A 118,673-nucleotide genomic window follows, 5' to 3' on the forward strand; every position below is an offset into this window, starting at 1 on the left:
TCCTTTTTTTGCCTTAAACTGACTTGCTGAGGCATTTTAGTTTTAGCTTTTTTTCCCCCAGGGAGAAATAGGTTATTTTATATTTCCATACACATCTAAGGTCACGGATATTAAACGCTCTAATTTTGCAAATAGGATCATGTGATTTGATTGACCGGTGCAGTTTTACAGCTAATATGTGTAATGTAAATTTTTACTGGATATTGTTTTCAAAGTTTTCAAACCTGCTTCAACATCTGTATAACCTGTCATAGCAGACTGCCTTAAGGGGTACATCTACCCTCTGACAAGTGCAATTTCTGAAAGTATGACCGCATGACAACTTCCAATTGTGAGTTAAAGTATCTCCAGTTGTCCAGCACATCAGTGTTTACATCCATTAAGGCATGAAACTACTTGGTAGTATACTAACATGCCGTACACCCATAATGCCTCTGGACAATCATGATTTGGTTGGGGTTTAACCTTGAGGATTTTGCCACTGCTACAGTTTAATCCCAAGTGTATTTGATTTAAAAGGTTGTCTTAATTAAGCTTTAGTAAGATGCTTAGTAGTTGGTAAAGTCAGTTGTCAAAAAACTGGTTCACAGATCAAATTGAGTCTGAATTCCACACCCAGAACCATACAATATTTGAACTATAGTACAATGATCTAAAATGGTTACACATTAAACACAACACATATGAATCGTCTTTCCTTAATATTATTAAACAAATACATCTAAATGATTTTTTCAATTTTTGCAATTCAAACTATTAATAAGTAACCACAGACAATAGCTATTCACCATTCAAGAACTGACAAAAGGGACACCATTTTGGAAGTAGGTGGGGGGGCTTTTTCTCAATAATTAAGGTTGATTAGGATTTACTTCTGACAGGAATGAAAATTAGAAGTGACCCTGCACAGTTTGAAAGTATGAAAGGAAGTGAAAGGAGAGGAGATTCATTCATTAGGCCAAGAACCTAATGTGTACAAAACTGTTGGACAGTTGCTTTTGCTTATACCTGCTGCTTCCTGTGCCGCTACTGACTGTTAATTACAGTCTTGTTAAAGATTCTCCACACCAGAAAAGTGAGCCCTACCAGACACAGAATAACCACTCTTCCTGAAGTGCACGAAAGAGCCTCTCAGCCTTGTATATTCACACAGGGATCAGATGGCGACACTGCATGGCCATGATCACAATCATTTGTCTTAACAGTGTTCCTGTTTGTCAGTCAGTAATTGTAGTCATGGTGCTAAATAGCCAGAGTCATTCTGACCTTGGTAATGGTAAAAATAAACATTCTATACCTCCTAATTCAGAAGCAACATTTGCAACCACAAGTAGTATCAGCCACCCATTAAAGTACTATGGAAGTAGTTAAAATACAACCTTGTAATCACCCATGATGTTGTATATATGTGTTTCTAATTTTCTAGAGGTACAATACAACAGCAGAGGTTACATGTTCAGTAGTGAGATCAGCATTTGCTCTAAACCTAAACTATGCCTTTTAGTTCTTCTCATTCCAATCCCTGTGACATAGGTGATTATCAGCTCGTCACAACACTCACAACACAAGATTATCTGAATCTTCACACTTATTTGCTCCACTTGTCTTTCTGCTAGTCAGGGATTTGATGTACTGTTTGGGGGATGATGTTTGATGATGTTGAGCCCAGAATGTCTCAGGAAGGCTTCTGATCCTTTGGTTGGTCCTTCTGAATAATATCTGATGCAAAAGTCTTGATCACATTTACATTCCAGGCATACCTAAACCGGTCAAGTTGTGATCATCTCACCTCCGCACAACTTTCAGAAACTTACCTTGTTTACACATACTTCCAACAGCTCCACATGTATGTGAAGCTGTCTCAGACTCCTGCTTGGGCCAACACATTAACAAATGTCAGTGGTGTTGAATTTCTAACTTAATGCAGTGCTGAAATGGTGCAGTGACCCTGGGCCGGTGACACCACCCATCAGTTTGTGTTAAGACAGAACGATCAGGGTGTTGAGAGTTGCCACTTGATTCTGACAGACAAGCAGGTGTTATCTCCCTAGGTCATCAATAATGTTTTGCATTTGCCAAGATAACTCTCAGGTCATGGAGATGACAGGATTTCATGGGTAAAATTATAATAGTTTGATATGAAAAACACACTAAATATATGCATGCCAAATTACATTCACTTAATTTAAACAAAGTATTGTATAGCATTCCTGTTCTAAATGTTCTTAACATTGCGTGGTCAAACTGTTGGATATCCAATAGCAGGACTATATTTGTTTTGGAATAAAGAACAGTTATTCTATTCTTGTAAAGCTAATTAAATACCACAGACAATGTGTCGTAGAGGGAAATCAGAAAGTGAGGTGTTCAGACAAACACAGTATTGAGCCTCAGTCACAACAACTGTGATGTTAATGGAACTTAATCTTGATTTTAATTTGAATAACCCCATTACTAAAATGATATGTGGAGAATGTTGAATTAATCAAGATATCCTCAGATCTGGCAGGTCTCAATACTAATTATTCCCAAGCAATGTGCACCCACACCAAAATCACAAAACCTAAAATGTCAGGACAGTTAAAGAATAGTTTCAATAAGCATATACCGCAAGATTCCCCTTACAGAATCTTTCTACATTCTATTGATACCTTATTCACTTACATGGGACATGGTCTTTTTGGGTGGACAATACTGTCAAACAGACGTATTATTGCAAAATGTGCATTTTCCATGCTTGGACTGAGATTTTAGAATAAAAGTAAAGCCTTCCCCCAGGCTCTCCTACAGTGTGTGCAGCTTTAACTTCTGTACAGATCAGTATTATCACATCTCTTTACAACACAGGGCGGCTCATATCCTTGTCTTATTTTACTTTCCAAGGTCCATTTCCTCCACAGCTCCATGACGTACCAGATATTAATATGCTCAAAAACTAGGCTAAAGCTCACATCACCTTTCCATTCTTTTGTGATCTCATCTGCATTGAGGCTACATCCATGTCAGCGCAAAGAGGGTGTTGAAATTACTTCTTACTATAGATTACAATCCTTTAAAGCAAGAACAATCTGACAAATGTAATGACTGAATCATTTTTGGGGGTCACATGGCTACTGCCACCCGAACAACTATGGTAATGGTTCATGGCATGAGTTGGTATTCGGATCGATGTAAAGAAAAAAGAAGTCTGGTGAATTGTAATACCATTTTGGATTATTTTTCAATGTATTTTTTATAATTCACATACTTTATAGTCTGTGCTTCACCTCACTAAGATCTTACTATGCTCCTGCTGGGACATTCTTCAGATAAAGGGACAGTATTTACGTTTCTGCTTCTTCTTGATTAGCATAAAGGCTGAGCAACAGCTAGTGGCACTGGAAAAAATATTAATCAAGTTAGTGGAATCTCCATGTCTGTAGTGCTTTTGAAATTAAGTTGAGTGCAAAAGAGGCTACATAGTTATGAAACCCTATCATCTCTTGAAATCAATTTCCATCCATCTCCATGTATATATTAATGTCCAGAATGGACAGGAAGAAATGTGCTATGGAACTTAGATTTGACTATTGATCTCTTACAATGGATAATTTATTAATGATAACGTTTGACAAGCTTGTTGCTCGAGACAAAAATCACAGGAACGACAGACAGAAACAGCATGAGTACGGTTCAGCAGATTCCAATTGAATGTAATGTGGATATCCTCCCCTGTTGTTGGAATTGTCCTATTTCATCTGTACTATGCAATATACAAATACTGTACAGGGCAGCATATGGTGGGAAATTTTACCTTTTGACTCCAACTTGTTATTTAAATTTATATTTGTTACTATAACTATTTGTAACAAAACTGGCATACGAAGCCTAGTGAGAAAAATAATGCCATTGCACTGTAGTATTTGGATTGATCCGAGCTAATGTATGTTTTTGTGACAGTATGAAATCTAAAGTGACTTGCATGTCTAAACTACCTGCAGACAAGAACCAGAGGATGTCCAGCCACAAAGGAAACTTTTCATTTCGAGACATCCTCATCCTCCTGTTATCTGTCAATGGAGGATCTCATAAGCCCACAATGACACGATCACAATGCCAACCTAGTCTTGCTTGGTTTTGCATTTGAAAGAATATTGAACTTTTCACTCATCTATTCCCAAGCAGTGAGCAGTAAGACCCCAAGCCTGGCCAAGATTAAATTTCAGGGATAAGGCACTGAATTAAATCTCACACATACCTCTTTCTGGCCCCTTTCTAGTTTTTAGGGGGACCCAACGTACTTCCAGGGCAAATAACTTTTGACCATTCCTTTATAACCCAACAGAGAACCTAGGAATTGAAGAAAAGTATGGCAGCAAAGGATTTAAGACACAACTCAAGTGACATGGTCAAACACAAGTGGTGTCAGGTGGAACAACACAGAGGTGCTGTCCTCTGCTAACCTATTTAATCTGGATGTCAGAGGTTTAAACTGACTGCTGATGAAATTTGATCATTTCCTTGAGGAGACAGTTACAGATTCAACGGTAGAATCTTCTTAGCTTGTTCATAAAATATGAGATTTGTCTGAAATGTTGATTTAGGCCAGCAAAATATAGAATTACATTTTGAAGTTAACAGTCAAAGAAAATACGAAGACGCGTAGACCACCGAAGGGGGCGACCACGCACCCCTTTCTCCCATAATGGTACAACCTAGCCTAAATCGTGAGTGCATTGCTTATCATTCCAGGGGATAGTGGATGGAGCGACACTCATATCTGTGTGGCAAATCGTGTGCAGTCGTGTGTTCATGGATTTCAGCGAATTCCATAGTGTGTAGTGTGGTCTCATGTCAACTGGTCAGTCGTTTTTTGGGGGAATGTTGGACATAAACTGCCTCACATCCTAACTGCAGCCTTAGGAATGCTGTAACGTTAGAAATCTGTTTTCAGAACATCGCCAGTAATGAAATACTTGTCTTAGACCTTTCTCAACGGAACACACATACATTTGGGATCAATTCCAGATATTGGTCGCGGACCTCAACAATCGACAGACCACGTTGGATGTTTCTTAAGAATGGTAAGATTCAAAACATTTTTTTTTCTTCATATTAACGCTACTCAACAGCTGCACGAGACCATCATGCAGCAGAATAGGAATAGCCTGTATAGTGCGTGTGAGAATCACGGACTGAGCTGTGCAGTTTCAATCATGCGGAATCTCAAACACTAGTGCATGGAATTAGCGGCACGTTTCATATTTTGAGAATATCATAGACAAATAGGCTACAACGGTCTACCACGGTGCTGTTTTAGGAAACATTGTTTGTAAGTAGGCTGTGTAGCCTACTTCTTGATCATCGGCTTGTGTAGAGGCGTACGCGCGTCGATTTGTTGGCTACAATACATGGTTTGTTGATACATTTGATGTGATTTTTGAACAGCGTTTCACGAAGTAAGTAATTCAAAATGCTTTGTAGGCTGTTCATTCTTGACTACGGGACTATATTTCAATGAAGTACGAAGTATGCAATCGTAATAGTGTCACCCCCGAACCATTAAAGAAAAATGAGACATACACAAAAATAGATACATGGCCTACACCAGACTTTAAAATGTTAAATAATTTCTTAAAAGACTAGGCTTACATTACTTTGATTACACATGCCCAATAGGCCTACATGAATATATATTAATGCGTAAGAAAAATTTAACAGTTGAGCTATATTAAGCCCAGTTAATCAAGTTATCAAATTACAATCAGTAATGATAAAATCAGCATTTCTGTCTCTCCTACTCTCTCTCTCTCTCTCTCTCTCTCTCTCTCTCTCTCTCTCTCTCTCTCTCTCTCTCCTCAATCTCACTCTCTCACACACACACATCATTTGAACGTGTTTTTTATTTTTCTGAGGGCAAATGTATTTTTATAATTCTCTCATACTCATGTAATGGCAGTCAGTGTTATTCCAGTGCATTACATATCATGCAAATATATCACATTTGTGTTAGACCTCAGTCAGTCATGTCTACCCTGCAGACCAATAAAGTTCTAAGAGTACTGTGCTAAGCTCACAAGTGCTCTCATTGGTTGCAAAGAATACAAAGGGCTCCATCAACTAGTGTCAAGAGTTTGGTGGAGGTGTTAAGTCTGAAGTTGTTAGGGAACCTTGTGGAGGTTGACCTTTGCAGGACAGGGCTATACTCTTGTGGCTGTCTTTATCAAAGTTGATGAGCTCGGAGGAGCCACCAGAGCACTGATCCTGTGCAACATACATTTCTGTCCCGCAAATGTAAGATGTTGTTTTTGTTCTTCTTTCTTATTTACCCTCTTTTAAAACTGAAACTACACAACTTCGTTAATACATATTATTATGAAATCTCTCTACCAGTGTATTAGGTTGTACACAATGTTGCAGTGCTTGATTACATTGAAGCCATATTGGCGTCAGATAAAGACAAAACCATGATGGGAAATAAACTATTATGGCCTTCTTCCCTCAGGAGTTATCCCAAGGATAGTATGACTGGGAAGTAATAGTTGTTGTGAGTACATCAAGTCCTTTCAAGAGTGATTTTGTTCCCTTCACTGCTCCATGGCAAATTTGCACAAAACTGAAAGCTTTTCTTTAATTACATATAATTCTACCTTTATTATATCATTTTGCCACACTTTACACGAATGGTTAACTATCATGTAACTACAAAGTGATGTCTATAGCTTTAACTTTAAAGTGTGTTTCCCATCAATTTTACACAATTACATAACATGTCTTTGTAGCCCATCCAAACACTACTTACACTACGCATGAGGAAGATGTTTAATATAGTATGTTATTTTGTCATGGACATCATTTTTGTCAATGTATTAGATTTCTAAACCTTACTTCTCCTTTCCACCACTCAACATGGTGGCTATTAATGGCAGCAGTGAGTGCAACACAGGGGTGGTAGTGGTGGTGGTGGATGGGGGTGAATTGGCCACCCCAGAGCATTATGTTTAGTTGAAACTGCAGTCTGTCATCCTGTGATTTATCACACGTAGGACTAATGGGAAGCCGTCACGATTACAGCACTTATTGGACATGAAAGCTGGGAAATGCACTGGCTCTCATTTCTTTGCGGACTGGTCAGCTCAACTCCAGAGAAGTGATGGTTTGGGAACAGTGCATATCTAAATAAAAACAAATTCCATGTATGAAACCATGAAACAAACTTTCATTTCAACCTGTAGAGTTGAGCACATCATTATATTTAGTGCAATCAAAAGCATTTTTTATAAACATGTCTGCTATAATCTGTGCTGCCAAACCTTTGGGATTTCATTAAGTTTTGTGCTAAAGTACGTGAGTGTTTTCTCAAAACGTAGGATACAACTTTTTCCTTAAGCAATCAAGGGCATTGCTTGATTAGAAACTCGTACTAGGAATTAAATTGTAAGAGTTCCAAGGACTGTGAATATGAACTTAGCTCTGAACCTTTATTCTCTTGCACTATCCCAAACCATTGTTCAAATTTCTGGTCATTTTTTGTGCATTTTAGCTATAGCACGTGTAACGGTGTAGGAAAATATCTTATTAGCAAAGGATCCTGTATAAACACAATGACTTGAGTCCATCAGGATATATTAGCATTATAGAGGGAACTACAGCATTTGTCCTCCGGGTTTAGTTTTTTTTCTCCAAAATCCTGCAGCAACCCCCATGGTATCCATCTTAAATTTAAAGACAATCTCTGTATCATATTAATTTTGATGAAGCATTACATTGCTCATTTATTAGACTGAGTACACCAGATCTTTTTTTAACTTTACAAACCTATCTAGTTCAAGACTAGTTGGGGGTTGTAGAGGGTTGTTAAAAAATGTGCTTGAGCCCTAGTCATTGGGTACAATCTCTTCTACTGGAGAGCCAGCAATAACAGAATACCCTTTGTGTTCTAAATGTCATGCCACACACGTCGCAATTTCAAAGATGACTCACTTTAGCCAGTGGAAGCTAATCACAATTTTAAGGTTTAGTACTCAGATTACACCTTTTGTCGCTTTAATTTCGAAGAATTATTTTTTATGACTTTCACTTTTCTAACACTTAAAATGTGCTGTTTTGTGCATTGGACATGTTTAACAGAACAACATAATCCTAAATTCCCCAGCCTGTCGTTTACATCCAACCATACAGGAGTCAATGCTTATATACATATTCAATGTCCGTATTGTTTTTTGGTTCATTTTGAACTCAACAAGAAAGAGAGCATACCAAGTACAAGTCATTTGATCCTGTAGAGCAAGAACAAGATAACATATAATAAGAATGTCCTTTTGGTGTTTGAAGGTTAACATAAGGGTGCCTCCTCTGACAGGCATCACATACATTACTGCCATCAGACTAACAAAGTGACCCTGGTGTCTTCTGCCTCTGTGGGTTCTCCCATCAGAACAGCCTCCCTTGTGACATTTTATCATGGGCAAGATAATCTTATGCAAGATGGTGAAATGGAAGTTAATGTGCAGGTAATTAGGCCCCAGTGATTTGCGGTTGAAAGAAGGATGTTCACCAAGCTAACCTTAGTCTGATTTGAATGACAGTGAGGCTCGAGCAGCAGGAATGAAGAGCAATGTTGTATGGGTAATTGGTGTGTTTTGGTGGACATTTTTCTAGCCTATATGTTATTTATGAAAGCCCTCAATTGGAACAGCTATTGTATACAGTTAGTTAAGCTACTTAGTAGGTACCAACTGAGCTCAGTTCATTGTTGTGCCCCTATTCCATTTATCCTATTCCTATTCCATCTGTGCATAGATTATTTGAAAATAACATTTGATTGACCCTTGATGCTGCAATGTAAATCCAGTTTTTTTTCTCATCATTCTCTCAAAAACTAATAGAAAGGTTTCCTAAATCGATGACTTTGTATGCAGCATCAATGTCCACACATCTTGTGTTCCACTTGACTTGAGGGGAAAGAAACATTCAGTGATGCACAAAGCTTTTAAAAGATACAAAAGTGGCACTTTGCCACTCTATTTTCCCTCATGTCATTTTGTCAACTGTATATTTTCTTGCATTGAAGAAAGAAACACTTGATGAACATTTACATTAAAAAAAGAATTCTGGTAGTATCGAATTATGCTGTATAGGTGGCTTGTCATGTGTGAACAAGTGTTTTTCTTTTTATTGTGTGTGTGAAATTAATATAGAATTACTTTCATTGTTGTACCACCTGCCATATACCTATCCCCAATTAATCCACAACATATTGTAATCTGAAGATGAATTCTCAGGGCCTCATATACTAACGCTTTTGCGCTCACTTCAGGCGTATTTGTTTTGCAATTTGCAAAAACAAATTTCGTAAAAGCATGGCGAGGTATATATAAACTGAGGTAAAAGCGCAGTCTGCCTGTCGCGGGAACTGAAAATGGCAAATTGCGCTTTTCCGTGTCATGCAAATGCATTCACGGGAGGGTCAAGGGGAAAGTGGGACTTTCCCATAAAGAGATGGGAGGGGATTCGTAAAGTGCGCCTAATTATGTATTCCGTGGTATGTACAGAAACCGCCTGTGAAAGTGTGCCTCCACTTGGCGGTGAAAATTCTGCACCTCTTAAAAGCAGGTGTAAACCTGGATGCACGCGGATTCCCCCGCAAATGCTTCCTGGTGAAATGACAGCAGTAATCCGAGCAAGACGAAAACACAGGCCGAGGAGACGATCTGAAAGGATTTTTGCCAAGGATCATACTTTTTCAGTTGAGTGAACACAAAATCATTACACGTTACAGATTAGGCAGCCATGCAATACAGTTACTTGAATTTGTAATTTCGGTCCAGATTGCATTTTTTGTGTCGGTGTGGAATTCCGGCCTTGTATAATATTTAAATTCGCTGTTACCTCATGAACAAGCACATCAATTTCGTTATCACTAAATCTTGGTTTTCGCTGATTTGACTTTGGTGGCTGATCCATGATAGAGAGAAGGAGGCCCATTCAATTGTGCATTTAAATGCTTGCAATTTACGGTATAGTGGGCAGAGAAAGACGCTTATTAGCGGATGAACTGCAGGTTTCGTAAATACGACGTAAACTGAAGTATCACAGCGTGTGCAATCTGTGGGTTGGCCATGGCGCTGATAACACTACGTTTGCAAATGTACGTAGCCTTCATGAGGCCCACAGTCCTCTTTTTGTGTCTAGTGTGCAAGGTCAGAATTGCAGAAGGAATTTAGATTACATATAAGATACAAATCAATACCAGTAAAACCAAAGAATAACAAAAATGGGGATATCCAAAATAATAAAAATGTTTTGTAGGAAAACATTCAGATCATAAATTAGTCCACAACACACATGAAATACATCAGCAGTATCGGAATGAAATATGGGTAAATATATGCTTTTAATGTTTCACATTAAGGAACTAAATGCACTTTCATTGTATTTGGCCTTTGCTTGCGTAAATACTAATATTGAGCAGAGAAGTGTAGAAATGTTTGAAAAGATCAGAAATTATTTTAGTGCAATGGAGTGCACTACAGTAGACTTAATTTAACCCTTTAAAGCGTTTTGCAACATTGCACACTGTTGCTTTGACTACCATGGAATTACCTAGAGATTAGGGGTGTCACGATACCAAAAATTCAGTAGTCGGTGCCAATACCATTAAAATAACACGATTCTCGATGCCAATTTCGATACCATGGTAAAAAAAAAGAGGATTGTCTAAGATTCCATGTAGGCTACTTGAACCATGAACTTCTTTAAAATATTTGAAAAATAGCAAAATGTCCTACAAAGACATACAAAACATGTGCAATAGAGCATAGCACAACATAATAAAGTGCAATTAAGCCATTCAGCTAACAAGATGAACATGACATGAGTTTACCTTCTAAGCTATAGCCCATAGTATGGGCTAACGTTAAAACTACAGCTAACCTAAACTATGTACATAAGCCATTGTAACACACGTGCCCACCATCTCAAACATCATGTAACGTGTATTTTAGTATGACAGATTAAACAAACAGAAAAAGAGCATTCTTTGGATGTATTCAGAATTTCGCCGCGACTTCAACGAACATTGATTTATTTTGTATGATGCCAGATGTTAGCATCGGTGCTGCGCCTCTTCTGGAACTGAATCAGAACTTGCCTTGAATTCTTTAAACAAATCCAGATGACGATCTTTCAGGTGCTTAGCTAAATTGGAAGTATTCCCCCTTGGTCTGAAGACTGTGGTAGCATTTTTTGCATAATGGCTTCTGCGGATTAATTATAACGCCACGGTCATCTGCCTCAAACGCAAACTACTTTTTTTGCCTTTCTTGTCAACAAGTCGAAGCGGGGCGATCGCTAAAGCAGCAGTTGTTATCTTGTTTTTCTTAATGTAAACGTCGACTGGAACACTCCTGAAGGCGCAGCACCGATGCTAACATCTGGCATCGGCGCTCACGGTACTTACGGTGCTTCAAAAAAATGGGCATCGTCGGTGTTTTTGTTATTTTAGCATCGGAAGGTACGTAAGTATCGGTTCTCGTGACATCCCTACTAGAGATGTACCTCTACTAAAACCATTACAAGTAGTTGTTTCTATGTATTGCTATAGTTGTGTGGTAAGTGCGTGTAACCTTAATGTAATGTGTTACCAAGCATTATCATGCATTGAACACATTGCTGCTTGTTTTCTTGTCATGCTGCATTGGCTTGATTTTCATTAAGACTTTCAGATTACATTTACGCTAGTGTTTAAGATAATTGCATACATGCCCATGCATCAATATAAGGAAAGGGAGCACTTTTGTATACTTCTTATATACTGTAAATAACATCCCTGTGACTATGGCCTGTTTAAAATGTATAGCACTGATTGTGCCACATGGAATTTTGTCACACCAGTATATTTAATTCCTGGGACAAACCAGCTGTATGACTGAATATTGAGAGTTGCCAACCCAAGCTTTGTATTTACCTGTCTAACTGAAAATGACAGCTTTCTTTCTAAAATTTCAATGCAAACTATAACATGTGGTGTCTGTGATAGTGTTTAGTACGTAGCATGCAACAAGAGTTGTAGACTGTGATGCAAGTTGTCAAAACCCCAAACAAGATTTGGAAGTGTCTTTGTTGCAACAACAAACTGGCACATTTTCAAGACTCACAGTGTGTCTGGCTAGCAAAGGCTTTCAGTTGCATGGTTGCGCTCAAAGGGAGTTGTCAATGTATTTTGCAGTATACAGTACAAACTGGCACATTTTCAAGACTCACAGTGTGTCTGGCTAGCAAAGGCTTTCAGTTGCATGGTTGCGCTCAAAGGGAGTTGTCAATGTATTTTGCACTCCTTTTTGTAAGGCAGCAAAAGGGAGTGATAGCTCTCAAGGGGAGTGCCCTTAAGTTGTTTTTATATAAATATTAATATGGCCCACTAACTTGCCTTGAAGGTAGCTAGTGGTTGGCCCCTGTCACTTCTTGGGCATCAGCTAATGCCATGTCTCATTTTGGTTTTGATTCATGATTTAAATTTGAATTGGCAGTAGCAAGTTGGAGGAAAACCAGCCATGTTTGAAGTTACAGCACTTTCATTTAGAATAAAAGGTTACTCTAACTGTGGCTTTTGCACTTTCTTTTTTATGTTTTCTTGATTTCCAAAGCACTTAATAATTACTGACCTTGAATATTCGTTCATCCATATTGACATGAGAAATTGAAACCATTTACTTTACTCTTGATGGGCCTAACCGTTTTGTATCTTCTCAAGTTACACAACCATATAGGACAACCATTTTTAAATGATAGTGTGTCACAAATTTTAAACCATCCATTAATATTAAGTAAATAATTGGTATCCTTATAGCCAAATTTGATAAGAAATATAATATGTCGTATTTTTCCGCAACGGGTGTCTGGACCATCCCAGAGGGATTATGACGGCAAGGCTGCGTTGACATGGGTCTCTGTTCTGTGTAACCACTTATGTTTGTCTGGGTTTTGTTGGACTTTTCTAATGAGACGCTTTAACAGGTGGTACACATTACATTATAGTCAAATATATTAAAGAAAATAAATGGGTCACACGGGCAGAGGGAAAAAGGGACAAAAATAGATGTTCAATACATAGATTGTATAGAGAAATAGACAAAAAATAGATGTGCAATACAAGCATTGCTTACTGTCAGAGGGACTTATCATCATCCTTTTTTACAGTGTAGTCAGGTCTGCTTTTGAATGCTAGGGTGACCTTTATAGAAATGCTCTTTTGTTTTGTTTTCAGCATAATGTGCTGTTAGGTACAAGTGGCGAGTGGTATTGGCCCTGATGCAAGGTGACATCGCAGTGCGGCCATCAGAATGCCATCAACTGCCGAGGCTCAAGTGTCAACTGAAAAAACTCAAACAAAACCTTAAATAAAGGGATTATGTGGAACAAGTTTCAGATATGCTTCATCTCCAGTAATGTTCATTCCTTAATAACATGGGCACTGGTACACAAAGGCCTCGTTTTCCTTTGTATATCTCATGCATTTACTGACATATTACACCAGTGAGTAGAGCCTTCCTAATGTGGGAAGGTGTAAAATAAGGTGAAACTGCTTAAATCTTAAACTGTTTATTAAAGTTTTAGCATGAGGGTGTTGTTAGCTGACCAATCTTTTTGATCTACTGATTTATTCTTCCTCAGGCATTAGATCAAATTTGATTAAATGTATCACTGACTCATTTCACCTCAATTTAGCAATAGTCCTCAAGCTAAATCTGCTTTCATGTTTGGTGTTTTTTCTTGTGTAATTATATATTGAATAGAAAATAAATAATGACTAAGAATGTAACCATGTAATAAATATAATTATGTAATGACAATGTAATTCATTTGAATGGTTTATAGTAATATCAGCATGCAGTAATGTTCTGCATTCCTCAAGTTCCAATACAATCTGACTGATGAGCTATTTATGCATGGTAAGGATTTTGATGAGGGTGATTTTAAGTTTACCAGCCTGTACCTAGTTGTTCATAAAATGATCTTAATAAGCAACCACTTGCGTGAAGCTTACTGTAGTATGCTTGTTTAAAACGGATGTTATAGGATCATTGAGTCTATTTTTACTTTTCTGGAAAGAGGAAAACATTAGTTTGGCCCATGGCATATTTAGCAGGATGAATTAAATATTAAATATCTTTAAATAGTTGTTCTAAATGTGGTCCATGGGAAGTCCAGGAGATGGAATCTTTTTCATAAGGCAGAGGCAGATTATTGTTTTGAAAAGTTAGTAAAATCTGCTTTTATGACTTTTCACCATCATTGGATGCATGCTGCTGAGGAACTGCCATGATGGGAAGGTAGATACTAGTAGGTGGTCCTATCCACATGAACAATCTTGGCCGGCAGACAGGCAGATGATGTCTTCTGTGAAGGTTTAGTGTTTTGCAGCTGTGTTAGAAGAAGATGGGTGCTGTTAATTAGAAAGGGCTGCACACAGCAGGCCTGCAGTAACCGTCTTGCTCCATAGTATATTTTCCTGCCTTTTTGCACATGCACTCCTCACTTTAAAACTACAGATATAATGACAGTGCAAATTAATTTATTTTACTGCTCTTTATCTCTTGTTTTTTGGATTTGTTTATGGTTTATTCTGTAGACCTACAGTTTACAAAAACTGTACAATATTCCCTTTGGAGGCTGATCGGTCACGGAAGGGACCAGAAGGAATATTCAATTTGACAGAAACATACGCTAGGGCCAGGGGCAGATTGTGAGAGGATTTATGTGTGAATGTTACAAGTAATATCATCACTTATTAGACATGCATCAGTGAACTAGCTTCATATAGCGGAATATTTAGGTGCAACAACCTGTTTCCTAAATTGTTATTATTCAATCAAATTTAAAATCAGTTCCAAACTTTTTCTATTGGATTCATGAAGTAAAACATAGTATTGATAGTGAGATGATCCGTAAACTGTAACGAGGTCCTATTTGATTAGTAAATCTATCTGATTACAACTGCATCTGGGGAATGGATCCCCAGTCAGCTGGAATACAATAGATCCCCCATCGCCTTGATAAAATGACCTCTGTTGAAATGTTCCTGGGGTACTTATAAAAGGGGCAAGTCAATTGCAATATCTGTCTGACTCCTTCTCCTCCTGCTTGGACAGGCATAATTCTGGCCAAACATGCATTACAAAAGGTTATAGTTGAGCCATGCTTTTGCAGTAATGTAACTTTTGTATTAGTGTGGCCTGTGGTCTCATTGAAGAAAGCATAGATCTGTTTCCACATGCATGGACACGGAAAAAAAGACGGTGGTCTCACCAGTTTCTTTGATTAAATAATGACAACAAAGATGACTTGAAAGGAAGAAATGGCAGCCAGGGCACTGAGTCAGCAGAATATCATTGGAGATGAGAGATGAGAGATACAGATTAATTTCAGTCAACAGCCAAGTAAACCTAGTTGTTAATATAAATCTTGTATAGTAGTATGCAGTTGTGTTTATTGTAGAAATATGGTGTAACCCCATGTAATTATGGTGTGATCTTTAATGTTGCATGTTATGGAACCATGTAGCATAAAGCTTTGTTGTAATATATTACTTTAATATAATGCTCTTCAGATCCATTTATCAAATATAACCACACACAAGCAGTCTATTGATCTTCCGTGTCATTGCACACCTACATTTGAGTGATGACCAGTTTGAATTTACTGCAATCTATTTACTGTAATCTCCTGCAAGTAACTTGAGAAGAGCAGTCTTACCTTGCTAGTGTGAACCCTCTGGCTTCTGAAATGTCGATCAGTTAACCTGAGCAAGGTCAAAATCAAATGATCCAGTGTAGTGAATTTGTTGTTGTTGTATTAATCAAGTTGATAAATGGTAGATGGCTGCTTTCAAATTATTGGTAGAGAGTTTATGCTGGCTCAGTCAGTGCTGTTGGCTTTAAAAGTCACCACTGATGCCTGATTCAGTCCTTTGTCTCTTAGCAGACACCCTTCATTTGACGGATTTTGCTCATGGATTTTGTGCTATTTTCAGAAGAAAGAAAGACGCAAGTATAAATGCTTTACCATTCAACATGGCTTTAAATTAGTTATCTAACATGAAAAAGAATAACTGCTAAAGTGTACCAAAACATTTTCCAACGAAAATATATTACATTTGTCAGAAAGAAAATAAAAAGATATAAGAAAGCTCAGTTGTTGAAATGCATTAAGATGACATACATTCAGCATTATCAAGGCCCGTGTATGGTTTACATAGTGGACATGGTATGACAATCTATTAAGATTAAGATGAATATATTGATGAAAACAGGCATGGAGTTTCAATTGTGGAGTAGCACAGCACCCCCAGACTCAGCTGAGATCTTAAGCATACCCTTGCCTGTTACCTAAGTTGTTCAACACAATGTTGGTGTTAACATGCTTTGTTCAACACTGCATTTGCCCACCCCTCTTCCCCCACTCAAGCCAAGTCTGTGTGCCTGTGTAGAGTAGGCATGCACGGTGGCTGCTGAGGAAGCTTGGCCCTGATTTCAGTGCAGTAGAGGAGCCTGGGGCCCCTGGGACACTCAGGTTACCAACATTGCATCCTGCAGTATTAGCACAGTCTGCCATCTGGAACCCGCGTAAGGACAGCCTTACCTTAAAGGGTCCAATCACACTAACCTCAGTTATGAGCTATTTATTCAGTGTTATAACATTTTCTTTATGGTGCCATTTTTATGGTGGATCTAATTACATAATTCCAGTTGAAAATTATACCTCAAATGAACAATTGTTTAAAGGTGGGTTAATGGTTCTTTTTGAGAGAATTTTAACAACAGGTTTATAATAGTGTATAAAAAGAGTGAAGGGCTGAAGGCAATATATTGTCAAGGAGAGGCTCCATGCTTATCATGGGGGTGAGGACACATGTTCACGGCTCAATATGGCCATCCTTGACCCCACTTCCAGTAGAGACATTGAATACACTTGACGTGATGTTTTCTCAATTTTCAAGTTACCCTCTACATTCTTCCAATGAAAGAGGGGCTTACCTCTATGCATACCCGTCTATTCAATTAACCCCATTCTGTGAAAGGTCAAAGTAATTGTAGGTCTTTCTACTTATAATTTTCTTTGTATGTTATCACAATAATCGTATTTTACTTTGCATTTTGCAAGGAAACTCAAGCTTAAACCTGAGCAAAAAAAAGTTACATCGTTCTACATAAATCAACTATGTAAATATTTTGATTCACACATATAGCCTTTCTTTCCATATGCCTAAAAAACATACATAAAGTGAGAAACAGAAGATCCAATTAATGCAAAATATGTCCATGGGATTATTGAGACCTATACAGACATCATCAGCTGGCCCTCACAGATGAGAAGTGCAACCCCCAGGAGGACCCCCGATCCTGGTTTATTTAATGAACCAGCATACTTAGTTACTCAGCAGTGGAGGATATTCATTAAAAAGCCCAAAGGTTAACTTGCATCACCCTAGTGCATTTTGTGCTAATCTAGTTAGCAAGTAATCAAACCTCATTTTGCAATGTTTGTTTCTGTGGTGATGGTTCTGTCTTGCAGCAGTGTACATTGCAATGTACTGTTCTATGGTGGACAGATGATGATGTTTCTCCAGAGAGGTGTCATGTATTTACCAAGTGCAGCTGCTAATGACTTGACCTTTGTGCCGACAGGTATTGCTTGATTCCACAATTGGTGTCAGAGAATCAGGGACATTTTTTGAGGGTCTGACTAGTGGCTATCTGGATTATCTCTGGTGCTGAGCGGGTGTGGGTTAATAAGCTGTCCAGGCAGCTTTGTGCCATGCTGTCAGCTTATCACAGTCCAGAGGCTGGTGCCAAAGATGCCACTATGATATGAGCTACAGGACTGGCATTTTGAACTCTCCTCTAAGCATCCCCCTACTATCAGTGACAACAATCGAATGGTGAGTGTCCTTTTAATCGCTGCAGAGGCAGGTTTCGGAAGAACTCACTGACAAAGGTGCCACAGAAACAGACTTCCCATTCAGCAGTACTTTTTTACATTGTACACAAAAATGTGTATAAGTAAAAAGAGATTTTACAGTAGTGTCTCTTAAATCAATTTACTACATCACTGCAATGATGTAGCAAACAGAAAGCTAACCGTAATAAAAATGGGACTACAACATCAGGTTTTACCTGTATGTCACCCTCCACACAATTGTGTCATAGACGTGCATATTTTGTAGTACCATTATTCTAAAAGTTAGGAAAACCAAAACTTAGAAGATGGCCCAAGACTGTTTGAGTGCATATCTTTTTGGGGGCAAAATAAGCGGCAAAATAAGGGGCAAAATAAACTGGTAGTTTATTTATAGAGTTTGCTATTGATAGTACCTATAAGGTAATGACACAACTGTGGCTTTGTCTTGATGCCTGTTAATTCAGCATTAGATACTTTTAAAATAATTTTCTGTTATTATGAAACAGTGAAGCAGTGCTAAAGCCTGTTTGCTCCAAATAAGTAGAGGCCCTTAGCCTTCACAGGGCAATTGATTATTTCATTTTGCAGACATTTTGCCATTAGCGGTACATTAGCTTTCAGTAAAATATAGAACAGTGACTGTTCCAGTCAGCACATCTCTTTACCTCCCTCCATCCCAGTTCCATTCTCTTTTCAGTACAGTCATACCATCTAAGCCCAAACATAATTTTTTACTCTGAGAGCCGTTTACCCCTGCATCTATTTGGTTAATAGATCCATTAAGCAGCATTGGAGATAAGAGAGTGTGGAGGGCTATGGAGCTGGGGATGACGTGCTAATTCTTGGTAATTTATTACCCCGGGTGTTGGTGGGCGAGGCACCTCTGACAGATTCTGTCTCACAGGATCCTCCTAAACCAGAACCAGAGCCAAGCTTCTATGGGCATTGTTTGGCGAACCGTGGCATACTCACATCTAGTCAGGGAATATGATGTAAAACCATTGCTGCAGGAAAACAACAGCGAGGACACACATTCTGGCATTAGATCTGACTGGCAGCCTTTGGAGGCAGGAGGCTGAAAGCACACCTGTGGAGAGGGAGAGGGTAATCACATTTACCCCTGTGTTATGGCCACTTGCCGGCTCTCATATGGTTTATATTTATGGAGGGATCCTTTTCTATCCCGGGCACTACCCTGATTAGATCCTGAATGCTGATTGTGGCCTAGAGCTACTGTGATCAATCCTAATTTACTTGGGGAATTAGATTAATATATAAAAGATACAGTGCACTGACCTGACAGCAGAAAGGACATTTCCCTGTTACGCATCAATAATCAAAAGAAAAGAGGCAAACAAAGAGCTTCCCTCTATTTTTAGTTTCAGAGGCACTGAGTAGGAGCATTCATTGGGGACAATATAATATGCCTTGTAGTATGATAGTGTTTGAAGGTTGTAAAAAACTTGCATGGGCATTTGTGAATTTGTTTCTCTTATGAATATACGTTATCACTCTTTTTAGCCAGTGGAGTCTCAGGAACTGATAGAGAGAAAGTGCAGGTCAACACCCATCCAGCAGCTATTTCATGTCATAAACTGTTAAGGACCAATTTGCTTGCTTCAGTAAATCCAACAGTACTCTGGTGCTTCCTTTTAGTCAAAATGTACCCCTACAGTAGTCTCTACACCTGGCAATGATGTGGTTGATGGTTTGGGGAACTTATACAAAGCTCGTATTTCTGTGGTAACCACACCTTCTAATTAAAAAATGTAAAACCTGGTGTCATCTGTGTCCTGATGAAGCTACAGGGTGATTTACCCTTCCCGTCGAAAGGGAAGGGAAGTGTGGGATTGTCAAAGCAGGGTTGGCGGGTATGAGTCAGTCAGGCACTTAGAGCAAGATCATTACCATGCACAAACCCCCTTCCGAGCTTTGCTGTGTGTGCAGATTTTTTACTATTGATATTGAGCTGAAGTGATTGTCTCTAAAACATGGTTATACTTGCTGTTCGACTTGTCGCCAGGCTGTGCATATATACTTGGGAGAAGAGGAAAAATGTTTTAGATTGAATTAAGAGAGCCAGTTTGGTCAATACACAGTACAGTAATGAGTGTAGCCTCATATGGAAAATGTAGTAAAACATAAATTAACTTGCTCTGAAAAAAGACATAAAATAGCCTCTCATTAAGATGTTTCAGACAGAGACAATATAAAATGAAGCTGTGCTTAATGACTTCAGAGGCTTCAGTGAGCCTAGTGTTTGCCTTTCTGTACATAGCACTGACTTGATTTAGTCAGGATACAATTTAAAACCAAAGGCTTTTTGAAAACCAACATTTCTTCCTACATATTCAACTAAAATGCAGCTGTTATAGTTTTCCTCCCGTGCTCCCAGTTTGTTATTTCATTTTTATTTTCAGTCCCTGAATTGTTTCTCGAATTTGGATCTGAGCTGAGATAATATCAGAAAGAATATATTCTTTAATATGTTAATCTACAGTATAAAAATAAGACCTAATTTGGTTAATCTTAGCAGTGATATGTCCTATGCAGTCCCTGATCTTTGTACTGCAATTCCCTTAGTCCACCTATGGTAGTTATCCTGGAGTCTTGAAACCCCCCATAGAGAGTAGGTTGTAATTGGTGTCCAGAGAGCTCAATATCCAGCAAGATTCTCTAGGTGTCTTTGAAAGGGACTGTGGAGCCATCCACAAGGAGTTTGGTTAGCTTGGTTTTAGACCCTAACTCCCAGTGTGAGCCAAAGTAGAAGGACGTTCACTGGGCAGTCTGATTACTGGAGAAAAGTGAGTCCATACTTTCGGTGTGAAAAACTGTCTGAAGACTTTTGATCAAAGATTTTATGTTTGATTAACACATTTTCAAACTTTTCAAAGTAATGCATGTCCAGAAGCACAAATTTATGTGTAGCTATTTATATGTGTCTCATTAAACAACCCGAAGTTAAATTAATATATATTTTCATAGAAACTGTGGTCTCAATTTTAACTGCCCTGGCTGTATCTCAACAATGTAGTGAATTTAGTTTGAATTATGTCTTAATTTGTCAAGCAAGTCTTGGAACACTAAGGATGAACTTACAATTCCATGAGAAACTTGTATTGCTTTACAAAGCAATCAATTGTTTCAGAAATGTGTCTAGATTATGCAGTTGTCAGCATCATCAAAAGCATTTTTCAGTCTTTGGCATTTAAATCATGGACAATTTCAACTTCTACATACACAAAATAACAGCTCAACGAAACATTCCCCCCCCCCCCTCCACCCTCACAACAAAAAGACACAAAAACAAGATGTATGTGTCTTGTTTAGGTGCACATAGGTGCTCATCTCTAAGAACTCTTCATTAGCTGACATATTTGCTGTATCCTGATGAAATTCTGTGGAAATGATTACACCCCACATGAGATTGAAGTCATGTGACTGCAACACGTAGAAACACATGATGCCATTCTGCAGAAAAACAACACTGTTCAACGAGGGAATATATTACTACATAGTGTTGCAAGACACAACACAGCAAAACTGGAGCATCGACGACAGCATGCTCAGTGTTGAAAAGGGTTATTTTTGAGGTGGTATTCCAGAAAAGAAAATCATTTCACTAAAAGGAAGTGTGCATTAGCACCTGCTATGATGTTCTTTTTCTGGTTTTGGTGCAAAGCCTGTTGCTAAGTAATATAAGTATAAGAATCAGAATGGGATTTATTCGCCATGAAAGTTTGCACAGACAAGGAATTTGCTTGGAAAGGAAGGTGCATACGATAAACATATAGGAACCTAGAATTTAAATATGTGGACTAACCCTAACCCTATCCTAAGGGTACATAAACTAGCAGTACTAAGTAGAATTAGAATTAAATAAAATATATAATAAAAAAATAAAATAAAATATATAAGTAGAGAGTAGAGGAATGCATTCTGTATTAGAAGAGTGGGGTGACATGTAATGGTGGAGCATTGTACACAGAAGTGTGAAGGAGCAGATCATGTATTTGGTCATCATAATCTAAGCAGGGCCAATGTTCTCAGCATTGCCACATTGCCAACATATGTGACGTTAAAGAGCTTGGTCTGGTCAGGCATCTCTCCAGCACAGTGGATTATGGCAAGTTGATATTGGCTTAGCTGGTATTAGGACTGGTTTCACCCATGCCTGGTGTATAAATCATATTCAGGTCTAGCTATCCTGGATAATGAGCAGTAATCACATAGTAATGAGCAAACGGGTCACTGTCCTGACCAGTCCTCACTAGCCATGCTGGAATCACTGCAGCCAACAGGATGGATGGATGATGGATGGAGGATGGATGGATGGATGAGGGAATCTCACTTGGAGTCAAATTGTGGTCTGGGATTTCAGAAAACATTCTGCCCTCCCTTCGCTGCCTCTTCCCTCCAATGCTACCTCAACAGACCCACATCATAACGTAGATTTATTGTATCCTTTGCTGCCTAGTTGTTAATGGATAAGTGAACATTTCAGAGATCGCATCGACATAACACTGTTAACATTTTGCCATGCTCGGTCAAGGTCAGGAATGTACATCAACGTAGAAAGTGAATAAATGTGCTGCTTCTGCCTGTTATTTACTGTGTTGGATTGAAAGCATTACTCCTGCCCCTGCTCTCTCTGTCAGGCTTAAACCTTGAATTGCTTGGAGTGATTAGTAGCAAGGAGAGTGCAGCAGCAGTGATCCCAGGCTACTTTTGTTTACGTTAAGGCTTTTACCGATGCCGTTTTATGTGCTGGCGGGGCTCCCTTTTGATCCCGGAAGGAGGCGGCTTCTGAGCCGCGTCCCCCCCCCGTGCCCTCTCCCCCACCCCACACTGCATTAGGAGTGCTGAATCGAGATCTGGTGGGCAGGCCATTCAGACCCTCCCCCCCACCCCCATTTCCCCAGGCTTTTCTCCTCTATTGAAAACACACCTTTCTGTTGACCCAAGAGGGTTTTCTGCAGAGCTGAGGCATGTGAATGATTCCCCCCAAAAAGAAGTAGCCTAAGTGGTGCCTGCCTACAGCTTTCAGTGCTCTCAATGGGCTGTATGGACTGTTCTAGTCACATGGCAATTTTTTCTTTCTTTCTCCTGCATAATGCAAGTGTGTGTCTAGGGACCTGGGTGGGTGTACTAGTAACTCAATTTCTCACATAAATGACACCACAGCTATTAATGTAAAACATTGAGAAATATCAAAGAGGTACAACTGACCAGAAAGTGTAACTTATTGCTGTCATTGTCTACAGCTTTATTAGTTTGTTTTAGTAAAACATTTAAATACTTGGATGGAGATTGAGGTACAATATGTATGCAAATGGCTCTGAACTATCTAACAATTAGAACTGTGTTAAGAATTGCTATTCAGTTCGACTCCTCATAACTCAAGTCTGCTAATGGGTACTGCACGCCCACCCATTCTACCCGATGATTTATTGTGATGTGTGCTTAAAGTTTTTTGACACTCATCTTCTACAACAGGTTAAGTTGCATGACTTGATATGGAATTTGTAGCTGATTATAATCATCTTTATTTACATAATCTTTTTGAAATGTTGTACATTATTGACAGTTCCACCCAAGCCCTTTACCATTCCTTAGAGCACAGACTTAGGCCAACACTATACAGCAACATTCTAAACCAAGTTTTTAATAGTCAAATTATACAATTCGTCCATAATGAGCAGCGAAGCTAAACGTCAAAAAATTGCAGTCGGCAGGGCTGTTTTGTAAATGGACACTGAACCATTATTTATTTTGTCCATGAGCACTAAGATTTATTTTGGATCTTTGTATAGATATACATCTAGCTTTTTTGTCCTTTTGTGTAAAGTCAAGAGCTTGAATTCAGCTTTTGACTTTACTGTGCAGCTTAGAAAACTTAAAAAGCTTTGTCTTTCAAAGAAAAGAAAGTGATTAATATCTTCAACCATTTCAGGCATTTCTTATCTTTTTTGTTAAGCAAGGTTCTAATTTAGTTAGAGTTAAGTGAGGTAAAATGTGTGAAACCTTTTAAAATGTCCTTAATACCTAATAGTTTTCTCGTCATGGCCACTGGTCTAAATACACATTTATGTCAGATCAATACAAAGTACTCTTCCCTTTAAAATGCCATGAAAGTTTGATAGTCTTTACTCTCCACTTTAAACAGATTTTCACTGTGACAGTGTACAAGGCCTTTGTTTCTATCAAAGGCTTTTCTGTGTTTCACATGGCCTCAAAGGTGCAACTTGTTGCATACCTGCCAGAATATGCAATAGAGGACAGAAACCACCTCTTTTAAAACAAAAACATTGACTTTATAGAATGTTCTTGAAACTTCAGAAACATTCTTTGCCTCCACAAAACTTTGCATACGATGTTGAGGATCACAATGTAAAAATGGGTAACCCAGAAGGAATCTCATTTAAATGTTAGAAGCAGCTGAAGTGCTCTTGCAGTCACTAAGTGAAAACATTTTTTTCCCCTCTGCAGCGGAGGTCCTTGTGTATTGGTCCCCAAGTCATTAATCACCAGGATCTTTTCAGCTGTCAATCTATACAAAAAGCCACGTTTCTGGGTAGTTCTCCAGCCAAACTCAACAAAAACGCCTTTTGTACAGGCTTTTTTTTTAAAGGGGAAAATATAGTTCACCATGGATTACTGTTCCATTTGTTGTGCTAGTCTAATACATTAAAGATATCACATTTAAAGTGATTGCAAAATGTGTAGGAGCAATATTTATTGTTACATTTTGAGAAAACTAATCCTAGGAGCCCTTCACTTTTCACTCGCACAACTCTACAGACTCTGCTGTGCAATCATACCTGAAACAATAAGTCTGAGCTTTTATAGAAGGATATTAAATGAATGATAAGAATGTATTGCTAAAATGTACCCAGTGCTAATGAGTTTATAATTTTTCCTCATCTCGGAGTGGACATATCTCCATTCACAAAGGTTTACATTCTGTAAACCACTTTTTTATTTACCATTATTTATTCTTGCAGATATTACCTGCCACTAGGTGTGTTAGTTGCTCTCTGAAATCCATCTGTTATGGAATCAGTTGAGAAGATTGCAGAAACCCAGTACAAAAATTGCCATGTTCACCCTCTGTGATGTTCCTAGTAAAGACTGCACTTCATACCCTGTGCACATCATGTAATTACATTGAGGAACATTGATTTTGATTTTGCTTACAGATGCAAAATTCAATCAAATGTGTGAATGATACCTGCTCGAACCAACATCAAAATGTCTCATCACATCTTGGTGTTTTTTTCCTTACAGAGTTGCTTTGACTAATTTGGCGGTGTAACTTATCTTGGATGTAAGAAGTAAGGGAAAGCCATGGAAGTCAAAGAACGCAGACCCTACCGCTCTCTGACAGCCAGGAGGGACACGGAGCGCCGCTATACCAGTTCCTCTGCAGACAGCGAGGATGGGAAAGTCAACCCCAAGTCTTACAGCTCCAGTGAGACCCTCAAAGCCTATGACCAGGACACCAGGATGGCCTACAGCACCAGGGTCAAAGATATGGTGCACCATGAAGCAGACGAGTTCTGCAGGCAAGGTGAGAGCAAGATTTGTACAGTATATTACCTGAAAAATCTTCTTGACCTTGTATTTTTAGCTAACTAGCTATTATACCAACATGTTCTCATCCCTACTTGTCATTATTTTGATGCGTCTGGGGCACAGCCCTGGTGTCATGTATGAGAGAGATATGTGATTTGATAAGATTATTAAGTCATTTTAATTTCCTGTCACAGTCTCTGAATGTGGCATTAAAAACACTGTTCTAGAATTCCTTGTTGGAAGAACTGACATTATCATTACTTTATTTTAATGAGGTAGGGTGAGGTAGGGTGAGATAGATAACGCTTCCCTGATGTCTTTTATGACCTTCTAATGTGTCCAGATGAGCTGGTGGTGACCTGCAAAAACATCCGCTTGCAAGCCTTTTACTCGCCATGAATACTAAATGTACAGTCATTTCCTTGTAGCACTACAATTACTGTCTAGTTTGGAGGACATAAAGATGTGTTCCTGGAAATATAGTACTGCACCTCTCATGGTGAAAATATTTATCTTGTTTTACATTCACTAATGTAAGGATTGGAAGTTGTCATTGTGTAGGCAAGAGACCAATTACATTTCTGAATGTGTTCTTGACTGTGTGTGTGTGTGTTTGTGAATGTGCATGTCTGTCTTTTGCTTTTGGCAGGAACTGATTTCTCCCTCAGAGACTTTGGTTTTGGCGAGGCTATCCCATCCCATGTAGCGGCGTACCGGGCTGACCAGGGTCTGCCACACCGTGACTACTTGGTCAGTGTGGGCTCAGACGCTGATACAGAGACAGACGGCATCATGTCTCCGGAACACGCTGTCAGGCTCTGGGGCCGCAACACCAAGTCAGGCCGCAGCTCATGTCTGTCCAGCAGGGCCAACTCCAACCTGACCCTCACTGACACCGAACATGAGAACACAGAGAACGGTAAGACCTGTTCACCTTGCCCTCTTTCTCTGTCTGCCTCTGTCTCTCTTGGTACCCTGTTAGCTGATGAGTTTCTGCACTGAAAATGCATTTGAAATTGTTATCCATAAATAGTTCATGCAGAGCTCTACGTTTATGTTTGTATTTCTTGATTTTCACCAACAATGGCAATGAGAACTGAACACTGTTTTGTGCTTCCGGAGCAAGGCCATATTTACCGTACTTCGCTCTAATAAGCTTGGGCAACATCATGAATCATCCCACTTTCTCAAGATGATATAATATATTTTAGACAATGTTGATGGATCTAGTCCACTGACCATATTAGGCTGACAGATTTTAGTAAACCTTTTGTTTGTGTATACTTGAGAAAATTGCTTTGGAGCAAATCAGTCAATGTTGACCTGATAAAAAAAGACGTGATAACAAGTTGAGAAGTTTAAATAGTGTGCTTCTTTCTGTTGTGTTTACTGTACCCATACATGTATAAATGGAGATAATCAGGCATTCATCAGGTAACTCTTAATAATAATTTAAGCAGCAGAATTCTGTAGGACAATTTAGTCCAGTGAGTATCTTTGCTAGCATGGAAGGTCAGTGTTCTCTGGGAATGTATAACTAGAGACATGTCAAGTGTGTACTTGATTAAACATGGGTGGACACCAAAATGAGAATACCTGAGTGAAAGATATGCTTAAGTGAGAGAGAGAGTTTGGATCAATTGTGACTCCCATGATTTTTGACAAGTTGGCTTGGGGAGACATTGACCAGACCCTGTATTTCGTTTATGTCATAGAAACAGCACCTACGTTTTATCAGCATTGATAAGTAAGACATTTGCTGTCATCCACGTTTCTAGGTAGTTCTCCAGGCTTCCACAAAAGATTGTACTCCAGGGTTTCTAGTTATGTTTTCCAAGAGGCAGCCATTATAGCAAGAAGAGCACAGAACCTAGTACAGGAGTAAAGGGTCAAGGAAACAGCCTTGCAGTTTTCTGAATATAATAGTGGAGCACACTGATAAATAAAGGTCACAGCGAACAAATTGTGATCTGTCCCAATGTGACAAATTGTGAAAATAGGATCTCAAAGAGCACAGTGAACAGCAGAACTGTATGTGGTTCATACCTTTTATGGCTCTGTAGTTTAAATAGGTGAAACTGTTCTTGGTAACCTTCACAGATCCAGAAACTTATCAATGGCCTGGTGGCAAAATTCTAATTGGCCTTGCACAGCCTTGCAGAGATCCTTGTGAATAATTGTGTGTAGCATATAATGTAAGATGGTGTTATTATTGACAGAAATTACTCTTGGTACTCAAATCCATTTGCCAAGTCGAGTGAGGAAGCACATAATTTCTCAGCTTGATGCAATGCTCCTATGATTCCATGGAACTTGAATATGATTGTACTCTACATCATTAAGGAGAATCTATTGTGAAACTTTTTGGCAGTTTAAGGCCTGTGATGAATGCAGCAAAAGCATTGTAAAAAAAAAAAATTGGGTAAGAACCAGAGGTCATTTCAAATAGATTTTCATTCCAGTCACCCAAGTAGAAAGAGCACTACCATTTACCATTTAATCCAGTACAGACTAATAGCATACATTAATATATGGCAAGTTAATTAAAATCCATCGAGCTACTTTACGTGCTTGTGCTCTAATCTCTTTAAATCAACAAACCATTTGCTTTGCTTTAATGTATTCAAGCCAGCGGCCAGTTTTATCCACTCCATATGCAATGTGCCTGACCCTGCTTATAATGCATGCAAATTATAAAAACAGATTTTGATCAAATCATTTTCTGTTCAAACTGTTTCAACGCAAACCTAATGTTGCAATTAGTCTTCACTCAACATTGCTTTTAATACAAATGTTTTGTTGTGATTGTGTAATCCAATGGTATCAGAAATATACTGCCTTTACACTGGTTAATTATTCTGTTCTAATCAAACTTTGAACTTTTAATCAAAAGAGGCAGCAAATGGAATTCTATTAATGCGTATGTGTATTTCTGGAATTGTGTTTTCTTTTACCAAGGATACTTTATGGTACGGTTTGCTCAGATTGTTTTGTGTGTGCACACACATGCAGGTGGATGTGTTGCATTGAGCAGTGCATGTCTGCCTGATCGGGTGCTCGTGGCTGTGTGTCACCTGCCCAAACCACCACTGATGCTAATGGTGCTCCTTCAGGGCAATTATAGCAGTTGTGTGTTGCTGAGTCACAGCGGCCTTACAGAGGCAGACCATAAAGCAGCTCAACCTGCTGCGGATGGCAGAGAAATGGCTTCCTGTGTGCTTTATCCATTACAGCTCATGCTAAGATGTGGTCTAATCTCCCAACTTTCTCCCACTGTCATGGTCACCCTATCACATATCTGTAACCATAAGAACCTCCTACATGAGAGCGAGAGGATTGAGGAAGATTGTATTATAATTATTTTATATATACGTATATTATAATATTATAGAATATAATTTATGTATTCAAGTTTTCTTTGTGAATTTCATCCTGTACTGTCGCACCAGAACTGATATAAGAAATATTTCTGTGACAGACACTTTGGGTTTTTAATTATTAGGTAATTAGCTGCTTTAGGCAGTTATTTACATTGTGCATACTGATGTTTTCTTCCCAAACAGCCTACATGGGACAGATTTTATTGATCAAAATGTTGACATTGTGTACAGTGTCTGTATAATGTAAAATATGTTCCAGTGGCTTGTTGAAGAAATGGTATTACCAGTATGTTGGGTTTTAAGTTAAACATGTTTATGCATAAGGGTTTATGCAAAATGGTTTTTCTTCTTGAAATTGTTCTGGTCTATTAAACATAGACCATCCATCAGCATTTCCCCCATCAAAGCACCTATCTCATGTGCTGATGTTATCACACTTTTATTCATGCTAAGATAGATCTGTATTGATTTTGATGTATCAAAAGTGTGGCCATACTTGCTGCAGTACACTGGAAATATACCTGTTCTGACTTGGTAAACACATTTTTACTAGCCTATGACATACCACTGCTTATTGATGATAAACTGAATATTTGGGGCTTTCCTACACGGTCTGCTTCATGACAGACAACAAGAAAGGTTTAGCATACTACACTCTACCTGTATTTATTGTTTGAAAATAGCACAGTTATAAAATCCTTTGTGAGGTTGGTTCAGATTGTTCGCTTGCAACCTACGCACCGTTTCTCAGGCGTCACCTTCAAGAAGCAAGGCTCAGAGGGAACTTTGAACTGCTGAAAGATTGAGGTTAAGCGCTCCAGGGTGGTTCTCTGTTTTTCTATCTCTAAGGGTTTTCATTGAGACAGTCGAGACTGATAACAAGAGGTTGATACTCCTCATTGAGTTCCTATGCAAAAATGGTTGACGAGTTTGGTTACAAGCAAGAATTTTCTTTGTTAAATCCCATTTATTTTGCTGCTGGTACTACTGTAGCCATTATCTGTCTTTTGTGAAGGGACATCTGGTTGCTAGAATGATATTTATTTAGCCTGCTTATCTCAATAAAAGTATCCCCATGGGATAAGTTCCCTTATGCCTTAGTTGCCATAGTTGCACAAATATTGTATTTTATTCCAACAAACAATGGGTAACAATAACAGTTACTTGACTGTTGAAAATATTCAAAATTCAAATGGCTTGGTACATTGTTTAGACTGTGTCACCCACGCTATGCTGTGCAGTGCATAGATAAGACATCTGAACACGTCTTTGTTATTTATTGATGTGTCTTCATCTGGCACATCAGAGCCTTATTGAAAGCACTGCAACAGATGTTAGACACTATCACCTCAAGTTTTAGAAATAAGCAGGTCACTTTGACACTATCACCTCAAGTTTTAGGAATAAGCAGGTCACTTTGAGGCAAAGTCTACATTTAAAATGCATTTTCTTTCAACCTTGGCCTTTGAACTGAGTCTCCAAAGACAGGCAGATATTAGATAGATATTAGCAGCCTGTAAAGTGAAGGGAAATCGGACTTCAAATTAGATGAGACACTTCCTGTACAAGGATATGAATTCATTAGGACACTACAGCAGTGTGTGATGGTGGGACCACAGAGATAAGGGTTCTTATGTGACCAACACACACACACACACACACACAGGTATAGATTGAATTCTGCAGCAATGAAGACGATTTGAAACATGGCAAATCGACAACATCTCAATTGTCAGAGCTCAGTGTCATTAGCCAGAACTCTGTTTACTAGAATTAAACTGGATAACCGTACCAGCAAGCCTATGGATGGCAACAATGAGCATGCCATTGTTTTCTTTAGTAAGTGGAAGAAGCCTGCTCTTTTTCTATTTCTATCACATACTTTATTGTATACTCTATTGCAAAGTGAGTTATTCCGTAATGTTTGTCTCATTCAATTATGGTTGATGATGTTTTTTGCATCTTGTAAATCTAAGAATAATTTATAAGAAGTGTCAAAGAACGTTGACACGTATGCCAAGCAAGAAATGGGCAAAATTACACGTCAGAGAAGTTACCAGGGAATTTTCAGTTGGCCATGATTATTTGGATGCCTAATATTTTTTCATAAACTTATTTTATTTTGGCAGACCTCACCTCAGATCATGGCTTAGTAGAGATATTTTCCGTCTCATTTGCGGGATAATTTGCAGGGTTTAGATGTCCTAGTGGACAGTTTTGGTCTGTTATCTGCAGTGCACCATATCCTCTGGCTGCCAGAGCCAGGGATTGTGTGAACCAACAGTACATCATGGCCCTTCCCACCACCAAGCTAAGGGGCCTCAGGGCACCACATGATGCAGGATGAGCCCTCCCCTGATTCTGTCCTCCATTTGACACAGGCCAATGGATAAACATGCCGCCACAGTAACGTACATTTGTAGACAAGAAAAAACATAATATAGGATAAAAGATTGCAGTATTGTACTGCACATGAGATACATTTGAGTTTTATTTGTTCAAAGAATGAAGACTTTTTGCTTTTCTTTTGACATCTGGAAACAGTGTTTTATAAGTAATTTCCATAGCAACAGTAGTCAACCAGCACTCAAAAGGTGAAACTGAGAACCTGTGAAAACACTTACTGTCTGTTTGAATCAGAAGGAATATATCTAATAAAAGGACTGACTGATCTTGTGATTTTGTAGACCTGTGTTCATTAATTGTCAGAGTGTTACGCCTACTGGGCCACGACGCTCCCTCTCTCCTGAATATTAGGGATGCGCAACGTCACGCACCCGAGTACCTGTTTGTCCTCGGCTGTAGCCAATTATGTTTACTTATTTAAGGTGTGAGTTTGTGTTTGTCATTTGTCCGGTATTGCCACGTTTTATGTTCATAGTGCATGTTAGACATCAGGATTATCTCTGAGAGCTCCGCTGGATGCGAGCGTTGATTTGTTTCCGTTTATTATTCTGTACTGAGAATAGGTTACCTAAGTTTGGTTGCTGTTTTTGTTTTGGACATTCCATTAAACCACAAGCTCCTCGTTTTATGTCAATCAAATTTTTTTTTATGTCAAAAAAATTGTTACATCTACAGGCTATGAATTTAAACAATGAGGAATTATTACAAATGTAATTTTTTCTCTGATGTGATCTCTGATGATTTCATCATTTTAAATTGTCATCCTTAAACCTGATAAATCTTATCAAGATGTCTTCCAATCTTCAATACCACATTATTGGAAGAGCCTCGTACAGAATCAGTAGTGCTGTACAGCAAATGTCATTATGGACACAGCGATGCACAAGAGTACACAGCTACCTGTTAGCACTGTAGCTGTGCTTGTGTAATGTACAGTACTTCACCATACATCACAAAACACCGGTAGAGTTTGGCATTGAATGTATTTACTTGCCACATAAAATGAGTTATGGGATTAATGGGATATATACATACAAACAGTCTATGTGTTGAGTTTCACAGATGCAACCATAGGAAGTTGGTAAAACAGAGATTACCCCTAGTGAAGCGATTCCCAACCTGTGGGCGATGGCTCACTAGTCATCCGTTAATACAGGTGGGCTGCCAAACCATGAAAATTATTTATTTTTCATACTTAAGTTATCAAAATATTTATATATTCTGTTATTAAATGATAATAAAAATGTGTATTAACTTTTAAATTACATTTAGCTTTGAATTCATCATGACCGAAACGCCAATAGTGGCACCTTGACAAAAGACCAACTGACATTTCTGCCATAACTTGTATACATTTACATTTAGTCATTTGGCAGACGCTAAGAGCGACTTACAGTAAGTACAGGGACATTCCCCCGAGGCAAGTAGGGTGAAGTGCCCTGCCCAAGGACGGGAATCGAACTGGCGACCTTCAGATTACTAGCCCGATTCCTTCACCGCTCAGTCACCTGACACCAGCATATGCTCACTTCAATCCGCTATACACCCATTACTTCCGCATATTGCATAAACTGGGTCAACAACTTCCTGTAGCAAGCAGTTAAGTTAGTTCACAAAATGCATTCTTTAACAAGGAGTTCGGGTTGTCTCCCCAAAATAATACATAGTACATAGGAGTCTATGTTGCTGCCCTTCAAGCAAGAAGGAAAAGGTTCAAAGGTTCAAAGGTTCAAATTTTACATTCCGAGCTACATCGACGGTTACGAAGGTAAGGTTTATCTAACTCACACAGTCAGTAGTTGAGCTAGCTAGCTAAGCTAGCTCTAGGCTTGCTATCTAGGATTTGAACAATTACAATAGCTAGACTAGCTAGCTACATTATAATGTAATCAATTATCTGTCAGCTTGCTTTCTAGTTGTTAATGTTAACCTACATAAATAATTGGTCTGTCATATATGTTCCCTATGGACAGTGTAATGTAGCATGTCTTTCTCATTTAAAAAAGATATCTGGAAACAGGAGAGATATCTTTGAGAACGACCTGTTATTCATGAAAAAAAGCAAGAAGCCCTGCAATCTCAGGTAGGGTTAATAAGAGAACAACTAACCGGAACTTCTAGACCTGGCCTGGCTGTGGTAGTTACGCAGGTTACCTGTCTTTAAAATGTGTGCTTACTGTGGCACTGATGGACACTTTGTCTTCTTTGATCGTTCAAATATATTTTGCCATGAAAGCAAACTGTTTGGCTCCCGTGGTATTGTTAAATATGTGTGATAAGCGCGAATGAAGTGAACGGATGTGTCGGGCGACCGCAAAAATATTTGATCTATGCAAGTGGGCCGCAAAGTCGGTTCGGTCGGGAATGGCTGCTCTAGTGAGTGAAAGTATAAATCGTGCAAATGTCCACCCGCTATATAAAAAAAGCTTTTTGGATTCTGAGAAAGTTTTGAAAGACAAGTAAAAGTAAAAACCTCTTTTATCAGGAGCGTGGCCATTTCTTAAGGGTAAGTATATTTAAAAATTGAAGTGAGTAAAACTGAGATTTACAGAGGAACGATAGGATGGGGATGGTGCGATACTGGTTCAGCAAAGCCTGCGGCTAGCCACATGTAGCCCTAATGAGACGCTTATAATTTCAGGCTCCACTTGCTCTCAAACCCCAAAAGTAAACTTTTTTTTCTTCTCTTCTCTCTGTTCTTAGTCCTTAAGAGGATTGTGAGGTCATTATTTATTCATGCCATTGTGTTTATTCAGAAGCCTCTATGTGAGATGTGAAGAAAAACAGCAACAAAAGGGGCAGAGAGAATAAAAGCTGATATTCACTATTAGTATTGTTTTTTCAACTGTGGTTTGAGTTGACTCAGCCGGCCACTGAGCCATGATAGAGACCAGTGAACATGTCTTTAAAGCAGATTAACGTGATAATGTACTGCTCTTCAAGTCTTGAAATGTCTGCGGAAAACTGTTGATTGTGTTTGGATAGATTTCCAGCTAGTTTTTAGACCACTCAGCCTGTGCTATTAGACTGGGGAGATCTCTCCCCTGTACCAGGCAGAAACACTCATGCTTTCTTGGAGAACCTTAAGGACAGCTACGTATCAGCCTGTGGGATGCATTAGTACTGGGAGGTGAAGATGATGTGAACCTCCACTTCTTATCCTAGAACAAAGAGAGCCCCAGGGATGTTTGAATGGGGCTTCATGGTGGGATTTGTTGGGATGTCTGCTCGTCAGTGCTAACATTGATTTTAAAAGATCCCATTAAAGTAAAGATCAGACAAAGTCTGGTTTGGATCTTATGCTTGAGTGTGTGGAATCAGAGATGGATTAATTACCGTTGTCTTAGCTTTGAGAATGATGCATAAAAAGTATGACATAACTAGATTTTTTGTTTTTAACTTGTCGACCATGCTGTCTAGACTCAATTCCTTGCTTGTGCATCTGTACTGCTTTTGTCTTTTTGCAGTCTTATAGTAGGAAAAGTCTATGCAGTTATTAACTGATTTTCAGTCCTGGGTGGCAAAATCCCTGTTCAGTGCTCTTTTCATTACAGTCTCTAGGCTTAAATCTGGTCCCTTGTTCCATTTTCTGCCATGGAGCCGGCGAACAGATGGTGTCTTTTAGCTAGGCAAGGGATTGCACTACTCCTCCAACACAGAGAGGAGAGTGGAATGAGAGAGGCAGAGGACTGGCCTTGATGCCAGTTGAAGATGGCTGGGCAAGGAGAGTATATGCCACTAATCATGCCTAGGAGGAGCCTGCCATCTCCATGCTCGGCCGCTCTGCCTCCTTTTTATCTTCCAAGGTGCTGCTTGGGGGAGTCACTTCCAGCCTCCTATACTACTAGCCTGAGCTGGAGTGCTACTGTGTCCTGCTAGTTCCTTGTTCCATAGACTCTATTACTCCACCCTATAAAGACTATACGTAAATGCTGGTACTATACACTCTGACAAACATTTTGGAGGTCACTTTTAAATAGGGTTTTGCTTTTTGTGGTCATTAAAAGCAGTTTTATTGCATATTTGAACAGATATCATTTCCTATACTTTCTCTCTAATGGCTAATAGTGTCTATTAAAGTGGCATTTATTGCTATTTACTATTTGTTTTGAACTGCCTCATCCATTAGTTACCTCAGATAATATGTTATTGATTACTAGCAGTTAAACATCGTCAGACAAAATGTATTCGTTTTCCAATGACAGTCCATTTGAAAACCCATTTCACAACTTCCTCCTCCCTATGTGTGTGTGCATGTGTGTGTTTGTGTGGTGTGTTTGTGTGCATGTACAGTGTTAATTAGCTGTTTCTTTTGATTGTGATGATTGATTGTAACACCCCTCCCCCCAAAAAATAAACTACTGTCCAGTTGTATGTAAGCAGCACATGCAGAAATTGGAACTTTAATGCAATCCTATCGTTGGCTGACACAATGCTTTGTCACGCTTTACACATGGACGGACCATGATCCGATCAAGCATATGGCTAAAGCTACCCATCTCTTAAACTTGCCAAATTGTGCTATTTGTGTAAGCTGGCTTACTACACCTGTAATGGGTATCATGTCTGGCCAAAAGCATTACGACCTTTGAGTTTATTTGATTTGAATCCTGAAATGAACAGACAAGTATGCCTTAGTTTTAGGCTATATAAGCTTACTTAGAAAAACCTCAATACTTTTTAAATTTCCTGTATTTAAGTTAGAATACTCTTCTTTTTTTAACAATCGACATGACTTGAGAAGGGTCATTATGGACTGTGTAATACAAGTGTATATAATAAAGTACAATTTTGTAAACTATATAAATAAATTAGATTAATTTAGATTAATTAATAGATTAATATTACCAGAAATATTGTCTATAGTAGACAAGAAAACAAAACAGCTCAAATTAACAATGACTACACTATAACTTTGTTATACATACTGGTGTGTACACTTGACCATCCAATTTTTTCTATATACCTCATAAAGCATGGTTGTACAATGCAACAGCAGCACGCTCCCTGGTTTGTCATGCCTTTGGCTGCTGAAACTGCTACAGCAACAGTCTATGCTAACTCATCCTTGGCCCAGGCTAGATGCTAAATTCAACCAAAGGACAGGGATAGAGGGTAAAGAGCACACTTTAATCACTCGTGACAAGGTGGAGATACTGCCACAGAGTGAGTGTGTTTAAGGAAATCAAATGGTCTTGAATCCTCCTTTCATGGGTTTAGTAACTCCAAGCCTTATTGCAAGACACGTCTAGGACAGCTTGATCCTTGCAACCGTCCTTTGTGTTGAACACTTCACACATGGCCATGCTGTATACTGTAGGACTGCTCGGTAAGCACTTACCTTTAAAAAAAGCCGTAAACCGTAAAAGCTTACCTTTTACACAGTCTTTTTTGCCTTTGGACGTCTTATTAAGATGGTGCCTGTAATTTTTTTCCTGGATAAAGCACTCCCCAGTGCAGTGCAGGCGATGCAAACCAGGCTTGTGGTTACATGGACAGCCTGCAACTGTGATGACTCACTGACAGAATTAGAGGTGGGTGGGAGGAGACAGGATGAGCTAACCTACTTACTTGTTACCCTTATATTTGCTTAAAGTTATTTTTAATCAATCCTAGAACTATTGGACTATCCTCATCTGAAATTGATGCTATTTCCTTGTAAACCCCTTGTTCTGTGTGTCTTGATGAGTTAGATATTTTACCTAAATGATGATGACTGATGATGACATTCAATCTCCGTGAAAATCCTGTGAGTCATCCAAATGCATCTTGTGTGCTTTAAACTGTATGCTACAAGCAGTGAGAACCATACAGGTCTAGAGCAAATGCAAGTGTTTACGTACATTTATATGAATTGAGTTGTTTATACTTTTTTAAACTGCAAATACTTCTATTTGCCATGCGGTTGTAGCTCCACTCTTGTAGCATGACAGTTCTGTCATCAATGTGGAAACTGTCCTGCCGTTTGAATATAGTGAAGATCTGCTTTAACAGGTCCTTGTGTTGGGGTCTTCTCGGATCAAATAGTCCTTTATCTCTGCGCCCACACTGGACATTATTGAATGATCACCTGTGAACTTATGAACCTGGATCCTCTGGAGCCCATGTGTTGACCCCTTTCACTCAATTGTCCTCTCAGTAGGTTATTTGTTCCTCTCCAATATATTTTCCCTTTGCTTTATCTCATGGTATCCCCTATTCAGACTGAAAGGCCATTGTTATGAAACAAAATAAAAAGCAGAGAGAGATAAAAAGAGAGAGATCACAATTACATTGAGTTAAGCATAAGCCAATTCATTGTCTTAAACGATTCTTTCTACATTTGTTATGTGGACTCTTATACAGGATGAACATCAACATATAGGGGGACAATTTGGTAGAGAAGTGAATTAAGCGAGTACCAAAGTCCAGACTTGTGGGAGTGTTGAGGCTAGGAGAGATCTTGCGGGAGCATTTAGGCTACAAAATATCAGTCCCTCCTTTTTGTACCAATTTGCCTGGCCATTGACTGAGTGTTCAGCTTGGTCTCCGGGGAGAAGGTGTGATACACTCTGTAACCATGGATACGGTGGCTCTTGCTACCTGCAATTCACAGTCACCCTTGTGTTCATCTAGTTAGTTAATTAGGTTGCTTGTGAGTAGATAAGGGCATTGAGTTCAGTGGGTGGTGGTCCATGGCAAGCTGAGGGCTTGAGCTAAGCAGTTATATGCCAGACCTGAAGTGCAGGCCTCCTGAGAGTAGGAGAGCATGGTCGAAGGCCTCCTAACTAAAGGTCTCTCTTAGCTGCTGTAATGCGGTGAGTGAAGGCAATGGCAATCGAGTCTGACAGGAAGAGAAGCTTCTTTGGCCACCTTGAGCTACCACTCCGTGCCTAGAAAGGTCCACTCCAGGGTGACAGGTGTGGGTGCATGTGGGCTATAGATGAATTGCGCAAGCAGGCATTAATTAAACTCTGCAAGACACTGAAACTTTTGTCTTCAAGACAAACGTTTCCTTGGCAGCAATACCATGACCCCATTTGTGACTTTGACCACTTTCAGGGGACTTGCTGTACTGATGAATCATTTTTAGTAGGTAATCAATTTCAATGAAAATGGTGCAACAAATTTTTGTCTAAAATACAACTGGCTCCTATACCCTGACAAGAAAGGCCACAGTACGTTAGTAGTATACTGCCATGTTGTCTTGCAAAATATAGGATTTATAAAGGAGTAATTGGGTTTCTAGGAATTACTAGTGATGTCATAGTCCTTCTTAACATAGAATCAAGCCCAGGAGTGTCATAGACATTAACCCACAGCACGACCACAGCATCATCCCACTCCTCTGCCTGTTAATCTGCACAGTGTGCTGCAAAGGATTTCATGTCACTTTAAAACAAATGGGAGCATTTCTTTCCTTCACTAATTTATGGATTAATTAATGAATTCCATTGGAAATTATGTGTTCTGGACTATATGTCATGTTTGAGCTGTGCCTCAATGAAAGGGTCATTGTATGCACTGGTTACTTGTGTTTGTATATGGCTGATTTGTTAGTATCACTAATTGTTTCATAATTGTCTCCGAATCAGTGAGCTGTACTTTAATACTCTGCAGGGATAATTACATCTATTAGGTTCCTACGACAGAGCAGAGAAACTCTGGCAGGTGGGATGAAGCCTTGGTCTGCAGGACGTTCCACATTAAAACTGAGAGAAAGCTTTAAGAGCAGGGGAAGCACTTAACCGATGGCTTTAATCACCACAAGAATGTTACTAAAGCACTTCATTTGCAGCATGTGACAGAGCCGCATCAGAAGTTCATCACACATTATTAGGAGCACTGCAGAGATAACTTTCCATGACAGTATGAGGGGTGGAGACAATGAGCCTTATAAAGAAATTGAAAGGGAACATTAGGAGGCAAGAGGCTGTGAGTCAGCTTGCTTGATTTCATTCGTATCCTTGTTTACAGAGTCAAATTAGGGGATCTGTAAACATTGAGACAAAAGAGAAGCTTTAGACTTCAAGATCCAATAAATATTAAATAGAAAATGTTCTTGCTCTTTTGAAGACTGAAGATGAATATTTTGAACTTGTTTTCTGCCATATGTACAGCTAATGTGTCTGTCTTTTCTCCTTAAAATATTTTGTTTGTGCTATGCTTTCTGCATATTTCATAGACATTTGCCTGAATATAATCACTTTTTACACTGTGTGTATCATCAGAGATGCTCATTGTATATTTTTGAACTGCTGGGTAACGAGTCCTAAAAATGCTGCTTGTCTCATGACCTTTTCCTGTATGTTTATTTTAGAAGCCCATTGTGAAGATTTGCATGTGTGTATCTCCTGTGTAATTTTGCTTGTGATTGTGTGTTTTATCATCCCCCACCCATGTGTTGTCTGTTTGTGGTCCACAGGTCCTCCGCTGCATTGTTCATCCGCCTCCTCTTCCACCCCTGTTGAGCAACTCCCATTCCCTCCCCCTACCCTTGCAGCCAATGAGAGCCAGGGACAGTTGCTAGGTAACTGTGCGCCTCAGCAAGCCCGGGACTCTGACTCTGAGGATGAGTTTGCCCCCGGTTCATTCTTAGTTAAAAATGGCTCAGGGAACCTGTATGCTCCTGCTACTGGAACTGCCCATGGTGAGTTGGTCTTCAAACTACCGTTGCTTTCAAGAGGTTAGCCTACCCCTGGGCATGTTGTTTAAGTCACATAGATGACTATTCACAATATTGTGCCCCTTGTTTGTAGTCATGAGAGAGTTGAAATCCTTGAAACAATATGTTGCCCTGGGAAGTTCACAGCATTGTGAACCGAAGACTGCAGAGTTTGTCTTTATTCAAAGGCAGAAATTATTTTGGTTTAGGAAGTGTTTTTTCACACAAGCATTGGTCTATTTATACCTTTTTGTGCCAATGAAATGTCATGTCTCAACTGAGTTACTAAAGCTAATTGTAAAAGATACACAATATAAATAACGGTCTGCCATTTCTAGATATGTAACATTGTTAACAGCATCTTAAAGGACTTTACACAAATCAGTGTTAATGTCCTATGTTTTTTTTTTTAACATTGCCAAAGTCATTACCAAACATTCTTGTTCAAAGTTATTTTTGAACTGTATGTCTTTATTGCTTTAACGTGGGAACAACTTCCAATTAGATTATTCACAAATAAATTGAATACGTGAATTCTTCATGACAATCAGTCTATGCTGCTGTTGACTTCACTCAGGTCTCACTTTTTCAAGGCTGTCAGAAACAATTTTACTCAAAGCTTTCAGTTTGGTCCTCAAAGATTGTTTCTTCTTTCAACTCAAGGGCAAGATTTACTGTATATATATATAATAAGATACAGTATGCATTTTTAATCATACAATCATACAGTATAGCTGGCCTTTAGACTGTCAGAAATGTATTTATGTATACATACTTTATCAAAATATTTTCTCGTAATTGTCTCTGATGCATTGGAAAGTCATCAAGTTCATGTGACCACCAAGGTTTGCTTTGTTAGTGCAGTGCCATGGAATTGCCTGAATTCCCCCCCATGTGGACAGCACTGGGATGTGTGAAGCACACACACCATTTATTTTTTTCATAATTCTGTTTCATCTCTGCCGACAACATTATTGTATTGTATGTTTTTTTCCCTGAGGGTAAAATGATATGTTTGATCGTCTGGAGAATAATAATATATATCCCATTGCACTGTCATAGTCCGCAGCTAATTTTATACTTGCAGTACCTTTCTTTAATACTTGTATGTTCCCCACAAGCAATGAGTATGTCTGCAGATATAACTATTATATGATACTTTAGCCAAATACGTTCATGTCTTAACTAAACAGCTCTTCTCCCCCTGGCACCACATAGTCAAAACTATATAAATTGGTTTAAATAATTGATCAGGCTTTACACGTTAACTACCCGTAGGCTGGAATTACATCAAACTCTAAAGTGCCCCAGCTGCCTGGAACAGCTCAGAAAGCCAAGAGAAGGAGTTATTAATCTTTCTGCAAATCTCCCCCTAATTCCTCAGCAGTGAGTTGCTGGTCACCCAGCAGTGACATGGCCAGGCTAAAATGGAGACAGAGGGATGGGAGGACGTCCTTTAGTGCAGCAGCTGATTTGTCTTGTAACAATGACTTTGATTTGCATAGGTACAGCATTAAGGTTGCCCTACAGCTGTCAGCAAGGGGTGGTGGAAAAACAGAGAGAAATACGCCCCCAACCCTGCAGCTACCAGTCATCTGGGGTCTTTATTAGATTCCAGTAAAGTAACATGCTGTAGCATGTTGATCTATGGTCTCTGCCAGCAGCTTTAGGTCCTTCAGCAGTTCTCAGTTACTGTATGCCTTCTGTCTTCAAAAGTGCCAGAACTCCACACAACAATTGCACTCATCTGCTTTCATGACCTTTTAGACCCTTTTGTAGTTTCATGTAAATAAGCTGTAAATTATGCAAATTGATCTTGCTTAGGATTCCTATTTGTCATTTTTCATTGTTTGGCCACTGTATTTGCAAAGTCTTTGACAGCCCATGGAGCCAATTACAATAAGAAAGAGAGACTCCTCTATTTGTTCACTTAAACCATCTAATGAGCCGTATAAGTCCATTCCAAGCTCTCTCATGCATTATCCAGGTTGTATACGAATGAATTAACATGGGAGTCTTGCTGGTTTCGTTTATTCAAATCTGCATATCTTATTTGCCTTTTGTTTAAAGTAATATTCATCTTCCACTCCGATGTAATAAGGGCCAGGCTTTGAGTGGACATGCCCCTCCTTTTTTGTCTTAAGCTGAAACCACTTGAATTTAATGAAGAAGTGACTCCACAGATTCAGCCATTGCAAATCCACCCAACCCTAACTTTAGTGTTGCTTTTTGACCATATTTCTGTATTTTTGGTACATGCACAGTGTGTCTGCTTGTTTATAGAGAGCTACATATGAGTGCAAAAACTATTTATGAAGTCTGAACTATAGACACATCCAGAATATCAAATGAGATCTGTATGATCCACAGGTCTGTCATTGTAGATTCTTTGCATCAGTAAGTAAACAGCCACAGGGATTTCTGTGCACCCAAAATAATTGGTTCACCGTGCACCTTACTCTGTAAAAGAGGAACTTATCAACTTATGGTCAACATTGAGTTCACATATTGCGCAAGTTAAAAAGAGGTCTGGAATTGATTTATTTTCCTTAGAATCTTCCAAGACGACTTGTTTTTCGGCCTTGCATTGGTTTACATGGAGCCAGGGAGCCTGTTATGTTGACAAGGCTGCTTTCTAATGCCCTTAGTACTTTTTTGAAGCATGTGTTTCACTGTGGCCCCTGGCTTTCTCGCAGGGCCCTCTTCCCGGGGAGAGTGCCAGCGGGAGCTCACTGCCCTGCTGAGATCCAGATCTGAAACACAGCATCCTCCTTGTATTAGCATCTTTTTAATGCAAAGCAGCATGTGGCCAGGCTACTGCTGGCCTTTAATGTGACATGGTCTCTGGATAGAGGGACAGCATAACACCTCCTCACAGCTGACCAAGCAAGAACTGGGTGTAAGACCAGGGGACGTGTCTGGGCTGTGCCTGAATTCCAATAAGCAGGGCAATAAGCAATAAGCAATAAGCAAATTGCTTAATCATCTTCCTTGTCATCAGGGAGGGAGGAAATGTAGTTAAGAGGTCACCCCAAATGAAATTTAGCCACAGACACTTTGAGTGATAAAGTGATAAATATTGGGTGTGTAAATATATATATATATATGAACAGCATATGAATCTGTAGGCTATATAGTTTTTGATATTTTGAAAAGAGTTGAAGCCAGGTTTTTTTTGTTATGTGAATAAACTGGAAACAAATGTGTGTCTTTTCTATTTACCCAGCTGCTCATCAGGGCATGGAGACCTTGGTTGATGAAATTTGCATGCTTCCAATGTGCATCTCTCTACAGAGGCTCATAGATGCATTATTTTGAGAACCATGTAAATTGTAATCCATCTGACCAAATTTTTATTGTATACCTTTTTGACAAATAGACATTCAAAAGAAAATAAAGGCAACTACTTGACATTTAGCTACATGCCATGCAAAGATACAGAACCAATTTTGTCTTAGTAAAAGAGACCATACTATTAAGATGTGTGTGGCCCTTTGAAGAGTTTTAAAATGGATGCCTATTTTCTGTCACAATGAAGTACAGATATTATCTTTCAACCTTTCAATTGTCTATATTCTGAGTTCACAATTCAATAAACTGTGACGTGATGTGCCGGATCTGCCTTCTCATTTTGCCTTCTACAAATGAATCCTGTTAAAGCCGATTGTGTTACTGGGTGGGTCTACCACTGAAACATAGAGTGGGGGGCTGGAAACAGCATAGCACTGCCTCTATTACACATTTCTTGATGATTGTTATAGACAAATTCCATTCAGCTGGAAATTGTGTTCCTGTTACTTGTCTGATGCTTTGTAGCAGTGATCAGCTGTTAATGATCTGTTAATAGTGGATAGCTTTTGATTCATGCTATATGGAATCACTCACACCTCAGTGCTTTGATCAGGTGTCCAGGGCATGCCATATCACTTTACCACATGGGGTGTGACAAAATATGCTCTTGAATTTAACCACTATCTTGTAGTCATTAGACACCCTGGCCGGCCAGTGCTGACAAGGAGCTGTGCTTTTGGAAGTAACCAGTCTGCTCTCTCTCTCTCTCGCTCTCGCTCTCGCTCTCTCTCTCTCTTGCTCTCTCAACTGAGGAAACAACATGATGGTGCAGATGTACAGGTGTTTGGCACACTCTAATAGACAAGGAAAGTCCTTGTATTGTCTGGTGTAGATTTAATTTTGTTTAGATTATTTACATTATTATGAATCAGTTTCAACCAAAGGATTGATGGATTTGTACTATCCTTTGGATAACTAATACTGCCCTCTAAAGTAACCTGATAGATATTTCCTGAGAGAGTGACACAATAAACCAGAATTTTCCATTGACTGAGCCCAAACTAATTGTTTAATATATCCCTGAGATTATTATGGCTGATTTTACATGTTGGATCTGTAAAATGGAATGCTGTAATCAGTTATTTGCACTTTAGATGTCAGTTTAAACTTTTTAAAATATAATTCTATTCGATTTTAGACGTACTATGTGAATTATGTTGTTAGTGTTAACTGACAACTGCCTGACAACAGACTATGCATGTTGCCCAAAGGGTGTATCCTGGCTAATGAATTGAATTCAATTTATTTTAATTACTTCTCTCTGAATAGCTGTGAGGGATAACCAATGTATGTTGGAGAACAACAGAGCAGATATTTCTCAGGGTGTATCTTCCGACATGACCTCTATCCTGCATGCCATCTAAGTTCAGGCTATTGTATCTGAATTCCCCTATTCAATCCTTGTCTGATAACAAATTAATCTCCCTTTCTTGCCAATTTCGTTGTGCAAAGCAGGTCAATAGAAAACCATTTACTTTTTTGCCTTTCTTTGGATACTGGTGAATCTTTGTTGCTGAATCACCAGATCTGTAAGGGAGGTTCTGCCATGCTCTTTGTCTCAAGGACTGCCATGTTCCTTGTCTTTTGTTCTTTTCAACAAAAAATAAATCTGCTTCTCTGCCGTGCTGTATCAGCTATTTTCTATTAACCTGGCTGTTATAGGGCCATGGTTGAAGCACATGCGGCCACTGCCTCAACACTATATTGCCCATCCTCCTTGGTAGATTCTGGAAGTATAAAATGTTTTAAATCACAACTTATGATGCCTACAGTACTATGTTATGTGTGTTAAGTATGGATACTTGGATATCAGAGTACTGTACAGAACAGACTTCTCATAATTAGAGGTTCTTACTCAATAACTGAATAATTCTGAATAATACTCATGTGAATTTGTATTTGTTTAGAGAGTAAACTATGTATAAAGAGGATAATGGTATTGTCTGTATAGGGTGTTTTTAATACAGTAATCTGTATCTATTTGTTAATGGGTATTGGGATTTGGGTTCAGACAGCATGGTGGTCATGAACTAAGCTCCAGTCAGTTTTCCCCAGGCCCAGGGTATTCTTATTGCAGAATTGGAGGGGTTTGGGTACAATTCATAGCAGGATTGTGGAAAAGTGCTACTTGTCAAAGCAAGGGACAATTGATACAGCGCTGTGCCTAAATAATGTGAAAAAATGTACTGAGTTTTGGTTTGTGGTACATCCTTTACCTGCTGTAAAATGTGATTACCATGCTTCAAAGATGCACACGCATCTTAAAGTCCTTTAGATGAGAATTTGTATTTCATCTCACTGTTATGATCAATCAACAGTTTAAAACACTTCCAAATTAAATGCTGTTATAGCAAATGAGCAGAATCTCCTTGTAAAGCATACAACTCTTAAACAGTTCAGCGTGAGACAATTTAGCAAGGATTTGACACTTTGGATTTGGTTGCTGTGTTGTGCCATCCTGTGTCTGGTTATTTTTTCTCGAGCTTAAAAGAGTGAAATGGGTTCACTGTGTACTATTAGAACGAGTGTGCTGTTGTCTAAATGAAGCTTGTATTGGCCCTGGCCATGTGCTCGGTGGGCCTGCTTTGTCCTACTCAAGGCCGACTCCATCTCGCCAGTCTGTTTATACGACTAGGCTTACGGACACATGTTGATATATCAATAAACTCTGTCCCAATGAAAAATAACCTGTGGAACTGTTTTAAGCTTGACTGGTTCAAGCAGCCAATAATGAATTACTGAGCTGAAACAAAAATAAGACCTCATCATATCTTTGTTGCGTTCCCCTGTAAATTGTAATTATATTTTGAGGATATCTGTGAAATGAAGAATTGTTGATAGCGAGAGCACGTCATCCCCATGTGTAGACACGAGAATATTGATTGAAAAACGACTACTGTGAAAATAAATTGATATTGAGTGTGCAACTTCTTTAGCGTGTTAAGAACAGGGCAGTATTAGATGAGGCTGACAGTAAGACGAGGGACCTGTAATTTTATACATCTTTGGTCTGATCCACTTCCCAAAAATGCTATGACAGTGACAGTGGTGAACATATGAGGAAATAAATGTATGACAAAAACAACAGGGAAGACCCACTTGACGCTGTCAGTTGATCATTGGAATGAATTTAAAAGAGGTCCACGGTAGTAATCTAATACAGTTGATAATGACAGATTGTCGCCCGCACCGATAGCTAATGTTGTTTGTGAGAATATACCTGCCAAAAATGACACATCCCATTCAATGTTCTTTCGGGCAGCGGGAAATCTGAGCGTTTACTGGTGACAGAAAAGGGCAGCTCAGGAGCACTTGTGATGAAACAAAGCCAGGTAGCTGTCGCTTGCACAAACAGGCCTGCATGTAATTCTCTTCGCACGTGGTGTCTTATCAGACGAGACTTTCTCACTCAGACATGGAGCATCTGTGAAATGAGTTGAATTACGAGATTTTAAAATGTTTGGGTCTCATCGTATTTCTTCTGTCTGTTGAGAAGTCTTTTAAACAATACTCTGTGTGAATACAACAAAATAAGACAACCATTGTTATAAAAATACAACAGTAGATACATGTAATAAACAGTCCTCTAATCAAAATAAAATACATTAAAACCAGGTAAAACTAACAATCCTAAAAACGTTTAGAACTGCAATGGTTGTTTGAATGGCCTTTGTAAGACTTAAGGGCTGTTAGAGAGAGAAGGAGAGAGAGATAGATAAGTGAGTGTTCACTGCAGGGTTGGCGCAACAATGACTGCTCTGAATGCTTCAGCATCAAGCCCTTGGTCAAATTCATACACACTAGACACATGCGCTTAGACTAAGTTAAACCATTGTCACCAACAGCCTCTCACGTCTGCCTCTCTGTGACATTACAAAAAACAGCAACAATTATTCATATTTTCATTTATGATTATGTTTCTTGTTTCAGACGGTGCATTTCAAAACCACTCCAGGCTGCGGACACCCCCTCTCCCGCTCTCCCACTCTCACTCGCCCAATCACCAGCACCATGCGGCCTCCATCAACTCTTTGAACAGGGGCAACTACACACCCCGCAGCAACCCCAGCCCTGCCCCCACGGACAGTTCTGCCCCACCAGAGGGACCAGTCAGTGGGCAAGACTCAGGCAGCGCCCAGGATAACTGGCTGCTCAACAGTAACATCCCCCTGGAGACCAGGTACTGTAGAACCCTGACTGGGCCCAGTCCTGGGACGTAGCTCACCTGACACCACACCTAGCTTAGTGAATGACATCATATCTGGCCTCTGTTGAACCAAGTTGTTGCTATTAAATGCATCTTATCTTTTTTAGTTTGTTCCATGTTGAATTACCATACTGTTACTGGGGCATGAAAGGATCTATCCCTGTGAGGGGGAATGGCCGACTGTACAGTACAGTACAGTACAGTACAGTACAGTACAGTACAGTACAGTACAGTACAGTACAGTACAGTACAGTACAGTACATATTGTATAACATGATTTATTGAGAAACACGAGAACATTTTGAATTTTTGTCTAAAAGTTAGCAATCTTGGTCAACGCAATCCTGTCAGTAACGACTATGGAATTTTGTCTACTGTGTAATTAAAATCAGGGTGGAGCTCTAAATAAAACTATACATTCAGTTACCAAAGAGCAGGTTGCATATATATATATATATATATATATATATATATATATATATATGAGAGAGAGAGACAGAAAGAGAGAGAGATTAGATTAGAGATATATATATACTATGTGGCTAAGTTTTTTTGCAATGAAACCATAATTGCCAGGGAAGTATCTGACTTAATTAGTCAAATCCAGCTCCAGATCTCCTGTCTCCTTCTTCTCCACAATCAGTGATGCGGTCCAGTCAACAGGAAAATGATTGTTAATTTCAGTTGGTGGATGGACAGTTAGTGGCGTAATGACTGATTAAACGTTCTATGGCTCCAGAGTTAATCCCATACAGGTATTCCCAGTGGAGCAAAGAAACAGATGGCAAGAACAGAGGATTTGCCACAGGAGATAGTGCTGCAGAATCCACATAAATTAGGCATGGCCAAGGATGAGAAAAAATATCAATTATTAGAATTCCACAGATAAAACTGAAACCATTAGTAATATCCACAAGGGCCCTGAAACATCGCCTGTCACTTCAACTTAGTTAATAGCATTATAATGGCCTTCTCCCCTCACTCTTGTGAAATAGAATGCCCCTGATAAATCCCTTGCTTGATGGGCTTATCCAAACTTGTGGATGGAGGGGTGCCAGGATTTGGCCTCTATTTCGACAGCGCCAACACTCTCTAAAGAGTAGGTGCTTGTCTTCTCCCTCTTCAATTAAAGTTGAATGACTTCCCTACGGAGTGCAGGGAGGCCTGTGAGACAAATACACCGACCTCGCTATGGTCCTGGAGCGACAATGACCACAAAAACAAAGCTTTTCTCTTGTTCCATTGAACGTGTTCAGCCTGCCCATTGCATGATGTGGACGGTTCATTTCTCCATTGCATTACCTCAGTCTTCCCATATGGAACAGTGCTATCACAGTGGGAGTGCACAATGGCAGAAATGAGACACGTGCATCGACAATCTTTATTGGAAATACTATTTTATAAGTCATGTAGGAGCAAATTTATTGAATATGAAACAACAAATCTAAGACGCTGTAATGGTTAGTGATGTATGATTGAAAGTTTGATGTAAAAATCTAAAAAGTAATACGAAAAGTTAGTGAATTGACAGTGATGCATTGTTTTCTTTTAACCTACAACTACAAAGGAACCAGAATACTCTAATGTTTATCAGAGAAGAGCAAGACGTTTGCAGAGAAGGGCAGGGGTCATACAATACAAGGTACGGGAGAGTCCAGTGGGAGGAGCAGGAGAGATACTTCAGATGTCTTTTTGTCTCACAACGTTGTAGAATTCCATCAGGGGTTTGGATGTCATTGGTGTGTGAAGCCTATGTAGATTTCCATTTGTTGGTTGTTAATGTTGTGTGGTAATCATACTCTGTCTCTGGCATGCATGGCTCACTCATCACCTCATCTCCATCTCTCCACCTGTGAACTGTAGAAACATAGCAAAGCAGACATTCCTAGAGACTTTACAGGACAACCTTATTGAGATGGACATTCTTGCATCAGCACGGCGTGATGCTGCATACAATGACGGGTATGTTGCATGTTCGCTATCTGGCTGTCGTGAGTAGTAGGACCTGCTTTGCCATGATTTTTTTTATTTATCATTTAGCTCCATCAAACATCTTATTTAGAGGTACTGTCGATAAAACTAAACTTATTGACGCATGCTGACAAACACGTTCATTCTGTTTTCCTCAGGGAGTGATATTGAACACATCAAAAAATGTATGACGTGCTCTCCTTGACACATAATATTGTTTTAGAAACCGACAACACAATGTGGTCATGTTTTTTCCTGCAGTCGGCAACAGGATATGCCCTACAGATTTTTCCTAGACAAAAAAAGAATGGTTACAGTGACTTCCCACATCATACGGTGCATGGTGACATTCAATCACATTCATGCCACAATCATTTCTAAGCATCCCATAAACTTGTCAGTAAAAGAACCTTGACAACACTGCCTCCACCACTGTATTTGAAGGGATGATCATGAGGCTGTTGGGCATGTAGGTCTACACATGTTTTATAAGAGAAGCAGCCATGTATTTCAAGGGCAAAACAACACCCTCAACCCTCATGCATCAGCTAAATACACCTGCCTCTGGATACATATGACACATAGTTGCAGTAAATTATAAGTCACTACAGAGGCATGAATTAACAAGGGCCTGCTGTGGTCGCAAGTCCTGTGAATTAGATTTGATATTGATTCACATTTTCGATTCGACAACCCACTGTGTCTCGATTTTTACTTGCATAGCAGAAAGAGTGGCCATGGCAACAGCAGTTCGGAAACAGAAATACTGACCAGTGTAAGGGACTGCTGCACTCCATGACTATGAAGTGTAGGATGTAAGAATGGATGTCTCCATGGACCTGAGGGTTTTTTAATGAGACTTTATGAGTTTTAAAGAGAGAGCATTTCCTTTTCAGGCACTTCCTGTTTAAGCCGGGTGGGACATCACCAATGTACTGCACAACATCACCAGGTTACCCTCTGACCTCCAGCACCGTGTACTCCCCTCCCCCTCGCCCTCTGCCCCGCAACACCTTCTCCCGGCCGGCCTTCAGCATGAAGAAGCCCTACAAGCACTGCAACTGGAAGTGTGCAGCCCTCAGTGCTATCCTCATCTCAGTAACGTTGGTGTTCCTGCTGGCTTACTTCATTGGTGAGTCACCTCTATTACCCTCACACACCAGGGCAGACACCTCCAGCTAACCTCCCTCTATCTGCCAGCAAAGGGAAAAGTCCATGGACCATTATGTTTCTGCTATTATCCATTTTAATAGTCTGGAAATCTGCACTCTGCCCACTATATGAATATGATTATATAGGGACTCGTAGATGGACTCCTCATCCGTACACCTCATCAGGAATAACATTATCATTCTTGGATTGGGATGGCTACATTTGCAGAGACCACCAGGATGGTTCCCTGCAGCTGTGATTAAGGAATAGATCATAAATTTTCCATTCACATTGAATTGAAATCACATTTCATTACAATGCTCTACATTTTTTACATGCAGTGTATCATCACATATTGTCTATGACAATGTGGTCTTTCACAAAATGTAGTTTATTTTAATGTCACTTTGGTATCTGTTGTTCTGACCTTCAGATGTGCCCCTATCTATCATTCACTCTTTCACGATGGTATGTTTTCAGAGTGACTGCAATTGTGTTTTCTTAATGAAATAATTTGTTATCCAACAAAAAACATTGTATCAAATATGTACATGGTCATAGTTCACACAGACTGCATTCATCTGTGCAAAACTCGTATAATGCACTTCCGGATCTCTTTTCATTGACAGAGTGGTCCTAGTAGTACATTTAAGATTGTGTTTCAGTGTTGATTCAACCAACAAAAGTCTGTTACTAGCTGCTAATGGTAACACATTATTCAAGGGATGGATTTTCATAAGTTGGGTGGGCCGATCTGACATTATCAATGTGATCTTGCTACAGATATGGTCTAGATACAAGTCTACTGTTTGTGAACTGGCCAGTAGCCAAGAACCCTCACCAGCCTAGGTGCTTAATCACTTCATATAATTACAATCCCCCAAAATCAAACCCGCTCCCCACATTACCACACCTAAACGTGTTGGAAATCAAACCACACCCCAAGATCTGGATTTTACAATCAAGAACAAGAGCCATGTTTAATTAAACGCTGATGAGAAAATATATTTAATTTGTAGTGCAATTAATTATTGAGGCCTGTAATTGGAAACTCCGGCTGAGTTGTCTAATGAACCCAATTAAACCTCATGACAGATGTTTGCAGCATGGTTTTGCCTCAGTACAGCTTTGTAAAATAGTTCATTTTGAGGGTGGAAAAAGTTGAGGGGCGAAAGATTGCGCTATTTTCTCTGCGGTGGCCTGCTCATTAGCACATTAATTATGCAGTTATCCTTTTAAGGTCATCAGTTTCCTCCTGTGTTCACTTCCATTCACACTGGGTAGTGTGACAGCCAGGTATGGCATGGTCCTAGCATATTTCTGCAGAGAGCAGAAATTACAGTTACAGTAGTTGAAAACTATATTTTATGTTTCATGTTAGGCTCTTGTGTTTTTGTAATTCAGCATGTACTTTGCTCTCCATCACATCTCTGAACTATTCAGTCAATATTCTGGTACAATCTTCGTTTGTTTGTTTGTTTGAGAATTCCAATGGGAGTAAACGTGATTGAGTGATTGACTCTGTACTACATGTACAAATGTATTCCTCGGTTGTGTGTAAGAATAAGTGTACTCTCACTGAAAATGATTAACAGATGGAGGATGTGCTGTGGATGACAGATTTTAATTTGGTGGATTTATCTGCTCCTTTCAATCCAATTGACAAATTATTCATCATTTTTGATAAACTGACCAACAGTCAGTAACCAATGTAACCTGGAAAAATACAAACAGCGATGCAGTCATCAAAATTGTGAAACAAAGTTTCTGTCCTGCACACACTGTGATCTACTGGTATCTCTGTGTCAAATAATTGCACTCCCAGCGTCTTTGATATGTCGGGTTTACATTATTAAATCTTGTCAGTTATTACAGGTAGTGCTGTTTCTTACCGTTTCTGTCAAGAGGGTGATTGGACGGAAAAGCAAAGCAGCGTTACCATTGATTGGTTGTTAATTAATGTATTTCATGCTCTCAACTGCCTTTGAAAAGGACTGTACATGGTATCACAGTATAACAAATAGCAGAGTCAAAATATTCCTTCAATATATACGTTCATTATTGCTAGGTCAATTAGAGCTGTGTACACATTGTAAAAGGCACACAAAGAAAGCTGGTTTGCACAATGGGTACCATGTGTAAAATAGGTGTAAAAGTAATTAGGTGGATAATGAGCGACTGAAGGCAGCCACATTCAACACTCATTCATTCAAGTGTCTAAAAGGGATTCATTAGCCATATGCTTGCTAATGTGCTCGGTCCACTCACTGAACGATAAGAGAGGACAGCATTCTCATGCCAATGCATCTATTTTCAATTGCCCGTTTTTTTATTTGGGATTTTACAGTGTATTTTAGAGGCAGAAAATGAGGGAGACAGTAAAGAGTTCTGTCTTTTTTTTATTTTTTATCATCCTTGCTGCTTTTGAAGTGTAGTTGAAGAGCTGCCTTGAACAAAGGGGCCCAGGAAGACTGGCAGAGCACACAGAAATGGGCATGTGCTTCCTAAGGGTGGGTGAGAAGTCCTCTCCTACTTCTCCACCCTAATTGGCACATGACATAGCCCAAGTCCAGCCAAGTGATAAGCAAAATAGGGCACAGCATGTGCTCTGAACCAAAGGAACATCTTGCGAAGTCCAGGACAGCGACAGGTCAGTGGCCTGGCTCGAGCAGAGATGTTATCTGTCAGTGCCAATGCGCCTCTCATTAGAACCACCTTGTTATTCCAACAACCAGTCCTCTGTTTGAAGCCTGACGCCGCCACCCCATTATGAAGCACACAGAGTCTTACCAAAGTTTGTGAAGCTTGCTAAACAAATGTCAGAAGGCTCTCTCCTGGCCTTGCTTCTGCACTCTGCATATCACAGATACCAAGGATGCGCTTGAGTAAATCATGAAGGGCAGAGAGACTCTAAGTCATTCTCTATTAGAGGCCTTGGGGACAGTCGGGATGGGGTTGGATGAACAATGGGCCCGCAGAGAAGTGATTACTCGGACACTTGGAACGACACCCCCGCCTGGTGTCTTTGATGCGATTGTTCTTTTAGCGGCATACAAGCAAACGTTAGCTCCCTCTCTTGTTCTCCAGCCCATGTAGAGCTGTAAATTTTAAAAGAATGTCTCTTCCAGAGCCTACAGTGTGACAAACTCAGCCATCTGTCTCTCTGTGCTTCTGTCCTCCTCTGACACAGTCAATTCCACAGCTACCGGAAGTGACGGTGGGATGTATTGAAACAAAAGATGACCGTTCATTCTTTATTGCAAAATGTCTGCATGGCCAGATCATCTTTCGTTTAGATATTTAGAAAAAATCGAATGAAAGTATTAGGCGGAGTGTAAGTCTCTAATATGCCCATGATTAATGAAAGGGTCTCCACTGGAAAGAGCCAATGTATTCCATTCATCACAACTAGACTTGTCTGATCTGCAGCCTGTCAGATTCACATGATGGTTTTTAACTGCCAATTTGAAGCTAATGCTTAAGCCTAGACAAGCAAATGTCCTTTAATTTATAAAGGATTACTGAAACATAGGAGGAATGAATGACTTCTATGCATGAGTTGTTGATATGATATGTAATTTGCCCTTGATTTTGTTTTTCCTTGTAATTATGAGGTTGCTCCTAGCTCAACACAGACGTTTCATGGCAATGTGCCATTTCTTAATAAGTTGACCAGAGTTTATAGGCATTTTTTTGGTGCTACACCGTAGGCTACACATCAGTGAGTCATGCAACACTTCCAGTTAATTAATTACAATAAAGCAAACTCAGCATAATAAAATATATCATGATACTATAAACATTTGACAGAGTGAAGATTCTCTCTTCACTTTTATGAGTGGAGCACAAAAATAATTATGCCTTTTAAAGTATGTTTTTCTAAAAGTCATCAGTTGGTAGTTGAGATTTCAGATAACTTTGAATTTGTTATGTTCTCTTTGAAAAAAAATACTTAATCATCAATAAAAAAACATTCTAGGAATCTATCAAAAGTCAGTTTTACTCTTTCAAACTTGCTGCTAATTCCACTTCCATATCCTATATTTGTAAGTGGTTGTTATTTATTGGAAGAGCTTAAAAGAAATGCCAAATTGGTCAAACAAAATCGGTATGGCCTCTCTGAGGCATTTTCTGCTGACGGTTGACTTCCAGACTGACTTTTGCCTGGCTAAGCTGGTCGTGTCTATTCTCTAGTTGGTGATCTATCATGGTCAGCCCATCCTACTCTGCCCTGCACTCCATTGTCATTGTCCCAGAGGGCATTTCTTTTGTTGACCTTGTAAAATATCAGTGTGTCTTCTCCATGTCTGCTCACTCCCCACCACCCCTGCGACTGAATGCTTTCCTTGTCTCCCCGGATGTTGGTAGGGATTAGTATGGGGATGAGAAGAACAGCAGTGCCCTTGGGGTTAAATATGTCTGGGTTGGAGTGGCACAGCAGACCCTGTCCCCAGAGTTCCATTCATGCCCTGATATTACCTGCTCAGCACTTCTCGTCATTAACCATTAAACCCCCTGTATTGTTGTGTCCTTTGATGTTGTTCTTTCAGTGAGAAGCCATACTCCCACACAGCTGTCAGCTTCTTAGGGCATCTAATAAACATACACACCACCAAATATATTGATGTTTAGAAAACGTTTTTTATTTTTTGATCCGATATTGTGGCACAGATTAGTTATTGTAGAACACAAGTATTTCAAAGCATATCAACTTCAAGTTTATTTAAGCATATACAATTAAATATTTCGAATAACTGTACCTTATTGTCTTCTCCCAGCCATGCACATGTTTGGTCTAAACTGGAGCCTACAACCTATGCAGAGACAGATGTACCAGCTATTGGAGGACAACACCAGTGGCTTGCCTTTACCCACTGACCTGAGCCTTCCCCCGCTGGGCAACACAGGTCTGGAGCTGCCTGACCGCCGAGGCAAAGACGACGGTAAGCTCCTGTTCAGCCTCACGCTGTCGAGGATGACTGTGAAAATGATAACATTTTAAGACTTGATATGTTTTGTCTGACTAGGGGAGCTTCTTTGCGGTTTAATGTTTTGTAAGTGATAAATTGTTTGATCCTCAAACTTGAAAATGAAATGGTAAAAGTTGACACTGCATTTTAACACAGTTTAAAGTTTTTCATAACTTTTAAGAAAACAAATGGCATTTCAGAACTTCGAACCAAGTTCCCAATGATTTATCATCCGGCTCAACATTGTGTCCATTCTCTGTGGTGTGCTGTGAGATCTGCATTGTAATCCAGTGCAAGTTGCTGTAAGTGGGAAAGTGTTATTTGTTCCTGGAGGGGGAAAACAGACCAGCTTTAGGGACTGAGTATCCTGGGGTTGCTGGGGGATTAGACACTCTGTCCCCTTCAGAACGGATGTGATCCTTTCATCTTCCAGTCTGGGCTGCCTTTCCTGGCAGCTGAAGAAAGCATGTTCTAAACCCCTGGTACCAACTGCGCCACACTCTAAAAGTTTACTCTCCTCAATACTCAAACAAAACCGTCTCACATTTAACCATGTGATTTGCCATAGGCAGCCGACAAAAGGTGAGAGATCAGGGCATTACCATATAGATGAATCCTGGAGTTGTCGTTCTCGTTTACCAGATGGCAGAGTGTGTGTAGCTAAGAACATGGCCCAGACACTGTAGAGCTTAGACCCTGAGTGACAGCTGCAGCTGAAGGGAAATCAATAGCCATGGCTTTCTAATTCTGCCTTACAGTGTACCGTTGTCAAGAGAAACACTGCTGATCAATCTTAGGTTTCACAAAGGTGATGCGCATTGCTTCTCCAATTCGCATATTATATAATTCCCAGAGGAGTTGTCCACCTTAACAGCACACAGACTGAAACAATTTATTTGCCCACGAGTCCTATTATCAGGGTTTAATGATTTATGTAAACAGTTGATGAACAATGGTAATGTGCTGCATAAATACACCACAGACATGTGGACCCAGTGCCACTTTGTCAAAACATTATGTAAAGCTTAGAAGTGGGAGGCAGTAGAGCATGTCCTGTCTTCCCTGATAAAACCCATTGCCAATGATGGACTTTTGAGGAGTCTGCCATCTGCTGTGCCACGTGTAACCCAATACCGTGTCTGCCACCAAATCCTAGGGGTTCAGTTGTGTGAATGTCTGCTTTAGTAGACATCACTGCTGAAATTGGCCCATCTACATGGGCAAGCAGATGTTGGTATTTCTACTGGGTCCAATGGAAGACACATTATGGAGCATATGGAGGTTTGAGCAGCAAGGCCTGTTTGCTGTTACCTGAGTGGGTGGCCTCTCAGAATACCATTAGAAGCTTCTTGGCCTGGCATGGGCAATGCTTTCACTGGCCGATTGGTCAGAAGGGTCATTTTTCTTGTCTGTCAGTGATGTGATTGAAAATCAGTGAGATAGTCAGACCATCATGCCTCAGCAGAGTGACTCCCTCTGCCCTCCACGCGGAGGATTAATGGTTCCATCTCTTTGACTGATTTACTCTTCTTGTGATGCAGGCAAATTGGACAGCTTGTTCCCAGACGACAGCTTCATAGACATGGGGGAGATTGACGTGGGTCGCAAGGTCGCCCAGCAAATTCCTCCCGGTATCTTCTGGAGGTCTCAGATCTTCATTGATCATCCTATGTACCTGAAGTTCAATGTATCCCTGAGCAAAGACGCTTTGGTGGGGATCTACGGGAGGAGAGGCCTGCCACCGTCACACACACAGGTACATCATGTTGGATTTCCACCATGTCAAACTCATTCACAATCACAAGTAGGTTTAGTCAAGTAGAAAAACATAAATATTATGTCAATGGTGCCTTGTTTTTTCAAAATAAAATTTCCTTTAGATGCTGGTTTTTAGATGGTCAGTTTCATTGATGAATCAAAAAAAAAAAGAGTTGTGAACTCAGGAACTCAGGAACAGCAGGGCATTTTAATTTCCATGTGATCATGTACATGTAGGCCTGCAGTGAAGGAAGTCTGTCCTTGTAGGGATATGTTCGCATTGGTCTATGGTTTTAACTGAAGTTGAATGTTCATCTCATTGTACAAAGGGATTTTAGCCTGCATATACTTATAGCAAACGACATGGACGCCCAATTTAATGGATGCTTCTATGCAAAAGATTCTTTTTGTGTCCTCTCCCTATTTGACTGCAGAGTAAATAGTGATTTTTTGTGCTGTGACTGATTACACAGAGTGGCAGAGGAGTCAAGATTCCCAGCCCCATGTAGATGAGAATGAAAAGCAGTCTCATTGGTATTCATTGAGTCAGTTCTGATATGAGGCAAATCGGCCCAGATGTTATTTGAGTAAACAGTAACTTTTAATTTGTTTTTGCTTTTATCACTTGAATAGTTTGAAAGGAATGTTCCCTTCTCATATGTAATGTTTGGGTTGTGAAACGATGAAGACTCATCCAGACATCATGCACCAAATGTAGCCTGGGCCTCACTGAAATTATGACTTATTTATGCAGAAGGAATGGTTCTGCAGTGCAGGAGCCACTGTAGAAATGGTATAACTGGGCTGTAAGGGCCCAGCAGCACACTGTGCTTCATGTCACACTAATGGTATGTCTCTCTGTCTGTCTGTCTGTCTGTCTGTCTGTCTGTCTGTCTGTCTGCCTGCCTGTCTGTCTGTCTGTCTGTCTGTCTGTCTGTCTGTCTGCCTGCCTATCTGTGTCTGTCTGTCTGTCTGTCTGTCCACCTGCTTGTTTGTCTGTGAATCCAGTTTGACTTTGTGGAGCTGCTGGATGGTCGCAGGCTGCTGGTCCAGGACGTGAAGGGTCTTGAGGCTCCTATTGCTCTGCAGCGCAACCTGGTCCCTGTCACCACCCACGACACAGGCTTCATCCAGTACATGGACTCTGGCATCTGGCACCTGGCCATCTACAATGATGGCAGAGAGACAGAGACCATCTCATTTCTTACTGCAGCCATAGGTAAGAACCCTGAGCATGAGCCACTGCTGCCACGCAGAACATCAATACCCATAATGTTTCATAACACCAAGCAACAAGCAGCGCTCCATAGCAACCATACTCTGGTTTCTATGGAATAAGCCTCAGCAGATTTTTGTTGGATTTTACAACCTTGAAAAATAGGGGTTAATCAAGGTGGATTTTAATATTCAGAAATCGAAAAATGTATGCTCTTGAGTTAGAACCTTGAGTTGGAGATCATAATATACTCATTAGCCTGAGTGTCTTGAGCCAATTAGGTGTCGGGTTTCTGGGTTCCATTTGCATACAACTCAATGTATGATTGTGCCCTCCTGCTTGTGCCACTTTTGATCATAATATGATCCAATTTCCATCTACTTTTCATACATCAAAGAGATATCTCTTCTTTTTGACCAGCACTGGGCTGTAGCACCCAGCTCTGTTCCAGATATGTGTCCTTCCTCATGAAGGGAATTCCGTTTTGTACTGTCCTCTTTGTTCCCTTAAAGCGCCTTTGATTAGTGCCGCTGTATCGGCCTAGGTGTGAGAGGGCCCGAGGTGTCGGCTTTCACAGGGGTGGCAGCTGGGAGCTGTTCTCACATGCTCTTTAATTAAAAGCTCCTGGGCCAGAGTCCATCTGTGACAGGGGGCCATGCCAGGCAGCAGATCGATGGGAAGCTGTCCTCAACACCAATGCAACACCTGACTGGAGACAGGCAGAGATGTACTATGCCCCCCACTGTGCCAGCCACAGCTGTAATTCAATACGTAATATATTAGATATGACATGGGGAAGGAAGAGGTACAGCATCATGTTTACTCTTGTTTACTTCTCCTTGAGTTGGCGCGTGTTGGCCTCCTGTGGGTCTGGATCGTAGAGGACCAAACCGGAGTGCTATTTTTGTGCAAGGAGGGAGCGCCGACTCAGTCAGAGCCCGAGTTCTGCCTCTGTTCGTTTGGATCAGAGCTGATCTGCTCAGAGGAGCTCAGAGGGAGGCAGAGTAGACCTTTCTAAAATGGGTCGTTGGTTAAGTGCCCTTCAGCAGAAATTGAATCTCACCAACTGCCTGAATTGTATCGAGCCATGGAGGAACTGAGTTGACCTTCAAGCAGAGCTAGCTGGCTGTAGAAATGCTCCAATAACTATTCCGGACAGACTCAGAGACAGCTCGAACCGGGCCCTGCGCTTCACAGGGGTAACATCCACATTATCATTGCAATGTGTCCCTCAGCTAGTCCCTTCAAAGTAGTGGCTTGTTTCCAGTTTTCTTTGCTGCTTGTGTCATTATGTATCATCATGAATGGATTGTCGTTCTTCTCTTTAATCTGCACTACTCTTTATTGCTAGGATGTTCTCCTGCAAGGCAAAATGCTCTTTGACACAGTCCTTAAGAGCATCTAACCATTTATCCCTGCCACATGTTGCTCGGCTTCAGCCTGGGCATTGCATTCACACTTACATGCATCTCTACACACAAACACATGAACGCACACAGCACACACACATATTCTCCTAGGGCAGAAGCCCTGAGTGGAGACCCAGTGATACTGCCTCTTTCTCTGTATCCTGCTGATCACAGTTCCTCTCTCTCTCTTTACATGGCTGCCCATCGCTCAAAGAGGCTGGCTGTCCACTGAGACTGTGGCAATGCACTGATTAAACCTGCCTGCTGCATGATACTCTATCCTGTCTGACTGGGGGAGCTCACACAATAGTTTGCTTCCCTGATATGAGGGTCAATTAATTTGGATGAGGAGCTGGTTTAATCCATAATTTATTGGTTAAACCTATAGTGAATGTGTTCACTGAAAGTGTTCATGGTGGATCTCAGCAGGAATAGCAATGAACACCACAAAGCGATGCAAGCATTTACAATGAAAGTTGAAATGACAAAAAGGGCTGACATACTGTATCGTCCCTCTGTCCTTTAGGCTTAGGAATGAGTTATGTGTTAAATCTTACATCAGTACTAAGATTGCACTGAAAGGTGGTGGAATGCTTCATGTACAGCTGCAGTTGTCATAACCCAACCAGTCATCCTTTTGTGAGAGCAGCAAGACTCACACCAGGAATCATTCCTGCATAATTGTACTTCTGGGAGGAAATTCAAATGGCAAGCCCCTGCAGCTCTGAGCCCTGCCCCTCACTCACAGCTGCCCTGGCTTTGAGCAAAAACCCAGGCCTGCTAGTTAGATGTCCATGTTGGAAGCCATCAAAATCCCACCAAAATGTTGATTGCCTCGACTCTGCTAGGGGGTAGCCTCTCTTCAACTCGCTCGCATCTCTCCTCTCTCTCTCTCTCTCTCTCTCTCTCTCTCTCTCTCTCTCTCTCTCTCTCTCTCTCTCTCTCTCTCTCTCTCTCTCTCTCTCTCTCTCTCTCTCTCTCTCTCTCTCTCTCCTCTCTCTCTCTCTCTCTCTCTCTCTCTCTCTCTCTCTCTCTCTCTCTCTCTCTCCTCTCTCTCTCTCTCTCTCTCTCTCTCTCTCTCTCTCTCTCTCTCTCTCTCTCTCTCTCTCTCTCTCTCTCTCTCTCTCTCACACACACACACCAACATTAGAAAGCTGAAGCTGTGGCCGAAGCACACATCAACACCCTCTCCTTCACTGTCCATCTTTTTGCCCCCACTTGCTCTCTCTCTTCCTCTCCCCCTAATTCCCCCTCTCTCTATTTCTCGGTTGCATCTTCCATGATGATTGAGTCTCCTGAGGAAAGGGAAGCAGCAGCTATGGCTTACATTTCGAGCCCTTTGTCAACCACAAACGTGTCTTTGTTCCACAACTTCTGCCTAGGAGCAACCACAACTTGTAGACTGGTGAACAAGAGTGTATATTTTTCTGCTCCATTTTGTGTTTAATTCAGCGAGCATCATTTTTCGGATTCCATCTGCAGTGAGTAGCAGGAAAAATATCTGCCCATGGCTCTGTCACATCAAAACATACTCCTTTGAAAGAACATGCTAATGGAATGTAACAAATTACAAAAATTGACACAAAGTGTGTGAGTGGGAATAAAGATGGTGGAAATGCAGGCAATAACCTGGCATGTTTGTTCAGTTGTTGTTGTTAGTTTTCTCACACAGGATATAAATGTGTACTAAGCCACTGTTGAACAGAATGCTGTGGAGGTCATGCTGATTTACAGACTGCTGTGGTGGTCATGATGACATGGAAGCTCATCCTTTCATAATAACAATTATGTTTTTGGAAAGCTTCTAAACATATCCATCGCGGCTTAAGATTTGTGTTCATCATTTTGATATTTTGTTTATAATAAAAATTATGTTTTTTTAGAAAGCTTCTAAACATATCCATCTCAGCTTAAGATTTGTGTTCATCATTTTGATATTTTGTTTATTTTTTGTGTATCTTTAATTGTATCATTAGTTATAATATGGTTAAACCACAAAAAATATGTTTGTTTTTACAGACTCCATAGATGACTGTCCCAGTAACTGCTTTGGTAATGGAGACTGTGTGGCAGGAACCTGCCACTGCTTCTTAGGGTTTAAAGGACCAGACTGTGGAAGAGGTGAGTGTTCCACAAGCGTTGTGTCAGAAGCAGAATAGATGCAAACAGTGCATTGTATGGTTTTCTCCAGTAACAGTTCAATGCTTTAAAGGGTAAAGTCAATACACCAGTGGTCTCTACAGTTTGGTTCTTGAGCTAGGCTTTGTCATTTGATCATTTCCAGGAGCAAAAATACATAGATTACAATGGGCATTCATATTATTTGACTGTGAATCATGTATTCATTACTTTGGCCAACACTGCGGTTGTGGTCTTATGGTCTGCATGGTGATGAACTTCAGTAATTCAAATGTGGTCATGCATTTCTGAAATGTTGCCACACTGTGTAGCCACATTAGATTACTGTTTGTGTTTGGGAAAAGGCAAAAAATATTTTTGTTCCATTCTGAGACACTAGTGAATCTAATCTAAAAAAGAATATGTTGGCAGCACTTTCAACAGAAGAGTGCTGGTCAGAAGCTGTTTTGCATCGTGGTGTGAGTCACACTCTGATGGAGGCCTGGGAACACACATCCTGTGAAGCTACGCTTGGTAGATCCCATTCAAATGTTTGTGTGTGCTGTCTGTTCTTTTCAAAGCTGCCTGTCCAGTGCTGTGCAGTGGGAATGGTCAATACCTCAAAGGTCGCTGCATGTGTCACAGTGGCTGGAAGGGCTCTGAATGTGATGTTTCCACCAACCAGTGCATCGACATCACCTGCAGCAGCCATGGGACCTGCATTGTGGGAACTTGCATCTGCAACCCAGGCTACAAGGGCGAGAACTGTGAAGAAGGTGAAATAACAGTTTCTCTACTTTCCCTTTTTTTCTAAAACTTGTACACCTTTTCACACTTACACAATTCCTATCACCAATGCCAATGAAATGTGACATCTTCAAACTTGTTCCTGAAGCATGAACACATTGACAGTAAATGCGCACCAAATGTAAGGCACAGTTTTGTATTATGCATCAACCACTTCTCTGCATCTATAAGTAGAGTGAACACGATAGAAATAAGTTGTTTGAAACTCCACCCAATAGTATCCAACTCCTGACAGTTCTTAGATTACTCTTTCCTCCCATACATTATGTATGTATGGAGGTTCTATAGCATCCCATTAACCACACAAACAATTCCTTTGTTGTCTAAAATCCAATAAGCTGAATTTGCTGAGAGGCGAAGTGTGACTTTCTTCCATTAACATGTTAGCGATATCGGGCTAAAGCAGGGCCAGATAAGATTGAAGTAGCCATTGTGTTTGTCAGCTCTTGAAACCTCTCATTTCAGGATGAAAAATGACCCTGGGATTTTGATAAATGGGTGTTTCTGACATTCATAGGCCCCCATTCTATTTTGGTTGGAGCACTAGCCATAAAGAGTGGAGGGGAATGTGGACGAGGGCCCTTTAACATTTGCACCTTTCTTCCCCACGACCTTCAGCCATGATGATTAATTGCCAGGAGAGAGGGACTTGTCAGTTAGGTTCTGATCCTTGTGCCTTGTGCCCAAACCATCTGCTAAGAGGCGAGCTATCCTGTTTGTCTTATTCCAATGGCCTTTATACCCATTTCTGCCTCGGTAACGGGAAGTGTCCGTGGCATGGCCTGCTGCTCTCCATGACCATACAGACAGGGGCTGGGTTCCATTAACCATCTGTGAGCACAGGGAAGATTGTTAAAGCAGGACCATAAGACATTAGTCCTTGTCTGACGTGAAGCGGTATGCTCCCACAACTCTGGTCCCTAGGCTTATGGAGTACTTACTTATCAACGTGTCATGAGGCTATGCTCTGGTAACCTCTGCGGAATTGCTTGTACAGTATATACGAGGAGGATGATGCCGAAGTTCAGTATTTCCAGCAATTTGCCACCTGCTTCAGTCACAGTTATCTTCTTCAATTGACAGTGAATGGAAACAAACTGTTGTTCTCTTACTTACTGTTCACTTACAATTTCCTCTTGCGCCTTTCTTCAGTAATGTTTTCCATTCTGTCAAGGTTGCTTTACTAAATACAACTCCGAAGAGCACATCAAGCATGGTTTTCAATTTCGGCAAACATGCACTTGTTAAGGTGTCCTCTCTCTTTGGGAGGAAATCTCATTACAGGAAGGAGGGTGAGTGCCAGGAGGTGTGTGGGCTGTACCTGCCGGTTGGCGCACTGAGCCCCACTGTGAAAACCATTTAATTTACTTGTTTGTAATTCTGGTCCCTGGCTCTGAGGGCTTTAGGAGATGCCGGGCTTCCTGTCGTGTCAACTGGTGTCTGCCCTGAACAGTAAGGGTGGACATACAATAAGCCAACAGAGACTGAAAGCTGTAAAGAGTAGCTGGAGCCCTCTCTCTCTCTCTCTCTCTCTCTCTCTCTCTCTCTCTCTTCCTCTCTCTCTCTCTCTCTCTCTCTCTCTCTCTCTCTCTCTCTCTCTCTCTCTCTCTCTCTCTCTCTCTCTCTCTCTCTCTCTCTATCTCTCTCTATCTATGAAGATGCCAGAAGGGCCCTACGGGGGTGCGTGTGGGAGAGAGGGAGAAACAGCAGGTGACTGTGTCCCTGAATCTGTACACTTGGATCTCTTTCAGTGGATTGCCTGGACCCGACATGCTCAGGCCGAGGAGTATGTGTGCGGGGAGAGTGCCACTGCTTTGTGGGCTGGGGAGGTCCTGGCTGTGAAAGCCCTCGGGCCTCCTGCATGGACCAGTGTTCTGGACATGGGGCATTCTTGGCAGAAACAGGAACCTGCAGCTGTGATCCCAACTGGACTGGTCACGACTGCTCCACAGGTGAGTCACTGCTACTTTCACCACCAGTGGAAAAAACTGGCAGAATCAAGATCGGCTAGGATTCATGAGTAACAGACATGGTGTCTTATACCATAAGTTATTAGTTAATGGCATATATGACATTATTTTGGTATTTCCACCTTGATTGGCTACACATTCATCCACAATGTTCCTAGTGTGTCAAAAGCAGAAACTAGCATTATTGTCTTCAAATTCAGTCAATGCGATGTGCTTATATTTTAAAGAGGAACAAAATCATGTTTACGGACCAGATATTTTTGTCATTGCATATCTAGAACTTTAATACGCAGTTTTAGCTTAATATAATTTTCTCGTCACTGCTGAGTATTACACAATTAAGGTAACTAAGGTCCTCTCAGAACGAAACATTTGTGTTTGTGTTTAAAGAGATTGCGTCACATAAAAGCAGTCATTATTCTGATCACTGATCAGCTTGAGGTCGACAGCTGTAATTAAAGCCTGCTTAATTGATGGTGATTTTGCCATTTCCAAGTCTGTTTCCTTCCAGATGGCTTGATGCTAAACCGTTACATGGTTACACAGCAGTCCTAGAGAAGAACCAAGCACTCAGAGTGACGATCTTGTCAAAGACGTGGTCTAATGCAAGTTAATAGTACTGGCTTTTCATTAGGCTGTCTGCGTTCAGCTCTTTGCCACTGATGGGTGTCTCCCCTCTACAGGACGCTTCCATTTGTGTTCTCTCAGTCTGTGGCGACTCCTCACTCCACAGTGGGTGAAAAATAGAGGATTGTGATAAGATATACTCTTACTGGTATCTCTGCCAGAGCAAAGCTTTTCAAACCCGAGGAGGTTAGGTGTCTCCCTTATTAACATCTAATTAGGGGAAACATGAGAGCATATTCGTGCCTATAGCTATTAATAAAGGATTGCATCAGGAGACAGATGGAGATTAAACCTAGTTCACCTCTGATTGACCTCACTTTTGCCGTCTATCATTTATCAATACATTGAAGGAGACAAAATGAAAATATGTTGTCGCTTTTGAGGTGGTATTTACCACAATTCAACTGTTGTAATCCATAATAGTAAATGTAATATTGCACAGCGAATGGATTCATTCTCTCAAAATTAGTCTTCATGATACTTACAAGATACTTCAAGGACTCTGATTTTCCTCTGTGGCACATTAATATAAAACAGACAGACTGACCTATTTGGTAATCCTGGGGATTTGGACAGAAATGGGAACTTAAGTCTGGGCCTCGTGTCTCTGTCAGTGATGATGAGTTGGCTCTTTTTCGCTGCAGCTCAGCTTCACTCCAGCAAGATGAGCTAAACATCCACAGTATATGGTACAATAAGAAGGCAGTCACTATCCTCTCAGATCCATTGGGATAGGATAAAGAGAGATTTTCACATCTCTGCTGCTTTCTGACCATGTCGAATGACCACACTTCCTTCCTTTAGACTTCAAACTCATCTTCTGTCTTCACAAGGCTGCTTCTCGTACAAGCAGCCCCACCTGTGTAGAGAGCCGAAACTATAAATCTGATACACTCAATGCCTTAAGGTTTTACGCTGGTGTTTTTGCTGTCTCCACAACCCTAGAAAGGTTTGTTTACAATCTCCTTTAGTGCAAATGGTAATGGCTATCCTGGGGATGGGAGTATTTCTCACTCAGTGGTGCTCTGACCGCCAGTAATGAGGGCTCTGCCTGCAGGCTGTAATTGCATCTTTATCACGTTAAAGGCTCCTCCTTTCTTCCAAGTGAACAGTTGTCTACCACTCTGTTTCAGTGCGCAATGTCTATGGAAGCAGTTTGGCTTCTAATAATAAAGCTCTCTGGAAAAGAAAGTGGGCAGGCCTGTTTTCTCAGCATATTCATAAATTAGATGCTTGAACAGTTAAGATCTGAATTAATTAGAAGCCCTTCTGTTACTTTGCGTTTAAAAGACCTATTTGATAGTTTTTCAGTTTTACGTTTGAGTTAATGATGACATAACGTAGGGCAACTGCAATTAAGACTGCAATTTTATTAGTGTATCACATACCCAGCAATAGTTTTATGTGTTTAGAAATAACACACATGATCAAAGTAAAGAGTAATTGGCATGTACATTATGACGAGCTTATTGGGTATACCAGGCTTTTAGCTATGCTAGCTATAAAAATAGTACTGTACCTTCTTCTGTCTAAACTGATGATGCTTAATATGGACTGCACTATGTGTACGTGTGTTTTTTTCCGACAACTTTCAGTTTCCAGAAGTGCTTTACGTTTACATGCGAAATTGATTATCTCAAATATGTAATGCAGTTTGTGTGTGTGTGTGTGTTTGTGTGTCTGTATTTCAGACAACCGAAAGTAGACTTAAATGAAATGCTGTCAGGACGCCTTTGCAGTAATTGAAAAGTCGCATTTGAAATCAAAGGGGCATTTGCATAATTCAACAAAGTCGCACTTAGCCGTAATTAGCAAGAGGGAGAGATTTTTCTTTTAACGTTTTAAAACTGGTAATACCATGTTATAGTATGTAGCTGAAAAAAACTACTCACTCAATTTAATTTGCACCAATGACAACATAGTCACTAACCAAACAGCAATTTGCTTATTAACAGATGATGCCTCCAGTCTGGCCCCCCACGGACTGACTTTAATATTTTTGTCTAATAAGACGCAAATAGAGAGACATTTTAATCATATTCATAAGTAATCTGTCAATCTTTCTTGTGACTTGTCACTGTGATCTCCCCCATGCTGGACTGCAGCCATGTTGAATCCATCACAGCCAGTCATGGACGTCTCTCTGCAATAGAACTGTTAAAAGCCGAGCTATGCCCCACAGTTAATTAGGATCTTAGTCTTCATCTTTGCTCTCACTTCACCTCCCTGTCTCTCAGCTCAGTGATAAAGGAAACACAGCTTTGGTGACAGAAGGAGTTTCATAATTAAAGAAGCATCTTGTTGACTTTAAATGCCAGCATGCCCTTCTGTTCTCCTTGTGTACATTAGAAGCAAAGTATACCATACGTGGAAATGAATCGGCATCTTGAAATACAGTATGCGTCTTGGAAGTGGCACAGTGGGATGTTTCACTTTTTCAGACAGATACATATATATTTCAAGATCTCTTACATCATTGCAGTTCTAGCGAACAGTTTGTTAATTAAATCTGACGTGTTGCATCACCTATAGAGAGCTCAAATTGGATTTTTGCCTCTTTTTTGCCTATCCTTATGGCACAAAGGGAGGAATTTACAAAAGCAAGGAGCAAAAAGAAGAATCAGTCTGCTAAGGCCCCCACAATCCTTGTCCTTTCTTTGTAATGGACTTATTAGATTCGTATTGTCAAAAGGGATTGCCCCTCATGAGGTGCAAGAATTTCTTTTCAGCTGCCATCAGACAAGGTAGTGGAGCGTGGCTGCTTCTCCCTGACAATAACTCCTGGATTTGTCTTTTCTTCACCCCTGTTGCCTTGTCCTGTCAACACCTCTTCTTCCCTGTCCATCCCACTCCCTCCCTACTCCCCCTTCCCTTTCTGTTCATCTTTTCCCCCTCCCTCCTCCTTTCTCTATGTCTCCCACAGAGATTTGTGCAGCCGACTGTGGTGGCCATGGCATCTGTGTGTCGGGCACCTGCCGCTGCGACGACGGCTGGACGGGCGCAGGGTGTGACCAGAGGGCGTGTAACCCTCGCTGCAACGAGCACGGCACATGCAAGAACGGCAAATGTGAATGCAGCCCTGGCTGGAATGGAGAACACTGCACCATTGGTAGGACGACAAGTTGTTTGGGTGGAGGGGGGATTTGAGGGCCGTGGGCTGTCTGTGTATTGGGTGTGGGGGTAGGTGGTGAAATAAAGAGGGTGAGCATGCCTAATTGAATTTGTGCAAGTCAGCATAGCATGAACAGGTTTGCTCAAGGATATGAGGCTTGTCTTCATGCATTTAGATGTGGGAATGTGCTAATGAGTCTTTTGTTCTACGTTTTATCTTTCCAACTCATCCATTTTCTTTATTTTGAGTACAAACATTTGCTTCATTGTTAACTGGGACTACTATTTAAATATTTCGTAGAGGAGTTAGTCAACATAGACAATACTTTATAGTCTTTAATAAAATACACATTTCAGTTGCTTTTTATCTAAAACATTTTCTCATAGCAGCCTACCACATTTCTAAAGTCTGTTAAGGAAAGGCAATACAAAAGTTGATTGAAAATTGTGTATTATTTATGAACATTGTCTTAATGGTGCACAATTTATTAAAATAAGCAGGCCTTTGGTACAATGAGCCACTAGTTCAAATTGTGCAAAGATCAACTAAAAAAGACAAGATATACAACATGACTGAAAATCAATCCTGAAATGGATACTACCCTGTGATATTTACAGCGATTCCTGAGGAATACAGCAGCACATGTAAAAGCCAAACTACAGCTATCTATGCATGGTTATGAATAATTGTATCCCTATAGTGGCAGTCAGAGTTAAAAACACATGATGGTCAGTTTCAGATCGAGTCTTCTAGCCATGAAGCCTTCTAGCTTTAAAACCTTGACCTGGCTTCAAGCCAATGACCTGAGAGGATTTGTTTGCTATGAGAATACACAGCACGATGTAAATACTACACCCTGAGTTGAGCACGACCAGCATTACTGGAGTGAAAGAGGGCAAACATAGCATGACCTCAGTGTAGATTAAAACACATGGCTGTTTTGTTGACTACTAAAAGAAACATAATCCAGAGGAAAACTTGATTAATGTCAGAGGTCACTTAGTTAGTGGGTGTCTACTACGTAGAACTAGTTTGGTAAATGTTTATTGGGATTAAATTGTGGAAATATATAATTGATGTGTCATTGTAAATTATATAAAACATTTGAAGTAATTTTGGTCAGATAGTCTGATTAGCTCCTTCCTTTTCTTTGCAAAGGCTTTAGAGCTGCTTAAGAGATTCATATTCATTTTTAGTGTCACATTTACTGACGGGTCCATAACAGTCCAGTTAGGAGACCCGTTGTATTAGGCTTGCTCGCTTGTCTAATATTTTTGGTCTGTGTTCATCATATGTCACTCCTGCCTCTCTCTTTCTATATTTATCTCTGTTTGTTTATTTTCCTCTCCATCCTTGTTCTCCTCTCCCTAAAGACATGGCCTGCCCTCAGTCCAGGCAGGTGTTTGGGTTATTCTTTGTTACCAACACTGTTTACCACTGCAACATCACACGCTAGCTCTCTATTTACTATGCTATTGGTAAACCACCCAAGCAAGGAAGAGGAAGTAGGAACAATGTCTGATCACTCCCCCATCCACCACAGAAAACTCACCCATGAAAAGGAGTTTGCAACACCCACAGATTTGAGTGAATGAGAAAAAAGGACAAAAGGGAAGATTTCCACCCCTGTTCCATCTTCAACTGGGAGAGGATTTTTTTTCCTCTCACAGTGGCCCAGGCAGATCTTGGATCAGTGCTACCGCAAACGAGAGCCCAGGCGAAGTCAGTGAATGTTTTATATGCTCGCCCTGCATTATTGATGGGCCTTTTATAAGTGCCATATTGAGATCCACACTCCCTTGACAAGAATTTCCCTAGCTGTCATCCATTAAGACGCCAAAGATTTCAATTTAAATCAATTTTCATTATTAAGAGCGTCAGGCACCCACTGTGCAGGAAGGCTGGAGGTCTAACTTTTCTTCACCCTTGGCCAAGCCTCGGATGACCTCGTTGTCTATAGACAGGTGGTCTGAGATAGTATTTTCTGACGAACATTTTCACCCTGTCAAAAAGAAATTGCTCGAAAGATCAAAGGGTTGTAATGTACGGTACATCAATCTTTTGTTCCTTTTAGAAATCACACCAGGAATATCCTGCTGATCCTTGCAGTTGGTAAATAAGGCCAGAACAAGATGGTGTTTCTTCCTTCCTTTCTTTCTCTCTCCCACTTTTCGTCTGTCTCCCTTACTATCGTTCCAATAACTTGTTCACTCCTTCCTGGACCTTTCACTACCCCCTGTTTTGGTTGTGCTAGTTGTGTTGCTAGAAATGCATGTGGTTTGTTTCACCAGTACACTTCCTTTTTTTCTGTTGGTCTGTTTTTTATCTTTAGTCTTGTATACTAACACTTTGCCTTAATGTCTTGTCATGGAAAATCCGATGTCCAAACCTCCCTTATATGTCTTGTCTTTATCTTTCAAGCTCACTATCTGGATAAGGTAGTGAAAGGTATGGCATTCCTCCTTCCTTTTGTATACACCATTCCTCCCATGCTCACTCTACCCAGCCATTATTGACCATATCCACAGGCCATACTCCTCACCATATTCACATATGCCAGCGCTACATACCTCAAATTCCCCCAAAACCCTCACTCCAAAACTCCCCACCTTCTATTAACTTTGCATCATAGCTCTGCACAGCAATCTCCACGTCGCACTTTCACACCTTGTGAATCACGCTTGTCCTTCTGTGGTGAGGTCCGGGGATGCTGAGTTTATGTGCAGCCATGCTCTCTCGATGGGAGGATGACAGGGAGGGGGGCTCTGTAACCTAGCCCATGCATAATGGATGAGTGTGCAGCTGTGAGGAGGGCCTGATAGGTGCTGAGGCCGCATCCTCTCTAATTAAAACTGCTCATGCTCTGGTTGGTCCAGCGTGAGCAGGGGGTGGAGGCTGAGTGGCTGCGATCCCTCTCTCCCTCCAGCTCCCTCCGTTTCCCTCTGTCCTTGGTAATGGACCACCTGCCATGAAAGCGGCTGCCACAGGAGTCCACAGAGTGCCTTCGGCCTCACGTTCGGAGCTGTTTCAGACAGGCTGGGCGGACCTCGGCATGGGGCCCCTTCTCTATAAGGGCTGCCAATTAAGTTGATCTGATGCCAACGGAGAGACAATCTTTATTTATTAATCCTTGTAATAAGCAGTGGGAGTTGACTAATCGTCTGCCTTTACTGTTGGTCTAGCTAGAATCGTTTGTCCAGGAGATCTATAAGAGGCGGTACCATGGTCTAAAGGAATTGTCTTCAGAGACATAGGCTTGCAGCACAGCTATTGGCTCTAAACTGTCGAAACACATTCTTGTTGGAGAAGAACCAGCAAACAAGTTTACTAAACTTTATTTCTGTAATATGTACGTTTCAGAGCTAAATACTGGTACACCTACAGCATTTATCAAATTTTTGTTTTGCTCTAGTCAAAATTATCTGTTATTGCCTTATTTGTTAAGTTGCTCTTCCATTGAATTTAATTAGCACCATTGTTAGCATCATTGAAGCACTGTGATCAAACCCATTATTCTTTACTATTGCTTAGAAAATACAAAACAATTCTGACAAAAGTTTGTGTGAAAAAATGTGTGTTACTAGTATTTGTTGTTCAAAGTAAACAAAAATGCTATTAATCATCTAACATCGACTTCTACTGGGGGTTTCCTCTCGTTTTCTCCAACTTATTTTTTCATATATCTGCCGTATGTCTGTCTCATTCCCTCTTATTTTCATCCCCTGCATTTTCTCATCCAATATCACTCCCACTCATCGCTCCCTCTGCTCTATACCTCTCTCCCTCCCTCTCTCTGATGTAAGAGCTGTTAGGCAGCCACCCTTGTCGCTTTGGTTGACAAAATGGGTCAGAGCCGACATCTTCTCCATCCCTGCTTCTCCCTAACAACACAAAGCATGTTAGAGTTCCACAGTAGAAAGATGCAGCCTTCTGCCTTGGCCCCTCGGGAAGGGGTTGGATCATGCGATGGCAGAAAAATGGCAGGCAGAGAGTGAACAAATAAGCATGAGCTGCGAGCCTGTGACATCCCATACGTATTTGAGGAACAGATCCAGAGCGAGCCAGAGGAATGTCACCTTTTGGTCTCCGGCTTGCTATTTGTCTGTTTGGGTAGGGTCTCATACATATACTGCAGTCAGAAGCCTCGACTTGCTAATACCGTCTTGCTGGCTTAGAGGCTCCCTTTATCGACTGCTCGTACCTCTGTGTGCCATTTGTGACTGGCTAATGACAAGGAATCACACTCTCTGAGGATGTGAGTTTATTGATTTCAGGAAGCAGCACCGTCTCAGCCAAAAAAGATAGAGCTGTGACAACGTACAACAAAAATAGCAATTGAGACATACTTTTCATTTCTTCAACTATTATTGTACACTACACCAATGCTTTTAAATAATCTCAGTTCCAAGCATAAACCACAGTGCTTTAGATAGTGTGGTACATATCTGATACAATTATGAAAAGGAATACACACATATAGATCACTGTGTTCATTACACAGCGTTTGCTGTGCTGATACTGGAGCCCAATTTGCTGTAGGAATGAGTGAATATTGATCTGATAATCCCTCTTATCTGATTATTTTTCTAAGGGATATGTGAAGCTTAACAAAAAGTGTATCAAATTAATCAACTTAATTTGTGGACCACTAATTTATGTCCCTTTGAGAGTTGGATTTTTACAGTACTCCTGTTTTTTGCTAAAATAAATAGCTGGAGAAATAGTCTCAACAAGTTGCTAGTGGTGTCTTAGAGACTCATGTGTCTTACAGTATGTTGGTTACTTGTTTTTCTTTCAACTAACAATATTGTCAACCGTTTGTGTAGAACATGTTCTGAAGCTCTGTTTGGAATTCTGTCACCACCTGTCTTTCTGATTTTGTGAATATGGCCTTGTGTCTGTACAGAGGGTTGCCCTGGTTTGTGCAATGGCAACGGTAGGTGCACTCTGGGTAACAATGGCTGGTATTGCGTGTGCCAGCTGGGCTGGAGGGGGACTGGCTGTGACACCTCCATGGAGACGGCCTGCAACGATGGCAAGGACAATGATGGAGGTAAAAACACCCAGATATCCACAACAAACATGCTCCCATTGTGACCCAGCATGCGGTTGATGTGTCACGATTAATGCTTTGAATTAGCAACAGCAAGAAAATCATATATACTGTATATATACTGTATTATGCCTGTGTGAACCACTAAACAGAGAAGGTGATGTGTTTATAGTCTGTCAGAATTTTGATGCAGTTTCTTCATTTCAAAGGAAGAATGAGATAGGAGCAGCCTCGACTGGCAGGCTGTATTAGAGAACAGAGTGACAAGCCTGAGGCTTCAGTGTATTCTGTCCCAAGGAGTGAACCTCTGCCTAGCCCTCGAACCAGCCCTGGGCAGGGCCCGGCATACAACACGGTGGCCTCACAGGAGGCCCTGACAGTCTGCAGACCAGACTCTTGATGGCCCGGGTCTTTTTAATGCAGGGGATGTTTGTCGTTCTACCTTTGTACTGGGCACAGAAGCCTCACAATGGCAAGAGACTCAACCAGGGAATTGACTGACTTGTGACTGCAGGGTTTATTTTTATCACCCATCTGGCCAGCCATACCCCTGAACGCAAAGAGCAGGCAGTCAGATGACCCATTTTAGCATTTTAGCAAGTAAAGTGCATTGCAGCAGCAGCTCCCACCATATTGAATTATTTCATCAGAAGAGGCAGAGTTGTCAAGATGTTCCTCAAAAAGAATCCACTATACATTCAAGAGACCATTAACCATTGACCATTGAAATTAATTATCCCTCACTTTCGGAGGCCATAATTTTTGAGGGAAGTCTCCATCACTCTTTATTTGCTAAAGAGAATGTGTTTGCGTGCCTTTTTTTACCATGGCAGATGGGCTGGTGGATTGTATGGATCCTGACTGTTGTCTGCAGTCTACATGCCACACCACCTCCCTGTGCGTTGGTTCTCCGGACCCCTTGGACATCATCCAGGAGACGCAGACGTCCTCCACCCAGAGCAACTTGCAGTCATTCTATGACCGTATCCGCTTCCTGGTTGGCCGTGATAGCACCCATGTGATCTCTGGGCCCAATCCTTTTGATGGCAGGTGAGTTGACAATGTTTATGAGGATTCTGCTGCTCCCCCACCTCCCTTCATCCCACTAATGGCCAGCAGGATAAGTGGAGGAAAACAGTCAGAGTTAGCCTGGCCCACAGTCATCTGTCATCCCTCTGGGGAAAAGAAGCCCTGAGATGCAAACTGGTCGGGTAGAAGGTAACTCCAATTTGGAATAAGAATTTGTTTTTAGTTTTAGCCTGTGCATTTCTTATGCTCTAGCGAAAAGGGGGTTCAAATGTGCAGTGAAGGATATAATGCATAGTTTGAGGAGTGATGGACAGGGACGGGATATGGAAAGTGGTTGGAGAGCACAAGAGCATTCCCCAGCATTGGGAGGCATCTCATATTCATGTATTTTGATTACTTCCACTGTAAACCATCTGAGGCCACCTCCCAGAGGCAGAGCTCGTGATGCACCAGCCAAGGAATCGGAGACGCTTTCATATCAGGAGGGTGGCTGTCATCAAGTCCCTTATGATTCAGTTGCTTTTTTCCCCCCTTTGTCTCCTTCGCTTTTCATCTTTAATCGCTGGTGAGAACCTATGTCACCTTATTTGCATCCGCTACACTTTACTGTAGACCTCTCTCATCCTGGTTTCTTCCTCACACTTAAAACAAACATATACAGTATATAACGGCAGCATTGTGACACATATTTAAACATATTTTGTTTGTTTTTTCTCTTTCTCTCTCTTTTTAACCCCCCCCCCCAAAAAAAAATAAAAAATAAAGGGTGCCTTTTATAGAGATGTGTTGTTTCATTTGTCATCTACCTTCCTTAAGGCAAAGACTGAATATGCCACAGAGGTCCTGCTTTCACAGATCCCTATTTTTAGTCTGGCAGAGCTGAAGCTTTGTTGCTGAAACGGAAATTGATGTTTAGAAGTGCCGCTGCTCAAGCAAGATCATTTCCTATTCTATAATTTGAGAACCATCGCGTCTCAATGCAGGTTGTTTGTCAAGCTGTGAAAGTAGAGGGCCTGTCCTTTGTGTGGATTTCTCATCACCTACAAATCAAATTCTATTGATGAATGTCTTTGTTTGTTACAATGTGAATTTGATCAATTCCTTATCCAAGATAAAACCTCTGTTAAAAATAAATCCTCTCCTTCAAAAAAGATGCCCTTTTCCTGCTTAGCTGTCCATGGTTCTCCAAGATATTTCCAGTGACTCAATTCACAATTAGAAAATGTCAGGGAATTATATCCGAATTACAAGTGTCCTCTTGCCTCAAGATTGTACATGTTTTGTGGAAGAGTCAATTGACACTTGAGAAATACACTCTAACATTGTGGCATTCTCTCTGTGATATTTATCACACAGTCACTTAGTCTTTCCGTGGCTTTCAATCACAAACAGAGAGAAATAGAAAGAATGTAAGACAAACAGACAGGGAGTCTGTTTGTCAAACAGACAAAGTATATAGAGGAATATATTTAAATAATCCTCTGTCTCCTTCCCAAGCAACACAGCCATTAATATATACATAATTTACATAATAAGTAAAGATCGAAAAGCTAGGGTCGAGCTGCAAGATCTGAGATCTCAGCTCACCTAAAAATATCAGTTGTGATCTATTATTCATGCCTGGTATTAATTCTCCTCCCACTGTCAGATATGAGCGGTTATGACAGGGGACTGTGAGCCTGTGATGAGCCTCGCGGGCATGCTCAGTTGCGTCTGGCCGATATGCCACGTTGGTCACCTGATCAGCTGTCTATTGATCTCATAACCACTTCCCCCTGCTCCTAGCCATGTTGGAGTGCTATTCTTGACGTCTCCTACCGCAGAAAAAGCTGCAGAGGTGCCACTGTATATAGCATCTGCCACTGCATAAAGCATCCGGCTTTTCCCCATAACACACAATACATGAGCGTCCATGTCTGCCAGGGCTTGTTCAGTGCCGGCTGCTGACTGGAATAGCAAACAGGGGCTTTGTCTACGAAACAATTTGGGTAGAGATTGATAGAACACTTACAATAGTGGGGGGGGGGGGGGGGGGGGGCATCATCTTGATTGATATTCATGTGCTTTTATCATTATGACTCTGATCCCATTATTAGCATTAGACCATGGGTGACAAAAAATATTCCCTGGTCAAGTTGGTTGTTTACCTCTCAGTGTACTCTCTCAGTGCTAGCGTGGCTTTGTCATTTGAGGGCTGAAGATATGGATGGCTCTTTTTTTAACTTAGTTGGTTGAGAACAGAAGGGCAGGCAGGGAGCGAGGAAGCGATGCTAAGGGAGCGAGTAAGTGGACGTGTTTGCCTGTTTATATTTATATTACACCCTGTTATCAAGTCATTTGTGTGGGTAATGATGATGCTATTGCATGGATGCAGACTGAACCATTTATTAGCCTTGCTTAATGATAGGTTCTCATACATCAACATGGCATGGCAATTTGTTTGTTCAAATAAAAATGCTGCACAGTTTTTTCTCAAAATGCAGATAGTGGATTTGAACTAGACATGGGATAGTATCGCTCTGTTCAGTAATTATTCAGGAAGGCATTGCATCTCTATGATGAGCACAATGTCCTCACGTCGTCCTCGTGCCACAGCGTTGCAGCGTGCATATCATAGACGGGGGGTGGGAGTTGTTGTGAAGTTCCCTTTGACTTTGTGAATCTTCCTGCACTGCTGAAATCTCACACGATGGGTTTCTCCAGCAAAGACGTCACGCTCCTTCTTCTGCTGCCTCCCTTTGTCGTACTGGGTGTCAATATTTAAATCATTTGTCTCAGTGGAAAGGAATTAGCTCCGCATGTGACTCATCGAGGCGCATAGCAGATAGTTCCACTTTCACAGCTTCATCCTGAAGAGAATGTGTGCACTTGCCCTTTCAAAAAAATGTTTTCTCAAATAAACTGTGGCCATGAATGATTAATTGCATAGAGGACGGGCAGTGCTGTGTTAACGCTGCCGGTGTTACTATGTAGATGTAGCATCCAGATGGATCTTGGTAGACCTAGCAGGATTCAGAGAAGTGTATATTTTTTAGCTTGTTTACAGAGCAGTGGTGTACAGCCAAGGACCAATGAAGGGGACAAGCAGCCCTCATTAGCATAACGCTGGCTTCCTGGGGACCATGATATTGTGGGGTGAACGATCTTGCCTCTAGTAAGGACAAGTTGAGGGCATACACTTACACCCCAGTGTTAATTGTTTCCAGTATGTGGCAATGTTTAAGACCCAAAAACATTAAAAATAGCTGGGGTCTAATTAAACGGTGCCAGTGAAGCAATTGTTTAGGGACTGATTTTGAAACTCCTACAGGACCACTGCGTGGCCAAATTGTGTATTGTTAATGATGGGGGCAGGACTTGACAAGATAAACACCATACAGCAAGGTTTAATTTCATCAGTTCAAGAAGATTAGTGGCTGATATTTGGACGCCTCCCATCCATCGATTTGTGGAGGCTGATGATCAGATCTAATTTATGCTAGATCCAGAGTGCATAATGTCTGACTGGAGATTTCTTGGGGTCTTGATAACCAGCCATGCATTTTTAGCAATTTATATACCTCTTAAAAACGTATTCTAGAAAGTTGTAATGGAAGAGATAAATCTACTTTTTAATTAGGACCAGAGCATGTGAAACTTCCCTATCTTGTTTAGTTCTCATTATTCCTCATCTCAGGATGAAGAATCCCTTAGAGACTGCCTAGAAGCCGTTTGTTTCTTGATGTATTTTTTGTTTTTATTTGTATTTTTTATATGACTTGTCTAGCTTATCTTCTTCCCTCCATATCTGTTGAATAATTCATACTGTTAAATACTAGAATGGGATTGCTGCGCTGTCTAAATGCTTTTCTATGCAATGGGTGTGAAAGGGATGTGACATTCTCTCACTCATTTCGCATATGTGTCTCCCGCACAGTCATGCCTGTGTCATCCGTGGACAAGTGGTGACCTCAGACGGAACGCCCCTAGTTGGAGTTAACATCAGCTTCATCAACAACCCAGCCTACGGGTATACAATCACCAGACAAGATGGCAGGTGAGAACGGTCCCTCACTCAGTCATATGCACACACACACACAAAACTGTTTATTAATACAATACTTCTCTGTGTCTCTCACTTTCTGTGACATTTCTGTGGAGAATCTTGTAACTAAATAGGTCAATCTGTTGTCACCCATGGCCCAATAAACTGTAGTGGGATTTTATCTCTGACCCCCATCTTCCCCCAGTACCTGCATCATTCACTGACATCCAAACAGCCTGCATCCCTGCCGGTTTGATCTCCATCATTTCCTCTCTTTCCTCCATCCCTTCCATCTTAGTGTCAATCCACTCTCCATCCAACCCGCCCTCAGAAAATCTCTCTTATCCTCATCTCATCATCTGGCTCCACTCACATTCCATCCGGGCTTCATCCCTTTACCCTCCTCCTGCCCAATCCCCCGTCTTCCAACGGGCGTAACATTTCAGTAGTCCACTTCCATCTCCTCCTTGTCATAAGCCTCCTCTCATGTCCCTTACACAGCTCTGACTGAGTCTTGCCTTGTCTCCATTTTTCATTTTCCTTTTTCTCCTTGGAAGCTCTCCTCTCCTACGCACTTATTTGCTTCTTTCTCATTCTACCTCAGCATATCTGTAAACACTGCTCCATCTCCCAGGTTCCCCTGTAAACATGCCCAGTCTCCCGCAACTCCCCTGCAATCACTGTAAACAGGCTCACTGCAGCGTGAAATCAGAAATGCACCTGTTCAGCCACTTAGAAATGGGAAGGCTGTCTCAACTCATTTTTCAGATGTGTTCTTTATTGTCCAGGGGGCTTAGGTTTTTTGAAATGACCTTCTTGCTATACTGAAACATTTTTCTGGGGGAGGTGGAGACAGTTTCTTGGAGTTTCTGCGTGGGTAACTGGTGAGACTGCTGGGGCGACACAGAGCAGGCACTACGGACCTGGTCCACTTTCAAACGTTCCTTTCATTAAGGAGGAAATATACTGCACCGCTTGGCCAGTGCTGATTCACCTCCACTCACCTTGCTGCATCTCTTTGTCTTTGAGAAGTCAGGCACAGCATTGGACACTGAGTTCCATGATTAATATACAAAGGCTAATGCAGACACACTGATTGGTTATCATTTGTATGAGGAGCTGTGCGTACATTGGCAGGGTTAACCCTCTAAGCTTGATGCATTCCCTAGGGCTTAGTCAGTGAGGCTGGTGTGGGTAGCTTAATAAGGTTCGTCACATGGCTTAAGGCTGTTGTCATGATTGATAACGGCCAGCGAATCCCCTCATCGATTGGCCACGCAGCCTGTGGGTATCTGTCCAGAACTGTTTGTATGTGCGTGGAGTGGGTCCCCGAGGCAGGCTGTTGTGGTTCAGCATGGCCACTGAGGCAGCGCAAGGGCATCACTATCACCCTCAACATCAGCAGCAGGGGCAGCAGAACCGCTTTGCACCACTGATCAGACCAGACACTCTTCTCCTCCCACCAGGCCCCGCCAGGCCCAACACAGGCGGCAAAATGCACTGCTCTTATTTACTGCCTCAGCCGCTGAAGGTTTTTAGAAAGGCCAGACGTATTTTTGTACCAGCCTGTTCCACTAGGGAATGTCGTTAAATTAGTAAACACAGAGTAGGGAAGTGCTGATTTACTCTATATGTAATGTGGAGGATCCTGGCCCCCATTTGGAGGTGAGGCCCTGTCCCGTGAGCCCTGCAGATGACCAGGTGCTAATTGGCTGTTAGAGACATGCTGTGGTGCAGGTGTGGATGCAGGTGCAGCCGTGATGCTGTCACCACACTAGAGATAGAGATGAGTGAGTCACCTGAGGATGGAGCCTTTACTAAGAAGCATTCAGGCCAGGTGGATGGAAGGACGGAGGGAGGGGGAGAGGGAGAGGGAGAGGGAGAGGGAGAGGGAGAGGGAGAGGGAGAGGGAGAGGGAGAGGGAGGGGGAGGGGGAGGGGGAGGGGGAGGGGGAGGGGGAGGGGGAGGGGGAGGGGGAGAGGGAGAGGGAGAGGGAGAGGGAGAGGGAGAGGGAGAGGGAGAGGGAGAGCAGGTTGGTTGGTTGAGAGAGATGGGTTAACGGAGAAGGAGCAAAGCTGGGCCAGGGCCTTTATGCAATAGCTGATGTGATTGCATTGCAGGGCTTTTAGACTGATGTGGTAGTGGTCAGTCCTGGTTGCCGGGATCGATAGGGAAGTGTCTGCCTCCATTTTGCTGCAAAAACCTCCAGCCGGCCTGCCCTGTTACACGCCTTCTATTCAAATGTGAACACGCTGCATTACACAAGCAGAGGGTGAACAGTCGCATCATCAGTCTCTCACGTTCGCTGTTTTTAAAATGAAACCCATTCAACATATCACATTAATTCAGTGACTTGCCTCTGGTTCTTTGGTTCACTGGGTTGACTGCTTCATCCTTCCTCTGCACAGTCGCTCTGGATGCTGTGTGCAGGAAAGATAAAGTGCCAAATCCTGGAACTGCTCTTTTTTTTGTACCATTGTCTTTCATTTACAGCAACATGAATTCATTACTCATAGATTTTACACTAGCACTCAATTAGAAAAATATTAATTAACGAGTGAAATGTGACATGGTTTAATCCCTGATACATGACAAATTACAACTGTAGCCAAGTAGTTAATATAGGGATTGCTAATTATTCTTTGCTAAAGAAGAACATATTAGAATATATATTAACAAGCATACAGTGTCAGGTTCAAGATTGTAATTTTTTTTGTTGTAAATGAGAATCCTGTCTTTTCTAGTTTTGACCTGGTCACCAACGGCGGTATAGCCATCGCCCTGCGCTTTGAGCGTGCTCCGTTCATCACACAGGAGCACACCCTCTGGTTGCCATGGGGACGCTTCTTCGTCATGGACACCATCGTCATGCGGCACGAGGAGAACGACATCCCTAGCTGTGACCTCAGCAGCTTCACCCGGCCCAGCCCAGTGGTGTCCCCCGCTCCGCTCACCGCCTTCGCCGGCTCCTGCTCCGAGAGGGGAACCGTCATCCCCGAAATTCAGGTGACAGCCCCGTTCCATCTCTTTCTTTCCTACCCTGTACGGGCCCTGTTGTTTTGGGATGTACAGCCTATTGCCCTTGCCTCCAAAAGATTCATGCCAAACAAGAGAGAGCCCCCCCACACACACACTCCAAACACCATACATCAAGCACTGGAGGAATAGTAACTCCTCCTCGTGGCAGCACTGTGATTTTATCTCTCCACTGTAATTGGTCTGAGAAACACAGACGATTTACAATGTGCATTGTTCTGTCCCACTGCAAAATGATGATGATTGCATTGCACTAGAAAAAAAGCTTAGACATTTTTAATTTCTCTCAGGTTGAGAACACAAGTGGGATAAAAAAAAAAGGTACTTGTTTTGCCCATTTGATAGTGGGTCCCTCCTTGTTTTCCCTGTGTCTATGTGCTTGTGCCTCCTTCTCCTCACTGGGAGGACGTGCACTGTTATCTGTCTAGTAGCTGGGTTTTTGTGCCCTTCTCAAATCGCTTTGTATTCCAGTTTGCTTGGTACAATTTATGGCATATTACGAGTTTATCTAGAGTGCAGTCTAGTCTACATATAGCACCCGGTATCTCCTATCAGCAAGACAGAGATTCTCTTACAGGGACCTGCTGGTGGGTCTTTACAATCAATGAAACGTTGTTGCACTCTCCAAAGATTTATAACAACACACATGCTAATGGAAGATCCACCCTGAGCAGAGATTCTGGGACCTCCTCCTGATCCCTAGACACAGGAGGTAGGAAGCGGCTTAAGAAAATCAAAGCAGCGGCCATCGTCCTGGCCTGCGGCCGCGACCCCGGACCCAGAGCCCTGTCCCTGGCCGCTGAGTAGCCACTGTGTCAAGCCGTCCTAGCCCTAGTGAGTTATACTGCAGGCCACTGACTGCTGGTCGGAACAGTATGGAGCTCAAGGGCATTTCTACAATATATAGCAGCCATTTTCATACAAATTGAATGGGCTTGCTGCTGTAATGAAGGGTGCACTATGATTTAATCAATTGTTAAAAAAAGGGTTCTGTAGTGAGTAAAAAAAATCATTGGATTCTTATAGCACTCAGGCCTAATTGTCCTTTCATTGATGTTTCAGATTCCCCTTTAGATATTCTGTTTGGCTTGAGGCAAGTCTTTGAACCATATAAGGGCCAAGGATGATATCTTGTAGTAGATTAGAGAAAGGTAGCAGATAAAATGATGTGTGCAGTAATGGAATAATGAAGCCATGGTGTCTGCTCCCCCAGGCTCTGCAGGTGGAGGTTCCTATCCCTGGGACGGACATGAAGGTGAGCTACCTGAGCAGCCGCACCCCGGGGTACAAGTCCATCCTGAGGGTGGTCCTCACCCACCCCACCACCCCTTTCAACCTGATGAAGGTGCACCTCATGGTTGCTGTGGAAGGACGGCTATTCAGAAAATGGTTCCCCGCTGCGCCAAACCTAGCTTATGACTTTGTCTGGGACAAGGCAGATGTCTACAGCCAGAAGGTCTACGGCCTATCTGAGGCCTTCGGTAAGCAGATGACAACTGTTTTCAAGTTAGTAAGATTGGGTACCCTTTATTGCTCCTTAACAATTTTTTTTTTTTTCCTTTGTCCATATCCAGTGTCTGTGGGTTTCGAGTACGAGTCTTGTCCAGAATTTATTCTGTGGGAGAAGAGGACTGCTATTTTACAAGGCTATGAGACCACAGCTTCCAAACTGGGAGGATGGGCTCTGGATAAGCATCATGCCCTCAATATCCAGAGTGGTGAGTCTTTAGGCCGCTTTGGGTAGAGAATTCAGGTACTTGTAGGCTACAGGCATTTTAGGATGAACACACTGAGTCCAGTGCCTCCGTGGTGAATCCTTTGTGATAGATATTTGAGTTTCAGTTGAGCTCTATCTACTGGCAGTTTTTTGGACATTCCTTCAGTGTCAGGAGGAGATACACTCTGATTTCAAACTTCGATTTTGTTATTATGGGTCAATTTTCTTTTTGACGGTGAATTACGTCTGAATGGTGGAGGCGTGAGTGTCATGGCAGAGTCTGGTCATCTTCTGACAGGAGGAAGACCTGGTTCGGATCCCGACACTGTCAAGACGGACTCATCACAGGAAATGAGGCGTACTTATGTGGAAAGTGTGCAGGAAGGTGGCATTCAGACCTGTCACTCTGACCACTAAAAGTCTAGATGTGCTGTCCTACAGTATAAAGGGAGAGTGATATTCCTGAAACAGCCCCACTGTGTCTCTTTCTCTTCCCCTCTTTCCCTCTCTCTACACCCTTCTCTCGTTCTGTCTTTCTGTCTCTATCTATGTTCTCCCTCTCTCTTTCTCTCTCTCTCTCTACCTCTACCTCTCTCTCTCTCCCCCTCTCTCTCTACCTCTCTCCCCTCCCACCTACCTCCTGGCATAATTTGCTGGCACCCATTCCTCTCCGTCTGCCCCCCTCTTACTCCCCAGGCTGCAGTCTTCAAAATTAAATCAGGTCCTGGAAGAGAGATGCTCGGCTAATCTCCCATGATAGACCAAATGTTGTGTTGAGTTGCATATCTTACAGTGCTCAGGCCAATCAGTACAGTCAGGAGCAGGAATCCCACACAAAGCTGACGCTGAATGTTAAATATGGTTGTGTGCAGATACTTGTGTGTGTGCTTCATCAAGACTGGTTTTAAATGTGACACTCTCACCTCTTTGTCATGTCACTCCACAGGTATCCTTCACATGGGCAATGGTGAGAACATCTTTATCTCTCAGCAACCTCCTGTGATTGGTAGCGTGATGGGCAACGGGCGACGCAGGAGCATCTCCTGTCCCAGCTGCAATGGCCTGGCCGATGGCAACAAGCTGCTGGCGCCCGTGGCACTGACCTGTGGTTCAGACGGCAGCCTGTACGTGGGTGATTTCAACTACGTGAGAAGGATATTCACCACGGGGAACGTCACCAGCGTGCTGGAACTTAGGTAACCAGGCAGCGGACCTGCCAGCCAGACGCCCACTCTCACTCGCACTCATTTACTCACACTGGGCCTCATGTGGACCGGCTCACAGGTCATAAAGCAACGGGGCCCATTGAGATAGACATGATAGGCCCCATAGATCCACGATTGATGTTCCTGCCATCTCACCCACCTGCATCAGCTGGCTGCTGGCCTTGATAGGGCTGGGGCTGGTGGGTGTCTTAACTGCTGCTCAACTAACTTGGGGGAACTCTGGGGAAGATGGATTTCTTTGTTAATATGCTTTGGGCAAAGTAGTATGACATTACAGAAGTTAAAGAGTTTGATATCTTCTCATAATTCTTTTCTACTTACTAATCTCCACTAACAACCATCATTCTTTCCTGTTTCTTGCTTTTCTCTTTTTTTTCCTTTTGCTGCTGCTTATGGATTACTCTAACAGAAATAAAGATTTCAGGCATAGGTAAGCCCCGCAAATTACAGTTTGTTAGAATGTTTGTGGTCATACATTATTTCATTATTTCATGTCTTATTGAAAGACCACAAGTCTCTTGATTATATTTATTGGGGTACGTTCTTTTTCAATATCTATTGATTGCTTCTTTAAATATAATTATTTGCTGAGGCAATGTAATTCCCTTAGATCCGAAATGATCCTGTGGTATTTGTAGTGGAACGGTTTAGGCAGGAGAGTTGTGTAAATGTCATGTTAGAGGAGTTACAGCCGTGGTTGACTTAATTCTTGTGGCAGGATACTTTTCACAGGGAGATGACATTCCAGAAACAATGTCGTTCTCATCACAGTAAATAGGGTATCTGAGTTTTGCCTTTGTGAAAATGATTATACCACAAATACAAATGAGCATTCCTGACAGCTTATAGTTTGGAATGACCACTATGCGTTAAAAAAGAAATTATGTTCTTTCAGAGTTTGTAATTCTTTGTTGTTGGCTGAGGGGTGTGGCTCACGGGCAAGACAACCCAATAAATCACCCCCTCACCCCCTCACCATGACTAGGGATTTGTTTTCCTTGTACAGTGACTGTAACTAGCTGGTCTAGCTGGCAAAGAACTATTGATTTGTTTTCTATCGGAGAGTCATGACTTCAGCTGGGGATAATGCAATCACACTGAGGATGAAAATACAAGTGATGGCTCTCCAAGGCTGACATCACAAAACAGATATACCACCCTCCCTCCCACACACACACACACACACCAACACACACAAACAAACACACATCCTACCCTCTGCAGCTGAAGCACTGAGACAGCAAATCTCAGTCCCTGTGCTCTTAGGACTCCAGACATTAGCATATTAAAGAGGGGATTTATTCTGAGAGAACACAGTGTGTGTGTGTCTCCAGAAGATGTCTGGCTGCTCCTGGTATGCATGGGAGCTGGTGATAGCACTTGGGGTGAGATGATCGTGCTGCAGTGTGCAGTGACCTCCCGCTAAAGATGTCCCTATCCGCTCAAGCCCTGCCCCCTCCATCGCTGTGCCAGCATGCAGCGAAATCCAATTATCTTCCACAAACTAGATGTTGTCAGTGAATATAGATGGGGTCTCTGGCCATGCCTGAAGGTCAGGGAATAGCGCCTTATAGTTTCAAACACTGTGGGGGTTTGCTACTGTTCTGCATGCAACACAGAACTGATAAGGTATCGCCTGATTACATGTGCCAGATAGAAAGCCCAAAAAGACAGAGATCCAGGAATTGAGGGCGTACAGACTGACCTATACAATATGGAAGTAATTTTTCTCGGCCAACTGGTTGAGCTTGAAATGCAGACTAGAATATCAGTCAACTTGGTCAGTGGGCTGACTGTGACATCTTCGCCTGAGGTCCACAGCAGTGTCCTGTCCTCAGCCATCTACAGAAGGTCAATTGTCATTTAAAATTATGTATCGGAACTGACAGTACCACAGACTTACTGCTACTGCTTTTCAGACTGTAAACTCTATGAGGTTTGGCACTCGCATGCCGCCAGACTCAAAGAAAGCTCAAGGTTATAGTTTTGATTTTTTTTTGGTTGTTCTGTAATGATCATTGAGTTTGGCAGAACTGTGCTGTATCAAGCCTCCATGACTCCACTCATATTTAAGGTGCCACTAACCACTACATCACTGTATGCAGGCACTCAGGAGCAGTTATTTTCATGTTCTTGAAGTTCCTACTATCTCACTGATGTTTTTGTGTTTAAGCCAAGAGAAAACATTTGAGGGAGAGTGATAGTGATAGGGATGGTGTCCATTTCCTACTTTATCCAAGCCATGTACTGCAGTTGTCTTAATGTACCATATGCTCAACTGTATTGAGATGCTACTTCTCTCAAGGAGGCATTTTGAGTATATGCAAGCCAGAGAATAAATCAAAACAAATCTTAATTTTCGACTTAACCCTGTAAGACCCAAACATAAAAATAACGTCTTTTTTTAAGTCAGATGATGTTGCAAGAGTCTTCTGATGAAGATAATGAAGGATTAATTCAAAACATATGTTTTTGTACGTTTTTAGGGAAACGTAATAATGCAACGTTGGGCCTAGTTGGGAGCATTTTCTCTCAAACTGTCAAAACAAATAAAAAAAACAACTAATGGTTAATTTGGAGTGTGGATTGCTTACATAGCACTCCAACAGTACATGTCATTAATAAGTATCACCCAACAGTCATATTTTGATGAATCAGAATTTATAAAAAAATTTAAAAAACTGGATAAATATTATAAAAACAGACCCCGGGGTCCATTGTTCATGTGCAATGGTAGTCCCAAAAGCAGTTCCTTTCCTCTGAAAAGCAGAGACGGATATTGCACTTTCTGCAGAGCGTATTAGAATATCCTTTTAAGCAGTGTCTGCAGTGTCCTCTCGTTGTCTTCACCAGAAATGTGCGACCATGTCCCTGCACACATCCGTTGGTGGTTCACATGCCCTCTTGGCTGGGACCCTATTTGGTGGACCCCCATTACCTTAGGATGGTCTCTTCTGAGCAGTCACAGGTCTCTGAGGTGTCACAGTTATCGGCGTCAAAGGGCTCCCACTGGCTGGAGATGGCCGCCCTCCTTGATGGCCGCCCTCCTTGGTGTGTTGACAGCTGTGCTGGTCAAGATGAGAGAGGAAGCTACCTGCGCCTGAAACAGTCTCCTGATTATCATCTTGTTCTTGGGAATATTGAGAGCCTTGCAGTCCCGTTTGTAGAGGAGACACGCGTTGATCACAGCAATGATAATAGTGTGCCCAAAGATGTTACTGTATCAGCAGCGCAATTTCATGAGGAACTTGTATTTGGCTCCAAATGAGTCCAGCAAATCCACACCGCCCATGTGTTTGTTGTATGCACCCACAATATGAGGTCTCTCAACTTCAATGTAGGATTTTTTTTGTTCGAGCGTTGAATCTTTTGCACAGGATCAATGCCAGCAAAGGATGACACAAGTGTGACTGCTCTGTTGTCATACCACTTGACAGCGCATATGTTGTGGTCTGTCAACATCACTTTCTCCATTTTGGATAGCATCAATGACATACTACTAAAAGGAAGATACAACCCCCCAGACCTCTTACATCCCCATATTCCAGAACATTCACACCTGTCCCTGAACAATGCACCATATATGCAACCCCCACATTCCAAAACATTTACACTTTTCCCTGAACAACCATCCTCCAAAGCATTCCACAAACAGTATTTGTTTTGTGCAACAAGCAGATATGTGGGCAAACAAGCAAAGTCCAGATAAAAAAAAAACAGTTGGCTATATTTCACTGCTAACATAGAAATAACATTGATTTAGAAATATTCAAATCTGGTCTAAACTGAAAATGACAACAAATAACCCATTTGTAAAGGGTGAATCATCAAATACATTATATTTCTGTAAGTATTTATCCTGTATCTGAACATTCGAGAAGTGTAATGTCTCCATGTAATGTGCAAGGTGCAATTGCTATTTTAGCTACCATTTTGACCCAACGTTCTAAAATTACAACAAAGACAGAAACAAGCTGAAAATCAAATGTGATGAATGAACTCCACAATAACTTACTATTTACATGAAGTGCATATTCTAACAATCACCCCCCCCAAAAAAAAATCATGGAATTTACTTACTTCAATGATGATATATCCAGTCAAATGAAACAAGGAGATTCGCTTCTAGGAAAGTTAGCTGAAGGAATGAGTTCATGACCTTATAGCCAGATCTATATACACATTTAGTATCAAGTGTTTTTTTGGAGAGCTAAAGGTGACGTTGTACTATTACAACAAGGGGTCTTACAGGGTTAATTCAATACCAAATGTCAGGTCATAATCTGACATTGATAAGACATCTTTCAAACTATAGCAATCAAACTTTCTATGTATGAAGTTTATTGTAAAATTATTTCAGCCTTGTTAAGGTACAGTGAATTTGAATGGTGCCTGCTTCAAGTGTCTGCTTAGTGTGAGTCACTTCCTGATTGTGGTGGTCTCTGCAGGTAGCTATTTCTCTGTATAGTATACGGTTTGATGTCCCCTGTGTAGATATGAGCGATGACTCTGTCCAGGAGTCTGTTATTTAACAGGGAATATTTCTGGCCTGCTCTTTTTGCTTGATGGATGCATAATGTATTTGAATTGCTGCTCTGTTATGGTATGTATATACAGTACCTCTATATGTAAGTCCCAAGGGTGTCTAAAACCTGCCTGTACTTTCAGGTTCCAGCATTAACATTATCCCAGGGAATATCAGAAGCCCTGCAATACTGCTCCAGAATAATGTAGTCACAACAGTTTGGCCAGATATCCTGAATACACAATTCACCACTGCGAAAAGCAATTACACCTGCTTGCATGTGGCATTTGATTTTTTTCATGCCTCAGGTGTGTTTTGAGTAGCTGCAAATTTTGCGTCAGTGTAGGTGGAGGAGTTTCCTAAGCACAATGGTGTTATTATTTATACATATTGTACATAACATATATTTTCTGTAAATGAAATAGCACTATTTACTTTGATTTCACGCGTGAATAAAAGTTAGTCATGTTTTACAGGGTAATCGGCATGTTTTACCCTTTCATGCTCTTCAGATGAATGTCCCTAAAAATCCCCAGAGTTTTTTGTTTTTTCATTGCCCTCCATGAGCAAATTTACTTAGTCCTCGAATGGAAAGTGTTATGGTCCAGGACAACCATAATTTTAGTCTGGCTAGTCTAATATGGTCAAAAACATTTGTGTCCTTAATGCCTACATTAACCGTATAATTTGCATATGCCTTTGCCTAGTCCTCTCCTTTTAACAGTTACTATGCACATTACATAACATAAACCTACCTCAAAAAGCACACTACCATCTGCAAGCACTGTCTCATGTAAACTGTTGTTCTTTCATACTTGTGTGAACAAGTCACCTTGTGTGAAATGTCTTCATAACCTATCTTAGAACACTTAGCAGCATTCCCTCTTCATTAGGAGTTTATCAGGTTTTATTAACTCCATAAAATAACAGAATTAATGCAGGTCTTTCATAAAGTATCTGAGAGTGAAGTGGTTTATTTCCAGCCTAGACAAAGTTACAATGCTCTACTAATCTTAATTTATATGAAAGGTTGGATTAATTATTCATCTTCAAATCAAAATTTTCATGGACTCCACAATTCCTTCTTAGCTTAAACAGTGTGTGTTTTGGGGACAAGCAAATGATCAGTTTCACTTGCATGTAGAGCTCAGCATGTCAAGGAACACAAAATGTTAATTTAGGAAGTTGTTGTGGAATACTGACATGGAATGGCACTAAATGTAGAAATGTGTGTGCCATCTATCTTTAAAGGTCTGTTTTATATGTGATGCACAAGAGTAAGAGTGTTCAGATATATTTTGAAAGTATTACTTTCTTGCTTGTTTAAACAAGGAGCACATATAGAGCAAGTGTCAAAAGATCTTTGTGGAGATTAAAGAGCTATCAAGCTTGTTTTGGTGAAATTGTCTCTGAGAAACATACTTATTTTGGCCTTTACACAGTGTTAAACACAGTAGCCAGACTTATTGGAAACCCTCTACTACTGTCATTTGAAAGTTCAGCAAATTATCAATTTAATGGAATTCTGTATCCAAATAAATGTTGCCAGCGATTTGTAAATGCTTCATTAAGATAGAGAATCCTTCATCTATTCTAAAGGGAGACACATTTGTATTGTTAATCAATCCAAATGCAACAATATCATGTTCATTTATTTTCATTTTACTTTCCTCTTCATTTATTGTAATTGTGTTGAACGTGTATCTCCACTCTGCTTTCAAGTCAATTTTTATTGTGTTAGGTGGGAATTATACCCAAACCGATGCAGTGAATTTAAAATCCTAACAGTTTGATTGATTTGTACTTCTCCTTTATCCAGCAACAGCCCTGCTCATAAATACTACCTGAGCAGCAGTCCTGTTTCCGGTGCTGTCTACCTATCCGATACCAGCAGTAGGAAGGTGTTCAAGGTCAAGTCTCTGAGTGCTGTGAAAGATGTTGCTAAGAATCTGGAGCTGGTGGCAGGGACAGGAGACCAATGTCTGCCCTATGATGATACCCGCTGTGGGGATGGCGGAAAAGCTGTGGAGGCTACACTCACCAACCCTAGAGGTACAACATGGTCACTACAACCTCTGAGCCCCAATAATATCTGTTATGTTTATTAACCTAGTTTTTCGTGCATGTTTAAGTATCTATCTTACGAATGATGGACTCAGAGTCCACTTGTGGACTCGGTGTAGGCTTCCGAAAGACATTGACCACTACAGGCAGGTTGTTGAAAAGAAAGATCTGAGTTACAAGACTGACCAATAGATGTACATTTTCAATCCCAGGTTCACATTACCGTTAATTTATATGCACAAAAGCAAAACAGAAAGAAGAGAGACCGAGACGCTGTTGTGAACCTGGGAGGGAAAATTGAAATCTGCAGTACTGTACATTTCAATTTTCACTCCCAGGTTCATAACCAGCTAGCAGTACCGTTTTACAGATGTGAAGCGTTGTGTACAAATTGTAAAAAGTTTTTTTTTATGTACAAAAACATTGCCATTGGACTTTTTTGCAATATTGTGGAAACCATTAATCATCAGAAGAGAGTTTTTTTGCCCTCTGCCAAGTTGGTAATATGAGTCACCATGCTCCCTGTGCCTGCATGTTGCATCTGATCAGGGAAGAGTACATATTTGTTCATCTGAAAATATGAGATTGCGTTGTTTGGTTGTTGTCAGGCTTTTGCCTACTGTAATGTACATAGTGTTTGTATATTATAACTCATTGAATCAATGTTTTTTGTTGTTGAATTAGTACGAGAATTCTCTACATACTGTAGTGTGTGAATTATTAAGGTGTTTGTTCATACATGAAGATTTTTCTGAAGAGTCAGTTATGGGTTGTTGTACAAGCAGTACAATTGTTGTATAATTCATAGCTAAATCGTGTATCTTCTCCTCTTTTTATATCCGTCCAACAGGCATCACCGTCGACAAGTATGGTGTCATCTTCTTTGTGGATGGTACCATGATTCGCCGGATTGATCAGAACGGCATCATTTCCACTCTGTTGGGATTTAATGATCTGACCTCTGCCCGACCCCTGAGCTGTGACTCTGTGATGGACATCTCCCAGGTATGGCCTTTTTCCCTTTACCCCACCTACTCCTGCGCTAGACCACTATGAGGGCCAATGTTCAACCCTCTGATCTCCTGGCATTGCCAGCTGGCTCTACGGTTGCAGCTGGGAGCTCTGGAGGAAACTGAGGTTGGACATGCCTGGTTCCAGAGGCTCAGACCAGGGTTTGCAGCAGAGGTGTGGGCTGAGACTGAGGGTGGGGTTGGGGTTGGGACCTGATGTTACTAGGGCAAGATGAGGTTGTTTCCCTGGGGGTTGCTTTCCATCCAGATGTGGAATAGCATCAGCCTACAACTGGGGGGAGATGAGAAATCTGACCTTTAACCTTATGGGCCAACCACTTCTACACATGCACACACATGTTGTACATTCACAGATACTCATACACTCACATAGCAGACTGCCTGCCACACCAGACATGTCCCCCAGGCAAGGGCACTGTGTTGAGGTCACTTCACCCTCTGGCTTAGTGAATTCCCCATAGAGATGACAAAACCTAGATTTTATGTCACATTTAATCAGCCACGCACCATACGCTTGGCTCTCCTCTATATTTTATTAGAACATATTATGTTGTATGTAGGTGCATATTCATATTTAATTCACTGCATATTATTTGTCATCAAAACAACCTCTTGTGGTGGTTTTATGTATCATGACCTCAAATTAAAGCACAATACACAAACTTTATTGTACAAAAACGAGAGATCAAGAATAAATCATTCTACTCTTATCATGACCTCAAATTAAAGCACAATACACAAACTTTATTGTACAAAAACGAGAGATCAAGAATAAATCATTCTACTCTTATCCTTATGGCTCAAAATATTAAATTCCATTACATTTTTGACATATTATGTTAATGCAATTCTACAAAGCTTGATGTCAATTCATTTCTATGTTAGCCAGTATGGGTCATTTGTGACTGCCAGAAAACTGGCCCAGGGGGCCTCTGCTGCCAATACTGTGGAGCTGTATTTGTGTGACGGGGTGTAGTCACAGGAGAGAGCTGCCAGCTGCCCACTGCAAGCCCTCAGGGACCCCCACCCAACCCTTACTACTGTACCTCCCACCCCATGTTTCTCTGTCAGTCTCCACAAGCCCCTCGCGGATGCCTGCCACCTCAGCTACATTGCAGAGGAGATCCAGGCAGACTGACTGCTGGTCCACAACCATGATAAATCGTACAAGTGCTGCCAGGGACTCTCAGACAGTAAAAAGCATCCATTAAAAATTCATCCACAGCATACAGCTCCTACTTCAAACACTACTCAGCCCCTTACTTACTTATGGCATAGTCTCACTGTAAAGGGCTCATCACTGATAGAGCTCTCTACTTTTTTACCGACTTTCATCAACTAAAGTTTCAAGATTTCTCTCTCCCTCTCCTCATTGAGGGTCACTGATGTCTTAAAAATTATCTTCGGTATTTGCAGTACCGTCTGGGAAATGTTGGTCTTCTTTGTGTGCTATGGAACGTGATTCATCCTGTGACCTCTATGTGTTTTTTAAGCCAGGCAATTCTTTGCCTTCCACACATTAACCGTTGGTTTTCCTGGACATTTTTCACAAGGTTAATGGGATGACCTCAGTGAGAGATCTTTTTTTATGTGGTTTTATAAAGGCATGAGGTCTTCCATTTTTAAGTTTATGTTTTGAAAATAGAGATGGGTCTGAAACACTCGTACTGTATAAAGGGAAACCATGTCTTGGAATGACATTACGTTTTGCACATCTTCACTTGAAGGGTGTTAGGAACTTCAGAAAGCTTTATCATGACTGCGCTGACATTGATGTGCAGTTAAAATCTGAAAGGTTCTTCAAACCGAATATGGGATAAGTTTAGACAGTCATCACATTGATAAAAGGGGGTTGTAGCAGAGGGATAGCTTATGGGAAATGGGCTATTGTAATACAAGTGAGCTTACAAACAAAAATAGATGTGCTTTTGAGGGGGAGAAAAATCCATGGCTACCTCTGATGGCTGATGTGCCCTGCTAAGCTGTGCCATGGGCGGGAGAGCCAGCGCCACTGACAGCTGCCCCAGTGCAGGCAGGAAGGCGAGGGTATGATTGGGTTACGGCATGTGGGACGGGAGCTCGAGAAATATCCCCTCATCACTCAAAGCGGCGTGAAAACCCCCTGACAACAGACTCCCTCGAGCCACTCCACACTCAGGCTCATAAAATATTAAACCACCAGTGTTGACAAGGAATAGGTTTTAAGGAATCAAAATCCCCCCCCTTAGTTTCCCAAGTAAATGTATTTTCTGCTCTCTGAAAGACAACGTGTATCCACTGCCAGTCTCATGTTTGTTGTGCGTAGCCAAAGGTACTTTTTATTATATAAACCGACTCGGTTTGAGAGAAATGGTGGGAGGTTTTCAGGACATGGGGCCTTGTGGTAACATCAGCCATCAGCTTTGGCAAACAAGGATGCTGTGAAAAACGGATGTTATGGGGAGAAACCTAGGACCAGTCAGGACTGAGACATTATAAAAAGAATGATTGAACTGATGGTGTCCTGGAATCAGCTGTCAATAGCTAACTACTGAGGGCAAATTGCCTACGATTTAGAAAATGAGGAATACTGAATGTGTAAACAGGTTTGGTTTAGATCAATGTTATGTATTGTATACTCTAGAAAGGGGTTTCCTGGAATCAGCTGCTGAAACATACATTGAGTGTTCTATTTTATGTTTGTAGAGCTCTGTGTTTTTATTGCAGGCCAGAGGCCTTTAGAATGCAGAGTTGCTGCTCTTGTGAAGTGGAATTTACTGTGGCAACCTCAACTTTTTCACATTTATCAGTGGAAATGTATTTCCTGGAGGCTTTTTTAATCCACCAGTCAGCAATTTGAAGTTTTTATTTGATTTTTTGCTGATGTATTGTTTAACTATTGTCAGCTGAAGGTTACACACTCCATGCCCAAACAGTATCTTCCTCCTCTGAGATTCAGCCTAGTTGTGAAGCACTCTAACAGCAGTGTGCCCTAATGTGCTAGTTCATCCTAAATGACTGCATGTTGTGTGATGATTTTATGCAGTTAAATTGAATATGGATTTCTGTTTTACAAAACCAAAATGCAGAGCCATTAATTCCATGTTATCATAAAATGTGATACTTAGGGAATTGCTCCCCAATCAATTTTGTGGACAGGGGTCTGTGAACTTGCATCATCATGCCCCTATGAAAGATTAGTGAACCATAGTAATTGCAAGGTAATTCCATCCCCTTCCTACTTCCTGGCTGTAAGACGAGGTATCCAAATCAATGCTAATTCTGGACTCATGTAAAAGCTGTCCATCATCCGAACTAGTCCTTGTATTTTCCAGTAAATTAAGACCAGGTTTTAATCAGTCTCTCTTGTTGCTGCTCTAAGGCTGCTTTTGAAATATGACACTTCATATTATGTTCCTAAGAGATCTTACTGGGTTTGTAAGTGCAGAGGGAGTTTGTGAATTTGATGAATCCAATAACTTGTACTTGTTAAAATCTAGATGCATTATCTGCAGAACAATAAGTCATAATTTGGGGTATGTAGCCGGGACTTTCATCTGCTAAATGTGCTTCATTTTGTCCTCATGGACTTTGCCTCCTGCTGTCTTTTTGTTATTACTAAATTAATAACCCAAAGCAAAAAAAGAGATCCATTTTGCCAGGTTACCGGATGCCCAGTCTTTCAGTATTTACATGATCTATGGCTGTCTTATGGTTTGGGTTCATCTGATCATTTACTTGGATCTCCTTTTCTTTTTTGTTTCCTATTCTCCTCTAATCAAGTTCAATCTCAGAAATCTTGTTTGGGTGTTTTTAACAGTGTTCTAACTGCTATTTTCCTTCTTATCAGATAAGAATCTTTTCAAAAATGGTTTTCCTTGCGAGGCCATGCTAGGGGAGAGCTTGATATTTTTCTGTACAATATCTAATGTTTTGTAAAGTGTTTTCAATTACTCTTGCCTGGAGGGTTTTTCCCCTCAGATAATGTTAGGATTTGGTAGATCAAATGTGCCAGCTTTGCTTCTGACCCTTCTATCTCTTTGGTCTGCTTCCCCACAGGTGCGTCTAGAGTGGCCTACAGATCTATCCGTTAGCCCCATGGACAACTCCCTCTATGTGCTGGATAACAATGTGGTGCTCCAGATCTCTGAGAACCACCAAGTGCGCATTGTGGCAGGCCGTCCCATGCACTGCCAGGTGCCAGGCATTGACCACTTCCTGATGAGTAAAGTGGCCATCCATGCCACCCTGGAGTCCGCCAACGCCCTCGCCGTCTCCCACAACGGCATTCTCTACATCTCGGAGTCAGATGAGAAGAAGATCAACCGTGTGCGGCAGGTGTCCACCAATGGAGAGATCTCTCTGGTGGCAGGAGCCCCTAGCGGATGCGACTGCAAGAATGACGCTAACTGTGACTGTTACTCCGGGGACGATGGCTATGCCAAAGATGCCAAATTGAACGCACCTTCTTCGTTAGCTGTGTCATCAGACGGGGAACTGTTCATTGCGGACCTGGGCAACATCCGCATCCGTTATGTGCGCAGGAACAAGCCGTACCTGAACCCTCTCAGTATGTACGAGGTGTCGTCCCCTATCAATGACGAGCTCTATCTGTTTGATTCTAATGGGAGCCACATCTACACGCAAAGTCTGACCACTGGAGACCACCTGTTTAATCTTACATACTCTGGAGAAGGAGACATAAGCTCCATCACTGACAAAAACAAGAACATAGTGACCCTCAGGAGAGACACAACTGGTATGCCTCTATGGCTCATGGTGCCTGATGGACAGACCTTCTGGTTCACCATTGGAACCAATAACGCCCTCAAAAGCATTGCTGCACAGGGTCAAGAACTGGCTGTGATGACTTACCATGGAAGTTCAGGGCTGCTAGCAACAAAGAGTAATGAAAATGGATGGACAACCTTCTACGAGTAAGTAACATTTTGTTTAAAATAAAATTATGAGAATTGGTTCAAAAACATTACTGTAACACCACTGCAAGCCAAGTGGATTCAATTATAGATAATGGCTTTGCCACAACTCTGGATTGAAATCGAATTTATAGTGCAGCCTATAAATCCCAAACACTGTTTACTGAAAGTAATTATAAGGGGAAATGTTACAACTACGCATATGTTGATGTATTGAAGTTTGCAGGAACACATAGTCTCTTTGGGCTAATGTGTTAGATATTCAGAATCCAGGAAATTCATATTTAGACCTGTTGTCGACAGTCGATTGCAGTTAAATATTATTTCACGAGTCATGGCCACATGCCTGGAGCTCACTGTCACTCAAAATGCCACACCATTTAATGTATTTGATGAGTGTGTCAAACTATTTACGTTTTTGGGGCTGTTCAGATATCAGTTCTAGCTCACTTGTGGAATATCACACCCTGATAAATCTTCCATTTATGAATTCAATCTTAGCAGATATTTAACACTTACATTTTATCATGTAAGGTTGGCAACAATTAGGGTAAAAAGACATTGCTGAGGTATGTGTACATGCTAGCATCCACCTACACTACTGGAAGGGTGTATAAGCCTGAGGCTGACACAGTCTTGACTTGTGCAGTTCTGTCTCTGAGTCATTTCCTTTGAAATTATTTTCAAATGGCTGATAAGATTATCTCATTGGAACACAACTGTCTATTAGACTAAGAGAAGAAGACACATTAGAAGTAAATCTGTTTAATCAAAAAACCTTTCCAGCAAATATGTAATCCATAGTGGAGACACAGTTCTCTGCTCTTAAAATGTATGTAGTGGATAGACATGACATTAAATAAATGTGGTTGTTATTTGTGTGCAATGGCAATATATGGTAAAAAATGTCATTGGGGAATTCCACAAAGATTTTATTCTACCTAGAAGCAATGATATGTTCAATATTCTCAACTTTTGCTTCTGTATTTTTGGCAACAAACAAACAGAAATAAAATAAATGGCATAACAAGAACACAATAATTAACATAAAACATTTAATTTCCTGTCTTTCTCTCAAAATAAGATTATGACTTCACATTTCCCCGCCAGCACATTTGGTCCATGTTTCTAAACGAAATAAAGGCCCAATAAAGGGACTCTTTGTTGTTTGTACATAATTAGCTTTCAAGGTCACTCTGCCTCCTGAGGGTCAAAGACATAATTGGCCTCCGTTGGATATAAAAAAATACCACCATTTATCTTCGAACACCAATGTGTGGCTGTTTTATGTTTTTATCGTACACACCAAACTGCCTGAATTGGTTCATGTTTATGTATGTCTTTCAGCCTATAGCGGAACATAATTTAGCATGGTCAAATACAGAAACAAAGAACACAGAACACACAAAACACCTACTCCATGGTTTTAGTGCTATGCCCTATGTCAGCTTCCTGTGCCCTGACAGTAGCTGGATTTGGTGGTAACCTGTAACCATTATTATATATTTTTTATCATCAGCGCTACAGTTTAACGGTTGCTGTAAAAAAAAAAAAATCTTCACAGTACTGTGAAAGATGCTTAATTGCCAAACAGAATAGCCAATCTTGGTTTCTGATGATGCTTATATTTAGTGACAAAGCTCATCAAAATACACATTATGTATCCAGAATCTGTAGGACCCGCTTCCAGATATGGGAAGAAGTCTTTGGCGAACGCATTGTGATGCTTTGGGCAATGTTCTGCAAGGAAACCTTGGGTACTGCCATTCATGTGGATGTTAAATTGACACATGTACCACCTACCTAAGCATACCATGTACCCCCTTTCATGGAAACAATATTTATTGATGGGATTGGCATCTTACAGCAGGATAATTCACCCTGTAATAAAGCAAAAATGGTTCAGGATTGGTTTGAGGAACACATCAACGAGTTCAAGGTGTTGACTTGACCGTAAAATTTCCCAGATCTCAATGCAATCGAGCATCTGTGGGATGTGCTGGACAAACAAGTCTGATCCATCGAGGCCCCACCTCACAACTTACAGGACTTAAAGGATCTGCTGCTAATGTCTTGGTGCCAGATACCACAGCACGTCAGGGCTGTTTTGGTGGCAAAAGGGGGACCTACACACAATTAGGCAGGTGGTCCTAATGTTATGGTTGATTGGTGTAAATCCCCTTGCCAGAACTCAACCTGGTTCCTCAAGTCTTCAATCTGAACTTTAACAATTGGGTAGTGTGGTTCACTGAGGGGTGAAAATGTGCAGTGTGCTGATGTTGAGTGGCTGCCTGTGGTTGGGCCTCATCAGGAAAAGGTCAGAGTACTAGTGTTTGAAGTGTATGTGATGCATTACAAATGGATTGTTGGAACATCCGGGGGGCTGGGGGGGGAGCACAGCTTCTTTCCCCTACCCAGCCCCTATAGACTCATTGGGCCCCTGGCCCACAACCCAAAGCCCTCAGGCATGGAGCCCCTAAAAATGCAGCCTCTTGCCCCTGTCTGCCCTCAAGCCCCCTGCCCCTGCCTGCCCTCAAGCCTGGTCAGAGGAAGCTAATAGGCAGCTCAGTGTGAACATTCTGGAGCCAATAGATCTCAGCAGTGACGCTTCAGGAGTGGCCCTGGCTTGAAGCTCTGATTGAGATGGCTCTATTGAGAGCTGTTTGGGTCACTGATCAAGCTGGGGCATGTGATACTGCTCAGGAATTAGATTGGAGTCTGCAGGACTGGTCTTTGGTGAAAGCAGATACACATTTTGTGTCAGGTGAAATGAAGTAATGTGGCTGACAAGAAGCTGTCCAATGAGAGGGAAATTAAACACTTGATTTCAACTGCATTTAACAAATTGGTGTGGAAACATACTAAAGCCTGACAAAAATGTAATTTAATCTGTTTCTGGTAAAAGTTGAAGGTAAAAACGGTTTTCAGGTACCTTATCAGTATTAGACAAACTCCTACTCGCCGGGCAAAAATGTACCTATTTCGAATTTCCAAGCATAATACTGCAAGAAATGTATGAGAAAAATATCCAACAAAATGTGCTCTTTAGATCAGATAACATTTATCTCTAGAAGGTGTTTTCTTTCCCAATTTGCTTTTGGATATTTGAGCCAAGAGAGTTAAGGAAATATCTGTAAACTTGTCCATGCCATATAATTTATTAGACTGCATTATTATGGCAGGCAGCAACAGCGGCAAGGGCTATCCAATCTGCATTCACAGCACAGAGAAAAGTCCTCATTCTAAGTAATGTACCATTCACTCACTCTTATGCTGGAGCACTGACAAGCTGAAAGATTTCAAATTGTTCCATGCTGATGTGCTCTCACGGCCAAATGAGACAATCTGGCCACTCATGTTCCTGGATGTGATGAACCGACTGATTTGCAAACGGTGGAAATGCTGCACCTCTCAAACCTTGCCTCTGAATCACTCTCTTCCAATGCTCATAATTCAAGACGACATATTGAGATCAGTCGGTACTCCTAATCTTTTAGGCTAATGAGCAAATGTCTACATCAGAAATGTTTATACTGTATCACCTTATGCTCCAATATTCAGCACTATCAATGGTGTTTTCTTGCATCTCAAATGCAATCTTACATTCTGTATACATTTTGGGGGGAATAGATTTGTAGTGAAAAACCTGTAACTCTATTGGCCTACATCCTTGCTTGTGTCTGCAGGTATGACAGTTATGGCCGCCTGACCAATGTGACCCACCCCACGGGTAGGATGAGCAGCTACCGTACGGACTCAGACAGCTCTGTCCGAGTCCAGACAGAGGGCTCCAATAAAGAGGACATCACGGTGACCACCAACCTATCAGCTTCTGGCACCTTCTACACTCTTCTGCAGGGTGAGTATCTGAACAGTATGCATGTTAATTATACATTTAAATGATAAAGTACAGAATACAATATATAATAAAGATGTGAAGTCACTTGTAGTTTTTGAAGAAGTGCTTAAATAGTATTGGTGAATAAGCCCAATTAAGTCCTAATCTTGATGCATTATGATTGTATGTGAACAGTAGGCAGAGTAAATACAGTTGCTTTTTTTCTTCAGTCCTGCCTCCCACTCACAGATCTGAAAGTCCATATTGATTTTATGTCTCCAAACTTGATCTATAAAAATGCAGTTTTGTCAGCCCAGAGATCCTCTGTTTAGGAAATCCAATCAGTCAGGACTAGACAGAAAGTGTAAGGGGGGTCTCAGGCCCAAGCCTTGTATCCGTGAATTTTCTTGCATACTTGGGCATTTTGGTATCCTGTTTTGTGCCTGACCGACTGCCGCATCGATTACCAGTTGATAGCTTTGAACTCTCCAGCCCCGGTTCAATTTCGAAAAGAATGTAAAGATTTTTTCCTTACTAGCATTTGATTTGAAAGAGTCCTCCTCCCCCTCCACATTGATTGGATGACTCTCCTAGGGCAGAGTGAAAGGGGAGATGATAACCCCTGGTGGCTTCATGCGGCAGCGTGAGATGGTCACCTCACTGTGGTGACCTTGTGTTGGACATCTGCTGGCAAAAGGCAATGCGCCAGGCACGCCTCTGTTAATTAATTCACCATTGTCCGCTTTGTCAACTAACACTTCCATAATCACAGAACAGACAGCACTCTCTCTCTCACACGTATATACTGGAAATGTAGATTCTCGCACACTTGGTTGTGTTGACTTTTATAGCGCACCTGGTGATTTGTGTATTTATGTCTGGGTTACAGAGATGATTTAATCTCTTAAATCCTGCAGTCACCCTGAAACTGAAATTACAACTGAATGAGTTTGTGAATAAAAGGGGAATGTTTAGTGTACGATTAAATCTCTGAGTCGTGTTGTCAGATGCACTGTTCCACGTCTGTAGTCTGTTTTGATTAGAGTACAGCCTCTGTGTTCAAAGTCTCTTCCTGGCTAAGGTACAGGCAGCACCCCCTACCTACTGTACATCTTATGTATGCATTAGTGTGAACTCCATGTTCAGCAATATTTCCTTGTTCCCCTGGCTATCCCTGTTACACATTGTCACAAACCATTTCAACCATAATGCATTACCGTTTATAATGGATGTAGATTATAGAGAGATGGTTTCAACCAGACGTTCCACCCTTGACTAACAAAGATGTAAAAAGGCGGTTCTGAAATGTTACACTTGTTCACACCTGAAATAATCAACTGTAAATAGGCTAGATGTATGGTTTGATTGTTTTTCCATCCAACAAAATAAAGTAATTAGTGTGCTGTCTGACAAGCCATTAATTCTCAACAGCTGTTAATGAGAGTCATATTCATCTTGGTCCCTGCCAGTGCTCTGACAGGAGGCTAGAAGAGGACGTTCTCTGATGAATATATAAGAGGAGCTCTCAGGAAACATTATTCTCTGCTCTGGGTCTTGGGCTGCTAGTCACCTGGGGACAGTGACAGACAGGAGCTCTGTGTGCAGTGTGGCCACAGGCAAGCTATCTGATTTTGATAGCTTCCACTCCCATCTCCTTTAGGCTACAGGAACAGCTGTAAAACTTCGCTTTATTGGTGCTGTGAAACCTCCCTCTATTTGTCTTTGTTGTCACAGACCAGCCATCCTCATACCTTTTGTGGTTAAATACTGCTTCTAAATGGGCTGTGGCTGCGCAGCCATTTTAGATCAGTGTCTTACAATGATGATTATGACGTTAGATGATATCAATTTATTGTGATTGGTTTCTTGAACAACATGTGTTTGTCTTGGAACACAACCCCAATCATACTTGTGTACATATGTTTAAACCTCAGATCAAGTCCGGAACAGTTATTACATTGGACTGGATGGCTCTCTACGTCTGGTGCTGGCCAATGGCATGGAGGTGTCCCTGCATACAGAGCCCCACCTGCTGGCCGGCACTGTCAACCCCACAGTCAGCAAGAGGAACGTCACCCTGGCCATCGACAATGGCCTCAATCTGGTGGAGTGGAGGCAGAGGAAAGAGCAAGCCCGTGGTCAGGTCACCGTGTACGGACGCCGGCTTAGGGTAAGGCTTAAATAACAAACGCACACACTAACAAATTAACAATCCCAAATCAGAAATGAGGATTTAATTTCCTCTATATCATTTTTGGTATATTTTCATTGCAGCACCAAGATTGGGTTAGTAAGTCTCAAGAGTCCCAGGGCAGTATATCTTTGACAACATAAATACAGTGACCAAGTTATTTGAAGTGTTGCACTGCAGACAACCTTCCACTGGAACCTTAACTTTCAGAGATCAGAGAAGGTTAATGTGGTCACAGAGTGCAGCCATGCACCGGTGACCTGGGCCAGGTCGTTAAACCTTATTTTGACAGGACTTTCTCCTTGCCTCTGTTCCATACCTGCCGCAGCAGCTAACAATACCTTCTAAGACGGTTGTGCACAGCACACACACTCACACACACAAACACAGCAGAGCACACACGCATAGAACCTCACACACGTTATGGATTTATGTTTTCTGAAAGAAAACAGTGAGGTCTTGTGAAAAGTAGTGTCATCTTAAATTTCAGCAACACAGTCAAACCTTTAGAGAGGCAATAACAGAACCAATCAATCTATGTGACCTAGTTGGCTAGCAGCCTCGGTAAGCTGGCCTTGCTGTGATAATGCTGTAGCACACAGAATATCTCCCAGAACCTATTTTTATAAGGATAAACACACTATTTCTTTGTAGAATGTGACGAATGACCAAACGGTGAATTGAGCCTGAACCTAAATGTATTCACGATAAATGTCATTGTTTTTGTCTCGGGTAAAGCAAACTAAATCTTTGGTTAAGATGGGGGAGTGTGGCTCTGGCTTTGGTTGGTGACATGGCTAATGGGAGGTGCCACTTTGTCTGTCATTGGCTGTTCATTTAATGGTCCTAACATCCCTTTGGAATGAAAGCCTCTAATGTATGTAACAGACAATGGCCTCAGGGATGAGCTAGGAAATGGGAGCAGCCTAATGGGGAGAGGAGGGATGAGCTGGAATCATTGAGCGACCTTGAGTGGCATGTCAAGTGATATTACGTGGGTGGCTGGGTGAGTGTGTGGCGTGGTGGGGGAGGGCGGGGGGGGGGGGGGACGCGTGAGAAAGAGCATGGAGGGAGAGGGAAGGTGTGTGGGTCATGCTGGGTGTTTGTGCATGCATTGTTGTCATGGATTGTGAATGTACATCAACAAAAGCAAGAACAGAGAGTCTCTGCATGTTCCTGTCTGAGCTTGTTTGGGAGTGTGTTTCTTTAAATACATATTTGGGTGTGCTAGGTCCCTGTATGTGTTGAAATGTGTATGCCACGTTCTGAAGCTAAAGGGGTGTTTGGCAGACGTTGCTTTAGCCCTTGCCTGCCACAGTGACATGTGCCGCTCGGGTCTTCCCTAGCCAGCAGGAGAGCTCATGATTTATGCTGCCAGGGCACAGAAATTCTGTTTCTCTCCATGGAAACGGGGCCGCCTGTCAGCTTGAGTAGTTTGTAAATGTAATAGGGGAATCTTTCTGGCTGCCACTCTGTGGAGCCTAGATCCTGAGCCGCTTCATCTGAACAGGGAAGCATAGACAAAGCTTGTTCTGTCTGTACACAGCTTGTGGTATCACTGTGTTAGCTTTGCATTATCCCAACTGTGTCCTATACCGCTTTCCAATAACAGAGTCAACATATGTGTGCATGTTTGTTCAGAAACTGAGCAAATAAGATTATATTCCTTATCTCACCGGCAATGCGACCACAAGAACAATGCATATGCCCAAGCTAATATTAAACGTGAAAAACATAGATTTTGACTTATTTTAATTGGACTTCAAAAGCGATTGTGTAAATTCGTTAAATTCTATAAAAGAAATGTTTTTGATTATGGTAAGAGGTAATTAATGGTAATTAACTGAGGTTTTTGAAGGACATGTTTGATTACTCCTTTAAGATAATTAGGCTGATTTATGTTTGTGAAAGTTTGAATACAATATAAACATATGTAAATAAAACATTTCAGCTGGACGTGTGGATGTGAGGCGAATGCTTCCACCATCCGTATCTCACCCCTTCTTGTTTAAGTCAGCATCCAATTTAAAACATTCCTCTTGAATGGGTTTCCATTCTCCAAAAGCCCAGAATATCTCTGCTGAAAACCATTGAACCAGATCTTGTTCATGAGGAGCCCTGTCTCTCCCATGCCTTTCTATCCACCCACCAATCAATCCCACTATGCAGATCATGACCCACCGTCTCTCCTGTTCTTTCCTGAGAACAGAACACTCATCTGCAGGGCTATAACATTTCAACAAACAATAACAGGTTCACGTTCTTGATTACAGATGGTGGAAGTTACTCAAAAACCTTCAAAATAACTTGTCATCTCTTGGATAGACGGATCGATCTGAATGTCAGATCAGCAAAAAATTGCTAAATTGACGGTCTTGTAACAGTATCTTCCGTTGAGGCCTGGGAAATTAGGAATGTCCCTTTTTAATTGTTTGGAGTCATTACTGTTGTTGCTCCAGCCTTTCAGGAAGTTAATGATGCTATTCCTGTGCACACTCCTTTTTGATGTCAAATAATCCTCTCTATTAGGTATTGGAGACTTTAATTGGCCCCAGTGTAATTGTCCCTTCACAAAATAGAGACCTGAGCCAGCTCATTTTAGTTTGAGGAAGGGGAAAGGAGACTTAACAAACCACCAGCCCCTTGTGACTCACTCTTGAGGCTCACTGATGCCAAGCCACTAAAGAAAGGCCAGAGGCAGCTTTCAGAGTTGTTTTAAGACTCTACTAATCCCCGTAGAACTGTGCCAACCTGTGTGCCAGGCTACCTGATGGGTAACCAGGCAGAATAATCAGAAAGACATGAAGGCAAACAGAAAGAAAGAGGGTTGTGATGGATGGAGGATGGAAAGGAAGGGGATGGGAAACTGTTTAAACATACTGTAGCCTTTCATTTCCTTCTGATATCCTATTTGTTTGTTCAGACACCCGCTCATTTGAACAATCGTGTGCCTCCCCTTGCGTCCCCTGTCCCTGATTTCTGCCCTGCTCTTCCTGCATGCCTTCCATTACTCAGATTATGCTGATTGATGCTGCTGCTGTCGCTTCATGTATACTGCAGCACGGTTAGTCTCAGACAAAGCCTGGCAGGGGCTTCCTATCCGGGCTGACCTGGACGTGGCCTGTGGCCCATGTTGAGAGGAGAGTCTTTCTGCTCTGATCACAGTGTGTGCAGGGGTCACCGAGGCCTCAGGCATTAGCTTGGTGCAGAAACTGTGAAGTGGCATTCAGACAATGTTCTGAGCCGTTGACTTCTTTCTTCGCACAGGAGTGGAATTGATTATTCTTACTTTTTTTTCCTTTTACAGAAATAGCTAAGTAAAGTGAGTCATCTATGCCTGATAATTCTTTTCTCAGCATAAAAAATGATTTTAATGTACAATGTGGCTCCTATTTTCCTTGCATGAATAAGCACATCCACTGAATTTTTACACAAACAAAGAAATATGGTAATTCCTATAAATGCATCACTTCAATGATTTATGTACTCTTGAGATTTGGCTGCTATTGTAATTATTAAAGAATCACACTTAAGGTAAGGTTTCAAATTTCTTCACAGGCTTGCACTTTAGAAAACATTGCTAAAGGAAGGCTCTCTTCAATCCTTGTTAACTTCCAAAACAGATTGCTTCGCTCTTCTCTCACATTATTATTAATTTCAGTAGTGGCAAGAACTTTGAACTGACTCTGTCCCCTGCTTCTTTCTCTGCCACAGGTTCACAATAGAAACTTGCTGTCACTAGACTTTGACAGGATCACAAGGACAGAAAAGGTTTATGATGACCACAGGAAGTTCACACTGCGGATCCACTATGACCATGCTGGCAGACCCACACTGTGGGCACCCAGTAGTCGCCTCAATGGGGTCAACGTCACCTACTCCTCAGGTGGAAATGTGGCAGGGATCCAGAGGGGAACCATGTCAGTACGTATGGAGTACGACCAGAATGGAAGAATCACATCCCAGATCTTTGCTGATGGTAAATCGTGGAGCTACACCTACCTGGAGAAGGTAAACAAGAGTTTGCTGCTGATGGAAAATATCCCCTTTACAGATGGGAGATCATGTTGATTTCGCTGTTTCAGCCCTGAGGGATTTGTCAAAAAAGAACACTTAACAGGAGCTTTGAGACTGTGGTTCAAAGTTAACTTTTAATCCTCCTGTAGGGTTGGATAGTTTTGTTGCATATTATCCAATTCTGGCTTAAACAATTGTTAAAGTGTAATAAAAGCCTGTCTGTTGCTCTTGGCAGGAACTGCACAGTGTTAGGGCAGTCTGACAGTGCAGCTGTACCTTAAATAGCTTTGAGGAGCAGAAGAGAGTAAATTACGCAGTATACTTATCTTTCAGGGATATGTAACAGGCTTCAATTTGCAGACTAAAACATTTAATATGAAAATGTCATTGAAAATGCCCCAGTGTTAGTCTGAAGTCAGTTTAGCAACTCATCACAATCGTTGAAACACAGACACCCTGTTGTGACAGTCTTTGATTCAATTTCAAGATATTGTTTATTTACCCAGGAAGACTTCTCATAGGAGCCCGTTTTTGTGGAGACTGTGAGAGACTCATTGTTGAGCCCAAAAGAGCCCCAAACACAAGGAACAAGAAGATGTCTGTTTATAAAATCATGTCTTCAGGACATTGTAACATCAGAGGACTATCTGTAGATTTATTTTCAACCTTTCTAAACATTTTTATGTATTTCTTTATTCATAGCATGAAAGGGAGGAAATGGGTGGATATACAAATGTTGTAGTCTAACTTGCATGCCTAATAAGCATTGTAGCCATAAGAAATGTACCTAACTTGACCTTTTTGGCATACTTTCATGTTTTCTGACCTACACAAAGTCAATAATATACTGAACAGCATGCACACTATTGTAGGTACATACAGTAGTTGATATTATTACATATGATTAATTTGTTTGCATAAAAAACACATTTATTAGGAGCTGGAAGTGCTACTCTTGCAAATTGTGTGAAAACATTTTCTCCCTCTTTTTCTTGACAGTCCATGGTTCTTCTGCTCTACAGTCAGCGGCAGTACATCTTTGAGTTTGACAAGAACGACCGCCTTTCCTCTGTGACCATGCCCAACGTTGCGCGGCAGACCCTGGAGACCACACGCTCCATTGGTTACTATAGAAACACCTATGGGCCTCCAGAAGGCAACGCCTCCGTGCTGCAGGACTACAGTGAGAACGGCCAGCTGCTACAGACCACCTACATGGGAACAGGCCGCAGAGTCATCTACAAGTACGGCAAGCTGGCCAAAATGCTGGAGATCCTGTATGACACCACACGGATTGCCTTCTCCTATGACGAGGCAGCTGGCATGCTGAAAACCGTCAACCTGCAAAGCGAGGGCTTCACATGCACCATCCGCTACCGCCAGATAGGACCTCTCATCGATAGGCAGATCTTCCGTTTTAGCGAGGAAGGCATGGTTAATGCACGGTTCGACTACGTCTATGATAACAGTTTCCGGGTCACTAGCATGCAGGCCGTCATTAACGAGACCCCTCTGCCGATTGACCTGTATCGCTATGACGATGTGTCTGGAAAGACGGAACAATTTGGGAAATTTGGCGTGATCTATTATGACATCAATCAGATCATCACCACAGCAGTTATGACCCACACCAAGCACTTTGACGCCTACGGCCGGGTTAAGGAGGTGCAGTACGAGATCTTCCGCTCTCTCATGTACTGGATGATGGTCCAGTATGACAACATGGGCCGGATGGTGGCCAAGGAGCTGAAAGTGGGGCCTTATGCCAACACGACTCGCTACACCTACGAGTATGATGCAGATGGCCAGCTCCAGGTAGTCTCTATCAACGACAAGCCCCTGTGGAGGTACAGTTACGACCTTAATGGCAACCTCCACCTCCTCAGCCCGGGCAACAGCGCCCGCCTCACGCCCCTGCGGTACGACCTCCGAGACAGGATCACTCGTCTGGGAGATGTCCTGTACCGGGTGGACGAGGACGGCTTTCTCAAGCAAAGAGGGAATGACTACTTTGAGTACAGCTCAGCCGGCCTTCTGATTAAAGTGTACAACAAGGTGAGTGGGTGGACCATCTCATACCGTTACGATGGACTTGGCCGGAGGGTGTCCAGCAGAAGCAGCGTGGGTCACCACCTGCAGTTCTTCTATGCTGACCTTTCCAGCCCCACCAGGGTCACCCACATGTACAACCACTCCAGCTCAGAGATCACCTCACTCTACTATGACCTACAGGGACATCTGTTTGCCATGGAGCTCAGTAGTGGAGATGAGTTCTATGTGGCCTGTGACAACATAGGAACCCCACTTGCTGTGTTCAGCGGCTCAGGCATCATGATCAAGCAGATTCTCCACACGGCTTTTGGAGAGGTGTACCTGGACACCAACCCCAGCTTCCAGCTGGTGGTGGGTTACCAGGGCGGCTTGTACGAGCCTCTCAGCAGGCTGGTCCACATGGGCCGCAGGGACTACGACGTCCTGGCTGGTCGATGGACTACACCGGACCACGAAGTCTGGAGCCGCCTCAACAGCAACAACATTGTGCCCTTTAACCTCTACATGTTCAAGAACAACAACCCCCTGAGCAACAACCAGGAAACAAAGTGCTACATGACAGGTGAGTTAGAGGGACGCCTGATGCAGACAGAGTAAAACCGGTTCTTCTGAAATGATCCCTTTGATCAAATTCAAAATTACATTGTAAAAATACCTTCTACCACACTAAAATAAAGTCCCTCTCAACATCAAAGTGAAAAACAGTCTGCCCACTTTATGGTTTGTTTTGAGCATCTTCACTGGTTTTGCTGTATTTTGTCCATTTCTTTCCAATGGCTATCATTTTCATTTGCTTAGTGCTCTAAGCGAAGTATAGTGCACAGCTAAGTCCCCTCTGTGGTTGAACATTCGGATTTCTTCCCAGAAATATCTTTCTAAGTTGCGTCTGTGCAAGGGGGAGGTAATGGCAGTCGAAGCTCCCCTATGGAGACGGAGAACACAATGGGCCTATAGAGGCCCAGGCTAAGGGCTGCTGTATCAACCTCTGTTGTTAGAAGCACAGCCACATTGGTAGAAGATAGCAGTATTATGAGGGTACTCTACTGTCACGTCACTGGGCTAGAATACATCCTGGGAAAAAATATTGCCTCGTTGACCGTTATGACTTGTTCTCTGCTATTTCCAAATCGTAACTCAAAGTCCCCTAATTGTAAAGTTACTCATACAGTCTGTCTTTATGATTTTGCAAGATGCATTAATAAGTATCTCCAGATATTTCTGAATAATGTATTTCTCATTTTTCGAATGGTACATTTGAATAAAATAGGTGCTATTTGCTGTATTTCGGCAAAAAGAAAGAGTTTAGCTGTAATCCTCACTTAAATAGGGGGGTATTCAGTTCTGCAGTCAACTAGTTAGAATTCCAAGCAGTGTTAGGCACCAGAGTGGGTCTGCCTCAATTGTGATTGATGGTGCTGACATTTCCATTTCATTCACTGAATTGCTATGGTCCTTTCATTGTCCTCAAACAAATTCTTATTTAAAATAGCTTTGTCAGGTGGCACAATGTGGCATTACAGAGCTTTGACAAACGGGCACCCAAGTGTCAATGCAATGATTCTGCTGTCTGTGACAAATATTGCTTGGGGCCAAAATATTGAGAGAAAAAAAAAGCTTTTTGTAATGTTCTTTCCATCACACCAATTGATTGGCACCTTATAAAGAGAGATATATTTCAGTGATTAAACAGCTGTGTGGTGCTGCTCCAGAGTTGACATAAGACAGCTGATGATCAGCATGAGAATCTATCCCAGATGCCACTTGCATCCAGCTGTGTGAGTTTTAGTGCGGCACCTGCAGCGGGGAGGAATCTTCTCTCCGCAATGTTGCCACAGCCTTGCATCATAGACTAATCATAGCTTGTCCAGTGTCTGACAAAAAATCAAGTGTCCTGACTGTGAGTGGAGATTACTTCAAGGAGACAACCACTCGACCTGCAGTGTCAAGCGTTTACATTAATCACTCTCACTGAGCTGTAGGATCTCATTCAAACCAGAAAAGTTTTTGTACTGTAGATAATACAGTCTGTTTGCGATTAGTAATTAAATGTTTCTTACGACACAATTCTTCTTCTGACAGATGTCAACAGTTGGCTAGTGACATTCGGGTTCCAACTGTACAACGTCATCCCTGGCTACCGCAAACCCAGCACAGATGCCATGGAGCCATCCTACGAGTTGGTCCGCACCCAGATTAAAACACAGGAGTGGGACAGCACCAAGGTAAACCTGTTTCCCCTGCCACTCTCCAGTCTAGCAGCACACCTCGCCTCACACCTTCCCCACCCACGACCGCTCCTCTCCCCTCCAACTTCATTAGCAGGAATCCAGGCTTTCTGTGGGCAGACGCCCAGGGGAGATGGTCAGACCCAGCCACAGCTCAGTGAGCCAGGTCTCAGCACTTGGCCCTCATCTCAGGGAATGGGGTCAGGCTAAACAGCTCTTGTAATTGTCCTGCCATTAGGGAAATTCACTCCTCGTTCCCTCCACCACTGGCCATTGATTTCATCTCGGTCTTACACTCTCAGCCCGAGTCAAAGAGGCAGCAGACATGCTCTGATTCCTGCGTTTATCAGGACCTTTAAGTCGCCTCCAAGTAAACTGAATTATTGAAGAGGCTGCTGCTGTTGTTGTCTTGGGTTTGGTTACAGCCATGTCAAATGCCACCCATCAGGAGGGCTGAGGGGGTGGCGGGCCACACTAGCTTTATGCAGAATGTCACTCAGTTATACCTTAATAGGATAGGCTTTCATGGCCATTAAGTCAATAAAAAGAAGAGCTGTCATCCTAAAAGCCCCTGTGATGATATCACTGCGGATGTGTAACTTAGCACCTGAAGCTACTAACTTTTTACTTATTTTCTTTAATTCACCCAATTTTCTTTCCCATAGCCACTTGTTGGGCCCAGCCCAAACTAAAGGATATTGTACGACACAAATGTTCAGTGCGAAAGGGTCAAACCTCTGTCTACTATTTAACCAACATTATTGTCTCTCGTAACTTCATCCAAACCATTTTAGTTTACATTATGTTCTCGTATGAAAGGTATTTTGGCCTCCTCTGTAATGCTCAAACTCTGTATGCCCTATAAATGGAAAAACTAGCTTCTGACATATATTGAGTTCCCACCCAGGACGTTTCCTAATGTTTTACATGTTTCAGAGGAAGACCAGTTCAACGAAAAAATTGCACACAGGTCTTTACAACCTGCTATGACCAATTAAACCTGTACAGTAGTATTGTCAAATCAGCCTTCCTTCAGCCTTACCAGTTAAATACAGAATATGTAGCCAGATCCTGCTGTGAATATCTACTAGTAATGGACTCCAAGAGGATGGTTCCTATATGAAGCCCTAGGGACCCCCCATGTGTGCCTGCCCATATCTCCATCTCTGTAGGGAGCCTCTGAACTCAGCCCGATGCCTCCTTCAAGGCAGTCACAAAGAGGACAGATCTAATTGAATTCAAAGGCGTTCCACATATTTCCATTTCAAATATTAGTTTCTGCTTCTGAAGAGAAATGGAATAAATGCATGAATGTCAGGGAGGATTCATTTATTTTCAGGCGTACAATTTCCATGCCACAAAATTCAGGTGATGATCCTGACAGAGGCTTTGGTGTTCTACTTGACTGGTTGTCACCCAAGACCTGACAACTAGTCAAGACCTGTAATGCAACACTCAACTGCCATTACTCACACATTTGCTCAAATTACCTAATTAATTTAACTGCTCTAAAAGGAATTGCTTTTGTGTAAATGTTATCATTGGCATACTGACATTTAAACTTGCCTAGTATCTTGGAAAAATATCAAAGTATCTTTGATGTTTAATCTCATCTACAATGTTTACGAGAGATCTATTTTTACGTTGGACCCCGGAGTGTTTACTCCAGGTAATATGTGAAAAGTGAAAGGGAAGTTAGAGATAATGAGTCATTATCCTGTGCGTCGAAGACATAATGATTATATGCTACAGCAAGGGCCACCCCTTCTGAACACACATCTTCTTTCGAATTACACTTGCAAAAGCAGTGCTGAAGGCTCTGTTATTGCTATTTCGCTCCTCGCTCCAGATAGCCAAAGCAGCCTAATTAAATGTAAAATTCTTTGAAGCATGAATTCAGCCCTTAAACTGTACACAATATATCCTGTAAACTGGCAGTATTTTACAGACCGAATGGAAATGTGCATGGCTCCCAATCTCCTCTCATCCAGGCTCATATTTCAGCATACAGCTGAAGCAGCATACAGATTGAAACATGGCATGAAGCGTCAGACAGAGGAGTCTGGCAGAGCACCAAGCTCTATCGTGGACTCTGAGTAGTGCTGCAGGCTGATTGCACCCCATGCTATGTGACTGATGCTTCTGTGGGAGGTCCCAGGAGCCTGCTTCAGCAAAGTGGCAGACATGGTCCCCTTCCCCAGCCTCCCTCAGGTAGCTGACCAGGGTCACAGCACTAGCGCAGTAAACAAACATGCAGCGGCATGGTGTGAATTGTCCCTCAGGCCATCGCTCCCTCCCACTATTCCCTGCATCGCAGCTGAACCCCCTTCAGCCCCTTGCCAGTGGGGACGTGCGACCCCCACACACTCACGGGACTGACTGGCCAGAGAGGCTGGTCTCAGCCGCCAGCTCCCCTGCCCCCCTCCCATCATCAGACCCTTGTTCAGCCCAGAGGGAGGAGAGAGCGAACCAGAGGCCAGCAGAGACCAAATTAGAAAATTAGTTTTTAAGGAGGCTGGGCACTTGACAAAACCTCCTTTTAGCCCCAATGGCAGCTTGGCGTTAGACACTGTCAGCAGGCTTGTTGTTCTGCTCAGACCTGTCTGGGCCGATGTCTCGCTTTGGCCACCCGGCTCCCGTCTCATATAACTGGCCTGGCTCTAATGCCCTGTTCTCTGCAAGGAGCATATATTAACTCATCTAAGAGTGCAATGAATTGGCTTTACACAAAGAGGAGGAAAAGGCCTCCTGGTCTCTTTGGGAATTAAGTAAATTCACAGCCAACTCATTCCCTTTTCATTCTGTGTTTAGCCCAGTGTGGCTGTCAAGAGATGGCAGTTTTACCCATAATTTCTTTGTTACTTGTCGCTTGTTCTGTGTCCATTGATCCTCCTGTCTTATGTGGAGGGAGGATATAAGTGAAGCACACAGTACCATATCATTGTATATATTTTGTTTATTGAACAAATAATGAGTTATCAATGTGGTGTCCTTAAAGAGCTGCAGGCTACCAGTCAACAGTATGTTGTTGTAATGAAGTCATCAGGGATCACAGCTTAGACTAATACATATTGAAAAGAACCATCCAGAGGTTCAATCAATTTTTATTTTACTTAGCTGGTGGAGCAGAACTAACTAGGCACATTTGTTCATGACTTTAGGATTTGTTTTTATAGAATGTATTACATAAAAAATATTATGTCAGGGATTGGAAAAAACAAGTAGCGTGCATTTAATGCAATGGCAAAGCTCTGAATCATTTACAACCTTCAACACATGTAAAAATGTTGTCGAATGATCCATATAAGACATGTTAACATGAAAAAGAATGCCTTATGTTCCAGTGTCAGAATATGAAATATGAAACGTTTGAAGTGCTAATGAAGCAACATGATTCTCACTTTTGGAAAAGGAGCAGCTGAATCTAGAAATAATAGTTGGTGTCTAGTTGCATTTTTCCTCCCAAACCATCAGGAAATAGAGTTTACACCAGAGTATAAGCCAAAGGGAGGTGTGAGGTGCTGGATGAGTAGGATTTTTATTTGCAGAAAAGGCCTGTCAAGATGTATAAATTGTAAAAATGAAAATGTAAGAAAATTGAGTTTTATGCCTTGCTAAAAATAATAACACCAATGTTGTTTTGTTTCATTATGTGAGTCAAAGGTTTTAGGATGTTATGACTAACTCAGGCATTGTGTTGTTTTGCAGTCTCTCCTTGGTGTGCAGTGTGAGGTGCAGAGGCAGCTCAAGGCCTTTGTGAAGCTGGAGCGCTTTGGACAGATCTATGGTGCCGCAAGCGCTGGCTGTCCTCAGACCGAGGGCAAGACGCTCTTTGCCTCCGGGGGCTCAATTTTCGGCATGGGCGTGAAGTTTGCCATCCGAGACGGACGCATCAGCACTGACATCATCAGCCTGGCCAATGAGGATGGACGTCGCATGGCAGCTGTCCTCAACGATGCCTTCTACCTGGAGAACCTCCACTTCACCATTGACGGCGTAGATACACACTACTTTGTCAAGCTTGGCTCTGTGGAGGGAGATCTCTCCTTGATCGGCATGTCTGTGGGTCACCGCACGCTGGAGACGGGAGTGAACGTGACCGTGTCTCAGGTCAACGCTGTGCTCAACGGCAGGACTAGGCGCATTACCGACATCCAGCTGCAGTACGGCCCGCTGAGTCTGAACACGCGCTACGGCAGCAGCGTGGATGAAGAGAAGGCCCGGGTTCTGGAGCTGGCCAGACAGAGGGCCGTAGTTCAGGCCTGGGCCCGCGAACGCCAGAGACTGAGGGATGGAGAGGAATGTTCCCGCCTCTGGACGGAAGGAGAGAAACAGCAGCTCTTAGGCTCGGGGAAGGTGCAGGGCTACGATGGCTACTATGTGGTTTCAGTGGACCAATACCCAGAGCTGTCAGACAGTGTTTACAATGTTCGTTTTATGAGACAAAGTGAAATGGGCCGAAGGTGACATGAAAACCAGGCACCACTGACAAACTCAAACACCATATAAGGACTACTTGCCAAAGACAGTTGCTTACATGACCACTTTTTTGTTTCTTTGATTGTCTTCAACTTGTTTTTTTTATATCGCTATATGAAAACACATGGTTGTTATCAGTTGCACTGCATTAACAGTCGAGTGCCCTTCTCCTTTTAATATTCTTCAACAGTCTTTTCCCTGCAAGTTTGGCTGCTAGAAGATGACATTTGTGACGCCTATGACTTACGTTTGCGACTCCATTTCTCTGTCCCTGTTGCTGATTCTGTTCAAAGGAATCTAAAGAGTATTGGTTACGCATTCCGTACGCTGGCTCTCACTCTGCTGCCAGTCTTGCAGATTGTTATTCACAAGCTTGCTCCGTTCTGCCTTTTTCTGCGCCTCAGCCAAGGAGAGACCTTCTCTTTTAATCGCTTGTTTTTATACTTGAAGACCCCATTCCTCCAGCCATTGATAAATAGCAAGTCTGCCGTCCATAGCTCCCTCATCAGGACCTCAGCTGAACTTGTCTAAGCACCTACCTTTGTGTAATGTCTCGTAATGTTACTTTTTAAAGAGAAACCTGGTACTCATTTGTGGTCCTAACCAAGCTTTGAAGGCTCTAGTGCACCCTGACAGAGCATGCTGACAGCCTCTCAGTGGACTTTATACTGATTAAATGGCTGAATCAAAATGATGGTAATGCAGACAAAAGAAATATGAAGTCACTTTATGATGATTTTGTGTGATTATTCTTTACTTTTGTCTGGGATCTGCTGTCCATATAGAAAAAAGAAGATAAAACTGTACTCTTTATTTGACTGTGGCCAGACAACTCTATTATGAAAATACTAAAGCCAACCCTGTAAAAAAGATAATATGGAACTAAAATGTCCATATCACAACAAAGGATATTTTATGGGAATGGTTTTGAATGACCTTTGGTTTGGTTTTATAAATAGCTATATGAAATAACAGTATAACAAATGTGAATTCAGAAATGTGAACTATTGTCCCTTTTATTGCTAATTGTTGTACTTGAACAATACTTAAGGGTGTATCTACACTTTGAATAAAGTATGAATATGTTTGGAAAGGTTATTTAGTTAAAATAATTACTTGTGTGTTTTTTTTTTTATTTACAGAAGATGAAAGAATACATTCTACTGATATACAGCAGTCTAAAACATACATGAATGACAGTGTTTCTTTTAGTAATGTACTTTCTGAGCAGTATTTCTCTCTATATTCATCCTATCAAGTATGCTCTGAGTGGAGAGATTGTCAAGGTGAGAAAAGATAAATTGCTTAAAAAACATCTCATTACTAAAACATTTCCAGGGTAGCCTTATTAAAACATTGACTGCTGGACTAGTTGGCTGAGCATTGTATTGTGGTGCAGTAAAGAACCATGAATAGCCTTTGCCCTAAGGGCTGCTCAGGGGTCAGTATATGAAGTGCTCTGAATCTTTAGAGATGGTATCCAGCAGGACCCATGGCTGCTGAAATGCATTAGACCTCCAGGTGTGTTAGTTCCACCCTGTAGACAAAATGTCTTAGATACACGCAAACCTTGGAAATCATCCTTTTGGACATAATGAGGTCCCTCTGATATGGTAGCTCCGGTGTCTAAGTCTTTCAGAAAGAAAAAATAAAATGGCAATCTTTTTAAAAACAAAAATCCAGTGGATTTTGGAGGATGTTAAATATGATGAGAAGGGTGTTATTGGTACAACAACTGGTTCTTTGGTCGTTGTTAAGATGGTCCGCTGACAATTTTTGTTATTGCAATCAAGCACCTGACAAAGCTTATCGGGTGAATAAGTGTTTCTCTGTACAAAAGTTAAGCATTCAGTACACAGTATTTTTTGCTGTTGGTTGATACCGTGACATTGAAGGAGAATTCCCATTGTGGAATATTGCACTGAGAACTGTTGCTTCATGAGGCTGTATCTTTTTCTAAAGTTAAACATTTTTGAGTTTCTATTTGTCAACACTGTGTTTTTAGCGCTTCTCCTTGACCTTGTATATAAGAAACAACAAAAAAAGCTGTACATTAAATGCAAATGTAGACACCTTTTAGAGCTACAGCAGTGATCCTGTGTAGTCTTTAGGTTTCAAAATAAAAGGAATATTTTGTGTTTACACTTTGTACTAATTCATTGTGTTTTGTAAGCTGCCGTCCTCAGCGCCTAAAAGGGTCAGTGCATGTAGCTTTGAATGTTTGTTTCTGTTAATGTGTCAGATCTCATGTAGTACACAATACACTTACTATTCCACACTACAGTGCAAGATGTATGTTGCTAATACACACAGAGTATGAGATAATATTGTTGTCACTATAGGCCAAGGGGATGAGAGTGATTTCTTTAGTAATTCAGTGCCTAAAAGAATAAACCGGGTATTAAAGTAAAGACACAATCGAATGCATTATGTGGACCAGGGCCTGTTTTCAACCCTTTTATATTAGTGTGGAAAGGAACGGACACATACTGTGTGCCTCAGGACTCTTCTGACAGTGTGGCGAAGGCATGGGGCGTCTGTAACATTTACACTCACTGCAGGCAAGGATAGCACTTTGCCCAGAGGGAAGCTCGATGGACTGTTTTACCTGTGCACACAGCACTCTGTTGTAAGTCT

General features: G+C 41.5%; 1 protein-coding gene across 1 annotated transcript; it reads left to right on the plus strand.

Annotated features, from left to right (window-relative positions):
- The first annotated feature begins 4,730 nt into the window (after positions 1–4,730).
- On the plus strand, positions 4,731–118,127 carry tenm4 (teneurin transmembrane protein 4). The gene is made up of 31 exons (XM_047036567.1): positions 4,731–5,063; positions 25,228–25,510; positions 26,165–26,434; positions 39,706–39,930; positions 47,227–47,476; positions 49,071–49,145; positions 49,367–49,465; positions 50,371–50,606; positions 55,405–55,569; positions 57,138–57,352; positions 58,363–58,573; positions 61,999–62,100; positions 62,679–62,873; positions 64,656–64,856; positions 68,425–68,610; positions 73,520–73,666; positions 74,500–74,716; positions 78,612–78,731; positions 81,464–81,725; positions 82,969–83,236; positions 83,330–83,473; positions 84,419–84,668; positions 91,043–91,275; positions 92,138–92,292; positions 96,357–97,234; positions 100,921–101,093; positions 103,007–103,242; positions 106,978–107,274; positions 108,280–109,894; positions 111,412–111,554; positions 115,266–118,127. The coding sequence occupies exons 2-31, from the start codon at positions 25,288–25,290 to the stop codon at positions 116,022–116,024; spliced, it is 8,550 nt and encodes a 2,849-aa protein (XP_046892523.1). The 5' UTR covers positions 4,731–5,063; positions 25,228–25,287; the 3' UTR covers positions 116,025–118,127.
- The last annotated feature ends 546 nt before the right edge of the window (positions 118,128–118,673 follow it).

The sequence above is a fragment of the Hypomesus transpacificus genome, chromosome 15, assembly GCF_021917145.1.
Source record: "Hypomesus transpacificus isolate Combined female chromosome 15, fHypTra1, whole genome shotgun sequence".
NCBI lineage: Eukaryota > Metazoa > Chordata > Actinopteri > Osmeriformes > Osmeridae > Hypomesus > Hypomesus transpacificus.

Coding starts and splice junctions, on each gene's coding strand:
- tenm4 (XM_047036567.1), top strand. CDS start 25,288: ATGGAAGTCAAAGAACGCAGACCCTACCGCTCTCTGACAGCCAGGAGG. Junction 91,276..92,137: donor TACACTCACCAACCCTAGAG/GTACAACATGGT, acceptor TCCGTCCAACAG/GCATCACCGTCGACAAGTAT. Junction 97,235..100,920: donor GGATGGACAACCTTCTACGA/GTAAGTAACATT, acceptor TTGTGTCTGCAG/GTATGACAGTTATGGCCGCC.